Source organism: Necator americanus, chromosome II (assembly GCF_031761385.1).
Source record: "Necator americanus strain Aroian chromosome II, whole genome shotgun sequence".
Classification (NCBI taxonomy): Eukaryota; Metazoa; Nematoda; class Chromadorea; order Rhabditida; family Ancylostomatidae; genus Necator; species Necator americanus.
This window is the reverse complement of record NC_087372.1, coordinates 32,094,333-32,235,887: the sequence shown is the minus strand read 5'-3', so window position 1 is coordinate 32,235,887 and position 141,555 is coordinate 32,094,333. Positions and strand designations below refer to the sequence as shown.

The 141,555-nt window shown below is 39.7% G+C and overlaps 16 protein-coding genes across 28 annotated transcripts; 10 read left to right on the top strand and 6 right to left on the bottom strand.

Annotated features, from left to right (window-relative positions):
- Window positions 1–1,909: 1,909 nt before the first annotated feature.
- Window positions 1,910–27,766, bottom strand: RB195_020150 (uncharacterized protein; the record flags this gene model as incomplete). Of its 3 annotated transcripts, none has more annotated exons than XM_064188322.1 (24): window positions 1,910–1,990; window positions 2,755–2,874; window positions 2,961–3,047; window positions 3,146–3,295; window positions 3,368–3,486; window positions 4,135–4,256; window positions 4,500–4,676; window positions 4,755–4,874; window positions 5,042–5,133; window positions 5,370–5,454; window positions 5,539–5,636; window positions 5,711–5,783; window positions 7,311–7,425; window positions 8,456–8,584; window positions 9,992–10,262; window positions 11,261–11,384; window positions 11,465–11,562; window positions 18,022–18,123; window positions 20,994–21,066; window positions 21,149–21,274; window positions 23,506–23,673; window positions 23,813–23,924; window positions 25,646–25,694; window positions 27,674–27,766. In XM_064188322.1, the coding sequence occupies 24 exons, from the start codon at window positions 27,764–27,766 to the stop codon at window positions 1,910–1,912; spliced, it is 2,784 nt and encodes a 927-aa protein (XP_064044203.1). The 3 variants fall into 3 exon arrangements, with proteins under 3 accessions (XP_064044203.1, XP_064044204.1, XP_013304298.2); XM_064188323.1 differs by having other exon boundaries at window positions 1,914–1,990; window positions 2,751–2,874; XM_013448844.2 differs by lacking the exon at window positions 27,674–27,766 and having other exon boundaries at window positions 1,914–1,990; window positions 2,751–2,874; window positions 25,646–25,661.
- A 3,583-nt stretch (window positions 27,767–31,349) lies between these two features.
- RB195_020149 (uncharacterized protein) lies at window positions 31,350–38,755 on the top strand (the record flags this gene model as incomplete). 3 transcript variants are annotated; one of them, XM_064188321.1, is made up of 6 exons in its annotated part: window positions 31,350–31,445; window positions 37,105–37,162; window positions 37,327–37,489; window positions 37,910–38,137; window positions 38,222–38,343; window positions 38,415–38,755. In XM_064188321.1, 6 exons carry the CDS (start codon window positions 31,350–31,352, stop codon window positions 38,753–38,755), a joined length of 1,008 nt encoding a protein of 335 aa, XP_064044201.1. The 3 variants fall into 3 exon arrangements, with proteins under 3 accessions (XP_064044201.1, XP_064044202.1, XP_013304296.1); XM_064188320.1 differs by having other exon boundaries at window positions 37,910–38,158; XM_013448842.2 differs by lacking the exons at window positions 31,350–31,445; window positions 37,105–37,162 and having other exon boundaries at window positions 37,329–37,489.
- A 12,581-nt stretch (window positions 38,756–51,336) lies between these two features.
- RB195_020148 (uncharacterized protein) lies at window positions 51,337–57,152 on the top strand (the record flags this gene model as incomplete). Of its 2 annotated transcripts, XM_064188319.1 has the most annotated exons (13): window positions 51,337–51,358; window positions 51,471–51,591; window positions 51,652–51,733; window positions 53,402–53,553; window positions 54,208–54,290; window positions 54,355–54,484; window positions 55,295–55,447; window positions 55,661–55,736; window positions 55,806–55,949; window positions 56,049–56,114; window positions 56,505–56,603; window positions 56,695–56,860; window positions 57,058–57,152. In XM_064188319.1, 13 exons carry the CDS (start codon window positions 51,337–51,339, stop codon window positions 57,150–57,152), a joined length of 1,389 nt encoding a protein of 462 aa, XP_064044200.1. The 2 variants fall into 2 exon arrangements, with proteins under 2 accessions (XP_064044200.1, XP_013303284.2); XM_013447830.2 differs by lacking the exons at window positions 51,337–51,358; window positions 51,471–51,591; window positions 51,652–51,733 and having other exon boundaries at window positions 53,489–53,553.
- A 1,330-nt stretch (window positions 57,153–58,482) lies between these two features.
- RB195_020147 (uncharacterized protein) lies at window positions 58,483–69,332 on the bottom strand (the record flags this gene model as incomplete). The annotated part of the gene is made up of 9 exons (XM_064188318.1): window positions 58,483–58,628; window positions 58,695–58,812; window positions 59,564–59,643; window positions 59,897–60,092; window positions 61,978–62,049; window positions 63,011–63,154; window positions 63,210–63,397; window positions 63,642–63,749; window positions 69,221–69,332. 9 exons carry the CDS (start codon window positions 69,330–69,332, stop codon window positions 58,483–58,485), a joined length of 1,164 nt encoding a protein of 387 aa, XP_064044199.1.
- Window positions 69,333–73,390: 4,058 nt separating this feature from the next.
- RB195_020146 (uncharacterized protein) lies at window positions 73,391–78,868 on the top strand (the record flags this gene model as incomplete). Its single annotated transcript, XM_064188317.1, has 8 exons — window positions 73,391–73,476; window positions 73,548–73,663; window positions 75,558–75,660; window positions 75,742–75,811; window positions 76,272–76,420; window positions 77,101–77,170; window positions 77,701–77,804; window positions 78,847–78,868. 8 exons carry the CDS (start codon window positions 73,391–73,393, stop codon window positions 78,866–78,868), a joined length of 720 nt encoding a protein of 239 aa, XP_064044198.1.
- A 1,491-nt stretch (window positions 78,869–80,359) lies between these two features.
- RB195_020145 (uncharacterized protein) lies at window positions 80,360–81,115 on the top strand (the record flags this gene model as incomplete). Its single annotated transcript, XM_064188316.1, has 1 exon — window positions 80,360–81,115. One exon carries the CDS (start codon window positions 80,360–80,362, stop codon window positions 81,113–81,115), a length of 756 nt encoding a protein of 251 aa, XP_064044197.1.
- A 1,510-nt stretch (window positions 81,116–82,625) lies between these two features.
- On the bottom strand, window positions 82,626–87,182 carry RB195_020144 (uncharacterized protein; the record flags this gene model as incomplete). Of its 3 annotated transcripts, none has more annotated exons than XM_064188314.1 (8): window positions 82,626–82,651; window positions 82,732–82,954; window positions 83,015–83,086; window positions 83,192–83,279; window positions 83,731–83,809; window positions 84,382–84,488; window positions 84,607–84,700; window positions 87,050–87,182. In XM_064188314.1, the coding sequence occupies 8 exons, from the start codon at window positions 87,180–87,182 to the stop codon at window positions 82,626–82,628; spliced, it is 822 nt and encodes a 273-aa protein (XP_064044194.1). The 3 variants fall into 3 exon arrangements, with proteins under 3 accessions (XP_064044194.1, XP_064044195.1, XP_064044196.1); XM_064188315.1 differs by having other exon boundaries at window positions 84,382–84,540; window positions 87,054–87,182; XM_064188313.1 differs by lacking the exons at window positions 84,607–84,700; window positions 87,050–87,182 and having other exon boundaries at window positions 84,382–84,454.
- A 768-nt stretch (window positions 87,183–87,950) lies between these two features.
- On the bottom strand, window positions 87,951–92,644 carry RB195_020143 (uncharacterized protein; the record flags this gene model as incomplete). 2 transcript variants are annotated; one of them, XM_064188312.1, is made up of 5 exons in its annotated part: window positions 87,951–88,049; window positions 88,730–88,818; window positions 88,942–89,021; window positions 91,845–91,903; window positions 91,982–91,990. In XM_064188312.1, the coding sequence occupies 5 exons, from the start codon at window positions 91,988–91,990 to the stop codon at window positions 87,951–87,953; spliced, it is 336 nt and encodes a 111-aa protein (XP_064044193.1). The 2 variants fall into 2 exon arrangements, with proteins under 2 accessions (XP_064044193.1, XP_064044192.1); XM_064188311.1 differs by lacking the exons at window positions 88,942–89,021; window positions 91,845–91,903; window positions 91,982–91,990 and adding exons at window positions 92,110–92,124; window positions 92,419–92,644.
- A 382-nt stretch (window positions 92,645–93,026) lies between these two features.
- On the top strand, window positions 93,027–97,297 carry RB195_020142 (uncharacterized protein; the record flags this gene model as incomplete). Its single annotated transcript, XM_013447836.2, has 8 exons — window positions 93,027–93,047; window positions 93,190–93,333; window positions 94,660–94,781; window positions 96,068–96,185; window positions 96,249–96,340; window positions 96,394–96,730; window positions 96,994–97,151; window positions 97,228–97,297. The coding sequence occupies 8 exons, from the start codon at window positions 93,027–93,029 to the stop codon at window positions 97,295–97,297; spliced, it is 1,062 nt and encodes a 353-aa protein (XP_013303290.2).
- A 159-nt stretch (window positions 97,298–97,456) lies between these two features.
- On the top strand, window positions 97,457–102,089 carry RB195_020141 (uncharacterized protein; the record flags this gene model as incomplete). 2 transcript variants are annotated; one of them, XM_064188309.1, is made up of 11 exons in its annotated part: window positions 97,457–97,475; window positions 99,560–99,637; window positions 99,774–99,891; window positions 100,003–100,106; window positions 100,170–100,325; window positions 100,393–100,528; window positions 100,883–100,981; window positions 101,366–101,495; window positions 101,583–101,732; window positions 101,827–101,958; window positions 102,066–102,089. In XM_064188309.1, 11 exons carry the CDS (start codon window positions 97,457–97,459, stop codon window positions 102,087–102,089), a joined length of 1,146 nt encoding a protein of 381 aa, XP_064044190.1. The 2 variants fall into 2 exon arrangements, with proteins under 2 accessions (XP_064044190.1, XP_064044191.1); XM_064188310.1 differs by lacking the exon at window positions 97,457–97,475 and having other exon boundaries at window positions 99,565–99,637.
- A 14-nt stretch (window positions 102,090–102,103) lies between these two features.
- Window positions 102,104–103,524, bottom strand: RB195_020140 (uncharacterized protein; the record flags this gene model as incomplete). The annotated part of the gene is made up of 6 exons (XM_064188308.1): window positions 102,104–102,220; window positions 102,291–102,344; window positions 102,406–102,503; window positions 103,079–103,197; window positions 103,259–103,342; window positions 103,418–103,524. The coding sequence occupies 6 exons, from the start codon at window positions 103,522–103,524 to the stop codon at window positions 102,104–102,106; spliced, it is 579 nt and encodes a 192-aa protein (XP_064044189.1).
- A 63-nt stretch (window positions 103,525–103,587) lies between these two features.
- On the top strand, window positions 103,588–119,639 carry RB195_020139 (uncharacterized protein; the record flags this gene model as incomplete). 2 transcript variants are annotated; one of them, XM_064188306.1, is made up of 51 exons in its annotated part: window positions 103,588–103,612; window positions 103,672–103,718; window positions 103,819–103,943; window positions 104,027–104,098; window positions 104,201–104,333; window positions 104,391–104,513; window positions 104,575–104,689; window positions 104,910–104,998; window positions 105,092–105,232; window positions 105,299–105,397; window positions 105,811–105,880; window positions 106,231–106,375; window positions 106,528–106,636; window positions 106,703–106,771; window positions 106,940–107,005; window positions 107,232–107,357; window positions 107,415–107,480; window positions 107,594–107,705; window positions 107,779–107,901; window positions 108,019–108,131; window positions 108,232–108,320; window positions 109,084–109,172; window positions 109,227–109,312; window positions 109,467–109,580; window positions 110,034–110,230; window positions 110,323–110,420; window positions 110,512–110,605; window positions 110,693–110,849; window positions 111,271–111,442; window positions 111,528–111,625; window positions 111,822–111,944; window positions 112,037–112,122; window positions 112,197–112,295; window positions 112,495–112,602; window positions 113,087–113,201; window positions 113,798–113,918; window positions 114,089–114,231; window positions 114,294–114,407; window positions 114,565–114,709; window positions 114,785–114,917; window positions 115,270–115,395; window positions 115,493–115,604; window positions 115,714–115,848; window positions 115,957–116,012; window positions 116,095–116,176; window positions 116,712–116,795; window positions 116,899–117,050; window positions 118,754–118,886; window positions 119,033–119,191; window positions 119,333–119,496; window positions 119,552–119,639. In XM_064188306.1, the coding sequence occupies 51 exons, from the start codon at window positions 103,588–103,590 to the stop codon at window positions 119,637–119,639; spliced, it is 5,640 nt and encodes a 1,879-aa protein (XP_064044187.1). The 2 variants fall into 2 exon arrangements, with proteins under 2 accessions (XP_064044187.1, XP_064044188.1); XM_064188307.1 differs by lacking the exons at window positions 103,588–103,612; window positions 103,672–103,718 and having other exon boundaries at window positions 103,891–103,943; window positions 105,811–105,876; window positions 106,227–106,375.
- Window positions 119,640–125,540: 5,901 nt separating this feature from the next.
- On the top strand, window positions 125,541–132,387 carry RB195_020138 (uncharacterized protein; the record flags this gene model as incomplete). Its single annotated transcript, XM_064188305.1, has 11 exons — window positions 125,541–125,565; window positions 125,869–125,981; window positions 128,638–128,795; window positions 128,862–128,928; window positions 128,987–129,085; window positions 130,549–130,695; window positions 130,770–130,940; window positions 131,018–131,128; window positions 131,857–132,000; window positions 132,087–132,199; window positions 132,255–132,387. The coding sequence occupies 11 exons, from the start codon at window positions 125,541–125,543 to the stop codon at window positions 132,385–132,387; spliced, it is 1,281 nt and encodes a 426-aa protein (XP_064044186.1).
- A 780-nt stretch (window positions 132,388–133,167) lies between these two features.
- Window positions 133,168–139,916, top strand: RB195_020136 (uncharacterized protein; the record flags this gene model as incomplete). 2 transcript variants are annotated; one of them, XM_064188302.1, is made up of 7 exons in its annotated part: window positions 135,796–135,913; window positions 136,930–137,010; window positions 137,083–137,191; window positions 137,259–137,356; window positions 137,423–137,466; window positions 137,533–137,631; window positions 139,830–139,916. In XM_064188302.1, 7 exons carry the CDS (start codon window positions 135,796–135,798, stop codon window positions 139,914–139,916), a joined length of 636 nt encoding a protein of 211 aa, XP_064044184.1. The 2 variants fall into 2 exon arrangements, with proteins under 2 accessions (XP_064044183.1, XP_064044184.1); XM_064188303.1 differs by lacking the exons at window positions 135,796–135,913; window positions 137,533–137,631 and adding an exon at window positions 133,168–133,195 and having other exon boundaries at window positions 136,942–137,010.
- Window positions 133,319–133,708, top strand: RB195_020137 (uncharacterized protein; the record flags this gene model as incomplete). The annotated part of the gene is made up of 3 exons (XM_064188304.1): window positions 133,319–133,378; window positions 133,449–133,488; window positions 133,551–133,708. 3 exons carry the CDS (start codon window positions 133,319–133,321, stop codon window positions 133,706–133,708), a joined length of 258 nt encoding a protein of 85 aa, XP_064044185.1.
- A 478-nt stretch (window positions 139,917–140,394) lies between the features above and the next one.
- On the bottom strand, window positions 140,395–141,132 carry RB195_020135 (uncharacterized protein; the record flags this gene model as incomplete). Of its 2 annotated transcripts, none has more annotated exons than XM_064188300.1 (1): window positions 140,395–141,132. In XM_064188300.1, the coding sequence occupies one exon, from the start codon at window positions 141,130–141,132 to the stop codon at window positions 140,395–140,397; it is 738 nt and encodes a 245-aa protein (XP_064044181.1). The 2 variants fall into 2 exon arrangements, with proteins under 2 accessions (XP_064044181.1, XP_064044182.1); XM_064188301.1 differs by having other exon boundaries at window positions 140,395–141,108.
- Between the last annotated feature and the right edge of the window lie 423 nt (window positions 141,133–141,555).

The window sequence follows — 141,555 nt, the reverse complement described above, 5'->3', positions numbered from 1 at the left end:
CTTGGATGATGCTGAAGGGAATAAGGAAAAAGGATGAATTGGAAGGGAAAGCGTGAGTCCATTCCCATAGGGAGTGGTCAACGATCATGCTCTCTATCCATTGGAGTCAGCAATATTTTTACAATCTTCTGTCGTTGCCACGCAGCATAAGGAAGGATAAGCGCATTGTACTGCAAATGAACCAAACATGGAGCAAGATCTCGAGTTTTGATCTACAAAGTAGGTAGTAGCATGAGATTCTCCATAACATTAAATATCCTGGTTCGAGATAATCTGTTAAGTGACCAAATTGCTGCAACTAAGGGAAGCTCTATTCCATTTATTCTCTGAGTATGTGATCTGTTTTAGATTCTCATTTCAGAGCAGCAAACATTTCAGAAAATAAATAATCTCTATTTCTGATCATGCAAACGGAAGAACGAGTTGACGGAAGGCGAAAACGTCGAAAGGTTAACTGTGAATAAAGGTCGACCATTATTTTCAACCTACACATCGAATAATTTGATTAAAGTCAATCTTCCATTCCATACCTGTGTCCTCCACCATCCATAAATATATCCTGTGATCTGACAAATTAGCAGGATAAACAACTTTTTCTCCACTAATGTTCAGTGACGCATGAAATCAGTTCCCTTGCTAACGAATACATCATGGAGTCGATTATGTCCATGTTATCAAGAAATACTTTCCATGATTCCTGTTTTAATTTGATTAAAATTTACCAACTCTATTATATTTTATATCCTGTTATTATATTTTATATCCTGTTTTATTATTAAAATTATTCAGTTTAACATATGTGTACCCTAGATTTGTTTACACTACGTCATAGTATCTATTGTTACTTCTGGACTGCTTGGAGTTGGACACTGGACACTACTCGCCCAACCAGCGTATATGTTTCCTAACCTGGCTGACATGTGGTCCTCACACGACACGTTTTATTTTGCAGTGAAAATAAGCAAAGCGCTTCATTTTACAAGTTTGTATCTTTTTCCTTGGAGTTTGTGCTACTTTTTGGGAATAAACCATACAATTTCATTTTATTTATTTTAATTTTTGCATATTAACAACATTATGCAACATCGCTCACATAACCTACTCTGAGAAGTGAGAACGTATATTTAGTCATTATTCGTTAATGACTAGTGGAAGAGTGGAAAGAGGTGTGCGGTGATACTATTAAATTTATTATTTAAATACCTAAACACATCACATCATTTTTTTTCACTAAATCCTTAGCTCAGCTATAACACACCGCTCTCCGCTCTTCAAATGAGCATAAATCTGAAAAAGAAAAAAAGAAAAACGAATAACTACAGAACTGGGCAAAGTCTGCAGAAACTATGCAAACTTCTCATCTTCACTTACGAACAGCAGAAAAAAAAATAAATGAGCATTCCATAATCATTTGGAGCATGTGAGATCAGATTGCCCCGACCAAAAAAAAAAAGTAGAAAATCGTAAATGTAAATTTCGGAGAAATTTACGATACTAGATCAGTACAGGGTTTAAGTATTGCTTCAATGGGCAAGTGTTGAACACATTTGAAAGACTAGAGCATACGAAGACAAGAAAAAAAAGAGGATGAAAATAAAAGACCAGAATAGAAGATACGATACATATTTTGCAACATTTTAACATCAATGGCCAAAAAAAAAAAACTACCGCGTAGCAGAAGAATAATTTAATACATCTTCCAAAGAGACGATAGCGAATTAATTTGTGCGCTTAAGGACACAAGTTCATCCGTACCGGAAACAGGTGACCTTGTGTATCTCAGTAAAATAGAGATCTCTGTGATAGCTTGAAATGGCGGAGGTCGTGATGAGCTACAGCGATCGGCAGTATTACTGTACTGTACGCTCACATGCTATGTCGAATCGGTGACTAACGTTTTTTTTTCGTTTCAGTCAACACTGAGATTCCGATACCGCATTCGAGGCGCTCGCGATGGCGCTGGGAGAATCGGAATCGCTTTCGCTTCCATCTGAAATGAACATAATGGATCCTTCGCTTCAAATTTCAAATTACTGCATAGTAAGATTGTAGGTGAAGCTCTACATCGCCTACAATCTTACTATCTATTATTAGGTTGATGCATAAGCAATGGCGTTTTTTTTTTAAATTTAAACTCGCGCAAAGAAAAAAGTTTAACGTTATGTAACATGCTATTTGAAAAAAAAACATTTTTACTCCTACAAAATGGTGCATTTGATTTTTTCATGCTCTTTTAATTTTTGTACGATCAATGAAATATTTTGCAGTTTTTCCCACCTCTTCTGCAGGATTAAATTATGTATGGAAGGCTCCATGACTTTCGTTTTCATCGAAATAACACGTTTCAGCACATATTTTTTTTTTATCGATAGTTCTAACTTAAAAGTTATTGCTACGTGAGTAAAGGTGAAAGATAACGTTGAGCAAAAAGAAAAAAAAGAGAAAAAAAAAACACTGAAAAAACTAAGTGCAGCAAATTGTGTGAATTACTCGAGCCGGGTCAAGTTTTAACGACTTGCTTCTTGATTCTCATGCTAATAAACAGATCGTAACCGACAAAAATTCCCTATGAGTAAAGAGTATGGTCGAGTAATGAAAACTGTAAAAAAAGTCAAGATATAAAGAAAAAATTGAATAGCAGTCGTTGTTTCGGTAGTTTTTCTCATTACATGGATTGGAAATCGAAAACTTCACGAAACAAAACACTTCTAGTGTAATTGCGGCACACGTGAGAAGTTTTGAGAACTCACTGACTCTAGATGGCCAGATTTGGAGTAGAAGTGACAGCGTGGCGGCAGCTTGAGGTACGTCCAGTGGACGGAGTTCCTTCACTGGCGGTGTCTCGGAGCAACACAACAACAATGGAGCGAAAACCTGCATTATTCAAGTTCAAAGAAAAAACAAGATTGAGGAATAAAATACAAAAGAGTAAAAAAAAACACTGCAAGAAAAGAGCTTACAGTGGTTAAACGGGACGGTGTTAGGCCGTTGTGAGGTGAAGATGCTAACACGGTAGTGAGATGATCCATTACAAGGAGGAGAGTGTTCTGGAAAACGCACGTTTAACTCTAATTATTCTGTATGTAAGATAAGATAAGATGGTGAAGGTAAGATAAGATGTAAGATAACTGTAAGATATTCCCACCTTGCTGGGCGGAGCAAGGCAATCGACAATCCTTAGGACGAGCTGTCGATTTCCATCGATATCATTCGGTAACGTTACTGTTCCCGCATCGATGAGCATTGCATGAATTTGAGGTGGAATCAACGGTTCTGGTAATTCACGCAGAAAATCCTGGATAATCAAATGGAATGCGCTAATTAATCGAGAATTATAATTACGAGAATCAAGAATAGGGCAATTTACCTTGATGAGGCAAGCAAGCACGTTTGTATCTGGAACGCTATCTGTGGAGAGTTCACATCCCAATGGATTCGCTTCCAATTCGTCTCGCAGAACTCGCTTCTTCTCGACGGAACCACATACTGAAGCGATGATTTTAGAAACATTTTCTCGTCTTGGGAAAAATTCTCTAAGCGAGGCTATTTAATCCATATTTATTCATTTATAGGGGTACGAAATATGATTGATAGAGATTTCTAAAGCAGATAAATCGACGTATGGAATCCGCTAGATCATGAAATTAGTAGCGAAAGAATAAAAAGTGATTGGTTTTGGTCATTTCTGTTCCAAAAGGGAGTGGTAGCAATTGAAATCTAGGTCCCAATAAGGAGCTTTTTGAGCCAGCACACTTAAATTGATAGAATTTAAGAGGTACAATGTAGGAAATATCGAAAAAATCTCTGGCTACTTCTATTCTAAGATGAGTCATTGGAATTTTCGTAAGTCCTTAAACAACATAAGAAGCTCGCTGTAAGGATCTTTTTGCAGAACTACACACGGATGTAACAAAAGTGTTCACAAAAACAGTTCGTTACGTACAAACGAAAATTATCGTCCACTCTGGGCACTTTAATAAATAATGAAAATAATAAGCAGAAATTATAATACAAGTAAAATAATAAATATGGCAATATAATGTATACATAAAACAAATATAAATAAATAATCTGTTACTGTTATGTTACTTGTGCTGTGACGCGAAAAGAAAAAACACACACACGATAACTTACAGATATACAATCCATTGCAATCGACACCCCGCCTCTCAATTTCTTGGATAAGCCGAGTGAGGGCGATAGGGGTCTCACGTCTTTCGCGTGACAAGAGTCGACCGAGCGGTACACCAAAAACTCTGGAATGAAAGCAGTTCTTAATTCTTGCATATTATGTTACTATATTGTTTTGTAAGCTATGTTGTTGTTGTACTATGTTGTTTTGTAAGCTTTAAACCGAACACTATTAACGAAAATTGCGGAAAACATAGTAATTTACCGCTTAAAATTACAGTAGTGCAGCGACATTTTGAAAAAAAAAACAAAAACAAAGAAGAAATAAAAAGGGCAAAAGGATTAAGAGAAGTGAATTATCAACAAACCCATCCATTTTTGGATTGACCGTTCGCCGAAACACCGCTCGCATATCGTGGAATCCTATTCGTACAATGAGTTGGCCACGAGGTTCCAGATTCAAAGCGAACATTCGATCTCCGTTCAGTTGGTCCACAATGAACGCTTCGAGAAGTTTTAACGAGCCTTTGTGGCAAAGTTTATGCCTGTAATTGGAAGAAAAATGTGGTCCTCGCTGGAAATTGAACCAATGCAAAGTGTATGGATTCTTATAAGACGGATACCTGTACTGCGGATGCCATGAATACACGAAAAAATGTGTGACAGTCGCGTTGAAAACATCGATATGGAACGTTTCGCGCCATCGAAATCGCTGTTCAGCGGTTGATACGCCAGTTCGCGCCCTAAAAATACTTAACACTTGTGCGAAAAGAACCTCTACCAGAAAATGAAAGAGAAAATATTGAAGGGGAACTATGAAATTCCAAGAAAAAAGTTGAAAAAAGAAAAACCCGCAATATTTTCAGCTTCCTAGAACTATAAAATTATAAACTATAAAATTCCCACTCACCGATGCTGTTCATCTACTTCTAATACACAGTACATCTCTTCAGTGACGGCTTTTTGTTTTTCAGGGATTTTCAATCCACGACCCTCCAATATCTTAAAAAAAAACAAATTATCCACTAATGAAGCGTTAGCTAACTACTTAACGCACAAAAAGGACCAAAGGGAAGACTTTTCCTTATCAAAAAATTTTTTAGAGCTACCTCATGAGGAATTGAACAAGAAATTGAAAAAAAAAAAAGAATCAGAAATGAAATACGAAAGAATAAATGGGACTAATAGTCAAATCAACAATAACCGAAGAATTTTTAAAAAAATAATTTAAAACTCACTTGCACAAAAAGAATACCCGTGAGACTATTGACGTTCAACTTATCCACGTTGATGCCTGGACCCGCTGCACGCAAAGGTGCTCGCCTGAGAACATTTGAATTTGGATATTTTCATTTTAAAAAAACTAAAAATAGCAATAAATTCTTAGAAATTGGCGGCGAAGGTGACCTGTTCATCAGTGGCGATACATGGTATCGATCTAGTACTGCTGACGGACGATCTTGGGCTGCGGCATGCCGTGGAAGCACTGGAGAGCCGACAAGAGACTGAAAATGAAAACGCTAAGGTTCAGTTGCAGAATGCTTTCAACTAGAAAATATTGTTGCAAAGACAAGATCACCTGCGCCATAATACTTCGACCCGGCAGCGATGTTGATCGGTGGCCCCGAGGTTCGCCGTACGTGTGAGACCATCTTAACAGGGGTAGAATGACAGTATGACAATGGAGAAATTTCGAAAAAAAAAAGTGAGCAAATGGGATAAAAGTCAAATTTTATATCGATCGTTGCTTTTCGGATCTAGAAAGTTTCAATTCCAAAAAATGTCAAGTAAACACAATAGGTCGGAGCAATCTAAGTATGAGTTATACGTATTAAAAGATACTTTAATTCTTTCAACTTCTTTTCTATATTCTCAAGTTTTCTTTACTTGGGCTTAAGGCCTAACTCATAAAGAGACACAAATTGTATTGAAGTATTTCACTGCTTACTTCGAAACGAAACTACATTCACAGTTTGTTGAGGAATGAAACTCTAATTCAGATCGCTACACTGATTTTTTTTTGTTTGCTCATTTTTTCTTTTTTTTTTCTTTCTTATGAACTAGCTTTACCGGGGTTTGAAAGAAAACGATCTAAGGTAGGATTTTTTGTGAGTAAATTTATCTAAATCCTGAAAATTAGAAATGTAGACAGGTATCGAAGTGTACGGTATTGTATAGAATAAGACATATGATAATATTAGATAGATACAAATGATAATAATCCAGGGTAGTGTTGCTATTCGTTGAGAATGTAATCAGAGAACTCAAATTATTTAATTACTCAACTTAAAACAATCTACTCAAAACAAAACCGAAAAACCAAAATTCAAGTAATAAATAGCAGAAAAGCTTACTTTAAATAACGACGCTGCATTAAGAAAGCAATGAACGTCGAAACATCGGAGGGGAATTGTTGTTAGATGTTAGAGACCTGTTCCACTACTTCACTCGAAAAAATCCCAGAGAAGAGACAAAACCAACTTCGAGTTATTCCCATCATGATCCAAGGAGCTAGCGGGCGCTACTGGTTTCTGATGAATAGATAACCCTTTAGAACTGGCTGCAGCCGAAAAAAAAGGCTAGACATAAGCCAATCAAAGGAATGAACCACACCATTCACATTGAGCGTAAATTTAAGAAGAAATTGTTCAGAAGATCATCTTTTTCAATTCAATCACAGAACAAGAATTTCATGTAGAATTCAAAAAAAAATTGAATGAACGTCTTTATCGTCAGGAACAAAGCAGAAAAACGTCTGACTGGTACTGTCTGGTGTTGTACTACTGTACGTACGCGAAGATTTCTGGGGCAAAATAAGTATAACTGAAACCTTAAGAAAAATCAAATATCTGTTGTGAGAAAATCTGCGACGAACCGAAGACTAAATACGACTAAAAAATTTAGAATAATGAAAAATTTCGCTATAAAAATCTATAAATTTTGGTCCACAGCGAGGCTTTCGTAGATAGAGAAGTTTAGAAGGCAAAATAAAATATGTGCTTTTTTAAAATACATCTGCTTGCAAGGACCTAAATTTCCTTGTACGAAAGAAGAGAAACAGAGGAAATGCAGAAAGAAAAGTAAAATGAGAGGAAATGTGGACGAACAGAGAGGAAATGTGGACGAACAGAAGCATTGTAGAATCGTGCTCATATGAAAAAAGAAACACTAGGTCTCACCGCGATTGTCGACCCATCATGGATGGATCCGTGGGTCCTGCCCAGTTTCGGTATTCGGCAGCAGAGAAGATGTCATTAATTGTCCGTCCAGGGCCACCATTGGAAAGCCGTAAATCTTTAAAAAAAAAAAAAAAACTAGCTTAATTTGTGACACTAACAAGTAACTGAGAATAAAACTAAAAAGTTTTTTTGAGGCAAAAACAGCATAAGAAAAAAAATTCAAATAAACAATAAAACAAGTTCACAGAAAAAAAACCAAGGCGCAATTTCATCGTATAGGACATTATGTTCTCGTCTTGCAAGTCCCTCTGTGAACCACCAATCCTCGAGTATCTCGCTCTTATCTCAAATTGGCACTTATACCTCCTTAGCTGCTTGCCTAGCGAGCTTCCCTCATCATTCCTCCCGTCCGTCCCTCCAAACCCAAACAGCGTGAAATTACGCGTGAAATCGGTGAGGCCGCAGCGATAATGAATTAGAGGTCCCTTCGGTGAATAAGGAATAATATGAGCTGACAGAGGAATCGAAGAGTGAACAGAGAAGCAGAGAAATGAGTAAAGTGCACGCGTTGCTCCGTCAATATAAGTGAAGACGTACGACTATGAATAGAAATAGGTAAATCTAAGAGAATCTCCGGGATCTAGCCTAGTTTGAAACGAAATGAGAGAACGAAAGAGCAAGTATGGTTACACATCGAATTACGCTCTAAAAACAACAAAAACAAATTGGTTCATTTGATCGAAGCAAGAAAATGAGTGGATAGTTATATACATTCCAGGAAATGTGACTTGACAAGAGATTTCGAGTATAAAATATTTCTTCAAAATTTTAAAAATTGAAATTAGTTTCAAGTTTTAAATTTTTAGGGTTTCCTATAGCTTGCTAGAAAAGGAAAAAGAAACCTTTAACTACGCTATCACTATACTAAAGCATTCTTCATTTTCTGAATGTCTTAACAAAATTTTTACAGATTAGTAATTTCCGCACAGTTTTAATCAAGAAACCAATAACGTTTTCTTCTTTTCAACTCGATCCCGTATACTCTCCAGAAATTTGATTAAGTTGCAACAGAAAATCTTCCCCTGGCAATGCGAAATCAACTATTCATGGGATCAAAACCAATTTTGAACGAGAAAAACACTTACGTTGGGCCATACTTCTGCTGTATCCTGCAGGACTTCCAGCATATTCTGGAGCTGAAGTCGCTCCATCACTATCGTCACCCATCGCATTTTGTGCTAACACATCCGTACGCCATTTCACGTTTCGCGGTCCTGTAAGTGGTGCCGAATTTAATTTTAAAGAAAAAAACAACTACAAAAAAACAACAATAAATATTGTGTAAAGAAATGTTTGTTTGTGTTCAATGTGTTCTATGTAGTCGAGATCGAAAAGCGACCTCTGAAGATGTTGCTATTCCCCGCTGCGTGTAACGAACATGATGCTTCATCACTTTCGCTGTTCGGATGACATGTGCGCGCAAGAGAGAAGGAGAGAACAGCGCATATGCGCAGACTTGAAAGCACTTGGGCATTGGAAATGACTAACGGCACACATGAAGATAAACGGCTTAGACAGAAAATTCACTGGAGCTTTGTGCAAAACAAGCCGTCGACCAAAGTACAAGAAGTAGAATTCGAGTCACCTGAACACTTGACGGGTTTCTCCTCCAATGTCTACTGCATAAAGGATAAGGCGGCGCCAAAACGTTCAACTTCAATTCGGATTCATGAGGTTTTATTGACCCATGTGCGAATATACATGCAATTTGCGAGGGTCAACAAACGCACCTAGTTCACTACCTCCTCAGACAAATCTTCTACCAATTTATCAACGCCGAAGGTTTGGTAAGCCTGGAGTGGTTTTGAACCATCGATCATGCAGTCGCAGACGAATCGACTAACCGACTGCACTACACCCGCTCAGTCTAGTCCCTTAAGTGGCCACACATTTCTGGGTGACAGTTCCTATTACAACATTAAACCGAAAAGAGTTGCATTGTAAATTTATTTACATGGCAAATTTAAGACTTCGTTATTTCAAAGAAAAAAGGAATTTATGAGAAAATTAATATGAAAAGTATGCCTATTGACAACAGATGTGGTACAGACGGGACATATAGCTGAGTGTAAACGAAATAATGAGGTCTGCACATTTCTGCTCGCCGAATAAGGAAGAAATGTATGAATTGGATTTAATTGTTTAAGATTCTGAAAGAAACAAAAAACACAAAAGAAAAGCAAATTCGTTGCCAATGGAATTCAATCGATTTAGTTTTTTTTTTTTTTGTAAGTACGTTTTCTCGTGATTCTTTAGAATCAGTTTGAAAACTTTTCTTCTACAATGAAACAAGGCGAAAAAGTGTATTATGTGCACTGTTAGCATGTATATTCATCTTTTTGCAGAAAAAAATCAAAATTAATTAAACATTAAGCGAATTAACCTACTTTGAAATTCTTTTACAAAATAAAATAGTACGTTAATCGTTTCCAAAGAGAAAACATGTTTAGATGAATGAGAGAGAAATCCATAAAGGAAAAAGTTCCTAACTTACCATTATGGTTATTACACCTGAATGAGCTAAGCCAAACTTAAAGAAAAACAAAGTATGAAAGTGAAAAAGTACTACTACTCTGCATTTTCGCTATAACGAAAAAGGCTGAAACTTAAACTAAACTGACCTGAAATTGCTCGCCTTCTCGGCAGCGAGTTACTCTTGTTATCCAACGTCCGTAGCGGACGTGGTAACACAGGAGAGCAAAGTGATCGCGACAGTGCTTCTTGATGTCGTGACATCGTCGGATCCATTAGTCGTGCGTCATTCCTCGTCACCGGATCTATCATTGGACCGACTGTTTCATGTTGTCGTGAAGACATCGGGTCATGCAGCCGGTTAATGGGGTCCGGAGGTGGAACGGTAGTACACGATCGAGGAAGAGTGTACATTGGAGGCTGAAATGGAGAAATGTACAGCATCAAGAAAATAGAAAATAAGAGACAAGACAAAAAGCAAAAAAGAGGTTTAAAAAAGTGACTACGAACACAGATACATTTCTGCAAAAAAATTCCATGATTAATGAGTTTCGTTTCTCCCAGGGCTAATGAATTAGAACGTAAACAAATGAATGATACTGCTGTGCAGGGAATTTTACAAAAAATTACACATAGACTACATATTTGAAATAATATTCCTGTTTTTGAAATAAATAATATTATTATAAAATAGAAAAAATACATATTCCTGAGTGGTGGCAAGTATTTGGAGAAATCTCAGAAGAACTTCTGGTAACAAATTGCCAAATTTATTCATTCAGATAGCCACTGCAGAAAAAAAAACTCTGAAAATAGCTCAGAACTCTGAAATCTAAAGCTCAAAAGCGAAACCCGCACAAGCTTGTGCCGTTAATGAAGAGCTCTAATTTTAAGCACTGTTAAATGATAAAATTTTTTAAACTTAATAAAAAAAAAGTAGGGAAGCAGAGCACAGCTTTTTGTTTACACTAAAATTGGAACAATATAAAGAAGATTAGGGGTAGAAGCGAAGCGAAATTCAAGATAATCCCCAATTCTTTACTCTTGAGTAATCTATTCTATGACAAAAAATAATTTATATTAAACTTCTGACTAAGTCAGAATGTAAAATTAGCAGAAATTTCACTGTCAATGTCTACGAAGAGATGGTTCAGCTGAGGTAAAAAGAATAGTGGAAAATAGGTGAAAAAAGTATGGTGAGTGCGAGACAGAAAACACTCTTAACAAGCACATAATAAAGGAGTTTCTAGAGAAATTAGAAGCACCTTTCCATTCGCTATGAGAAAAAAATGTTGGCAAAATCTCAAAGAAAATAGTAGTAAGAGTAGAAACTTATGATGAAAACAAAATGAAGTACGAGTGAGAGAGTGTAATTGTAAAACTATTTCAGACAGAAAAGAAGATAAGAATGAACTAACCGCCAAAACCCCGGGCGCTGAATTGAAACTTTCCGTCCTTCGTACGGTCCCCGTTGGATAGATCTTTGGCGGAGGTACCCTAGCAGTTCGACACACAGTATCCAGAGGGTCTGGATCGGAGTACCTGAAGGGATTTTTGTACTACAGCTGCTCATTACTCAGTAGACATTCCTTGTAGTCCTGTATGACTCCTTAATAGCAAACCTTTGATGCCTTCCTTGCATCGGCTCAGCATGACCATTCAGTAATCGAGGTGAGTAGTGCGTTCGAGGACTACCAGGAACCGAGACACGATTCATTTCCTGAAGTACAAAAGAAGAATATCTCTGAATACAGTTACGATTAGATAGGATAGCAGTGTGTTTGCAGCAAGAGGAGAAGCAAGGCAGGCGGAGCGAACCACCCGCCAGAAACGACCGAAAAATCGAGGTAAACAGCGGAGAGGAAGACATGGAAAATAGATCAATTAGAGGGTCCTACTTCGAATACATAGCGCACTCAGGCCGACATTAGAGCAGAAATAGCGACACAGCGATTACTCCGAAAAGCGCAAAGAGCAATAATGCGCACCGATCGTACACTTCAACTCGCTTTATTTAGTAGAAAGTGTGTGAGGACTGAGATGCATCTCTGTTAGCCAGTTCTAACGCAAGACGATAAAAACAGAAGTCTAGAAACTTAAAACAAAACAACAAAAGCAAAGTTTTCCGTAATTTCTTCACCAATCACATTTCATCTAACTTCGAATTTCTCCGAAATCAACAACAGAATCCTTTTGATTCTTCCGTATCAGAAATATGCGGCAGTAGTTTTTCAAAAGGAAAAAAAAAACACACACACGCAACGGAAACGCATGAAAAAATGTTTTATGCAAATTACTCTTGGTTTTTTTTTTCCATCGCCTTCATCCATTATTGACCCATTAACCACTCTTTAGAGCTGTAATCGCTAAATTTCTAATATTTTTCTAAACTGTATCTCATAAACTCGATGCGTAAAAATAAACTCGGCAATGTTTTTCGAACCATCAGCTCAGATCAGAACAATTAGAAGAAAACAAAATTTATGATATTTTGTTCATGTTCTTAAATTTAATAATAATAATGCAGTGTTCTATGATGTAATGATAAGATAACACAACAATAATGATAATATAGTAATTTAATATAATGATTTAGTTTGAGTTTTAATTTAAAATTCGAATTCTTGTTATTTTACTCTTCATTATTTGTTATTTGGTAATTTTAATTCCTTAAATCTAATCCCATTTTTCCAATAAGCAAAACTGTTAGCATGATATAGTTTGAATTAGTGGTTGTACTCCTTTTCATGAAGAAAGTCAAGGCGAAAAAAAAAGATTGGTGTGCAAGGACGTAACACTGAAGTCTGGAAAGTTTTTGGATTCGCTGCTGCACTTGGTGAATACAGAGTCCGTCTTATAGTCCTAACATGAATCCATACTTTCATTTATAAATAGCATGGGAAGTAATAATTAAATAGCTCTTAGGAAAGCTCAAATACCAAGTGATGATCAAATAATCACCAATATCAATCCACGAAGTATGGATCATCCTTGCGCAGTACGCAAGTTGAACTATTACTATTCTTTCGGGAACTTATTTTTTCTATTAATTTTCAACAAGACACGATTTCCAACCATCATCAGCCACGGTGTTGATAGAACGAGAGAAATTATGCTTCGACGAAAAGAAAAAAGAGAAGCAAAAGAAGTGCAATTGCCTACAGATCTCACATCTTAGCTTCAAATTCTTCCTTTTTTCTTTCTTTTTTTCTTCAAATTCCTGAATTTCACACCTAACGAGTACAAAATTAGCACATACAGGCATAATCACATCCCTCCGATCCCTCAAACAACTGCTACGACTTCTGACATTGTACTTTTTTTCGCTTAAAGAAAAACGTTCACTAAAGTAATGTAATCTCTTTACTTTTTTTTTCCAACGAAACTTTGAAACTTGGAGAACTGAAATTCCAACACAACCCCAGTCGCTACTGGATGTTTAGAGATTCTTGCATTTCGTATTTTTCGTTACTATGTAAACAACCGTTACGCGCTTCAAATTATTGAATTTTGAGCATTGCATAAGCTCATATTCGATCATAACTACTAGATGAAATCTCAGTTAAAAAAGCGTAAATTCTGACTGGTGGCAAATAAAAATCTAACCTTTGTTACTACCAAAATGAAAATTGGCAAAAGGCCAAAAAAAAAGAGAGAAACTTAAGAAAGGACGAGATGGCATTTAGTTCTATCCCATTTAGTAATGGAGTTTTATTCCCCATAATCGACAGTAGTCAGAAATTCCATCGAACTTTCCCATAAAAATTTCCACAAAACTATACATATCCACCTGCGCACTGGAAGAAATCTTCGAAAATTCGAAAAAAAAAACAAATAAACGTCTCAAAACACATGAAAAATCTCTTACAACTGTATTCACCAAAATATCTCAAGTTATCGAAAACTTGACTGAACTTGAAATTTGGAGAAAAATTGGAGAAAAAGTCAATCATGGTATGATTCCTGTTGATTATACATCGCCCGACTTTGGTTGCGCAGGATAGGTCGACTTCTACGTGCAAAAAAAAAACACTGCAAATTTTCTTGAAAGAAAGGAGGAATAGTTTGTGAACTATGCTCTCGTAAAAATTCACTTTGATACTGTAATTAGGAAAAGATGAATAGTTGGTGGACTTGCTTTGGTTGCGCTGCTGTGATCGATATAAACAACGTGAGGTGCGCAGCGATAAAGAAAGTCGCGTGTATGTCAGGAAAACTCATGAGCTTTTCCTGCAGGATAAGGCCAAACATATACTTGGATAATGAGGTAGAATAGAAATGAGCCAGACGTGAGAACCGAATGTGACAAACGAGACTAGAAATAAAAATCGAAACAAGCACACGAATACGAAACGAAGGAATGCGATGGAAATTATAAACACATTCGTGTTTCAAGTGGCGAAATTCCGGAGACGATAAGCGATATTCTTTTCAATTAAGATAGGAATAGAAATTGTACCAGTAGACGAAACTAATGAAAAAGTAGCCAGACACATAGCCAGCTTTCCATAGTCAATCAGCCAAGCAGAAAGGGCGTGGAAGCCACTATTGTTGTCAGGGAGAAGTTGGGTAAATTTGAAAAGAGAAAAAAAAAACCTTCAAACGGCCCAAGATTTCGGACGAGTTCTTCAAATTCGAGAGAAATAACGTCATTTACAAGTCAAGCAATGACTATACTATCTCAGATTTCAGAGGATAACTTCGAAAAAATTGCGAGTTTTGAATGTTATTTCTTCGCTACGATGGGATACGCGTTCCGCTGTCACTATGGATGGTTTTCTGTCTTGGCTGGGAAACTAAAGCCAGCAAGGAATATACAATACTGTTTATACCAAGCATTTAAATATGTGTGCACAGAATCAGCCGAATGTCATTGCTGCCACTCACTCATTTAATCGCGTCGAGATTATTTTTAAAATGAAAGAAAAATAAGAGCTAACGGACCATGCAATGATTCTGATCTATTATGGCAGTGTTTTTTCACAACAATGAAAAATAATTGCAATGTGAAATAATAGAAAGAAAAGTTAAAGTAATGAAATAAAAATAGTTAAACTGTAAGGTAATTGAAAATAAATCTATATTAAAACTGTGTCTTAACTTTGTTCTTCTTTTCAAATGGAAAGTGTCAAATGCAGAACTACTGGGGATTATTGAAACAAGAAGGGATATTCGGAATTTTTTGCCCAATTTTTTTTCCCCACCAAACATTATTCACATTTCTTATGGAAGTGTTCTAGAGTATCAGAACGACATTTTTCATAAGTTATTCAGTTATAAGTTAGACGAACACTGTACCTTCGTACATAAAGCATGAGCATGAATATATTTAGTTTTAAAAAAACAATTCCAGTCAACACTCTCAATGTCCTCTCTTCATGAAACCTCGGGATTTGGAAGTTTATTTATGTGTTCTTGCTATGCCAACGAAGTTTAGGTGAAACTTTTTTATTGACCTGACGTTTCGACAGGTACTTAAGGATACTGCACAGTGCGTAGATCTAATTCGCCTTGGTGACAATCTTTAAGAACGCGGTGGTTTGCCAACCCCGCTAGCCGATGAAACTGGTCAGTTGTTTTCCTTCAGAAGGTCTTGCGTGGTGTACTTGAAACAATATCGAGGCTTGGCGGGAAGAGAGGAGGAGTTTGATGGGATATGCATGGTATCAAAGACCTCGAACCATTTTCAGACCTTTGAAAAAGGCGAGTTTGTCGAAACGTCAGGCCAATAAAAAAGTGCACCTAAACCTCGTTGGCATAACAAGAAAACATAAATAAAGTCAACACTAGTCATTTACGACCTCCTCAAACTATGTCGATTGCTTTGGCAAAGTTAAATGGCCGTAGGAGGCTAAAGGGTGAAAGGTCTCTGGCGTCGAGCGCAGACGGGCGGAAATGAAACACCGCCGTTGCTGACATTTTTCATGACAGGTGTAGAACACGGACCTAGCAGCGACACGACATTTTGTGTTAATTGACTGTCAGTAATCGCTAATTTCGCATAGACCGCCATAAAAATCTAATCCCAGGGATAGTTATATTTGAATTACTAGAAAAAAAAGCTGTCAACTACTTAATAATTTTGAAGAGATGACAAAATCCCACATATTCTTCACATTTCAGTTACTTTTCTTTTCTAAGTGAAAATTTTAGAATGCGAGAGAAAACGGCGAAGAGACGCAAGATCGATAGCAAACAACGCGAGAAAAAACTGACGCTTGATTTTAGGAAATGTTCGCACGAAGAAAAAAACAAACAAAGCGAAACTCGTTAATGGAAATTCAGAATCTACAATTGAAAAGCGATAGATTTTGCTTTAGCGTGGCAGAAAAACATGCTACGGAGAGCGAATAGATTTCTCGCCTAAGGTGTCGAGCACGTCTCAACTTCGGGAGAGCATGCACGGATCGACGAACGTCGACCAGCTTCAAATGCACGAAGTGTTCTTTCTACCGTCGGCCGAGCGCCGGCCGATTAGCAACGACGCTCGCTGCTATTTGAAAAGCGAACAGCGCCTAGTCAGATACCGATCCATCAACGGCTTTTGAATGAACCGAATTTTTCGGCTACCAACTAAAGTGAATCCATTAACGTGTGTGCGTCACCATTCAGCTATGTTTGGAAGCATTAATTAAAAGTAAAGAAAAAGAAAAGAAAAGAGAAAAAGAAATTAGAAATGCATAGATTCCAGTTCCGAAGAATCCACCTTTGATTTAATTTAAGAGACGTAATCTCCATTTCCAGTTTCTTAAAATAGCGAGTGAACTCCAATAAGATTCCTCATCGCTATAACGAAGCAAAATTCCTTTCACTAGAAAGAAAAACAATATTAATTTAGTGCTGATCTGAGAAAAAATACCCCTTTTAGCAGAAAGGATACTTATGTTAAAGGTTTTATTTAGTATACTGTATTCAATGTATATTAGCTCCTTATTATGGAAGATGGAAGGAAATAGAGGAACAGATACACCAGAAAGAAAACATAAGAGACACTACCTCAAAATTTTCAGAGCCGGCAGCTTCGATTTCTCATTACATCGAAATTTATGGACTCTTCAACGCTAGAATTTACAACATTACCAGCATTGAAGAATTTTTCAAAGCCTTAAAATCTAACTTCTTCCGAAACTAGCTGTCATAGAAGTAGGACTTCACTCGTCAACGTCTGAATTTGGAAAGTGAAAGTGATGGGGGAGTTTTATCATAAAAAGAGCACCAACGACGCCAAAATTATGACAAAATATCGCAAATAACTAAGAATCAAACAAGTTATGAAAAAGCAGCAAAATATCCAAGTATTTTGATAAATAACTAAAAAAAACATGTAGTAGCAGCATATTATATGGATATTTAATTGTAAGAAGCTGTCTGTAATGAGTATATGAACATTCAGCCCACAATAAGCTCGTTCACTCAGCCCACACTATGAGGATTAAAGATCCAGAGATGAGTAAAAGGGAGCAATCGGTTTGGGTAGCTTCTGAGCGCATCGAGGATGAACACCGCCCACTTTTCCTGTTTTGACTTACGAATCAAAAACCTGGACGTCATGGAAGCATGTCTAAAATTCGGTCAAAGTTATGGGACCTTCGTGGATAGTGGTAGTGAAAAAGATTCTGATGCTAGGAGTATTCCGTTTCATACAAATATAATAAGGAATTCAGAGTTCTGTGCTACAATATCAACGAAAGAGTGAACTGTGAGTAAAAATAAGTTGGGAAATTGGAGAGAGAATCGCAGTACGCCATAAAAGTTCCCGAGATATGATATAAACACCAGAAACACTGTACACTCGATGTTAATCTTTTCCATAAAGCCGTTCAGCGAAAAATATGATGCTGCTCGCGTATCCCGAGGGAGCAAAAACCATTGACCAACTCTGACAAACGATAGGGACGGATTGGTGCTCATTCGAGTCGATTTAAGGTTACTGGGAGGAGAGATAATAAAAAGAACACAAAGCTAAGGCCCTTCTACTCTTCGCAAGTTGGAGAAAAAAAATCGTCGACTTTGAAAAAAAAAACGAAGATACTCGCTAAGTGCCTTAACAACAAGATAATGAGAGCACTAAGGACTAGTAAGGATACAAGAGCAAATCAAAAAAGGATATATAAAAAGAAAACACGAAATCCGCAAAGAATATTATCAGCTATGAAAACATCATTTCATAGTTACATACCTGCTGTTGTTGCCGTGCTTTCTTTCCGAGCCAAGTATGGGCAGTTGGCGTAGGTTGAGTGAGGATGGATCCACTTGCAGATTCATCTGATCGCTCTTCGAACTAAATAAACAACTCCATTAGTACAAATAAACTTAAGAATTCTTCATAAGCGACATCGAGTTTTCGTTTTATCTACGATAAAATCATCATATTGTACTATTCCTGCTTGAAAAACTGCGACTTCTGCACAATGTCAATCAATTCTGTACTTTTGTATAATTACTCATCTGTTACTTAAAATATTCATTATCTAGATGTTAACATAAACTTGCAGCCTTCTCTTCGATAATTCAAATTTCTTTATTCAGCTTTTTCTACTTTTCTTGGTCCATCGTGCCTGAAAGCAGAACTCGCTGCACTAAGTGAAAAACAGAAAAAAACCCTGCGAGTTCTACGTCTCTTTAGATTCTAAGAGGTGCTAATTTGCAGGAAACTCAGTGGAATATGCAGCGATACTACCATCAGTCACTCTACAATGAAAACGAGCCACGAACCGTCACTGAAGTATGTTTTTTTTCCAAATGCGGATTCGCTATTTGAAGAATTTCCTCTGGACGCAGGAAAGACAGAGTTGCGCTATTATCCGCAAATAATGATGTTAGTGGTTTGATCACTAGATGGCGCAAAGAGATATCCATTCTCTCAGGAAAAGAAGAAGTAGTTTCAAAGAGTTTTTTTTAAATGATAAAAACATGGGCCATTACCAATGGAACGGACTTTTCGAAGATAAGACACTGAAAACAGAGCTGTAAAAATCCTGGTCGATAAAATACGCTTATTCGCGAAAAATTTCGATTTCAAACGTTGAAGATGAAGGAAGAAATGTGTGAATATCACTGAACTGCACCATTTACCATAAAGAGGACAAGAGGTGAAGTGGAAGAAAAGAAAAGCCAAAAGAATTTTCTTTGTAGGATCTTTATTCTTGGTAGTTTATTTTGTCGACAGAAACATAGTTGCATCTCTGAAACTATGACTTCTTGGAAATAATCTGAGACAAAGAATTCGTTCGGGGACACAAAACCAAAGTGCACGACACTATTCAGACAGAAGAAAAGGGAATTAGAAATCCACGAGTCTCAGAGATTTTCAGAGAATCGTTTTTCCACTACGTCTCTCCTTTCTATTAAGATATCGCTCCACCGGTTAGTTAGTGATTTACTGTTGCGACCTAGATCCATGGTCTCATGGAAACATGCAACGCAAAAACGGTGAACGAACATAATTCGATACACACGAGTCCGTATTTGGAAAATGAGGCAATGGTGGGGCTGAGTCGGCTGTTAAAAGCAACATACCACAAATCTGTCATGGAGAGGGAAATAGCGCGAAAAGAAGAGGGGACCAGAAAGTGTACATAGAGGAGCGTTCTAACGTACCTCGCAGGAACTAAGGCGGTTCCCACGCCGTTTTTTTTCTAAACGAAAATTAGGTAGAGATGAGCGGAACCACCCCTGCGATCCTGCAGTCTACAACCCCATCTCTAGCTTTTCCCCATGATTTTCTCACCACGTCAGATTCGTGGTATCCTGCTTTTAATGAGTCGTGGTGATACCACCAGAAATCGGTGCTCTTGATGATCCAACTGCATCGTCAATAAGATTTGAACATTTTAAGCTGCAGTAGTGATAATCCGCCGAATAATGAATTGAAAGAGGAACAAAAAAAACTGAAAAAAACATGACGACAATAAAAAATAATTATTAACACAAATTTCCACTAAAGACAAACTTAAGGACAAAACTTGCAGTTCCTCTTCGCGATTTCCTTATTAATACAAACATGAATTCATTTTATTTATTTATTTTTATAATGATGTTCAAATGTTTTAAAGAGTAATTAATAACTCAAACAACGTGATATGATGGCTCGAGTGACAATAGTGATTTTTTTTTGTTTTTACTTCAAGACTTGAGAGGATTAACTTTTTGGTATTTTTTTATTATATTATATAAATTATATAAATGCATTAATTATTGTTATGTTACTTATTACTTGATTTGTATTATATTAGTACTATATGTTACTCTTGGCAGCTATGACCATAAACATCCAGATACCTCTCCAGAAAATCTCCGGCAAGCGAAGAAAGATGTGATCAATTCACTTCAACTACGGTTCCCTCTATGGTTGGACCGTGGCGACGATAGGCTTGAGAGTTTTCATGCAGAAGTTTTCACAGTTGAAGTTTTCATGCCGGGAAAATAGCACCGTCCAACCAGCTGCGTTGGATACTCGCTACTTAATCAGACGATAAATCCTGGTATCTCACTAATATAGACGTCGCCCTATTGCACCACTTTCGGATCTTTAGCGGGCGAAAGTGTTAGTGGTTTCGTATTTTTAACATTCCCATACCTAAATCAACGTCGTTGGATCCGAATGAGAAATCTGAGCACACAAAGAAATACCATGTCTCGTATTTCTACGACATTGGAACCAAATGTTTGGCAGGAACCTTGGCAACCATTTAGAGATGCAACAAAAAGCAACGACGTAATGTTCATGGAAAACATTCATCTACGAAGAGCAACGAAGAAAAATACGACGAAGGACAGCAAACAGAAGCACATCCTTTTCGTACCAGAAGGAGCGGCGCTTCTTTTGAATATATTATACACCTTGTCCCCTATTGTTGTTGTGGAAATATTACGGGTCATTACTCTTGACATCTCGATTCTTCATCATCAATGGTCAAAATACAAACAAAGAGCCCCTTTCTCTTTCGTTGCGCAGAAAAGTAATCTAGAAGTTTTTTATCTTCGTTTTTCTTGAAAGTACAAAACAAAACAGTACACTTTCATGCACCACATTTCCGTCCAACCCGACCAGTGTATTCCAATGCTAGTAAAGGAAGGGTAAGAAATGCAGACGTGTCATTAAATTAATTGTAAAAAAAAACCAAAAGAAAAGCCAGCAATTAATTCTACCTTATGGAAGACGACGACCGGTCGCTCAGAGGATCGCGCCATGGACTGCTGATCCCGACGATTTTTTATGTATCTTGAAAAAGAAAACACTGCTATAGGAAATCAGAGAGGAAAAAAACAAGGAAATAATCTAATAAACAAAAACCAAAGGGTACCGTATCCGCAGCAGAAGTCGTCGTGGGATACTTAATATAAGAACGACATCGTCGATGGACATCGAGGATACTTCGACGTTGTTGATGGAAAGAATTTCATCACCCGGTCGTATGACGTCACCGTATCTGCAAAGAGAGACCTTCTAGAGCATGGAACTCGAACGCTGATGCATATCCTCACGCGAAAATGCTCAGGAGAAAAAAAAAACTCATTTTCAGATTATACTATCTAAAAACAGCGTAATAAACTGTTATTCTGACTGAGAAGCGCTGATAATGAGCGTAGCTGTTCCCCACTAAAGCAGATTTTTTTTTTACTGAATCTAATGTTGATAGTTTTTTTTTCTCTTGAAAAAAAAAACTTATGCAGCTTATTTAGGAACTTTTACCACCTTCCGACTCGCAATTTGTGATATAATTCAGAATAGAATAAATTAACCGCATACTTTTGAAATAGTAAAGGGTTTGCGAATAATCTACGTAATTTTTCAGTACAAAAAATAAACAAATCAACAGTGGACCAAAAAACAGAGACCTAAAACAATTGCGAGGTTCAAAATTTTACCACCCCTCAAACTTCCTGAAGATATTCGAATATCTAATTTTCGAAAGAAATTCGAAAAACCAAATTTTCGAAAGACTAGTCGACTGAGCCGTTCGCTTGATGGTATTGTAACGCATTCACACTAGCTAGCACTAAGGACCAGATTTGAGTCGAGCACAAAAGATTATGGAGGGAAATGTTGAGGAACATCGGTCCTATACAACAAACTTTACAGTGAAGTAAACCACATGAAACTAGAGGTCCTCTAAAGTCCTCTGAAGTTTATTGGCAATAATATCGCAAATTGTCGTAGGCACTTTTATTAAAGAAAAAGCCGAACCACCTGCGCATACGTAAATTGCAGTGTCGTACTGATCGAAAATTAATTTTAAAATCCTATTTGTTCAGTAAAACATACGAAACGCAGCTGCTTCAGCAAAAAGAAAAGTATAGTAATTCGAAATAATCGAATGTAATAAAGGGAACCTACAAACGTGAAAAGCTCGACATCAAAAGAAACGAATGATGTGCAATAGCACAACCTCGTTTTTAACTATATGGATGGGAAACTGCACACGAAACACGAGGAGGATCAGAATAATAGGAAGGCTTTGAAAGCAAAAACCTCAGCAAGTTAAAAATTAAGTCATATTTTGCCACAGAGTTTAACGTTTACAATCACAGAAAGAAACATTGGAAATTCGGGAATCTGTGAAGTCGAACTACAGACTTAATTCAAAGATGGATTTTTTCAAGCATTTCTAGAAAGGACCACGGCTAAGTAAGACAATAATTTCAATCCAAAATTATAATTCAGTGTCAAATGTTGGACCACCTGCGCGTGGAGCAAAGAATGGAAGACTGTTAACGACTGAAAAAACTGCAGTCAAAGAAAGTTAAAATTCTGTGTTGTTATGTGAAGATGATGGAGATTAAAATATGATTACAACTTCAGATTTCTGGCAAACTGGATGTCTAACACGGTGAAGAAGCCTAGCTAGTAGCTGCTTGAGTTAAACTGAGTAGAAAACAAAAAAAAAATTCCAGAAATGATACAGGATTAGAAGACGTAAAATGTAAGCGGGAATTAAGAAGAGAGGAACTTGTTCCCATAATAATAGGTTGAAATTTCTTCTGTACGCCTTATTCTGCTTAATATTCTAAAGAAAACTTTGTAAGGCCTTATAGATACTCACATATAGACAGAGATATCATTTTAGAGAAAAAGCGTGAAGGTTCGACCTTGGTTAAATCTTGATGTAAATTATCAACTGGGCGATAGCTCGTGTGAAGAAATGCGAATTTTGTAACACTCTTCAATACCACTAACGCTCCGACGTCATTTCCCTCAACAGAGCATGAAAAGATAGAATTATATGAGATGTTTCTCATCAAATGGCCCATTTATAACTAGTAGAACTAGTTGTCATCCCACAAGAAATGAAATCCTTAAACGCATTTCTAGGCTCTTGAAAAGGTGACGACGCTGAAATGTTTCGTAATAAAGACTGTTAACAATCTTAGCCTTTGCTTCGCTTGAGTTATCCATAAGCGTTTTTCTACATGAGAACCAATCAAACGACGAATACTACTTCAACATTAATACCCTGCTCCAAAATAAAAACAAGATAAAATGCCAAAAAATGATTCTTGGTGAAATATTGTCAAGTCCAACACGAAACTCAAAGAAATGAATTAAATAAGAAAAAAAAAAGAATAAGGAGTATACAGAAAAGAAAGCAAGATTAAAATAAGAATAAAAGTATTTCACAACAATTTGCAAAAACAACAACAGAGTGCAAGAGCAACTCACTTCTCTAATTCTGAATTCTCTCCGAAGCGACTGGCAAACACACCATGATTTCTATCGATACCGTTTCCTTCTCTTAAATAGAGACCAAGCGATTGACCAGGCTTCTTTATTATCTCAATCAGCTGTTGAGTGTAGATTTCAGCGGAATTCGGATATCTCGTGTCAGATCTGAGAAAAAGCCAAATTCAAATGATGGAGAGTTTCTGGTGATGCAGATGAGAAGTTTTTCGGGCGGTTATAAAAGTCCGAGGGACTAAAATGAAAAATAGGCTAGAAAGACATAAAAAAGGGAAAGTAAATGGATTACTTGTCCAATATCCGTGCGCTGAGCCCTTGCACTCCAGCTTGCGTAAGTGTACTCGTTCCTTGATCGACAGCTCGAATTTTACGGTACACATCGTCCGGTAACCGACCGCCGCCTTAAACAATTTATTAATAAGAGGTTGATTCCATCGGTTATACCATCGCCAAGCGGAGTGTCACTGGTCAACAGTACTGTCAACAGCAACCGACCGAATGTTCCAGGATTCACTGCCCGCTCTTACCCTCGCACTCCTCATGGTTAAGCTTAAACCGCACATGAAGCTTTTTTGTTGAAAAAGTGATTGATTGCAGTTTTGCCCTTTTTGCCTATGGAAGGATTATTCCATGACGCAATATTCTCGTTCTAGTCAGTTTTTCTCATATTACAACGTTTTTCTTCTACTTCTCCTTATTCTAGAGGTTTTAGTCTAGGATTTTAGTTTGCAAATGTTCTCCATGTTGTACTTAGCTTTTACTGATTTGCCTATTATTATAAGTAACTATTAAAACTATTATTATAAGTAACTACTAAAACCTTATAAGAAAAGAAAGCAGTCTTTACATGTGCTGATGTATTATCGAGGACATCAGAAAACAACTAAGCAAACAGTCATGAAATCTGGGCAAAAAGAATCAACTTGTTGAATTTCTGAGTTAGTTGATACAATTTTTTTCTCACGATGAAGAGTTGCAAAAATTTTCATGCCAAAAAAACAGAGCAGTTTGTAAAAAAAAAAGTTTAGGTGGAAGAAAACCTGCTCAAATAAGACAGAAAACAACAAAGATTAAAAAAAAAACTAATTGCGTTACGGCATGAAAATGTGTGCAGATATGTTTTTCCATGAATTAAGACAGGCAGTCGCAGCCACCTAAGCACCGGCATGTAACTGGAGGAATCACTGAACGTGTAACGTTAGAAATCCAATAGCTTTTTATCAATGTCGGAGTAGTTCATGTAAGTGGAGCTGTATCAGCCTTACTTAATAAACCCGCATAATAAATTTTAACACGCGCCTATAACCAATTCCTTTCGGAACAGGGATGTGTAGGCCCGCATTAACAAAATAGGTGGATTGCATAATACGGAATACAATGCAAATATGAATAATAAATAAAGAATAAAAATAAATCCCATCTTTGGCAGATAATATGAATATTTTGTTTGCATTTGCAGTAATCCTTAAATGTTAGCATCAAATGTAGTGTTACGGAACAATACCTGCAGAAAATTAAAGCAAATTACAGCGTGATTAATGTGAGAAAACCGTAAAACCTCTAGAAACGAAATACGCTTCAAATAAGAACAGTAAAAAAATTGTGAGAAACACAAGAACAAAGAAGAAATATAATGTGTTTCAAAAATGGCATGAAAATGATTTTATTAGTTAGTTAGCGATGTTGCTGAAGCAGTTTCTAAAACAGACTTCATAAAAAAAAAGGAATGAAAATTCAAACAGAAACAGAATATACGACGAACGATACGATGTTAAGTTATTACATTAAAAGAATAAGGAATAGAAAGCTTATCAATGTAGTTTCACTCAAGAAATCTTGGCTAAATTTGTGTCCCAAAACTTTGAAGTTCCGACGAAGTCATGCAAAAATGGGGATAAAATCGTTGATGCGCATACTAGTGGTTTTATTCCACTGCGAGGTATTCATAAGAGAGGAACTAAACCTAAGTTAGGCGGAATTTCTGGGGATAAAGAAGAGCAGTTTTGGTCTTAGTGACCGCCGGTTGGCAACAATACCGAGCAACGATGAGCTCTTTTTGGGTAGGGCGCATAAATTATGACCATTAAAACGGAGAATATTCGAATGGAATTCAGGAACTCACCTGGCTGAGCGGCCATGGACGACGTGCAACGTGCGGCGCTGCTCTTCGCCTGTAACGAAGAATATCTAACACTATGTTCAATACACACACACATACATACACGCACACACGCACACACACACAGACACACATAAGGCACACGGCACTACACACGGGCACTCTGCCAAGTATCGATCGCGCTTTCGAAATCAATACAAAGCTGGCTGGATGGAGCTGGATGGATGCGTGGATGAAAGCTAAAGGGGTGGCCATCTCACTCCTTCCTCCCTTCATCGACACGCATCCGACCATCCATTTCACGTTTGAGCAGCGCAAATCCTAGCGCCAAGCATTGTTTAGAACTTTGGGTAGGTCAAAATGGGCGCAACTTCTGGTTTTCTTACGCCGCATTTCGAACGTACATGAAACCTTACTCATATTCAGTAACTATGTGATTATGCAGAGGTTTCAGTGCAAAATTACCGTAAAATTACTTTAATTTCAGCTATTAAATCACGTGTATAAGTGTAGCCGTAGAATATAACCGTAAATTAACAGTAACAATGAGAAGGAAATTGAAATTCTACTATCGAAGGTGGTTAGGAATGCCACACAGATCCAGATGAAACTATTGGAGGCGGCGAAAATTTATGATGTGGTATCCACGGAAAACGGATAATGTGTGCGCTTGTTACATACATATGGGCTCAACATCACGGTCCACATGCCTTTAACAATAACACATCAGCTGTCAGCCAACAAAACCGCAGGTGGTCCGCTGGAAGGTGGAAGGAAAGGTCGAGGCAATCACAATTGTTTCAGATGGTTTAAATAAGAGACATCGCTTTAAACACATCTAACATTTTTTTATTAGAAGCCTTTATCTTCTAATAAAGTAAAAATTAAAAGGTAATAGATTCAAAGTAAACAAAAAACTTAGAATGTGTGTTGCACATGCAAAAATTAGGATGACGTTGAAATACTACGGTATGATTTGTGCAAAGAAACACGTTGCGAAAGACGTGTCGCACTGCTATGGACAAACATTAGTGCCGACAAATTAAATCATACTTGGTTTAATGAACACTTATGCTTTTTCAGGTACACCTACACATTTAATCGTTAATTGCAGCGAGGATGCGTTGATTTTTAGATTACGGTCTTTTAAAAATTGATCCATCGTCTTACTTCATGTTAATTCTTTTCAATAACCGCTTTTAATAATCACAAAAAAAGCGATGCGTAGAAGTAATTGCAGTTTTTGCTGTGAAGATTCTTAAGATTTCTAGAAAGAAAAGGCCACTTTAATTCCACCACTTTTTTATGTTTGAATAGCCTGTTTCTGCTAAAGGTCAGACGGGAACGAAAAGTAGAAAAAACGAGAAAATTCTGCAATGAATAACATATGGTCGTGCATACAAGAAAGCACTAATACCTAATATGCGGCCTTAATTAGGATGTTAATTCATTATGAATGGATTAATTCGTCGGTACGACCATATCGCAGGGGAACGAGGTACCCCGGTTCTTGTTTCGATTGATTTGTAAAAAAAAATTAACGAAGGAGAAGAAGCGAGAGCTGTGTGAAAAACGAGAAGTACATTTTAAAAAATAGGAAGGACGAAGCTGCGTGCGACAGCCGCAATTAGCCTCAGCCACGGCTCAATGAGTTTTTCCTGTCTCTTTGCGGCTAAGTGGTTCTTTTTTAGTTCGTGAAAAATGTGCACTTTTAACGCGTTCACGATTGCAGAGGAAAACTTTACTTTGTTATCATATCTTTACTGAAAAAAATTCAACAGAAGAGTTATTCGCAACTTTCAGAGCTGAATCGAATCGATACGAGTTACGCTAATGAGAATTTCATATTATAGTGAGTCGCTTAAAATTATGCTTTAAAATACGTTTAAAAATTAAAGTCATAAAGTCAATCAGGTAATTAATTAGTCAAGTAAATTATGATTCAAAATATGTTTGAAAATTAAGCTTTAAAATTGCAGCTGCAGCGATTTCCATCTAACACAGCAATAATGTTACATGTTCAACGCTTACCTGACTTACTCTACATCCAGCACAACAACAACAACGAAGAACTCGACACAGGAAACACTGCGGCTTCCTCCGATTCCGCTCCGTTGGAAGCATAAGATTCGTATCGAGGTCCTGCAGCGAATTTTAAGCGGTCATCAAAGCAATACAAACTAAGTGAATAGTGAGTAGTAGAACTAACGAACTTATCTTTCGAGAAATAATATCGGATTCTGGGATTCTTTTTGAGAAAATAACCGACAATCGAGATACTTCTTTAATTTCCATAGAACATGTGTGAAACTAACGAACTTATCTTTCGAGAGATAATATCGGATTCTGGGATGCTTTTCGAGAAAATAACCGACAATCACGACACTTCTTCAATTTCCATAGAACATATGTGAAAGACAGCCTGCTTTTTTGTCGAGGGTGACTTATTTGTAGTGTTTGATTACGTTCGTTGTGGGATGCATTGATTTCAATGCGCGCAATAGCTTTTCACTTTCTGATGCAGGTAATTTATTCGCCGATTCATATTCAGGAGTTCTTAGTTGTTAATCGCCCATATTGTCACCCTCATCATACTTTTTTGAGACCATTCGCTCCTAAGCAGTACACGCGCTGAAAGTTTTTCCTCCTGAAAAGGAGCTGTGTAGCGTAGCGCGCGCAGTAGTCAACGTGATGAAAAAAAAAGGACAGCTACGCAGCATGTGGTGATCTTTCTTCTTACTGTACAGAGTTTCTTCGCAATGATAAAAGAAGTGAAATTGATCAATTGTTACTCTCGACGATAACGCATAAAGTAGATAGGCGTCATTATATAAATAAATAAATACAAAGGGTTGGAGAAAACGAACAAAGAGAAAGAAAAAAGAAGAAAAAATACCCTGTTGGACACACCGGTAGAGCTAGCGAATGTTGAGCTGAATAAGGTACATGCAACCAACATTCGCGATTTATGATTCATAACTCTCAAAAATGTGTTGACGTTCACGATTTACGTAAAACAACGCCGCCGAGGAAGAAAAAATTTCTTAAAGACATCACCCCATGAATCTGAGGTGGTACGGATTCCAAGTGGATTATTCTTATACGGAATAGTAGATTATGGAGAGGAGGGTGATTCCGTCCATTTCTTCCTAGTTGCCGTAAAAAACGGTCCCGAAGATGCGGCGCGTGCACAAGGTTGGCGCGCTCCAATCGAACTCCTTGTAGGAAATAGCGCGCCGAAACGCCCGAAGCTGTATCTTCCGGGCCGTTTTTTACGGTAATTAGGAAGAAATGGACGGGATCACCCTTCCCTCCATAATCTATGATCCCGTATACGAATACTCTACCTGAAATCCGTACCACCTCAGATTCGTGGGGTGATGTCATTAAGGATTTAGTCATAGACCAGGCTTCCACTCATAATGAAAAAGTCTCTCCTAGTGAAAAAGACTAACATCCATCTTTAAACTAGCTAGAGCTGTCCCAAAGACATCATTCAGATTTCATTTCTGAGATTCCTAATGTGTTCGCTCGTTTTGCGATAGGTGATCTATTAGGACGGAATGGATTTTGCATTCGGAATCTTACTCTCCAGGTTGAGCGGTGCACACAAGTTTACTGCAGAAACATTGCAAGGTTTTTGACACGATTGATGAGAAGAACGGTCGAGCTGTGGTTAACAAATGGGCTGTTTCTCCCATAAAAACAAAGCACCTGCCAACTCTGCGCTGAGTACTCAGCATTTTCACAAAGACATCAATTGATCGGACAGAAGCATTGGTGAGAGGGGTATTCTTTTCGTAGGACGAAATGAACACTTTGTTATGTGGCCAGATGGAAACGACCTAGAGCCTGGTGCGGGTGCGTAAGCGGTTGAGCTCGGAATAGCGAGTGGAGCCAGCGGTTGCTGGATTCGGTATGGGACCCTCTATAGTTCCACTCATCTCCGCCGAACCAGCGGAGTTAGTGATGCTCTCACTTCGATCGCAACCACTGGCTCCATCGCGTCGATTCGGGCGCAGCCACTTCCGCAACTGCACCAACTTCCAGGTCATTCTAACTCGATCATATCTCGAATATCTAAGGGGCACTGTCTAGTTCACCGTTGTTTCCAGAATGTAGAGGATTAGAACTAAGGTTGTAAGGGCTTGAAGAGAAATTACGACTGTTACTAATCCCACCGTTAAATTTTTGATGGCTAGCGATTTTGGGCTATTAATTTTGGGGATCGCTGAATCAACTTGCCCGCAGTTGATATCTATCCGAAATGAAATCACCATCACCAATGTTGCTCGTCATCGACAATGACGTCGAAGTATAGCTGAAGCTTAAGTGCAACGAAATGTGAGCAAAGTTATAAGAAGTCATGGACACAGCACACAGATGCAAAGAAAAATAAGAGCAACATGTCTTGTTATGTATTTTTCGTGCACGAAGCACGGAGGATCAACTTAGTTGTACGAAGTTGTACAGTAACAAGAATTGAAGAAGAAAAAGAGATGTTAGTTATGTTTCTAGTGAAAACATTGATCCTTGTACAATCACTTCGAATTTATTGACTCCTAGCTATTTTCGTTGTTACCAGGTGAAACTTCGTCGCATATGCTGTTCAGAATCAAATTTCGAATACAAGGAACCTTGCATATATTACTTCCCAGAATTACAATCACATCGTACGAGAATACCGGTTTTTTGCTGAGTTATGTATTATTCTGTCCGTAGTTTTTTTTTAGGCGATCTAAAATATTACCAACAAACATCTTCGCATATTAGGCTTACTGCGGAAATAATAAATCTTGTTCACAGGAATTAATTTTGTAGATTTTTTTCTTGGAATTCCTTTCTAGTTCTACATTCAGGAATTTTTCCAGCATTCCGATTAAAATAACGATGAGAATATGCTCATTTAGTCAACGGAATGATGATGATGATAAATTGGTTTCGATTTGGTACATCTACTTTCTGACCTCCTAGCGAAGCGGTAGTGCACATTACATGCCGATATAGTATTTTATTACATGGTAAGGTATTATATTTAAAAAAAACAAACGTCAGGATAAAAATGAACAGCAAAAGCGAAAAAAAGAGGTAGACTTCCAATAAAAAAAGAGCATCTGGATACTCAAGATAATCAAGATCGTGCGCATGAAAAAAAAAAACGAGAGCACGGTTTAAGAACAATCACTCGTTCAAAAAAAAAACAACAAAAAAACAACAACAACAGCTAATTGCTTACCTCTGTTTATTAGCTATGTTCATTTGGTATGTATCGTCATTCCTTCTAATGTTATATCATCAAAACCGGTTAGACGAATTCACCTGAAAGAAAAAGATTCACATTATGGATACAGCGCTCGCTATACGTATGACTAGAAAAGGAACGAAAGCGGTTGTCAACGCGGAATTATGCCACCATTCGGAGGCTGGGCTTTTTTTTCTCTCCAGTGAGGAAACAACGAATTGATGGGTGTAGTGGTGAGGAAAGAAATTTCCAGAGAAAACAACTGTTCAGTGCTGTGAACGTGCGATTATCTAACACAATTGAACTTGAAGAAGTGCATCGAATGATTTTTTCCCTCGGACAATTTGAACAGGGGTTACTTAGTGGACGTCAGAATTAAATATTTCTCCTCCTACACAAATGAATACAGATGAATACACAGTGAAAAGATCAGAAGATCATTTTGTGTGCACTGTTGAAGGGATTATGCAGCAGAGCCCGAAGGACAAACGTCAGATGTCGAATCCGGAGATCTGTTGTGCCTGGGCAACCGAGCCGAGCTCGGAGCCGCCATTTCATGAGGTGCCATAAAGAATGAAATCGATATAGATGTGGTTGTATGCAATGAAAATGTGGTGGTGATGATGGTTTGAAGAAAAGTAGCGATGAAAATATTGGCCTAACACCAGTAAGTCCCATAATTTTATGCATGGTTAATAGTGCGGAAAATCCACTACCGCATATAGCACTTAAACGAAAAGTGTGAACACAAATTCTGCACTTCAAAGGAAAAACTGAACATTTCGCAATGTTTCACCAGAAGGGAGATGGGGAAATTTTAGCGGTAAATAATTGCATCACATCGTCAAGTCGGATCCATCAACCGACTCATCGTACTTTTCTTCTCTTCATCTAACTCAGTCCGAAGAGAAATAAAGAGAAACTAAAAGTTTCTGCGGTGACCTCGTCAAGCTATGAGAAAAGCACATCAACTAATTCACTATCAAGGGATTTTCTATGTTTGAATCTTTCGTGGAAAATATAGAATTTGGAATGTAGAATACGAGTACGAGAGTGGGCACGCTCAATTTCCTCTAGTCGTTCTGAAAAACGCGATGGGAAACGGCCTCAGTTACTACGAGATACATCAAAACGCGCAGCTCTTGTACACACGCGCGTCCACGAGCGAGCGGTCGAAAATCGACGAGGTTCTCCAGCAGCCTCTTGAAGCAATACGAATGACTAGGCTGCTGAGGAAACCCAGGCGTGTATAAGACGAAGCATTCTACCGTATCTCGTAGGAACCATGGACGTTTCCCACGTCGCTTTTTAGGACCCCAATGGGGAATTGAGCGTGACTATGCTCACACTTGTGATCTACACACTGAACTTTATTTTGTCCATGACAGATCCAAACAAGGAAAATCCCGTGACACGCTGTCCTTAAATCCGAATGAATCGAAAAAAACCCAGAGCTATCATAAAACTAATTAAGAATCCGAAAGTGAATTCTCTGGTATCTAACACGTGCTTCACGTACAACCGCGTGCCGCCCACCGCACGCTAATATGAGGCCGCTTGCGCTGCGTATTGGTTGGAAAAGGATGATTATGATTTCCTTACGTTCGGATGCAACTACGTCTGGAATGTCACGTGCTAGTTGGACAAGGACATCCTTGTGAAGTGGTTTGACAGTCGAGTGGAAGCAACTCGGAAACTCGGTGCAGTTTCTTAACCGTTCATTTTCGATGTGGGACCTAGTTTCACTATTATATGCTCGCCACTGCAGTCTGATTGGAGCTAGCAATCGTTCAACCTCGGGGGCAATCACATACATGGCGAAAGGCCCCGGATCGTTCGGACCCATTCGCACCCAATGATGCAAACAGGAATATATTGTGCATGATACGTTACATGTTTTTTTTTTTCCTTTGAAATCTAAACTGCCCCATTGTTGTGGTTTTATATTACTGTTATATTGTTGTTTTACATTACTGTAATCTACTGCTTGATTATTTTATTCAACCGTACTGTTTTATAGATCTTAGGACTTGGGAGTACTGGCTGCATTAGCTTGTTCACCTCAGGCAACGCTGCTCGTGCCATTAGGTTGCGCGAGGCAAACCCGACATAAGTAAAGGATTGCCCGAATCCTATTAGAGCAAGAATAAGAGAAATCCGTGTTCTTAGTATTTTGAAACTCAATATGTAAAGCGAAATCGCGAACAGCCACTAAGTAAACTGAAAAATGTGAACAGTGAATCCATAAATCTTTTCAAAATCAGTTTCGGGTTTCCTTTCTTGTTTTTTTTCTCTTGGTCTTTTTTTGTGAAGTTCTCATACGAAAGCAGGAGTAAACACTAGCGAACCGATGAGGAACTAGTCCAGTTGAGCGTAGATTTGATTCGAGTGCTGTTTTCTAAATTTCATTTTGCCTCAGAAAAGGCTGTAACAAAGCGGCGAAGCAAATCGTATTCGAATACATCTAAGACATCAATGATGAAACATTGTCAAAATGTCGGAAAGAAATGAAGTTTCTCAGCATGTTGTTCGACTTCCGCAAGGCATACTAATTCCGCGCCGAAGTTCGTTGGTAATTGGATACGCAATTGTTTGTGGTGGTATGCGTTCGCTACATAGAGAGCAGAATTTCTTTGTAAGAAATCTTCCAAGAGATCCCGACATGCTTTTGTTGAGATTATGCGAAGAAAAGGTCAGGTGCAACGTCCTTTTTCACGTAAATTCTAGCTAGGATACTCTTGAATGAAGGTGGCAATAAACTCAGCGCTGAGTGATCGCCATTGTACGAGGAGCACTGGGTGGAAAATGACGACGAATTATCCTTAAACAGACCTGGATTGCCTAGCGACTGAAGACTAATTGAAACGGAAATGACTGAAAGAAATGGGAGCGGGTGATGGCAACAACAGAATTTGCAGGAAAAAGAATTGAAAGAGAGAGAAACAGAGGGAAAACAAGCCAAATAGATTTCGAAGAAGACTACAAGTCACCCGAGAATTCATGAAGGTTACTTTAAATTGAGTTTATTCTAGATGCTCCAGAAAAGTAGGGTTTTATAGGTGAAAAGAAAAAATATCACATCATGAAAGAAAATGATGGAATATTAAAGGTCCAGGATTTGTTTCCGGCTAGTTTTTGCTTCTTCTCGGGAATGTCTCATGATTTCTATTCTCATTTCGGGGCCAAAATGTTGCAAAGAATCGATACGTCACCTCTTCAAATGACAGAAGCCCGGGCCGAATTGCCTCCAAAAAACGAAATTACATAAGATCGGGTCGTTATTGAACAGAAAAAGCTCTAAAGACATCGTTTACAGCCGTATTAGGGAATTAGGGAACTAAAAATTTTGAGCGATGCAAAGGGGGCAAAATAAAGGGCCAAAATTCCAAGCAGACATGATTAGGCATGCAACTGTCGTATCCTGCACTTAGCCGACAAAGTCGTTAAAAGCAGCGTATCACGAAATTGACGTAGCGTGGAAATTTGATGGAAAACACAGAATTCGGAGTGTAGATTACGAGTATGAGTGTGACCGCGCTTATTCCCCCCCCCAGTCGTCCAAAAAACGCCGGAGAAACGGCATTTCTTCCAACGAGCTACGCGAGGACGCCCCACCGTTGCGCACACGGCGCATCCACGAGCGAGAGGTCAAAGATCAGTAAAGTCTTCTCATCAGCCCATCCAAGTAAAATCGATGAATAGGTTTGTTGAAGGGGCCGGACGGGGATACAAAGCTGGCGCGTTTTAACGTACCTCGTAGGACAAAATTCAGTTCCCACGCCACTTTTCGGAACGATTGGATGGAACTGAGTGGGGCCACGAACTCTGCATTTTCTCACACGTCTCTCAACTGAGTCAGTTTTGTGATACGCTGCCTTCAAGAGAGCAGTGGAAAGAAAAATCTACACAGAGAAATATACTTATAAGGTACGAGTGAAATTATGGATGAATTAATAAGCAAAGCACTATGAACGCAGAAATTACAGTAATCTGTCGAAAGATTGCAGAATCGATTACACAAGCGAGCAAGTGATTTCAAACGGGTGTTGGCAAATGAATAGGTCACGAAGCGAACTACTGCTTAAGGAGATCGGATGGAAGAGAGTCATCGAGAGGAAATTTTCACGAAGGTTCTCTGGAAGGAAAGACGAAAGAATTTTGAGTAATTGGAGATCAATAGATGTGTGATTGGTGCATATCTACAAAAAATGTGGAAATTTATGTTTTCTTGTTATGACAACGAGGTTTAGGTGAAACTTTTTTATTGGCCTGACGTTTCGACAAATAAACATAAATACACTATCAAGTGCCGAGGTTTGAAGAGGAGAGGACTTGGAGAATGTGGAATTTTCTCCAAACAACTTCGCTAGGACAAGCCAATGCTTTTGCAACCGGTTTGCTGTCTTCGGCTTGAAAATAAAGGTTTGTTTAATGCGATTTCTACCTCGCGAAAGAATCAGAGGATAACTTTTGTTGGAACGTTTGAAAGGATAAGCGAGAAGTGCAACTAGGCCGACACTTATATGGAATGCATGGAAAATTGTGACCTTGTTTCAATATTTTCTCCTCAGTGCTGTTGCAAATCACCTTCATTCAGACATTCGTGTCAATATTGCAATGTCAACATTGCATCTCTTTGTTAATTTTATTTTCCTATTTTATCTAGTTTTTTTCTTATTTCCTTTCAACTTTTTTTTGGAAATCTCCTCTGGGTCCCGCTTTTTTTATCGTTTTCTGACCCATTCTATGTGGCGTTCCACTGTAACCTACTAATGATGGCCCGTCTGCTCTATCCATTTCAAATCCTTCCTCTCTTTGTTCTTGTTGTCCTTATCGACTTGACTGGTTTCTAGCGGATTCGATGCGATTTCTGTATACATACTTTCACTATTCATTCTTAATTCCATTAACTGCTAATATTTCTCTCCTTATTTAATGACAGCATATCACGAAGTTGACGGTGATGGGATCTGTCCAGAAAAGTATAAGGTTTGGAGTGGATCGCGATTATGAGTATGACCACATTCAATTCCCCCTAATCGTCCTGAAAACCGTGAGAAACCGCCTTTCTGTACAAATTTCCCCACGAGACATCTTGTAACGCCACCTTCGTATAGGTGCCGATTTTCTCGACACCCTATCCATTAATAGTTGAACAGACTGCTGCGGGAACTTCATTAGTTATCGCCCGCTCGCTCCCTGACGCTTAGCATGCAGAAGGGTGAGGCGTTGTAACGTACCTCGTACAAGGAAAAAAACATACAGAGATCCTTTTCCGCGCCGTTATTCGGGATGATTAAGAGGGATTGAGCGCAAATACGCTCATAATCGTTATCTACACCAGTAACCCTATCTTTTCCAAGATTTTCAGTTTCGTGGCATGCTGCCTTTAAAGTGGAATCAGGTGACTTCACCAGTACATGAGGCCAAGAGCGACTGTTAAGGCTTAGAAAAGCAAGACTGTTAAGGAGCAGACAGCTTATTTATAGTATAGGACCTCATTTCGTCCAAGTGACCGGTGTCGCGACGCGTACGCAGCATATGCGCACGCTTTCGATTCTCTGCCGTGCTCCAATTGAATGCTTTGCTTGCAATCTTTATGATGCTAACGACTGGATTCGTTACAATTGCATTTAGTGTATATATATTTGTTATATTTATGTTTTATTACATTACAATTATAGTCGGGTCAAAACGACATGAAGCTCTGTCCAGTTGCGCAAGCGGTGCGGTGGAGATAGTGTACGGTTGGAATCGAGATGGGACCACCGCGAACTACAGTGATGTATGATGCTCCCACCACGACCCTGACCGCTACGCTTCACCGCGCCGCTTCGAGCGCAGCCGCCTGCGCAGCTGCACAGTGCTTCATTTCGTTTTGATCCTATTGTGTGTTTGTTTACATTTTTAAAAAAAAATTCTAACAAGACTAATAAATCGTTTACTGATGCATCAGTACGATGTGACACTTCTTTATCCGACTTGATTTAGTATTTGAACAAATTCTTCTAACATACAGTTGAAGAAATGATTATTTATTTTTGCAACAGATCGATTGTTAGGAAAAATGTGCAAATAGTTTCTATGAAATATGTCCTTATTTGTGTGGAAAATTCCGAGATAATTACTTTTATAGACTCTTACAATCGAATAGCTGTTGTTGCAAACAATGACAGTTTACACTTCGTTGTTTGTTCCACCTATGTGAGCATTTTCCCAGCGTATAAATACGGCCAGTTTACTTCTCAATTCACACTACGGCATCGGTTCCGAATCAGGTAATAAGAATTCTCCTATCATTTTGTTTTCTTTCTTTTTCACCCAGATTTTTCTATGATTTTCTTAGAAATTTCGTTTTCTTAAGGATGTAAATATGTTTATTACGTAAAAGAGATCTATGAGAATGATGTCTTTTTAAAAATATTTTTGTATATATCAACAGGAATGAACGTAAAAGGTGTAGCTTACGCATCGATTGCGCTCTCCATCAGCGCCACAATGATGGTGCTACTATTGGCGTCGAGGTTATCAACGAAACTTGACGAGATTTCCGGAGAAATGGAACAGGATATGAACGAATTCAGAGAAATGGAGAAAAAAGCAACGTAAGTTTTAATACATGAATTGGTTTATAATTCTTACGTTCTTATAGTATTTTGTAATTTGAAAAAGTGGCAAGTTTTATCCCCGAAAGTTCCCAGAAAGATCTGGAAGCGCTGGTCACCTCCTCGAAGTTTTTTTTCCTTGCTATAACCATCCTGCAGCTAGTTTGAGCGTGGTTTTGTCCAGTATTTCGCACTAAGAACGGGTTTTCCTCAAATCAATCAGTGTATTTATGCCGTGTAATGTCCAGACGTTGTTTGCTGGCCAGGGACTGACCATTACCGGTTGACCTCGAGAACGGGAACTTTTAGTGGTGACTTTGAGAGCGGGCGGAAAACAGAAGAACTTGTTTACAACCCCGCGAACGAGTTGCGATGCTTCTCGTACAGTATGAATGGGAACACTCAACGATAGGTGTTCAGATTCCACGTTCGTGTTAGCCGTGCCGCATGGAGACCCACGTACCGTCGATATCGTCAAGCAAGCGGTGAATGTCAGTGTCGGTCAGACAACAGCTGTCCACCTGGTCCATCTGGCCAACCAGGCCAACGCGGCGAAGATGGTTCTCCTGGTACGCCCGGACCACGTGGAGCACCAGGATTACCAGGAAACTTCCCCGCAATCACGACGGATCCACGTGGACAGTGCAGGTACCGAGGTGCAATCATGACGTTAGTGTAGCGGTAACTTTAGAGTAGAGATAACCAAGACTTACGCGATTTGCTCGCATTTAGATCGTGTCCGAACGGGCCGCCTGGACCGCCTGGACCACCAGGACAAGCCGGACTTCCTGGTGTTGGTGGACCAAACGGTAGCCCTGGAGAATCTGGCAGCCTCAGCTCACAAGGACCACCAGGTAGGAGAGTTTCTGGCACTGTTTCTTGGTATAAATGATCATTGCTTAACGATAGCAGCCTCCTTTTTTAGGAGAGGCGGGAGTAGCAGGAGAAGCTGGTCGTCCAGGACAACCAGGAATGCCCGGCGATCGTGGAGAGAATGGAACACAGGGCAGCAAAGGACCAAACGGGCCACCAGGTCAACCAGGACCTCCCGGAGAAAATGGTGCTCCTGGCATACCGGGAGCGCCTGGAAATGAACCGAAGGCTGCTGTTCCTGGCCCAACTGGGCCTCCAGGACAACCTGGTGAAGCTGGAATGCCTGGTACTCCCGGCACTCCTGGTCAACCTGGAGGTCCCGGAAAGGACGCGCACTACTGTCCTTGTCCACGTCGTGCACGAGCTCGAGTCGGTAGAAAGAAGAAGGTCTAAGTGTGTATTATTGAGTCCGCTGAATAAAACGTTTTTACACACTTGTTTTGGTTATTTGTTTAGAAAGAAAAAGTCCAGGAAAAACAGTAATGAGTCAGAGTAGTTAGATGTCTAGAAAACTTTGATAAATTCGCCTTACCAACCTGTCGTTCACATAAAAAATGCTTGAAAAAAGGTATGGAATATATAGGCACTTCTAGAACTATCTATACTACTTATTTTGGCAGCTGGGAGCTCATAAGAGTACGCAGATGATAGGAAGTCATTGTAGTTGTAAATATATTCTTTAACGGATTTGCATCTACTGAAGGAAATATGTTAGTTGTACAGTCTTACGGTGGTGATTTTGAAAGTAAGCATATGCTGCACGTGCTACATGAAGACCTTCGTCTGCCATATCAATCCACTGGATAACGATCTGTCAATCTACTTTTTGAGAAGTTAGAGGTCAAGGTTTATTCAAAGGCAACATGGTTACAATCACAGAGTTTTATATCATTCCTACAAGAGTGCTGAATCAGTTGTTCGGTATGCTTGAACAAAATCATAACAAAGAGCAGAGGGAAACTAGTGAGGAAAGAAGTCATGAAGTTGATTCATTAATAAACATTTCCAGTAAAGAATTGATTGTCTTGAATTGGATGTAAATCGTTTGGAAGGAATCTTGTGAGCATGTCAAATACAATGGATGCGATCAAGAACAGATCACTCATGCTAAACAATTGACCTATCGAAAATATGATTTTTCACATGACAGCGAAAACTTTCTCGACTGCTGCACGTATGGCAGACACGTCTCGAGCGGCTTCGACGTGGAAGTCTGAAGATCGTTTCGTTCACGATGTACAGTCTTCCTGTAATGTTGGCACTTGCCGTCCTTCAAGGGCAGGTCGCTTTGCAAATAGGGCAGATGGATGATTCGTCAAAATTGAAAGCGACAATTTGTGTTTGGAAAAGACAGCCTTTTGCGGCAGAGATGTAGTCTTCTACAGATGCTTTTGCGTCTGTTGTACAACTATAGCAGCCGGTTAATTCCGTGGTTTCGATTTCGCACAAACTGTTGTGTTGACGTTATACTACCAATAAATCTTCCGTCATCATGTGAATTTGAACCGCCGAACCCACTTGTGTTCTTGTTAGGATGTTGTTACTCTCCTCGTAGATCATGAATTTGTGGTAGTGGGTTCGGGTCCATGAGGTTTCCGATGTTGCCGTCGCTGCACGAACATGTCGCATTGCGATAACCTGTGGTGCATGTGCATACCTTGCTGCTTAAAGGCATCACCCCACGAATCTGAGGTGGTACGGATTTCAGGTGGAGTATTCGTATACGGGATGGGAGACTACGGAGAGGGAGGTGATTCCGTCCATTTCTTCCTAGTTGCCGTAAAAAATGGCGCGGAAGATACGGCTTCAGGCGTTTTGGCGCACTATTTTCTACAGGGAGTTCGACTGGAGCGCGCCAGCCTTGTACGGCGCCGCATCTTCCGGGCCGTTTTTTACGGCAACTAGGAAGAAATGGACGGAATTACCCCCCTCTCCATAGTCTCCCATCCCGTATACGAATACTCTACCTAAAATCTGCACCACTTCAGATTCGTGGGGTGATGCCTTTAAGTGACACTTGAATTCCTTTGCATCATGCACTGTAGGACACTGAAGTTGTGCTGCGGACCGGAGATACAGCTGTCTGGCATGTGGGGCCTCGTTAATGATGTCATTCTTCCATCGGTCACGAAGGTTGAGGAAGGAATCGGGAGTTGTGGTGTTATGGTTCCAATGAGAGATATTGGAAGATTGTTCCACAAAAACGTTCTTCCTGGTTGAATTTATACACTTGTTGTTGTTACTAATTACCCTTGTCGAATCCTTAATGCAGCATTCACACTAAGTCCCCAACTTGGGCACGTTAAGACTGTGTATGTTGGTCGGGTGTAGAAGCGGTAGAAGAGACAACTTGGCGACCATAGGAATCATCCATCGCAGGTTATGCAACCACAACTCAGGGCACAGAAGCTGTAGCCTGGGCTTATTCTTCGCAGCAGTGGAAAATTCCTTTATGGCATCTGCTGTCTTCACATTGTCGTACATCGACACAGCTTCCTGCTTCCCACACCCGTATATGGGACTCGGTGATTAAACGAGAAGAACTGAGAAGTGAGAAAAACTCGAAGACATGAAAAGTAGACGACAATTGTCCTCAGCGAGACGTAACCAATTACATTTTTGTTGTAGTCCTGAAGCGAAAGACACATCTCTTGCTGAAATGGTTGTAACGTTCGAGTGGTAGCTTCATTAAAGGCAGCATACCACGAATCCGGGGTGGTACGGATTTCGGATGGAGTATCCGTAAACGGGGTCGTAGATTATGGAGACCGGGGTGGTTCCGCTCATCTCTCCTTGAATCACTGCAAGCAGCCGACCACTGAATGCTTCTTTACGATGCCTTCTATTGCAGCGCGCCTCCCTTGCACGCGTAGCGTCACTTACTGCCTATCGGGGCAGTCCGAATTGATTTTCGACGAATCGCAGGGCGGAGGCGGTGCAAGGGGTTGGGCGTTGCAATAAATGGCGTCGCATAAAACAGTATTCTGGAGGCAGCTGTTGGCAGTGATGCAGGGAGAGATGAGCGGAATCTCCATAACCTACGATCCCGTATACGGACACTCCATCTGAAATCCGCAGCACCTCATATTCGTGGTATGCTGCCTTTAAATGTGCAGGAGTATGAGGTGTCCGAATGTGTGCATATTTCCTCCGATGCTGTCATTACTACGTGTTGCGAACACTCTCTTGAAAATTTCACTTGTAGTAGAGAAATTACACACAGAAGGTATAGCCGGGTCAGTATGACATGAAACACGAGTGTAGTTGCGGTGCATTTGCGTACGCGCTCGAAATGGTGCAGTGGAGGCAGCAGTTGGTACGAAGTTGGCACCGTCGCAAACTACAGCAATGGGTGGTGCCAGCGAGGATTTCACTACACTCCTAGCCGCTACGCTCCACCGAAGCGCCTCGAAGGAAGCCGCATACGCAATTGCGTACGTGCTTCATGTCGTTTTGACCCTACCATACTTCGTTCTTCTATTTTATTGGCTTCTGTAAACTCTGACAGGTGATTGGCTGTTCTTCTTTTGTTTTTTCCTTTCAGTCTTCTGTGGAAGGAAATAGGGATGCTTAACAATATCCTAGCCGCTACGCTCCACCTCTATCGCTCCTGGGCAGGAGACTGGCCAAAAAATGTGTCCCCCTCGCAATCAGGCACAACACAAGAAGAATGCAGATGACCAGATGGCTGTGATAAGCATAATGGTGGTAATAGCTGCAGCGATATGTGTGTACTTCCAGCAGGATGTGTTGAATATTCCCTCAAAACATAACACACTTTTGACCAATTCGAAAATCGAATAGGCGTTACACTTGATTGTTTCTTGATGGATTTCTCCACCAGTTTTCCATAATTACACCAGAATTTTGTGGGGCCGTGCGTGGCGATGGTGTTTGGGAACCCAATACGACTTTCCGCTCAGCGAGTGCCAATGTCGGAGAGTAGAGGCGCTCCTTTTAGGGAAATTTCTCTGCGTCGTGGTGAAAGATGTGGCCAAGTGAGAGTTGTGGCGGTGTGCTGAATATGATTGCATTCCTTTTTGTTGATGAAGATGTACGGTATGGTTACGGTGCAGAGGGGAGAGATGAAATGATTTTGGAGATAAGAGTCCTTCCACATGATATAAGTATAATGAGAGATATTGGAAGATTGTTCCACAAAAACGTTCTTCCTGGTTGAATTTATACACTTGTTGTTGTTACTAATTACCCTTGTCGAATCCTTAATGCAGCATTCACACTAAGTCCCCAACTTGGGCACGTTAAGACTGTGTATGTTGGTCGGGTGTAGAAGCGGTAGAAGAGACAACTTGGCGACCATAGGAATCATCCATCGCAGGTTATGCAACCACAACTCAGGGCACAGAAGCTGTAGCCTGGGCTTATTCTTTTCCTTGTGAATTCCTTGTGAACTATATCGGTTGGCAAGGATGAGAACTGCGTTGAAGTCAAGTTTCTATGGTCTGGGATCCAACTCCGAACTTGTGTCATCGTTGTGATATTTGCGGAAATTGACAAAAAGCGCTTACATTCGCGCATAAAATGGCTGCAAAATTCTCACGTCATGGCATGTTGGAAGGCTGGTCAGTTGGGTGTAGAAGATGTTGCGATTAGCTGTGGGATCGTCGTAGTGCGCCCGTAAGATATCTACGGCCAATCGGGTAGTTGGCTGCTGTGACGGCTAGGCCCTGGATTGATTGAAGAACATCTTTATGCAGACATGATTTCAAAAGGGGAAATTTCGTAGAGTTGTCCAGTTGCGCAGTTGTCGTGCTCCAATATACTGAAATGCGCCTAAAATTCTGAATATTCCAGCAAGTTGCCTTCAAACGACAGAAGCTCGAGTTTGCTGAAGGTTGATGCGTCGACAAATTTGGACATACTGCAGTTCAAGGTTCCCTGATCTTTTGTCACGTTCGGTGAAGGAATGGTAGTCGAGAGTGTTCGTTTGTCCTGGACGATGGCGGTGTTGATTTCAGCTGCTTGATTGTCTCCTTACGGATGGATTCCTGTCTATGTCTGTCTGAAAATTGACATCTGAACTGAGGGATTTGCAAACGACGAGGATCAAAGACGTTGTCGACTTCATTGAGGGTTTGATCCAGAGTCTCTGGTATTCCACCGTCTGGGTTCTGTAGTCATCGTACTTGCTTATCTGCTCGTGCTGTTACTTTCTTCAGCTACGCTCATGGAAACAATCAAAATATGAGAGTTTTGGAGGTTATTGAGTTTATAATACGCGGTGAGGATTGCAGATCATCGACTGTTGATCTCAACTCGGGGGTCTTGTAGTTCCTTGTCATCGAGAATCTCCAGATGTGGAGAATCCTGCTGTAATCCGTAGTCATCGAAGATTACCTATACTTACGTTACGTGGACATTACGAGAGGCTTCGTCTTCCCATCCCCACGAGTCATTGCAGGTTGACAGAGTCCAAGTTGCCTACCGTGGTCGCCAGCTTTTGCGAAGTTGTTGGTCAAAGTTTATCCGAAGGTTACAGCCACAGGGTTTTTGTATCAATTCTACAAGAAGTGCTGATTCAATTGTTCGCTATGTTTGAGCAGGTCGTAAAAAAGAGCACAAGAAAACCAGAGAGGAAAGAATTCTTGAAGTTGATTCATTTATAAACATTTCCAATAAAGAGTTGTTTGTCTTAAATGATTGTCTGTCTCTTGATTGCTTGCATATGATTCAGTTGGAAAGAATCCTGTATGTATAACGTTACATACAACGATTTATCATTTATATTCTTAAGAAATTGTCGTTTTTTTATTTTTGAGGGGGGGGGGGGGGGAATCAAAAAACCAATCTTACGAGCGAAACTCCAAACAGTCTTATATGCAAAGACGATACTATTCTTATAGTATTTTTTCTGTTCAATATAGCCTAAGTTATTGTCATAGAAGAAAAAAAGAAAGAGAGAAAGAAAAAAAGAAGAAAAAAGAAGAAACACAAGAAGAAACACAAGAAACATAACCTTATCTGCAAATTGTCAACCTAATACATTCATTATCACCTTTTTGAATAAAAGGAAAATCTAGCAGTAAATAAGATCTTCACGCGTCAGTGTAAGTACTATATAAATCATTCACAATGTTATTGTTAATTGAAAGGAATTTTTGTCAACAAAGAAAAAAGCTCAAATGCATATCTGTAGTACTTTTCAAAGCCTTTAAGTTCGGAAAAGAAAACCTTTATGGTTTATGACCCAGCTTCTTTGTGTGGAATAGCAGTGACTGTATGGGACTCTTTTTCCACTCGTTTCTGTTCCCGTATTTGTCGGCATTCTAACCAAAGTGATATTAACAACAAAAAAAAAACCCTCAAGATGATCAATGAACGATTTCTCTTCATTCACATGACACGGATCACAGAATGCCCTGCTCCGTTGATCACACGACATTACGAACGTCTTTTCGTGAATTTTTATGCCGACGTTTGCAAACATCGTACGACTCCTAAGAAAAGGGTGGCATCAAAGTTTGAAATTTTCCTCGCAAACTCAGACTGCAAACATTAGCAGGCGGCTAGGTGACGTTTTCACCAGGATCTCGTCAAATACTCGGGTCTAGCACTCTTATATCCGGCCACCCTATGTCATAATGGTGTCGTTTCATGGTGGACCAGTCAGATATATCTGGATCAGGAGCTGATCCCATTCGTTTCTGGTTGTTTATTCCTTATAACTAACTATAACTAATGATAACATAAATTATGTACATATCTATCCATGTAAACTGACTACTATATTTCCCTTCTGAAAGATATTTTTTAGAAGGAAGAGAGATCTAAATGGTCTTGAATAATTTTGTTTCTTATTTTATGGTTTTATTTTGCAAAGTTTTTCCAAAGAAAAACTTCAGTGATCGTTTACTTGTATTTTTTATCTTGTTTTGTCTTAATATTTTATTTTCCTACCTATATTTTTTATTTTTCCTATATTTTCTTTACGTTACCTTGGAGTAGAAATGACTCCCAAATGTATCAGATTTTTTTTTGTTCTGCCTTCATTATTCGCTGCTTTAAAATATTTTCTTTTAGTAGATATATCGTCAACTTTTTTCTGAGTTTTCACTGGTTGTTCAAGTTTTTCTGTGTATGTATGTCAATGTATTTTCAGCACAAAGTAGCCATTTTCTTTATTTTCGAATTGCAAATTTAAGGATTATCAAAAAATCGAAAAATCCTTTAAACCCCCAAATTTTTCATAGCTTAAAGGAGAGAAGATTTTTCCGATTCACAAAAGAAATATTCAGGTAAAATTATTAAGCTCCACAAATCTAGACGATTCCCTATGTGAACTAACCTAAACAAAATCACCTGAGAATTCATTTCTTTCATTTCCCCTTAAAGGGAGCAGAAGACGAATCTGACGTGGTGAGTGAAGCAGCGGGAAAAGCTGGAGATGTGGTTGTAGCTCCGAGATTCACCAAGGTTCTGCTCATCCCTCTCTAATCGCCAAAAACAAACGACGTGGGAACCGCTTTAGTTCCTACCAGGTACGTCAGAACACGGCACCACACGGTTCTGCACCCTTCATCACCCTATTCGTTAGTTTAAAGGCATCTCCCCTGGAATCTGAGGTGGTACGGATTTTAGGTGGATCATTCGTATACGGGGTCGCAGATTATGGAGAGTGTGGTGATTCCGTCCACTACTTCCTAATTGCCGTAAAAAACGGCCCGGAAGATTCTGCGCCGCACAAGGCTGGCGCGCTCCAGTCGAACTCCTTGTAGAAAATAGTGCGCCAGAACGCCCGAAGCCGTATCTTCCGGGCCGTTTTTTACGGCAATTAGTAAGAAATGGACGGAATCACCCCCCTCTCCATAATCTACTATCCTGTATACGAAAAAAAAACCACCTGAAATCCGTCCCACCTCAGATTCGTGGGATGATGCCTTTAACCCTAAAAGGCTGGTGAGAAGACATCACTGACCTTCGACTTATCGCACTTGGATGAGGCCCGTGCACGAGGGTGGTAGCTGAAATCTTTTTTTTTTTTAAATGTCGTCTTAACGTTCGTCGTAACTCTAGATTTCCCCGCAGATTCCGTCATTCATCTCGACAGATTCGCGGTATGCTGCCATTAAGCAACAAAATCAGTCGAAAATCGAACTATGACGTAAATATCGGGCACGCGACCGATTAACAGAATAGGTCAAATATTCCCTCGTAACTCTTCCGCCTTATAAGCTGGTATGCGGTCAGAGATGATCTGATGCGATGATATTTGTACGCGGCTGGCTCTCCTACGCTCAGTTTTATTCTCAATTCACTTTGCGGATGTTTGCCTTCTCATCACTGTCACCTTTTCGAAGATGTTTGGTCACGCGCATCAACGTAGAAACCATTATTTGTAACTAATGAATTTATTTTTAGTGAAAGGAAACATGAAGTAAAAAGTAATAAAAATGATAAAATAAACGTCTTACTCGACAAAAAAGTGAAGCTATCCTGCAATTCCCCGTTGATAAGCAAGGAGTTCTCTACTCTCTACAAAGCTTTCGCTATCTCTTAAAAAACCTCTCTAATCCAAAATCTTCTTTTATACAATCAACCCGAAATTTTTTTCTGCTCAGTTAAAATAATGCGCTATTACGTAAATGGAAAATTGTAATGCTTGGTTTGAATATTTTGTTCAATTTGTGCTTTCGTTCATAAAATCATCTGACAACAAAGTGGTTCTGGAAGCTTCTTTATCTGGAAGAGAAACATTTTCTTCCATTTCAATTCCACTATCTTTTTGAAGACTAGAAAAAAGAGATTTTCTCGTTTCTTTTATTTTGCCCAAGTATTAGATGCTCAAATGAAAATCACAAAAATTAATCGAATGAATTGAATTAGGAACCAAAACTAGGTCAAATTTAATTTAAATTGAATCAAACTTATCAAATTTACTTCACATCTTGTTCAACTTCTTGTAAGAAAAACCAGCCAGTCTCAATAGTTTGCATTCGGTGACAAGTGATAAATTTCTGCTCTAAGAGACTAGTACTTTTTACTCGTTTGTTAATATTGACAAAAATCACATAATCGCAACTTCTCCCAGTTTCCGCTGAAAATCCATGAATAATCGTCGCTATTAATCCGGTCGCTTTTGATCGGAGCACTCCTACACGGCTCCACACCTCTGCGGTTCTTTGTCCCATTCGACGAGACTCTCGATTCCCATCCTGATTGATTCCATGATTCTCATCCTTATTCACGATCCGGATTATTCGTTCGGGCTCATTCAGATCACTCACGGCGAACGAATATTTGGTACTTTCTGAAGTAAAAATGGAGCAATATTCTATAGATGTCTTGAAAATTCTTCCTTCTATAGGTGTTTGAGAAAAAAAACTTTCAATTTTCAGTATCAGTCATTTTCCATTGCTGTTCTTATAGTATAATATGCAGATTAATTAATTAACGCTGCTTTCATTATTTGAATTTATTATTTCCTCAGAAAAATAAAAATAAGCAGAAACAATTTTGATACAGTAACGGCACTTCAGACGGTATGGCCCCTGCAGCATAGTAAAATTGTGAATTTCTTCTTTTAAAGTAAAATAAATTTTGACATACAATCAATACAATCATTAGTGATTTGACTTGTAGAGTAACATGAGGTAATACTTAATATTTTAGAAATTTTATAAATTTAGTCAAATCTCACTTCACGTTATTCCTGAATGTTTAAAGATCAGCCACTGGGGGTTGGTGGACTCTGTACCCCGACAAGCCGTAAATTCGCGACCGACGTTCCCCATAAAACTGCATCTTTTCATTATCGCCTCCTGCCTGCAGAGGACTGTACTATTTATACACATGTAAATTTAATATAAATTCTCGGGACCCAGTTTTCTCTATGGATACTACATTCAGTAAAGGATAGGTGAAAACTATCAAGACCGAAATGACCATAGTTACCGTATTATTTATTCAAATGAAACAACTTCAAGGAGCAAGCAAAGAGAGTAAAACAGAAGTATCACGTTACTTCCGTTACGATCAAAAATAAAATACAGAACAAAATACTATGTCAAACAACAATAAACAATAATAAGCAGCCCACAATAAAATAAAATTCTCATCATTTCGATATAATTTTCATTCAATTTTGATACAACTGATATTGATTTTTTGCTGATTTTTTTTCTGGAAAAAATTACTTTGAAATAAACTATACAACAGTAGGCTAAATTATTCATGAATCAGTAGATTTGTTTTCTATTTTATATGGATAGATGCCTACGTAGATAACCTACGAAGAGTAGAAATAAACTGTTAGGAAATTAGTTGTAGATCCAGGGTGTCCGAAAACATTCATGATGAGACGCCTCCGTCCACGAACTGGGACATTGACATAGAAGTATTGGGTCCTTCCATGTATAATAGGATGCAATTACCTGAATATTCTATACTTTACTTTTTCTTTAATTTGTCTCTATTTCTCAACATTAATACGAACAAAACTTTTGCATCTAAGATTTGCTCTCTTTCTCTTTCTACCAGTTCTCTTCGATGTTTTTGGTAGACTTTCAATCCCGTCTCTTCCAAAATTCACTTCACCATAGCGAAAATAAAAATAAACAAGCGCTTGCAAAATGAAAGTACTTTAATTCCACGGAAAAAAAGATTATTCATGATGTTACCCAATACTTATCTTCAGCCGCCTTTTTTATCGCCTTCAGAGAAATATGTTTTCACGAAAATACCATTAAGTTTTCCGATAAAGCTCTCCACCGACAGGAAGCGATAGTGAGAAGGTGTGGTTATATGAGAAAAGTCGCGCTTTTAATTCCTATCCAGACGAATTTTGTGCGATGTGCGTCGACGAGTGTAAGTAGCCTTTTGCTGCATTCCGCCAATAAATTCACGAATCACTGTGATTTTCCTACTTATCGAATTTCTTCCTTATTCTTTTCTTTGCTCTAGACTTCTCTGGAGAATGGAGAAGTTCAGGTCCATTCGCTGCTTTTATTTGTTGCAATAATTGTAGATCAACATACTACGGACATATAACAGTTTTAGTCCCTTTTTTCTGTTGTTTATTATGACACTAAAAAGGGATAAAAGTTTCTGTCGTTAATCAATTCGCTTGGGATGCGCCCCCACGTTCACTTCAATTCAGAATCGTTTGAGGTTTACGAACGTGTAACTGGCCCATACAGTAACGTGCGGTGGCTAGCCGATGCGTCAAGTCAGTGTTTTTATCCTCCCAGACAAGTCTGGTACCAATTTATCGACCCCAGAGGGATGAAAGGCTTGGTGAGCGCTAGGATGGATTCGAACCTCAGATCGATCTTGCAGGAAGCGGAACCTCTAGCCGCTACACTACACCCGCCCATTATGACACTAGCTAGCTGGAATTCTTCCTTGATATGCTCCTTTTCAAATTCTTCCCTACAATTGCTCTTTATTCTCTCCTAGTTGTGGACAGCCGTTCAAGCATAGTAAAGTTGGTGTGCCCTTGGGCTTGAGCTCTCCCACTCGTTCGCCCGGGGTCCCTGATGGATTCCTTCGTTCGAGGTTAAGTTGGTTGGTGTTCGTTTATCTACCGTAGCGTTCTGGGTCTGGGAAAAGGATCTCGCGTGAGGACTTCTCACCTTCTGTAGCAAGAGAATGACCTGGCAATCCACCACCCCTTATGCTTTGAAGGGCCAGCCTTGTTGTGTAAAATTCAGGCGAAATTCTAGTGAACTCTGTTCCATTTTGTTTGTAGTTTATGGTACACCTATAGGTGTTTTCAATAAATAAATAAATAACATTTATGAGTGGTGGTGTGGGCTTCACGCATTTAAAGGCAGCGTGTCGCAAAATTGACGACGTTGATATCTTTGTGGGCGAGTACAGTATTCAGGATGTAGATGCTAAGAATGCTAAGAATGCTTGGTTTGGCTCAGCTCACCCTAATCTTCCTGAAAAACGCCATGGAAAACGGCTTTTATTCCTACGAAGTGCCTTAGAACGTGCTACCCGTGCATACGCTCTAGTTCCATTCTTTTCTTGCTCTTTTCTTCCTCCTATTCACTGGTTTCACTTGAAGAGGCTGCTGAGGAGACCTCATTGAATCTCGACTGCTCGCTCGCGTGCGCAACAGTGGCGCGTCTTAACGCACTATGTAGGGACAAACGTGCGATTTCCCACGCCTTTTTTCCGAACGATCAGAGAGAATTGAACGAGTTTACGCTCACATTCGTAATTTACACTCTGAATTCTATATTTGCCCATTGAGGTCCCAACATCCCAACAGTTTTATGATGTGTTGCGTTGAACAAGTCCAACGACTACCAGAGGCGCTGCTGATAAACAGTGGCTTGTTTACAAAATAAATAGAATTGTAAATAGATTAGAAACAAATAAATGAAGAAAATACTCGTTGCAGTAATAGCTACTAACATCAACATTTTACACAGCAGAGAACGTTCGATAGACCATTAATGAATTAATGTTCATTAATGAGAAACGTTTCAATCCTATCCTCAAAGAACATCAAGGAATCATCTTTCCACTGTGAGGCGATCGCATTACCCCACAACAAACGATTCCGGCAATTAATCCGTTTGTCTAACAGTGTTCACTGATCACGTACATATAGACCGGCGGGGAAGAACCGTTAATTTTCCCAGCTGTTTCACGTCTCTTCGATTTACTGGCTTAGAGACGCTATTTTGAATTTTAGTATTATAATTTCTTATTCTCCACTTATTTTTTGTTTTGTTTATATGCTAGCCTTATTTTTCATGTTGTATTTTGCTCTACAATGTTCCTCAGATGTGCGATATAGTCGAATTTTATGATTTTTTTCATCAAATGTAGTAATGTACCGAACACGACGAGTCTATATATCTTACTACTAACGAAAGTCTTAGGTCTACTGTAAAAAAAACCTGTTTTTTTTTTTCCAGAACGTTACGGTTACGATGGTAAACCAGCGAAAAGACTATGTAAATGTTACTATTTTATTTTTATTGAATCTCTTGAATTTTATGGATCGTTTCACTGTGGCAGGTAAGGAGAAGTTTTCGTTGGCCAGTAGATGCCAATAAATGAATCTATAAAGGAGACCATAGGGGAAAACCTAGGAAGAGTTTATTCACTCTTCACAATATTTCCGTTTTAGGAGTCTTGCCTCAAGTACAATCTTATTATAAGATTGGCGACTCTATGGCTGGTCTAATCCAAACAATTTTTATTTCATTTTTTATGATTGGTTCACCAATAAGCGGCTATCTTGGAGACAGGTTTGGAATTTATTGCAGCAATTTTTTTTCCAATGCCATATCCAATTCCGTGCTTTACAGATTCAATCGAAAATTCATTATAATTGTTGGAATTGCCATATGGCTTGTTGCAGTAGTTGCTTCCAGTTTTGTTCCTGCTAACGTAAGTTCATTTCTTTACTGAATTTACAAATTTATCAAGGAAAAATTCATGGAGCCATATATTGGTGAAAACAAAATAACAATAGTAAGTAAATAAAAATAAAAATAAGCAAAATAGTAAGTAATTAGCAACGAAATACCCATCAAGGAAAAAGAATAAAGAAAAAGAAGAAAAAGAAAGAGGAAAAGATAAAGAGTAAAGAAAAACCGAATGCATCCCTCCACCTTCAATATTTGCTGGGTCTTCTTCTGAATTTCAACGCTCTTGCTAATTTTAATTTGTCAATACCTCACATGATTAGGAAGTTCCTGCTGGACATTTGATGGTAGTTTGTCGAATGCCGAAATAACGTTGGTTAGTACATCCCGCGGGTGAGAGCAAAAAAAAAGTGGAAACGCTGAAGAGGGAAAACGATGTGTTACGAACAAATAAAACTCACTCAACACTCAGATCATGGCTGCATCTTTGTCTTGATCTCGACGACGCAACAGCGTAGCGCGTGCGTTGATAGGAAATGCTTAAATTCGTGCGAAGACATCGCGGTCAACAAAGAAACCAAGGTACCAACGATAGCGCTCGATAGTACAGTGAATATAGTCGGGTCAAAACGACATGAATCACGAGTGTAGTTCCGGTGCATTTGCGTACACGCTCGAAACGACGCGGTGGAGGCAGCAGTTAGGGCCGAGGTGGGACCATCGCACATTGGAGCGATGGGTGGTTCCAGCACGCTCCTAACCGCTACGCTCCACCGCCTCGGGAGTTTGATACCGTTTCGACCCTACTATATTCGACGATGCACATTGCACTTTCGATGCAAGCACATGAAGGAACATCAGCAAAAATAATCAACCCAAAAGAAGATAGAAAGAGAGCACTCTCTACAAAAATCTGAATCAAAACTCCTTCTAATAAGTAAAACTAACAAAATAAGGCCCGGCACGGACGAATTCGAATAATGAAAGTAAGAGGATCGAAACGTATATAGTAGGGTCAAAACGACATGAAACACGTACTCAATTGCGTACGCGGCTTTTCTCGAGGCGGTGCGGCGAAGCATAGCGGCAAAGAGCGTGGTGAAACCCTTGCTGGCACCACCCATCGCTGCAGTTTGCGATGGTCCCAACTCGGCTCAAACTGCTACCTCCACCACGCCGTTTCGAGCGCGTACGCACATGCACCGCAACTACGCTCGTGATTCATGTCGTTTTGACCCGACTATATACAGTCGAATCAAAACGACCTGAAGTTTGGTGAAGTGCCCAAGCGGCTATGCTCGATGCGGCACGGGTGAGATGGCGGCCGGGATCGATGTGGGACCATCGCGAGCTTCACTCGGACTGTAACGACTATGAGCGACGCTTCGAACCTAGCCGCTTACGCACCCGTGCAAGGCTACCGGTCGTTTTAACTCGACCACACATTTGGTACTTCTACTATGGATATAATAAGCATATAAAACTGTATGTATATTCATTATCAGAAAGGGGTAAGTGTATTAATTAACACTACTCGGCGATTTTAACTAGTCGTTCTTTTCACTTTTCCTTTCTTGGCAAACCTATGACAAAATTCAGGTCTTGATGAGTTACTTAGAATTTCTGGTTAGCACAGTGTTCTATTCTCTTCAGTGATTAGATACACAAAAACCATGCGATATCGGTTTAGCTTTTCTGGCTGTTCCTCCTTTTTCGTGGAATCGTTGGCATTGGAGAAGCTTCGTATTCAAACATTTGTCCATCAATGATTTCTGATATGTTCACAGGAAGTGCAAGAAGTCGAATGTTTATGCTGTTCTACTTTGCTGTTCCTGTTGGAAGGTTGTTTACTTGTTTACATTTCTTGTTATAACTCCTATTATTTTACTTCTCGAAAAGGGCAGCATTTATCCTAATTCAATTTTGTTTCCGTTTTCTGGTATCGACACCTCCGTTATAGTTGGGTCAGAACGACCTGAACCCTGCTGCAATGGCGTAAGCGGTCGCGCTTGAAGAGACACAAGGGATCTAGCAGTTGCAACGGGTGTGGGACCCTTGCTGGTTGCAGCTGGACCACAGAAATTAGTAGGTTAACCCTCGATGGCAGCCACTTATGCAATTGGAGTAGTCTTCAGATCGTTTTGACACAACTATACGTGTCTCGTGAGGGTTCATGAGAAGGGTTCTCCTTCCAAGCTATCGTAACGCATCCGTCTCTGCGTTTTGTACTTGCACGTACTTTCTCGACACTCTAACCTACTTTTTTCTCTTAGTTGCTTTGGCTTACATGTCATAGATCCTTTTGGATTAATGTTTAGGTTTTACGGCTCCGATTGATTAAATCATTTATTTCGAGAAATAAAGGCGCAAGTGAGTGCCCACCCGCCAACTACATTTTACCCGAAAAAGACATAAATGTGTCATAGAAATTGTCAATAGTTCACAATCGACCTTATAATTGGTGATCATTTCGGTATATTCCTCCTTTTTTTTAAGCGGTCTCGGTTTCGTTGTTGGTTCAACCGTTGCGTCATACATGGGCGCTTGGCAGTGGGGAATACGGCTTACAGCAGTGGCTGGTTAGTTACCAAACAGTGTTACTATGTTTCAAATACAGTTTCCTTTTGTAACGAGAATCTGCAGGAATCATTGCGTTGGCGTTACTGATTCTAATCGTTGACGAACCCCAGCGGGGCGCGGCAGAGAAGTCCGATGATAGACTTCCTTCAAAATCTGGCTCGTATTGGAAAGACGTCAAGACGCTGATGCGCACGTGAGTAAAGTTCTTCCTTTTTCTATCAAAGGCTGCGTATCACAGAATTGATGATGATTGATCTCTTCACAAATAAGTATGGGTGGGAGTTGTTCACGATTTTGACTGTGATCATTTCCCCGCTCCAGTAATCCAGACAACGCGTGCAAAACAACTTTGCGCGATCCGACGCGACTTTTTACGGAGAACAGAACAAGGGCAATCAAAATCTCGTATGTAGTTTGCGAATATAGCAGATTCTGCTTCTTATTTGAACTATAGTCGGGTCAAAACGGCATGAAGAACGGTGCGTTTGCATAAGGGACTGCTCACGAAGCGGCACGGTGGAGATGGCGATGGAACTATCGCGAGCTGCAGGGAAGAATGGTGCTAACAAGGGTCCTCACTCCATTCTACACCGCGAATTTGCGGCGGTCCCAACTCGGTTCCATGTGTTGCTTCCACCGTGCTGTTTCCGGTGCGTACGCAAATGCACCGCAACTACACTCGTGATTCATGTCGTTTTGACCCGACTATATTTGTTGGATAGTTTATGACTAGGATGACGATTTAACTGTTAGCGTTCTATTACCCGCAATAAGGTGCATCGTTGGGGAGACGAAAATCCAAACGGATGCTACACACGCATTTTTCCGAATTTATTCTTGTGCGAAGGGGAGGGGGATAGAGCATAATTCTTATCATGTTCTGGAACTACACTCCTACACTTATTTGCTCATGTAGAGATGTGAACATCGAATATTTCGTAAATTTAAATATGGAAAAAGAAACACTTGAGAGGTCTTGAGTGGAAAATAGAATCGTTTCTAGGCCCACCTTCATTTCGTGCACATGGGCTTACACAACGCTGATATTTGTCACCGGAACCTTGTCCTGGTGGGAACCAACAATCATAAAACATGCCGTAGCATGGAATCAAGGACTCAACGACACCGAACTTTTACCCAATTACAAAAAGGACCAGTGAGCATTCTATTTTTCACTCTAATCCGACTATGGTCACCTCATTGGCACGTATCATGACCCGTGAATCACACATTTACGCAGGATCACTGCGTTCTATTGTGCGTGTAACACATGGTTACACAGCATGACAGCACCAATGAGAAATCAAACTCGGGTTGAAAGTATGTGCTCGTCGGTATCTTGACATTCAAGAAAAAAAAAACTTTTCAGAATTGGACAGATTTTCGGAGGTATCACTACGGTAGCAGGGATCATAGGAGTTTCAGCTGGAACGATTCTCTCCGAGGCTAGTTAAAAAAAAAGTCAATTCTGCGTCGAAACTATACAAGCTCTTTCTCATACGGGTCCCTTTCAGACGCTTCTTAAAGGTCAAGGCATATTCAGACCACTAAAAACTGAACGAGCCCAACCTTTGGTATCTGGACTTGGGTCGCTAATAGCGGCGCCTCTCCTACTTCTAGGATTTCTCTTCGGTCATCAGGACATTCTCATTCTCTGGGCATGTTTTTAGAAATAATAAGAAAATAGCAAAGTTCTCCGTGTGTGAGATTCTCTAAAACTGTGGTGCGTACGATTCATCAGTGACCTTTGTTTACAGGTTCTCTTGTTTTTTGTCGTAACTTTCCTCTCTTTTAACTGGAGTCTCAATGTGGACGTTCTTATGGTGAGTGGACTGTGTTTATGTTTAGTCTGCTCAAGAGTTTTGGTTAACAGTCTATAGTAAGGTCAAAATGACATGAAGCACAGTGCAATTGCGTAAGCGGCAGTGCTAGTAGCAGTGCGGTGGCGCGCAACGGTCAGAATCTAGAGAGGATCCTTGCTAATACCACTCCTCGCTGCTGTTCGCGATGGTCCCACGTCGATTACAAACGCTGTCTCCATCGCGCTGCTTCGAACGCAGCCGCATACGCAAACTGCACCGTCCGTCTGTCGATTTGACCCTACAATAGCGTGGCGCAGTTGACATGACCTCCAACTATTTTGACTGGACGATACATATGCACGTATATTTCTTTCTGATATGTCTACCCTGTGTGTTAAATTAGGGCTTTAGAGTGTTGTTCTCCCATCGATGAGAAGTACGGCGTTCTCCTATTTTATGCTTATCTCCCATCTTTTTGGAGATGCTAGTGGGCCATATATCATTGGAGCGGTAAGTCACAATATGAGAGTCATTTCTTTAGACTGTGAATACCATTATCGATAATGTATTCCTAAGAAAATATAATTGTTGGTGAATTTAGATTTCGGATGCTATTCGTGGTGACGTGAAAACGCCAAAAACGCAGTATATTTCTCTTGTGAAAGCCAGTGCTGTGACTGTGGTTCTATTGTGCATATCTGCCGTATTGTATTTTGTTACATCTGTAACACTTCCCAAGGATCAGGCGAAGTTCAGGAAACAATTAGGTATGTATTTAGAGCATCTGAGCATTCGCTTCCCACAAAAGTATCCGTATCTATTGGAGTGATGAACGAGACAGTTTATAATTACTAAAATAATGTCGTGCAGTCATCTGGTAAGTTAGTTTGTTGTTTTCAAGAGTTCGCCAATTTTCTATTTTTTTCCCGTTCTCATGAATAAACAATCAAAAGTTTCGTTGCAGGTTTAACGGATTGTGACCGGAAGGAAACAGACTCTTCATCGTCGTCCAACGAGAAGCTAAACAGGATTTATATAGATGAGAGCGAACAAGTGTAATATAGTCAAGCACTTGCATCATTATTTTATTTAGTCGGGTCAAAGTGACATGAAGTTCGGTGCGTAAAGTAGGTAAGCGTGAAGTACGTAAGCGCTACGTTTGAAGCGGTGCGGTGTAGCGTAGCGGTTAGATTCGAACGGTGCCCTTGTTAGCGCCACTTATCGTTGCAGTTCGCGATGCTCCCACCTCGATCCCAACCGCTTGTTTCACATTGCCGCTTCAAGGGCAGCTACTACGCATCCAGCTTCATTTCCTTTTGGTCCGACTACAAGTATTAGTTCTCTATTCTAACAATTATAAATACCGCATTATTATGCATATTTCCCACTACTTCTTATGTTCCTCGTTACAACATTATGCATATTGTGTTGGGGCAGCGTAGAGTGTAACCGGGGAGGTGGTGGATCAGGCAGAGAAAGTAAGTGGGCTATCGTGGACATGTCGCTGCTGCCCATGCAAACATAAGAACTAACGGCTGCAAGTAAACGGGTGCGCATTTACATTAGAAATAGTTGTCATACTCATTGTCATGATTTTGGCTTTTTCATACCATTTCATTTTCTTTCACCGTATCATTTTCCTGTTTAAGTTGTAATCTTGCATTTGATAAAAATCAAGAGTTTGAAGGGATATTTTTGTTCCTAACATTAATTTACAAATGATTAACTCTACATTTTTAGCGTCATAAGTTCAATAGTCATGAATAATTTAGCTATATCTGAGCCGTTTCAGCTACGACCACTTCTTGAGAAAAAAAAAGAAAGAGAAAAGAGACAAACTATATCTGCACCCTATACAACTATATTTCACGGTTTCAACGACAGACTGCAGCACATAACAACAAAAGGAAAATCGATTTATTAAGGAATTAATCATCATTGATATGCATATTGTCTATAGCATGTTATTATATCTTTGTATCCACCGCAACTAAAAGAATCTCTTGAAAGAAACAATAAGATGTTAAGCAACACCCATAGGTGCAATAGGGAGAAGCCGGACCCTACTCAGGTGAGGGGGGTTTAGCTCATGGGGTGCAGCTCAAGTGAAGGGGGTCCTTTCGCCCACCGTCCAAAAGTTAAGGGGGTAATTTCGTCAACCGTTTAAAAGTGAAGGAGGTCCCTTCCCCAACCGTTCAAAAGTGAAGGGGTCAGAGCACCGGCTCCGTCTATCACATCTATGGCAACACCCAAACAATACCCTGATAATATAGTAGATAGAAAAGGTCCACAAAAATTCCATTTCTGAATAGGTGGGACTAAAACTTCATCTTCCAATCCAGAAACACTTTGATTTCTGATTATTAACATAGTATTTTCGATAACATTGTTAAAATGTTGCGTCATATGTTTTGAAATCTTCAATATTACAATGAGAAACTATTGCTACAGTTTTAGAGTCATTAATATCCAATAAATAGCTGGCGAACTCCATCATAAGAAATGCATACTCGGCGAACGCAGTTGATAAAGGGACTATAAAAAAGTTTGCTGCTGATTGTGCACTTTTTCGAGCAGAAGACAAGAAAACCCTGAACTCACCCATTTGATCACACATCACACGATCCGTGTAACTCCAAACGTTTTTCGTCATGATCGGACATATTAACAATGTCGCTATTAAGAAGATGATTCGTATAAGGCTGACAATGCTTCTGCCCTAAAAAGGGGATGGAAGAAATATGTTTCAACGTTGTTACTTTTGATTAAAATAACGATATGCAACATGAGGCAGTAATGATTTTTAGAAATATGCACGTATTGCCATGGAATGATAAGTGAAAAGTAGAAGATCGTATAATGAGTGCCAATAAAACTTTCTCGTAGTAGTGGGACCTTGAAAAGACCCTTTATAAATTGAAACACGTGAGGAGATCTAGAAATACCATAAAGTCGGCTCCTTAAAGTGTTATATTATGGACAAGATGATCGCAGAGAGTACAGCGCTCAGTAACATGCGCTTTCCTGTTCGATGAGATGATAGCGGATAATACAATGAAACAGCATGATTCTGTAGAGAAACTCGTACAGATTATAGTCGGATCAAAACGACATGAAGCATGGTGCAGTTGCGTAAGCGGTTGCCCTCGAAGCGATGCGGTTAGGATCGAGTGAGGACCCACTGCTCGTTGCAGCAGTTCGCAATGGTCCCACCTCAATTACCACCGCTTTCTTCGCCTCGCCGCTTCGAGCGCAACCACTTAGGCAGCTGCACCGTGTTTTGTGTCGTTTTGACTCTACTGTATGTTCTGAAAGAAAGATTTCAAAAGATATCAAACATTTCAAGCGCACACTTGGACAGTCAACTCATCACGATAAAGAAATAATGCCATTTTCAATATTTCGGTACTGGAATGAATGAATAAAAACAAAAAACGACAGTAGTCCAGGATTATTCTGTATATACTCACCTTGAGAAGGATAAGTGAAGACATTTTTATGATAAAGGAAACCAGTACTGTAGTGATGGCAACATTCAAAGTACGAGGATCTAAAAACACTTAGTTTAGTGCACTCGTCTGTGTTTCTGCTTTCCCGGACGAACGCGAAGCATTCGCAGAAATTTACACATTATTTCCAGCTGCTGTACAGTTCTTCTGCGAGCATCTGCGCTCCAATCAAACGCGTACCACTATCGTCCGGGTAAACATAAACATCTTCACTCGTATATCAGTTTCAGACATATACTTCCATAGGAATCATTTTACAAAAATATTTACATAAATAAGATGTCGAACACTTACAATTACTATCTTGCCAAACGTGGAACGAAAACACAATAAATAGAGCAAAAATATGTAGCAGTTCGTGGATCGACATCAACAACGCAGATGATTTCATTAGAAGCCCAGGTCTTCGTAGTGATCGGTTGTACAACGTTGCGTACAACAAAAAACATCGGTAGGTGATGCTCATGAGGAAAACTGCTCGAAGTGGGACCTAAAAGAACGTTATTCCAACGATAACGAACAATTAAAAGGGTAAAATGTAGTTGGAGGGGTGCACTTTAACGCGACAGAATCGAACAGTACTGGTACTGTAATGGGAAAGGCGCAAGGGTGCAAAAACGTCCATAGAGCACAAAAACCATTCTTAAGTGAGTGACAAAACGTTTTCCAGTTTGAGAAACATTTGAGTAGTATCTATGATATGTAGGCTAAAGCTACTAAGATAAAAGGAAAACAGAGCTGGAACTACTACTGCGTAAATTTTCCAAACAAGCCTGCCAGAAGTGAATGGCAGAGTCATATCATATATTACTATCAAAGAAAAAAAAAAGAAGCGAAGAAAAGCAATTCACAATCACCAAGCATGCATGCAACAACTTTTATTATTCACATGTTTTCGATTTGTACTTGCAAGTTGGTGGCCCTAAAGAGGTCCGTTGGGTTAGGCTTTATGAAAAATGTTCGGTTTCGTCTGCTTCGTGACATCACGAGGATTTCCACTGGTGGGCAGGGTTGTAGCTTCCACAGCAATTCACGATCCGCAAGCTATTCGTTAAAGGCATCACCCAACGAATCTGAGGTGGTACGGATTTCAGGTGGAGTATTCGTATACGGTTTCGTAGATTATGGAGAGGGGGATGACTGCGTCCATTTTCTTCCCAGTTGCCGTAAAAAACGGCCCGGAAGATATGGCTCCGAGCGTTCCGGCGCGCTACTTTCTACAACGAGTTCGATTGGAGCGCGCTAGCCTTGTGCACGCGCCGCATCTTCCGGGCCTTTTTTTACGGTAATTATAAAGAAATCACCCCCCCCCCCCTCTCCATAATCTACTATCCGTATACGAATACTCCACCTGAAATCCGTACCACCTCAGATTCGTGCGGTGATGCCTTTAAATTCCTACTTGGACATCGATGCAAGTCCCAGCCAAGCGGTAATCAGAGTGAAACCACGAAGAGTCAGCAGGTTGGCAGCAGCCATTAGCAGCAATTGAAACGGTTTAACGGCGAGAACGGTTTCTGTCCTCCATGGACGTTTTTGCGCTCAGACAGCAAGTCGAGTACGCGCCTCATTACAGTACCAGTACTGTTTGATCCTGTCGCGTCAGGCCGCCCTAACTACATTTTGCCTCAATTAAAGTTTAATGCTCCCATGATGTTTCATTTCTAAGACCAATAATTACCGCTAGCGAGATACAACCCGGTCAATACAGCCTGGTGCAATCGGAGCACAGCGATGAGTAAGCGTCTCGGCCCGATAGCAGCCGCTTACGCAGTTGCGCCGTGCTTCAGGTCGTTTTGACCTGACTATAACCGTAGCACTGTAGTAGTCACAGAAGTATATAGTCGGATCAAATCGGTCCGCAGATCTATATTATATTATTCTTAAGTTATTTTGTTGCTTTGTTTATGTTCTGCTTGTGAAACTTGGTTCAAAATTGTATTTATTTCTGTGGTAATGTTCTTCTTTTTGTTTCTTCGCCTACTTTCCCCTTCTTACAAACAAAAAAGAACATTAATATTAGACTAAGTACACAAACAACAATAATGCCATAAATTAAGAGCAATACAGAAAAGTACAGATCTACATAACAAAAGCAGATACAGCAAGCCTAACAAAAACACGAGAAAAGGAACATAAAGCAAAAAAAAAAACAGAAAGAAAGGCAAAAAAATGAAAGCAAGCAAAAGATTCCAGCCAGTAGCGATCCGAGTGACGTCACTTCACGCCACTTTGGCAAATCGTCAAGCAGACCGCTCGCAGGACGCTGCGAGCGGTCGAAAAACGCGTTGCTCCAGCGCGACCGCTCGTGTGGCTACACCCATGCTTCATATCGTTTTGGCCCGACTATACAATAATATCATCTATTAAACTACCTGCACTGTGGCAAACAGCTGACTGGCGCGGAAGATCGAAGGAAATTGATCAGTGGCAGTGTCCTGACGTTTCTGTAACATTTTAGTATTCATCAGCTTTCTGCATGATTTGCGATTAATAAGAAAAAAAAATACTGCTATGAGCAAACACAAAATCATGCTAAGAGATGGTTTTATTTCGTGGTAGGGGCCAATCTTACTGGGCTTCTCAGAGTTCTCCCTTAAAGGACGTTATGATTCCATTCTCGAAAGCAATTTGTTCTTTCCTCCATAATTAAATCAAAATGATCAGCGTCTTTGGCTGGATTTTAGAGGCACAGCATCGGTTTCTTTCTTCTGAGAATGAATGAACTTTTGAATGATTTGTTTTAGTAGTTCAGAAAAACCTTCGAGGCAGCACCCGCGATTAGTCGAATTACTATGAATTATTGTAGAATTATAGGTTGTAGAATCACAAAAAAAAAAGGTTAGGTTAAAAAATAGGTTGTAAACTAAAGACTTATAGAGAAATTGTAAACTTCAGTAAATGTCGAAGACGAATTCACGTACTTCGTATTCGTGATCAAGCGTACATGTATTGATTGAGTAGTGCAAACAGTAACACTCGTCCACATGCGCGCATCTCGAGATTAGCACGACTGATCCGAAATTTCGTGGTCAATGCGCTGCCCTTTCGTGACTTTCCAATGATTTACGTCAGAAAATTTGAAATTCCCTTGTTGACCTTATTTCCATGACTGTTGCATCTAACCATCACCGTAAATGAAAAAATTTATTGAAATTTGGTGTGCTTTTTGAGGTTTCAAACTCAAAACACTAAATCTCAGAAGTATATTCAGAATTGAAATTATTTAAAAAAAAACTTAAGCGGTCTTATGTAGCCATTTTTCCTTTTTTTTACTTCTAAGATCATCAGAGAGAAAAAGATCAAAAAGAAAAATCATCAGAAAAACCTGCTTTGACATAAAAAAAATTTTTGCACTGCCCAACATATTCACTGCACCCATATTAACTAAGAACATGTTCAACCTACCCAACAAAAATTATTGAAAGTTCTTCCAAAGTTATAACGATTCATCCCATTCTCCATACGCTCTAGCCAAGGATCTATAACGCTAGTGCTGATCACTCCATATGTACTGTTCTCAGTGTATATATACGTCCCATTACGAATCATCTAGACGAAATAATGTTTGGAAAGGTTTGATTATAAGAACTTTCTAACTACTCACCTCACTGTTCATCATCAGAAATCTTGTGGCGTTATCTGAGTTCCGATTCCATGAGATATTATTGCGAAAAGAAAAGAAAGTGGAAAAAGCTATTAGAGCAGCAGAAACCACAGCTATAAATATTCCTGGTGAGTATAGAACTATCGCAAGTGGATAGTGAACTTCTCCATTTAGAGGAGTTGGAACACCTGTAAGATATCTTGAATGCTGGAGCAATCAAATCTCTACACTTTCCTTTGCTGTATTTTCTGGTCTATAAAGTTGTAAGTATATATATATGTCAATACTTATGCTTATTTAGGTACAACCGCGGTAGACGTTCGAACTGAAAACGCGCAGAGTGCGTGAGTTCCAGACAGAGGGGAAAAGTCAACTGCTGCTGACGCGTCGCGGTCGCGCAGATGAAGAGGAATGCAATTGCCTGTAACTTGCCTTTTTTCATTCCGTTCAAGTCGCTTGCCAACAATTCGCTGAGGCTGTCACCACGAATCTCAATCCTAGAGTGGGCACCGATCGAATTCTTGTAAAAATTCACGACAACTAAAAAAAAAAACACGCTCTTACTCAGTCGCTTTATGTTTTGTAGTTTACTATGGACTTCAGAAAACTGGAAATGATTATTCTCAGAAACGCTGACAATAAATATGATGAAGGTGTTGCTTTAAAACAATTTCATAGGTTTGACCTTAACCCTTCAAAGTTTGACCATGAAATTGACTACCTATTAGAAAAACGTATAAATGAACTAAACAAGTTGGTTTTTGTACCCAACATGACGCAAAGTTGATGTACGTAATCAAGGGAAAACGTAATCTCTTCCAAAGAAAAAGAAAAAGATTCAATTTCAACTTTTCGCGGTATTATTAGTTAAGGAAAATCACAAATCCCTATAGGAACCATCAATTCTAAGAGAGTGATCTATAGTAGAGTCAAAACGGCATGAAGCACGGGGAACTTGCGCAAGCGGTTGCGCTCGAAGCAGTTTGGAATCGCTTACGCAACTGCACCGTGCTTTATGTCGTTTATACCTTACTATAGCATGATAGTATTAAATTTTGCACTATTTTATGAATTTTTATTTGCACAGAACACATAAAAAACACGAGTGTGCCTTAACAAGAAGTGAAATACGTCCGATGATAGTTTCCGAAGGTAATGCTTCCAAAAATTTTGCCGAACAACGAATTTATGGCGAGTATCTTGTCGAAAACGGGAATTTGACAGATCGTGAACCTGCTTTTGGGGATTTTCGAACTAAAAAAAAAACTCGAGAATGCTTCCCACTGACTGTGACTACAGGCTTGTTTTAAAATAAAAAACCAAGATTGTTTAAAGGGAGCGGGGCAAGGGAAATATCGGGATCTTATCATCAATAGATAGCGGTAGAGGTGTAGGCTCAATTCCCTTTAATGAGCAAGAAAAAGCCATGAGAAACCGCAAACAAAAAATCCGGAAATAAGCGGGAAAAAAACGAAAATACAACTCAAATAAGCGGTAAAAATTGCAACACTCCGTTCTGTCGTTAAACCGTTGCGGATAGCTTTCGTTCTATCACTCCTAATCAGCTGTGGGAAAGTATACGGGGCAGCACATACAAGTATGAGTACTACCTGCACGTGGTGGCTCTGCTTTCGCTAAACGCAATCAGGCGTTCGAGTGTACGCATTGGGAAAGCACGAGCTATAGTCAGGTCAAAACGGCATGAAACGGTGTAGCTGCGTAAGCGGGGCGTTCGAAGCGACACAGTGGGCATAGCGGTTGGAATGATGGTGGAACCATTGCTTGCACTACTCCTTGTTACAGCTCACTATGATCTCACCTCGGTTTTAACCGCTGTCTCCACCGCGCCGCTTTCAGCTACTGCGCAACTGCACCGTGCTTCGTGTCGTTTTGACTCGACTACATATGACCTGCACAGCTATATGGCGCGAGCTACCCCTTGGAAAAACGTGTTTTCGTCCAACACATCGCCAAAGCCCATAACTTGAAACTTCTACTGCCTGAAGGAAACACAGAATTTTCGACAACAAACATTCGTTTCATCACGCTTAACTGCCGAACACTATCGAGTGAACTCCAACAAACCACCCTATCTAAACTTCCACCAGATCTCTCAGCCGTTTGCTGCATAACAGGAAACTACTGTGGGATCGCTGAGGACGTAAACTCTGGGTCGTATGTGCGCACACACCTACAGAAACCGCAGAGGAGAACAACAAGGACCGTTTCTACAATATAATGAACTCGACGAGTTTGTATCTAAGATACCCATCCAGATGGTGGTCTTTGTCGGAGTCAACGCAAATGTGAAAATGGGACTTGAACAACAATCCACTGTGGTAGAGGAATGGGATTATCCAGCGGAACGGACGTCGGATAACAGTAACTCTCTGGTAAAATTATGTGAACAGGTCTTAAGTCCTGACCAAGAACATTCGTCAGTCGGGAGTTCAAAAATCTAGATCTATATCGGACGTCGCATTCGACTCTGACCAGTTATTCTCAGCTTTAGCATTCGGTACTCTGAGAGAAACCGACAAACTCCTCTTCAGAATACTGGCAAGACGCAGGTCTGAAAGACAGAAATGCAGGATGAAATTCTGCCAATCAAATTCTATTCAGACTGGAGTATGGACCAGGAAGAAGCAGATGTTTTCACAAAGTGCATGCAGGACGTCGCAAGGGAACGCTTCCGGTTCCTACGCGGCGGGAAAAGTTTGCCTCAGCATCTGCAGAAACGAAATCCACATGTAATTTTGTGTGCGCCGCTTGCACCATCTGCGATTTCAAACAAAAAAAGTGTCTGAAAAGGAAGTTGCTTCGCTAGCTGCAAAAAGACAGCGAAAACGAATGGACGTCAAGAGCGAACGAGTTTGAAAAGGGGTGGGAAGACAAGAACCAGCGAAAAACCTATGCTTTACTAAAACGGTATAGCAGCAAAATGAAACGATGTTCTCCGGTCCTCAACACTGCCAATGAAGTGGCTGTCGGCCCTTCCAATTTGGAGAAATCACTTTATCCTTCGTCCGGGATTCGTGAGATGGACAAAATCATGCGTTCAATATGTATCGAGGAGAAGATTCCTGTCTCGAGGAGATACGCTGTCATAATTCCCCTTTACGAGAGGTCATTCGTCACGGACCCTAGGAACTACCGAGGGATGTCATGTACAAGGTTTTGGATTGGAGTATACGGCACCGAGTTATTGAATATCTCGATGAAACAACGTGCGACGACCAAGCTGGCTTTCATCCTGACCTATTTACGGTTTGCAGATTTTAATCGTCAGGAGTGATCAAAACCTGACAGCGATATTGGAAGCCAGTGCAGTTACCATTTCTGGACTTTCACACCGCATTCCACTCTCATCGCTTACTTGCTGACATTCACCAATGAACAACTGCTGCTGTTCGAACACAAGAACAGTAGCGAGATCCTTTCTTCAACTCCGCCATCGATAACATCATGCCACGAACAGTCGAGCTGAGCACTGCCGAAATTGTCTTAGCACTATCAGGGTGCCGCTGAACCGATTCTTACGATGCTGTCACATCCGCCGAAAGCAGCACGAGACTTTTATATGTTCTCAAGTTTTCATCGAGTCGCGGTCTGTGGGGTACGTCTACGCTCAAAACGCCAAAGAAGCTGCGAGTGTACATTGCCGCAATTCGCCCAATCACGATGTACAGATCGCAGACTTTGGCAGTACCGTTTATAGTGATGAAGAGGCTTAACTGCACAGAAAGCAGCTGCTTAGACAGCTGCTTTTGCTACTTTCGGCCTAGAGTATGCCACAATAAAGATTTTCATGCGGAAATTGATGTGGTATACCGGATAACAAGCAGAAGGAATTAACATCTTGCACCGTCGTAGGAAGTGGCGACAGATAATCCTCTGCGTTTTTTGTATCACCGAGAAAAGCAGCAGACGGCTTGTCGAACGTATTCCAAGGAGTCTGTCGGGTGTCAATCTGGGAAAACCCCCCTGGCTGTTAGAAGTTCTGGGCTTAGGTGTTGAAAGAGGACCTGAGGACACTCGACGAATTCAGGCAAGACGTCAGGTGTCGCATAATGTGGAATAGTAACGAATGGATAGATTCTGCGCTAACTCTTGCTGAAGATCGAGGATATTGGGCCGAGTTATTTCCAAGGATCACTTGCTTCATTGAGTATGCGGCCAATCTTGTCAGGCGGTAGTATCAGCCCGCCGATTGAACCAGTCAAGCAAGTAACGGTGGGAAGACGGGATCACGCGGAGTAACTTTTCACGCCTTTTTCCGAACAATGAAAGGATATAGAGAAGATCACGGTGATATATATATATATACATACATATATATACATATATATACATATATATATATATATATATATATATATATATATATATATATATATATATATATATATATATATGCCATGACAGCATATTTCCAGATTAGAACTGTCCTGAGACAGAGACTGGAGACTATGAAAAGCCTATTATCACTGATTTGAAGAAGATTTCTATTGTTTTTTTTTCGCTGATAATGAAATATCTTTTCGAAGAACGCGGAATAAACTTACAAAGGTAAAAATAGTACTTGAAGTATTTAAATATCGTCTAAGGTTAGTAAAAAAAAAAGAAGGACGAAGAAACAAGAAAAAAAAACTAGATTAAATGTGCCTCACATCCTTCTTTTAAGAAGTCAAACAACTTTTCTGAAAAATGTGAAAAGGAAGAGTCTTCTCATGTTGGATTTTACGTACATGTTTTTTCGCAACAAACTATGAAACAATCAATACTTGGAAAGAGAAAAAAAAAAGAATGAACGAATATATAGAAAAGATGCATGTTAGATTTGTTAAATCAATTAAATTAGGGAATTCTAGTCATGAGGATTAGAGGAGTATGAACACAATTAAACACAATTAATGCACCTATTAAAGAAGTTAGTCCCTCAACGGTGGAGCGAACACTTTTCCAGGGTTATTTTCTAATCCTCCTTTTCAAGGGTTGTTCCCTAAAGCTTTTTTTGGGAGGGGCGGGGGGAAAGCGGGATGGGTTGTAGTTGTAGCGGTTGTAGTTTACGGGCTAATTACTACCCAAACGTTTTTATTTCTCTGTTGAAATATAGCTCATAAAAGTCGATCGGCGACAGATACGCGAAAAGAAAAGCGTGCTTCGTGATGGGGGTTCGGATTCAGCCGCTTAGCAGCAGAGAGCGAGCGACATGAACGGCGATGTATCCCATCAAAATGGGATAGCGCCCAATGAACATGTAATCTTTGGAGAATTAAACGAGTACAACAGGATGTATCCGAGAGATTATCCCGTAAGACCTCGAGGATTTCTCGTTCTCTAGCTCAGTGATCCCTAGAGAATGAGAATAACCTTCAAGATATCGTACCGAATGTGGAATTCAGCAAAAATTCTCGAAATTCGCATCTCGCATCGCATAGTACTGAGTGCACTCATAATTTCCTTTCCTACCTTCCCGATATTTTTTTTTAGTCAACAACAAAAAAAAATGGAATGAACAATATGGTCAATAGAAAAGTTGGTATTGTTCGTCCATCGATCTGATTAATTATTGTTTCGCATAAGATTTAGGTTGCTGTTAATCAAAATTCTTGCCAATTCCTTTCTTCCTTTTTATTTTTTCCATTTTTATTTTACTTTTTCCTTAATTACTGTGGAAAAAGACTTATGGAACAACCTTATATTAGCAGTGAAAAGGGATTAAATTTTAGAAAAAAAACCTAGAATGTATCAGAAGATAAATTAAATGTTTCAATAACTACTATGGAACCAAAGTAGTAGTTTTAATGTTGTATTGATAAGTTGGTATTTATGGCTGAAAAGGAGAACATCAAATCTGATCTGGACACGTCGCGGTTATCCATGAAAACATAAGATGTTGCATAATTTCTTAGTCATTTCTCACTAAAAAATGTCATTTGTTGGCTATCATATCCAAAGGAAAGAAATAAAAAATAAATAAATGTAAAAAAGCATGAAATTTCACTCACTCTTTTGATTAAAGAAGTAGGTTATTTCTAACAGAAGAATCACGATCGAATTAGCAGCGCTAATTCGTTCTTCATGTATCTTGCGCCTCTCTCCATTGTCTCCACACCTCATTAAAACTCGTATGGTGCGACTTCGAGATACTATCCACAAATTTCTTTTTCTAAAAAACCTGTGCACTTGAGAGAAGGCAGCTCAAAGGGTAGAAAGAAAAGGAAGAAAAATTAAAGCCGAGGGAAAACGTCGCACTCAGTCATCGTCACTTTAATGATTATTTTTTGGCTTTTTGATTGTGTAAAAAACCTACCAGAGCCCTAATGACGCATCGCGACTTTGGTTTCATTTTTTAGAGACAGCATATAACGAAACTGAGGTGAGGGTAAAATGAGTCGTCCTGAAAAACAGCGTGAGAAACGGTGTTTGTTCCTACGAGGTATGTTAGAACGCGTCACAGCTGTGCACGCACTGCATCCGCGAGCGAGCGATCGAGAATCAATGAATCCTTCTCACCAGACTATTCCAGAAGGACTCAATAAAAATGCGGCAGCGGGAGCATGTACAAGGGTAGAGTGTTCTAACGTACCTCGTAAGAACAAACGCCGTTTCCCACGCACGCCGTTTTTCAATGAAATTGAGCAGGGCCACGCTTACACTCGCAATCTACACTCCGAACTCTGTATTTGCACACAAAGACCCCATAATCGTTAGTTTCTTGGTACGCTGACTTCAAAGGGGGCACACTACGAATCTGAAGTAGTGAGGGAAACCGACAAGCTAGAGATTGGGTTGTAGATTGTGTGATCAGGGGTGGTTCCTCTTATCTCTCCCCAACCTTGGTAAAAAAAATCGGCGAGACATACTCTGTTTCTAACGACGATTTCAGTTGCCACGCTCCTCACTTGCATATCGGCTGCACCAGCTGCGCAGCGGTCGAAAGCCAGTGAGTTCTCCTAGACTGCCTATTCTGTCCTAGACTGTCCTAGACTGTCCTAGACGTTCCTCGTAGGACCTAAAGCGGTTCCCACTTCGGTTTTTTTTTTCAGGACGATTAGGGAAAGGTGACCATAACCATCCCCGATCCTGCAATCTACAACCTCATCTCCAGCCTTCCTCGCGGATTCCCTCACCACGTCAGATTCTTGGTATGTCGACTCTGAGTGATGTGCTTGTGCAACTTGAAGTCGAGCACGCGCAAGCATCAGCACTTATGTTGTGAGAGGCAACCACATTGCCCATCAATACCGACGTTCTTGTTCACTCTCCTAAGAGGAGGGACAGAACGAATGTTAATTAACAGATTATCGTCTATCAGTCTTGGCTTCCGGATCAAGCCGGACTTCAGGTTTTATTGTGGTACTCGTTGCGCTTCTCTTCAGTTATGAACTCAAATTAAAAGCAGGAGCACTTCGCGTAAATGTCTGATAGAGAATTATAGGTGGTTTCCTTGTAATAATTCTGCTGTAAGTGTGTGAATATCTTACATTAAAAGGATACTGAAGCCCGATTTTACATCCACATTCCTTCGCAGCACTTCGAAAACATATATCAAAGTATTTATTTGTTTATTTATTTACTTATTTATTTGAAAACACCTGCAGTGTGCCATAAAACAAAAAAAAAGAAGATGGAACAGAACTCACTAGAATTTCTCCTGAATTTTACACAACAACAAGACTGGCCCTCCAAAGCATGATTAGTGGTGGGTTGACAGGTCATTCTCCTGCTAAAAGAAGGTGAGAAATCCTCACGCGAGAACCTTTTCCCAGACTCAGAACGCTACGGTAGATAAACAGATACGATAGTTTGGGTGACCAACTTAACTTCGAACGGAGGAATCCGGGATCCTGGGCGAACGGGTGGGGGGACCTCAAGCGCAGTATTGGACAAACTCTACTCAGCAGTTAACATACAATGCAAAAGTGAACTGACAACTAACACCATCGACATTCTGGTAAAGATAAGGGTGCTACGTCAAACCACGTAAACTGCTAACGTCCATTTAAACAGTTGTCTGCATCCATGTATCCAGTCTTTGAAAAAAGGGTTCTGCAATTACGGTGAGAGCACAAGAATAAGGGAGCAGGTGTACGGCGGCGTACATTTCGGTGCATGCAGTGAAATGGCCAACATTTAAAGGCATCATCCCACGAATCTTTAGTGGTACGGATTTCCGGTGGAGTATTCGTATATGGGGCGGGTGTGGTGTAGCGGTTAGAGGTTCCGCTTCCTGCACGATCGATCGGAGGTTCGAAACCGCCCTAGTGCTCTCCAAGCCTTTCATCCCCCAGGGGTCGATAAATTGGAACCAGACTTGTCTGGGAGGATAAAAGCACTGACTTGACACATCGGCTAGCCACCGCAAGTCATTGTATGGGCCAGATACACGTTCGTAAACCTCAAACGATTCTGAATTGAAGTGAACGTGGGGGCGCATCCCAAGCGGATTGATTAACGTCAGAAACTTTGACTTTTAATCATATACGGGATCGTAGATTATTTAGAGAAGGATGATTCCGTCCATTTCTTCCTAATTGCCGTAGAAAACGGCCCGGAAGGTACGGCTTCGAGCGTTCCAGCGCACTATTTTCCACAAGGAGTGTGCGCGCGCCGCATCTTCCGGGCCGTTTTTTACGGCAATTAGGGACAAATGAATCACACCCCTCTCCATAATCTATTATCCCGTGTACAAATACTCCACCTGAAATCCGCACCACCTCAGATTCGTGGTATGCTGCCTTCAACAGTGCCTCATTTGTTTTACAACAAATCTTCCTTTGGAATGATTGAGCAGTGCTGGTGCACAATAATCCCGCTGATTCTGATTTCTGACGTCGTCGGGCCAACCCCAGCCGTGGAATTCTCTGTGGCCGTTTTCTGGCGCTGACATACTAATCCGACGCCTTGGACCCGTCCCATCCCATTTTATAGCTTTCTGGCACTGACACACCAATTTCACGCCATGGGACCCGTCTTCCTCCATTCTGAAATTTCGTTTCACACAGAAAGACATACACACGTGACAGAGTAAGCCCGTTATTATATAGCATGACACGATTATATATTCTATCCTTCGTCTTCTTCGGCATCATCCACTTCCGGTTCCAGCATCAGTGTGGTTTTCGTTGCGCGTCGCAGTTGCCTGACACCACAAAGATAGTGTGTATACGATTTATTCATTACATATTTAAATTTATGTTTATTCGTCAAACTCAGCACTAATGGCCATCAAAAGAAGTGACGTAAGGAGTGCCATCCCATTGAAAAGTCTAGCAATTCAAAATATCCGATATATCATAAAATTGTCTTTGAAACTTTGTAGTTTTGATATATTTTGATGTAATGAAAGTATGTAGTATTTAATAGTTATAACACCATCCTATTCTATTTCGATAGGATTAAATTTGAGTAATTGATCAAAGAAAAATTAAGTGGAGGGTTACTAATTGCATCAGTTTCAATTCCTTGTACGTGATTGAAGTCATCACATCGAAACTAAGCTCAACACAATCCTCGAATGACAACTTATCGCATCATTGCACGAATGGGGATGGTGGTTGCTCGAAAGCGCAAAGGTTTTTTCGCATGTGGTCGTTTTGCCGTGAGCGCTGTAAAACGCCTGGCGAGAAACGACTGGCCTCTTGCGATGATCCTCCCAGGAAACTATTCTTCTATCGAACGAATGCTATGCTCTCTTGCTTCTTTTTATTCACGTTATTTTTAGACTGCCTACCATTATCCTTGAATGTGATTTTCTTATAAGAAAAAAGAAGGCTTACTTCTCTATGCTTACCTCCAAGTTGTATTATAAAGGATTTATAGTTACAAGTTACATCCAAGTTACATCCTTTCTGTCATCGCTTGTTCTTTTCCGAATAAAAACCTATGAACAAAATTTTCATTCCTCTGTCAGTAACATTTCCCACGAAATCGATTGAGGATTTTTGTTTTCTTGCCAGTCAACGTATCAAACATCACACAACGCTAACGGGGTGGCTGCCCACTGCTTGGTGGGCGTGCTGTTGTCAGTCCAAGCATCTGCTTGGATTACCAACACACATACAGAAAAAAGAGTCAAGACCTCGTTCCTCGTTTCCTCTACTGAATTCCTCAACGTTGCTTCATCGAAGAAAGCATCCATCCCTCTTCCGCCTCATTGTTCAGAACGATCGACGATGGAGCTGCTGAGCTCGCCGAGTTATCATTTTATTTCTCCATTGACCAGATCAAGAAGCGATTTACGGTCTGCAGTCATGAAGAGGTGCATCATTTTCTTTCCGAAGTAGTTGCATACAAAAAACCTGTATCACAATAGTTTTTTCTCCTGCTCAGGTCGAGCTCGTTTTCTGGATCCGGTTCGTTATCGTATAGTCCGTCAATGACTCGATTCTCACGTCCTAGTTACGGATACGGTGGCGGATATATGGCGAGAAGTCTCAGCAGAAGTGGTACGGGTCTATTTGATGTTCATGAACTGAATACGGTATTCACTGCAATATCTGTGTTTCTTGGTGCTGTTGGACTTCTCTTCATTATTTGGGTTGCATGAACGTTGTTCTGTAAGTGTACGTTAGTGTAAAATTGTTAGTGTACGTCTAAGAATGAAACGTGTCCTGAAAAAAAAGCAAATTGACAGAATGACTTAAATTTTTTCATAGAATTAGAACAATTTTGACGTTAATCGCAATATCCAAGAGATCTACGGAGTATCGGAGAAGACATACGGTTCTTCCAATTATTTATTTATTTTTGATAAGGTTTTAGGAGTAAATAGTAAGCAAAGAGTAAAGGGTAAAAGTGGGTTCAAGTTCTCGTATGGAATTTTTGGCCAATCTAAGAAAAAATTGCTCGTGTCGTCTACTACCTTCTTAACGAGAAATAAACGATAAAAATTGCCAAAATGAAAGAAAAAATAAAACAAAAGAAGAATCACTATTTGTAGCGTGTGACATACCGGTGATGGAGTAATTTTGACCTCACACATTCAATTGGCGGTAAAAAAAAAGTGCGATCTATTGATCAATCGTCAAAGAATTAACAATGCTCGGGAATTGAAGTTGCTGTTTCCTGAATTTTTCTCGCAATTTTCAAGAATCAAATGATTCATGCCTCTATGTTTTTACTTTCACAAAAATGAATTTGAATTACATCGTAGGGAACATTCACCCTACACCTCTTTTTATCAAATATTAGCCGGGGTTTGATGGTACAGAAAATTTTTTCGGCGCAACCCAATTCCCATCTCAGAATGTATTGCTGCCAGAAACTATCGTTTATGTTTTATTTTTTCCAACAGCTACGACTACGCGGAAATCAAAATTTGAAAATCTGAAGAAAAAATTCCAATTCGTTCCTGAACGACGCTGCTTGACGAAAACAAATTTAGTTGCATGGAACAGCAAAAAAAAAAAACACCAGCTACTTCAGAAAAATTTAGTATTAATGGATAGGAAGTACGCAAATTTTTCGTTTTACCCATTGCTCTGCAGACCTGCATAGATCGGCAGCGACAACTGACACATTATTCACAAAGTAGACCCAGGACAATGCCAGTACTGAAATCTTCCAGATTCTCCGTAGACCTCGAAAAAGAAAATCATTTACATAACATTTGGTACATCGGATAGATTATTTAGGATCATTTTATTATTACTGTCGTAGAAAATAAGTGCTCAGTATGGATTGTTTAGAGAGAAAAAGTAGTAATTACTTAGTAATGAGAAATATTTGCTGTATCGTCCTTTTTTTCTATTAAAGATGAGGCAAATAAGGACATGTTTGCTTACTCGATACGGTGTGCACGGATATTATGGGTTATTATGCTATTAAAGACTTCTATCGTTTCTTTTTTTATTCTGTATGTATATGTCTTATACAACAATAAATTCGGGCGACAATAATGCATGTTGTGTTGCCGCTGTGAAATTTCCCGACGATCATCATTATCGAATTGACATCGATCAATAATCGATTGGGGACAATAATCGTTTGTTTTTTTTGGATAACCTCAATTCCTTGCGTGTGTTTGTCGGCGACACGCTCGCTGTACGTTGCACCTAGTGCGTGCTATTTCTTCTCTTTACACAGCTCATCGCAAAACTCGACGTCGACGACGAAACTCACTGAGAGCCTCCTCCCCCTCCTCTTTCAACTACCACAAAATGATGTGTTATGCGTGCACGCATTGTTGTTTCGTCTAAGACGCAGCTGTGATTGTTTTTATACATTTAAATGACGAAACTGACGGGAAAAAAAACAACAGGAAAATTAAAGGAGTCGGGAAAAAAAGTCGAGCAAGAAAAAACCTCTGCGATCATAAGCACTTCGTCTTCGTTGTTTAAGGATCATCGTTGTTCGGTCGTTCGCTTGCTGCAACAGCATTGACAAAAACTCCACCATTACATAACGTAGGAGTTCAACGAAGTACACCGCATTTCACAGACAAGTAGAGCTCTTCGTTTTTTTTTTTTTTCTGGAGATTTCTACCTTGTTTAGATACGCGTAATTTGATAGCTTTCATGTTTAGGTACCCTTATGTTCGTTATAGCTACGGGAATACAGACACTGCCTTGGGAATCGTTACACAATCGGAATCGGTGAGTATAAACACTATTAAAGTGGCCTTCCTTTCTTAATCTTCTATTTCTGGGTTTGACGAGATCTGATCGAGGACTAAAGTTGACAAGAAGACAAAATCAATTTTCTCCTCCTTCTCTTTTAGTCTTATCGGTCACGTCCAATCTTTTGAAATGTAAAAATTGACAGAATAAAATGAATGAGTGATTCTGTGTTTGCGAAGAAAAATAGGTTTTTTTGACTCTGCAACAAAGTGCTAGCAAATATTGATTTCGATACTTATGTCTGTACGGACAACCGCATGCGCGTTCGGTCGGAGCACGGTAGGGGGCACGTGTGTAACAAGTGAAAAGGTGTGAGATACCGCGTCACGGTGGACTGCATAAGCAATAAGTACGGGGGGCTATATCTTGCCTACATAGTTAGCATAATCGAAACAACATTTTACTTCACCATTTTATTGATATATTATTTTTGAAGGTGTACACTCGCCACTCCGGCATTCGAGATGTCGGCACAAAACGGTGGTTAGAAGGTAATCTAACCTCCTACAGTCCATCTCAATTCCAAAGATCCGAATACAGATCACCAATCGATCGTTCATTCACACCTCAGAGGAGCTACATACGGTAAGTATCTCTTTAACAGTTTTTTTTGGGTGTTCTCTTAAGAAGTTACAATTTTGTTGCCTACCATATACGACGACCAAGAGCTAGTTACAGTAGGCTCAAAACGGCATGAAGCTCAGTGCAGTCGTGTAAGCGGTGGTGATTAGGATTGAGAGATCCTCGATCCCATCCGCTATGTCCACCGCGCCGCCTAGAACGCAGCCGCTTACGCAACTGCATCGAGGGTCGTGTCGCTTTGAAAAGACCATGTCTTTCTCTGGATGACTTAGACAGCGACACTCTCTGAACTCCGCCTGAGAGACTCCCTCTTCCATCTTTCCTTCTCTAATCGAAAGCGCACCGCGATCGTGAGAAGCAAAGTCATCCATGCATACTTGTTTATGAGCAACATTTTCGGCAGGTGACACATCCTCGACAACTCGGTTACTCGTTCAAAGCCGGTAGTGGCGACAAGGTTGCGTCACGATAGATTTGCACGCATACGTCAGCAACCGCGTTATCCCGACGGCCACTGCCCCGCCCGTGCACTTCGGCCCGGGACCAGAAGCAACGTTTGGGTTCCGTTTGATTGCGACGCCTTCTCCTGCGCGACCGTACCTTCGCCTAGGAAACTGACTGATTCCTCCTTTCCTTACCGTTTCAATTCAATACTGACCATTTGAATACATGATATTGTTCAGCTACATGCCTGTTGAAGATGCCGTCGACATGTACAAGAAGAGGTGCATGACCGTTGGAACACTGTCTAAGGTAAGCAATTTTCGTCGATTATTGGTCCTGTTACGATTGGAATAGCCAGGGCAGTACAGTAGCAATACAAACACCTGTCAAATATCATGGCCGCATTCTTTCCTTCATGAATATTGGATTGGACGATGCGTTAAAGTCCATCTTAGAGTTATTCGCATAAATCTTGATTCCAGATCTTTATAAATTGGTCTTTTGGGCCTTTGCGCTGTGAATTTTTTTTTATTAATTTTTAATGCGTTTAAGAATTTCTTCTCGGAGCTCTTGATTCTTCTGCATTAATTCAGCTTTGTAGCAGTTCCATGGTAACGATTACTCATTGCAATTCCGAAGGACGTATCGTGAAAGAAAATTTCCCATTCCATTCATAGTTTGCATGGTCTAAAGGCAGAGGATTGCAGCAAATATTTTTCACGAGCGATTTTTGTCGATATCGTTGTATACAGGCGATACAAAAAAAAAAACTGGACTCCTTAATCCAATTAGGATCGTTAGTGAATTGTCAGGAATTGTCTGAATAAAAATTGTTTCAGTATTGGCTGTCACCAGCCACATGGGCATCACGTCGAGAGAAAGAGTTGAACCTTTCGTCGTCGCTCAGTCGCGGATTGTACTCCTACGCTAGCAGATACAACAGGTAATGTGATCAAGTGTTTCTGCAAATAATCTCACCTCGATCCGCTTTTATCTGCTGTGTGTTTTTCTTCGAAGAGCAGAAAAACAGTGAATTCAGAAAAGAAAACAAGTACTAGTTTCTGAAAAAATGCCTTTAGAACTGCGACCATTAAGACGTTTTGCAGGGAAAAATGTAGTTGGACGGGGGGGAACTCAGTGGCGCCCTAATTTCTGAACGGTCTTTCTTTTTTTTCTTAGTAACTTTAGCTTACCTGTCATAGATCCTCTAGACTAATTCTTGAGTCTTAGGGCACCGCCTGATTTAACTTTACTTACATTATTTGTTTTATTTATTTAATTCCAGAAATCACGGCGCCACTTAGTGCCAACGCCCTTCCCTAACTACATTTCACCAGTTTTGCAAGCACTTTAATCTAACAAAGAGAAGAAGAAATGGTATTTGAGGGTATTTGAAAGAAGGATAAGAAATGGTGTTCGAGGCATCTGGTGTTTTTTTTTATTTTAACCACTTTGTTAATTTTCATGCACCCCCAAAGTACTGGAACGGGTATTTCGAGCACTACAGTGTTCAATTAATATTCGCTGCCTATCTTCGGAGCGTATTTTACTCAATCTCTACAAAATGATAAACAGAGATTCCCGAATCATTTCAACGAAATAAGCTACAGATTAATCAAAAGCGTTCTTTTTCCTCTACAAATCACATAAAATAATTCAGCTGCTCACTGAAAATAGACAGTTGACTGAAAACTGTCTTTTTTCGGTACAGCCAAGTTCTGATTCTGCGGATGCGGACGCGGTTACAGAAAAAAAAAGAAAAGACGAGTACAAAGGAGGAAAAACGCAGATAAAATAGCGTTTTTTTTTTGCTGTGGTTTCTTTGACTGAGAATACAAAATCTATCGCATTTCCAAAAATTCCCTCCACAAAAAGAAATAACACTGATCAAAGCAAATGAAACTGTGATTCGCAAAGAATAAAGATCGTTCAAAATCGTTCGTTTCTGTAACTTAGAAGCCAAATTTGTGGAAAATTTCTTTCAGATTCAGTAGCCGTCTGTACTAGGCGCTGAGCTATTCACCATTGAGCCCCACCATCGATCGTTCGATCACTCAACTCAATGGGCAACGAACATCAAAACATCTCCGACCTTTCATCTTTCATTCATTTCCCTTTGCTCATATCTTTCCTTAAATGTTTTTTGGTGTTATGAAATGAAGGATTCGCTACATTATTTCTAATTTTTAATCCAACAGTCCAAATAACTATAAAACCTGGCAAGAAGTAACAAATGTAATTCCTTCAAGAATGATTTTTTAGATTAAATCAACACTAGGATCAAACAATCAGAAAAAAAAATAGGAGTGTACTTAACAAGAGCTAGAAAATAAAAAAAAATAACTCGAAAATTAACGTTTTCGTACATTCTATTTAACTAAATTCTCGAACAATATGTTTGTATATGAATAAATAAATATTATATAAGTAAATAAATAAAAATAGTATGTAACAAAAAAGACGGTTTTTCGAAGTTGAACTACAAAGAAACATTTATATTGGCGAACATATTAACGACAGCACCGTTCTTTGCATTTGTTAAAAGCATTGGGAACTCTTACTCCTTATGATTTCGAAGGCAAAAAAATGTAAATTTGGATTTTTGAACACGGACAGATAGCACGATTCGCTTGTGTAATGTGGAGGCTTTTGGGAACATTTTCACTGATTTCGACAACAAAAATAGATTTTCGACTTCACATTTGGAAAGCGACCGTACAGGAAAAGAGACTAGAAACTGACTTATAAGATTTAAAGCAAACCTAGAAAAAATCCCTTCAGACACCTCTTGAGTGCCTTTTGAGCGGTTATTGCTCAGGCGACTGCAGCGCGTCCTTACAACTCAAGTATTTTCTCTGCTTGAAGCACCGATGAAAGGCAGCATACCACACATCTGAGGCGGTGCGGATATCAGATGGAGTATAGGTATACGGGGTCGCAGATTATGGAGACGGGGTTGTTCCGCTCATCTCTCCCTGCATCACTGCAAACAGCCGACCCCTGAATGCTGTTTTGTACGACGCCATCTATTGCAACCCTCCACGCCATGCGCCGCCTCCGCCCTGCGATTCGTCGAAAATCAATTCGGACTGCCCCGATAGGCAGTACGGGACGCTACGCGTGCAAGTCTGACGTGCTGCAATAGAAGGCATCGTTTAAAACAGCATTCAGGGGCCGGCTGCTTGCGGAGATTCAGGGAGAGAGGAGAGAAAGGATTGAAGGAAAAAATTCAAAAAAAATTGAATAAAAATATTTAAGAAAGGTTTAGAAGAAATTGATTATTCCAGTACAATAATATATTTTCAATTTTGAATGTACCCTAAAATCCCATAGATAAGAGCGGTCCATAGATAAGAGCGGTTTGTGCTAGAAAATGAAAATTGACGTTTGTATACGTTTTTTTTGGCGTTGTGTGCTCATGATTATCGCAATAATAGCCTACAACTCTACCTTTATTCTTACTGTTTTCTATACTCTTTCTATCCTGTATCACCTGCTATGAAACGTCGTAAATCGTATACAGCAGCTTTCAAGCTAGACGCCGTCAATTATCGTGATTTGCATGGAACCTTGGCAGCGGCTAGTCATTTTGAAGTCACTGAAGCAATGATAAGAAAGTGGGTTGTTGATCGACAAAATCTTCAAGAGATGCCAGCAACGAAGAGAGCCCGACGATACAAAAAACCAAGCGTTGAAGAAGTTGAAGATGCCATCTACAACTGGGTTGTCAAAAAACGAGAAGAAAATAGAGCTGTCACGGTGAAAGAAATAAGGACCAAAGCAAAGGAATTAGCAGAAGAGCATGGTCACCAAAATTTTAAAGCATCTGCGCATTGGTGCATCCTGTTTATGGCGCGAAAAAAGCTCTCTGTACGAAGAAGAACAAGTGTCGGCCAACCATTACCGTCTGACCATCTACAAAAATGCTCGGATTTTCGAAAGTTCGTTGCAGCTGAAGCCTTAAACGTATCCCCTTTCAATTTGGGAAATATTGATGAAGTACCAGTTCCCTTTGATATCATCTATGAACGGACAGTTGATGTGAAGGGACGAGAGAACATTAAAATTGATTCTACCGGCCATGAGAAATCTAATTTTACTGTTGTATTGGGAGTGACTGCTGCTGGAGAGAAACCTAAACCAATGCTAATTTTTAAGAAGAAGTTAATGCTGAAATGTGTGAAATGGAAAAGTTTAGTGTTATGTTTAGGTATGTTGGAGTCCTTGTTGTTTAGTATACAAATAAAATTTTAAAAATATTTTTTTCAAAATCATTTTTTACCGGTAAATTAAACCGCTCTTATCTATGGAATTTTACTGATCGAATGGGCTCTTCAAGTTCTATCCAGAGATGAAATTCCGGCATTTCTAGAGAGATTCCGGCAGAAATTCCGTTAAAATCGCTATTTTTCTATATGAATTGTTTATTAAGTGGGCGGGGTTTAGAGTTGAGGGGCGGAGCTTCTTCTAAACTTCTTCTCCGATTTTTATTTATCCATCCATCAAGTTAGAGGGGTGACTGCATTCAATTTCAATTTCATTCCAATTCATTTTTCACCGGTAAATTAAACCGCTCTTATCTATGGGATTTTAGGGTATTACTAGAATCATTGTATTTCGAAACGGGCTCAAAGTCAAAGAGAAGCAGTGTGGGTAGTAAATTTTTAACTAGAGCTGAAAGCCTGTTCCATCCGTCCAAGTATGCATATAGACCAACTACCAACTGTCTATTGATCTGCTTTTAGTCAAAATCCTCTCATATTTTCATTCTATATTGCCCATTATTACTTATTTTTTGATGGCTCTACTTCTTCTGATCTCCCTGAGTAGAAGTTCGCGCCGTGACCCGCTTATTGGAAACCCATTTGCCCCTGTTTAAAATCGCTTGCCCGTTTGTGTAGTCGATTTTCTTTTGACAGATTACTGTAATTTTTATGTTTATTTTCCTAAGTTCCGCAATTCATCTATGATTTCATTCATTGCTTATGTGTGAATTTTTCTTCGTAAATTTTTTTTTGTTCCATAACTCTCTTAAAGTCAACGTTTCACAAAACTGACGTTGTGTGGAAATCTGGCGGAAAGAATAGAGTTCTGGGGTGTAAATAATGAACATGAGCGCGGCCCCGCTCAATTTCTCCTAGACATATCGAAAAACGGGTTTTTCACTACACCATACGTGGAACGCTCCACCGTTCTGCCTCCGCTGCGTCCGCGAGCGAGCAATCCAAAATCAATGAGTTCTACTCGCCGGCCTACTCAAGTAAAACCAACGAATAAATTGGACCGGAGCGTGTGAAAAGATGGCACGTTCTAGCGTAGAGCAGACCTATATTAGCTGTTTACAAACTCAAATCGAGAAAAGTGTAGTTACACGAGTTTTGTGGGCAATCGTTCGAGGTCCTATTTCTGAAAGTATGTATTATAAATAACTAAATCGATCGGGGTCCTAAGATCTAAGCATTATTCTTAGAGGATCTATAACATGTAAGGTAAAACTACCAAGAGAAAAAAGTGAGAAAGAGAATTCAGAAATACAAGCGCGGTTAAGTTCCCTCTCAACTACATTTTCTCCCGAATTCTACGTTTTCCACAAGGCTTACAATTCTAATTCACTACGTCAGCTCGGTGATACGCTGCGTTTAAGTCATGGAGTAAAAATTCTCTTAATATCTTGCACGTGAACAACTCTCCGATCAGACTCATTTTTCATTCAACGACGAAAAAGCCAAGCAAATAACATGCCTATCATAGAAAAAAATCATATTCAGAGACTGTCAGCATGCATTAATCCTAAAGAAACATCCATAAACACTCTTTGAACCATAACAATTCTTATCGCTTTTAAATGTCAAGAAGCTGACTAAACCAACCTTCTGAGGTGGTACTCTCGGTTGTTGTGGCGGTTGAATAAGTAGTTGTAGTCTTTGTAGTAGCAGAAAGAGCTTCGGTCGCAGTCGTAGAGTAACCTGTTGATGGTGCAGCTGTTTTCGACGAAGGACTAATTTTCGTGTCTCCACATTGTTCACAAGGATCGCAATCAGAGAAGTCGTGTTGTGGTCTCCATCGAGGTAATGTGAGCAGAGAGTTATACATCTAAAGTTAGACTTTCTCTCCCTCTCATAATAACCACTGTAACACTACAGTACGACTTACCGCTAAATTACATCCGAAATGATAACAACATCTCCCGGTTCCGTTTAGTTTCCGTGTAGAAAACACGCTGCTCTGCAATTGCACACATCATCTTCACCTTGGTTTTCCTCGATCTTTCTTAAATCAAAAAAATCTAACGTGAAGAATTTTTTTAAAGAACATAGTTAGAAGGCTCACATCGCACAAGTCAGGATTCCCTAAGCAGCCTGTGATGGAATAAACAACACCAAATCTCGTCCCGATACATTGGCGATGTTGATAGAAACTAGAAGAAAAACAAAAAACCTTCATCATTATGGGTCCTACACGACCGTGCTTGACTAGCTCAAGTTCCGTTCTGTAATTAAAGGCATCACCCCTTACGAATCTGAGGTGGTGCAGATTTCAGGTGAAGTATTCGTATACCGGATGGGAGACTATGGAGAGGAGGCGATTTCGTCCATTTCTTCCTAATTGCCGTAAAAAACGGCCCGGAAGATCAGGCGCCGCACAAGGCTGGCGCGCTACAGTCGAACTCCTTGTAGAAAATAGTGCGCCAGAACGCCTGAAGCCAAATTCGTGGAGGGATGCCTTTAACCCGAATCAGACAGATCATCATAAAAATGTTCTCACTAAACCAAATGGGCCTATAAAAATATTAAATCGTCTTTACGACAATTAATATGGTTGCTGTGGATTTTTTAAAGCCATCATTAATAAGAAAAAAAAAAACTCACAAACAACCTTTTGTACCTGCTGGACAATTCACTAAGCCGTAATCAAATGTTTCGCTGAGTTTTAGTTCATTTCTACCATCTACAAACAAAGTATATGTAATTCATACCAAATTTATGACATTTGAAGTAACTAGAATATGAAATAACAAAGTACTGTCATCCTACATTCTACAGTATGCGGTACGTTTATAATAGAGTCAAAACGACATGACGCAGGGTGCTGTTGCGTAGGCAGCTGCGCTTGAAGATGGAAAAAGCGGCTGGAATCGAGGTGGGACCACCGCGAACAACAGCGATGAATGGTGCTAGCAGAGGTCCCTCTTGATCCTAGCCGCTACGCTCAACAACACAGCTACTTACGCAACTACACCGTGCTTCATGTCGTTTTGACTCTACTATATGTTAGCAATCAAAAACTTTGGTCTGTGGTGCAATATCTCGTGAGGTGCGTACAAAGCGGCATAGTTTCCTACCGTTCGTCCGTTCGTCCTGAACCGCTGCTGCGAACGAAGCTTATGAATATCATGGTTTTCGTAGTGTAGATAAAAAATACCAAGTAATCTTCAACCAAACTTTACCCCAGCATTTGCTTTTGTATTTATGTAAACAACTAATGAACAATAATTGAAAAATTCACAGCAGCAAACTCACAATAAAAGCAGTTAATCGCGCAAATGTAGCTCACTTCAGCAAGTAGTTGAACAACCGTTCCAGCAAATCGCATAGAATATAATGCGACGGACGTCGTGATAGAGTCACTTGAGAGGTGAGTTGAAAAATCGTCAATGTCTAACGAATCGTAGCAAAATTCTAATTGAAAATAGGAAAAAAATATGGTAGAGTCAAAACGACATGAAATATGGGGCAACTGCGTACCCGGCTTCTCTCGAGGCGGTGCGGTGGAGCGTATAATACGATAACATAGTGAAACGAACGATGTGATGAACGCATGCAGTCGGTTCAAAACGACCTGAAACTCAATACAGTTGCGTAATCGGCTGCGCTCGAAGCGGAGCGACAGAGCCAGCGGTTGGGATCGTGTTAGGACCGTCGTCAGCTTCACTCGGACTGCAGCGAAGAGTGGTGCTCGCGAGAGTCCCGCTTCGAGTGCGGCTGCACCGAAATTCAGGTCGTCCTAACGCAAACTGTAATCGTCTTTCGCGCATTTTGTTGTGTTTTCCGTGCGGTGACAACTCCCAAGCGGTTTCTTTTTTGACAGGCGTGCTATTTTCTACTTATGCCTACAACAATCGAATGGTCGTCCGAGCAGACGTCTGTGGTATAAAAAAAAGTAGGAAGCTTCGGCCTCCCTCCCTTCTCTAAACGCTTTTATTAACAAACTTGTTTCTACTTCACCATGCATAAGAGCAGTTACGATATAGTTTATTTATTATTTCTTTCAGTTAAGATGGTACAATTCTTCGTAGAAAGCACTCGCCGTTCCTAGACACCCGTGAACCTGATAAGATCAGCCACAAGCAAGTGAAAAATCTGATAACGAAACAGGAAAAGTCAACAGGAAGTAAAGTCAAAAATCTGCTTCCAGGACAGTTTTCCTTTATGTGTGAATGACGGCAAAGTCAAAAAAAGTTTGGTTATCGAACGCAATATTTCAAAATCACATCCGGTGTTGGTTTTTTCTAATTTTTTTGTCAACATTGGTCGCCTGATCGTTAAGAACATCCGCTTTTGATGACTAACTCATATATGCGAGAAGATACCGTTCTATTTTTGTCTCAAAAGAAGGAATGACAACTTAAAAAGATAGTCGACACAGTGATAAACACTACATTCTCTAACAAAGTCGAGGGACACTTATACAGAAACATTTGAGATGAGTGTTTATAAGTTCTTATTTCTTTCTTATTTCGGACATATGTTTGCAAATACACAACTGCACAAAGGTTAAGAATATCTCAAAATCTCGGGTATGATTATTGAATGAGTCTTTGGCTTCAATCATTTTCATTCTTATAAGACATCTCCACAAAATTATACGCCTGGTATAATAAGTTTTCTGTGAAGTTATTGCCCTTTGCTACTCAAGGCGCTTCTCAGCTTCGTTAATGAGTAATTCTCCAAGCACAAAAATAGACGACTCGTTAGAATTTAGACGAGTATCTGCAGACCCCAGACTCCGGATATATGCTGCATTGCTATTGCTGACTTCTTTCAACTTTAACGATTGATGTACAACGACGAAAGTATTGCAAAAAGAAAAATTCAGCGTATTCGAACAGAGCAAAAGCACATGTGCACTCAGCAGTTGTATGTGGAACGAACGATCAAACTGCACATGCACTTCAAAACAGATGTTAGAAAGTCAGCAACCGACGTTTTTCATATTGAACGATCGATATAAAGTCTCTGCATGAGATCTAATACAAGAACGACACAAATATACATTCGAAATGGAACGACGTGACGCCTGGTGCAACTACGTAAGCTGTCGCTTTCGGCGCTGGACCCTCGCCTGCTTCAATCGGACTGCTGAGATGAGTAATAGTCCCACCGCGTCACATTTCGAGCCAAACCACCCATGCAATTTCACAGATCTTCAGGTTGTTTTGTTTCGACTGTACAATAAATTGGATGAAAAAAACACTGGATTGAAAGATCACTCACCCATTGTCTCAGTAAAGCACGAGGTCTGGTCGTTTTTCACCGACACCAATGGAATCCAATACAACCAAACGCGAACTTAGCATATTTTTAGCAAATGTTGTATAATTCTTAGGTTTTTTCTCTTCGGTTGTTTGTGAGGACTGAAACTTTATTAATGGCCTGAGGTTTTCACAAACTTGTCTTTATAAAAGGACTGGGAATGGTTCGAGGTCTTTGGTAACGACCAGTTGATATATATGATATATATGCACGGTATCAACTATCTTGAACCATTTTCAGAACTTTGATGAAGACGAGTTTGTTGAAACGTCAGGCCAATAATAAAGTTTCACCTAAATCTCGTTGGCATAATAAGAAAACATAAATACACTTCCCAATGCCGAGGTTTCAAGAAGAGAGGACTTGGAGATTGGTTTGTTGTACCGTTGTCTTCTCACCTCCTATAGTATTATGCAACTTTGCCTTTTCATTCTTTTATTCTTTTTTTTTGTAATCCCGGGGAAAACGTAGTTGAGGAGGGTGGGGGGAAACTCAACCGCGCTCCTATTTCTGGACACTCTATCTCAGTTTTTTCTCTTAGTTGCTTCAGCTTATATGTCATACATCCTCTAAGACTAATGCTTAGGGTCCCAACTGATTCACTTATTTTCTTCCAGTAATAAGGGCACCACCGAGTGCCAGCCCCCAATCCCACCAACTACATCTAACCGGTAATCCCATTGTGATACAAGGTTCACTCTACGTATCTTCTTCTCCCACTTCATTATGTCCCTGATCTGTTTCTGAACAACATCACATTGGAGATCAGGGTTGACGTCACCTCGCATAGCACTTTGGTCTGTAGCAGTTACGGCAAATCATATGGGCTTCGTACACGGCCAAAATCATCGTGACTTCTGATTTCTCATCTTCTTTTTGATCACGACTACGCATAACGGTGATCAGGTGGCGCACAGAACTCTGAACACGCAAACCAAGGCCAAAATCAACAAAATCAACGCTGGAGCGCGATTCTGCCCACTGGTTTTTGATGATTCTTTGCGCTTTTGGTGTGACTCTAGCCTTCGGTCCTAATTTCACTTATTATTATTCATTTCCACATTTGCGTTTATTATAACTATTTTTATTTGATCGAATGTAACGTAGTAGGTAAGAGGTTCCTCCTGTGACTCCACAATCGACCGTTGGTTCGAAACCGCCCTAGTGCCACCTAAGCCTTTCAACCCTCCGGGGTCGATAAATTGGTATCAGACTTGTCTGGGAGGATAAAAGCACTGACTTGACACATCTGCTAGCCCCCTCAAGGCATTGTATAGGCCAGTTACACGTTCGTAAACCTCAAACGATTTTGAATTGAAGTGAACGTGGGGGCGTATCCCGAGTGGATTTATCCCAACGCAATGCGCTTTGTCTTCTGTTATTGTCTATTGTTATCATTCGTCTTTAAAACAAAGTGCAACTTTGCGCTTGCTCCATGTGTGAAAAAAGAGAGGAGGAGAAAGCTAGACAGTGAGTCACCCGTAGACACCTAGCAGATGCCCTCGTACGGACAGACATTATTGTTTGAGAAGTTCAAACCTACAACATGCGATCTTTCAAGGTGGTTTTGCATGTTCCGTGAAGGACATCACGTTCCCTGCTGCTGTCTCAACATAGCACGCACGTTCGTTCCCTCCTCGATCCGGATCAATACTCTGAACGAAGTGAAACTTGCCGCATACGCATACTTCTGAGCTGTTCTGATTTGAGCCGCTTGTTCTTCCCTGAATCTCACGGCATAGAACGAAAAGTAATGCTAGTATTTTAGCGGATGAATCGTAAGAATAGAGGAAGAGTGATTCTGCAGCTACGAATATACAAATATAAAGGAATGAGTGCAAGGAATGTTGTAGACTTGTGCATATAAACGCTTCGTCATATGCATTGATTTTTTTTGCTAACATTTACCATTGTGAACTTTTGAAATTGCAACTGACGCGGGTAAAGTGTTGTTTGGGAAGGGGGACAGAGGCACCCAGTAACGTCCTTATTTCCCGAAGCTCTAACCTACTTCTTTCTTTTAGTAACTTAAGTTTATATATAATAGATCCCCTAAGACTAATGCTTCGGCCTTATGGCCTCGATTGATTTGATTATTTACTTCGAGAAATAAGGGTGCCACTGAGTGCCCCCCCCCCCCCCCAATGACACTTTACCCCCTGACGCCTCCTCTTTGTGGATCATCTGTGAGGCTTTGAAGAAGGCGAACTCGATGAACATCAGCATAATGATGATTACACCAGCCTTCTGTTTCTTTTTTCAAACATAGTCTAGTCAAAACGACATGATGCACAGGTGATTCAAACGTGCAAACATAAAGTCTTGTCAAACTGACCTGAACCCTGGTGCGATTACGGAAACGGTTGCTCTCCAGATGGGACGCTCGGTCAAGCCAATTGCAATGCAAAAACGAGTAGAAGTAGCCTCGAACGAAATTGCTTACGCAAATCCATCATATACAAGATCAGTCTCTACAGTAGTCAAGGGACCTTTGCCCGCGTCGTTGTTTTGTGTTTACGAGTTGCGGTCATTTTTTTCATTACCAACCAGCTCCAACTGTAGCGCCAAATGTGTCGATTAAACATTCACAATGATGGGTGATGTTACCGTCCACATTGCGTAAATCCCTTGACGGCGGCTATCCAGACACAGCTGACTGGTTGTGGGTGTATTTATGAATAAGCTGTGACGACTAATCAGTAGCCCTATTCATCATTGTGGCTATTCGAGGTAAGTGCAGAGGGGGTCGTTGATCCTCCTCCCCCATCTTGAGTTGGAACCCACTTAGGACTAAGAGCGTGCCTTAGTAGTTCTATACGGGTAAGTACAGAGGGGGTTGTTGATCCTCCTCCCCCATCTTGAGTTGGAACCCACCTAGGACTAAGAGTGTGCTTTAGTAGTTCTATACGGGTAAAGTCAACGATGGATGCAATTATACCTATAGTAGAGTCAAATCGACACGAAGCACGGTGCTGTTGCATAAGCGATTGCGCTCGAAGCGGCGAGCGGTGGAGATGGCGGTTAGAATCGAGTTGGGACCATCGCGAACCGCAGCAATGAACGGTGGTAACAGGGGTCCTCGATCCTAACCGCTGCGCTCCACCGCGCCGCTTTGAGTGCAACCGCTTACGCAACTGCACCGTGCTTCATGTCGTTTTGACTCGAGTATATTTCTTCCCGTGCCCGATTTGAAACTAATCGGTCAAATCCGATTCTTTGTCAATACAATCGTCGTGAGAACGTACCACCGTCAGATAATCCTCTTCAACAAGGACGATTCATTTATAGTTATTGACACATCCATACCATTAACAAAAACTATGGGGATTTATTCAAACAGATGAATCGAGTTCTGTATCGATCCATAATTGCAGGAAAGCAGCTTATGTGTGCAGACAGATTGCATGACTCGTACACCTGGTATTATTATTCGTGTTGGGCACCATTTACGAGAAAGATCCTATTTTCACGCATGGGGCACCTAGATCACAGTCGTATTGACGCATGAACAGAAATTAAAAGTCACGAGGAATAACAGAGAAAACAGTACAACAGCAGCAGCGCAACAGACATTGCTTGGTGTTTTTTTTTCTCATCTTTTTTGTTTCTTTTCAAGTTTCTCTTCTTGTGCGGTTATTTCATACATTTTATTTCATCTGGTGTAGAACCACTCTTGGTACTGCTACTCTAATAATACACTGAATTTCTGAGCTGTTCATATCAGAAGCATTTGATTTATTCTTACTCTGTCATTCTTTTCCAAAATATGAAGAATTTTTATGACCAGAAATTGTCTATCTTAAGTCAAACAGGATACGGAATATTTTCGAAATAGTTCTCAGAGCCATGTCCATTTCTGCTGCTAAAACCACTGCAGCGAACTGATTTCTAACCTTTGGTATCCCTAAATGATTCCGCGCTATGGCTGAAACTTGATTGTTGTGAAATAGTTGCCGTTCCATCAAAGTTCTTTCGCAACTTAAGTCAGCACGTGACTGGTATCCGTGAAAAATTAAAACTCTCGAAGTTGTCTAGAGTGCATCTACTTCCTCGAAATGAGACTAGAGCACAGCCTTCGAACGTTTTCTGTTCCATGACACATGTGTACCAGTTCAGAAAAATTCCGAGTTGCATTCCGATCAGAACTACTTGATTAATGATGCAAAACGTCGTAGGCATTTGCGTTCGAACGCGACGCCCTTTCACCGTTCCCACGCAAGTGTGAGAGTCTAAGTCTACCACAGCTAGCGGTGACCATTTGAATAGGGGTCCCAACGGTAAAACGTCTACTGTACCTCCATCTTAAAGGCATCACCCCACGAATCTGAGGTGGCACGGATTTCAGGTGGAGTATTCGTATGCGGGATAGTAGATTATGGAGAGGGGAGTGATTCCGTCCATTTCTTCCTAACTGCCGTAAAAAACGGCCCGGAAGATACGGCTGCGGGCGTTGTGGCCCCCCTTTTTCTAGAAGGAGTTCGACTGGAGCGCGCCAGAACGCCCGCAGCCTTATCTTCCGGGCCGTTTTTTACGGCAGTTAGGAAGAAATGGACGGAATCACCCCCTCTCCATAATCTACTATCCCGTATACGAATACCCCACCTGAAATTCGTACCAATTCGGATTCGTGGGGTGAAGCCTTGAAGCACAATGGAACGCAGCTCGAGGATCTCCAATAGACTTTGCAGTTTGGAAGATTTCTGGAAGCGCCGTCTTTCTATTATTTGTAGTCTGCGAACGTGAACATCTGTTCTTGCGCAGATTGCAAATAAAAGAAAGGCGGGACCTATCGTCTTGCACGTGGTCAGGCGGCAGTCCAGGCAGCGTTTAGACATGCGCGCCGTTCCATGCCGTCGCCACTGTTGGCTATGATCTCGTGGTAATCGCAAGAGAACAAAAATATGACAATGACCCCACACTTCTTGCTTGGTTCATTCTACAGGTGGCCATATCACGAGTGCTGCGTCGCGGCTGCACTGTGAATGTGGTGGAGTTGGAGTGGGACCCGAGTACAGTCGAGTGAAAACGTTATGAAACACTGTGCAGTTGCGTGAGCGGTTGCACTGGAGACGGCGCGGTAGAGCCTACCGGTTAGGATCGAAGGGGACCCTTGCTAAAACCACTCATTGTTGCAGTGTGCGAGGGTCCCACCCCGATCCTTACAGCATGGGTGCCAACGGGCCGCTTCGAGCGCGGTCGTTTACGCAACTCCACCGAGCCTCATGTCGTATTGATCCGACCATATAACGGAGTAGAAGTGCAGCTGGCGAGCTCTACAGCGTAGCTGTACATTGTATTCCTATCCAGGGAACAAGAAATCAATTACGGTCTAGGAATAACATGCACTCCAGCACATCTCTGTAGAGCAGACACTTTTGAAAGGGCAAAAGCAAATACAAGCAAACAAACTGGAATTCCTGTATGTATGTACTTTCTATTGATCTGTGTACCAGTGTGTTCGCCACAGTGCTGCGCTAATCGATATCGAATGAGTCCAGCCGCGCAGCAACTGAAACAATAATTCCAATTTCGCGAGTCAGTTGCTTTTTTGGGGCACCATATCGACGTAATCGGATGATGGACTCACCAACATCATTTCCTGATGTTTAAGGAGCAAGCGGTGATTGGAAATTGAGTAGTTTAACTTTACTCATCACAGAACGGAATATGGCGCATTTTATTGATTGATTGATTGTGATCAACGATAACACGTACCTGTGGCGCCAACACCTTTGTTGATCAATCACTGTTCATCGTTCGTAGTTAGTTATATGAAACAAATAAGTAAATAAACTTCTCTGAAGATCAAATCCACGACAGTGAACCAATGTCGAGCTAGTTGTTGTGTTCATACGTGCCTAACAAGTTGGCTAAACCTCTCCAAATCGAAGATATCGATCAGGTATTTAATACTGTCGAAAAGATAGGTTCATTCAATTCCACTCCTACCAATCTCAGTTGCAGTCCGATCTCTATCGTACGTTCTGCTGATCTACATCGGGTGGCGATGAAGTCTGTGCCGACCGTTGTATCGCGTACCGTACATAGATGTACTGTCTGTAGGACCATACTTCAGGAGAGCTGGTTCTCGACTCACATCCCCTATTTCTAACAGTCCTCCAGGTGGAAAGTCAGGATTGGCGCTGTGTGGTCGGCGCGGGTGCACCACACGGCTGTTTTCCAGTCTGCATCGATCCAGCCGACTGGGCGTGGCATTGCTTTTTTCCGCAGCGAGTCGTTCCTCCGCCATTTTGCCATCGCCCGTCGACCTCGCTCGCCGCTGTGCCCGCTGCTAGCTCCGTCCGTCCGCAATATGCGTTTACTTGTCCGAAATGTAATCCTAAGGTCGGCCAGCCTTCATCTCCACCTCTTCTTACCATCCTCATCCATGCTTACTTCTACTGAATCGTGCTTGTTTCGCTCAGAATACCGGCGTTACGTTCGTTTCGCTCATCACATCCGGAGTCGTCCAGTTTTGAGGTGTATTCTCAAGTGTTCACCGCCCGCACCACAATCAAGCAACATCTATCGAAGTTTTCTACTACAACTGTTGATCACAATCCTTATCAGGGAACATTTCAATAATCAAGAGTTTTACATCCACATACTTGGATACGTGAATATTGCATATCATGGGAGCAGTACTGGATCTGGTTTGCATACATTCACTGTTGCTGTTCTTCATCTCACCTCTACTATTTTTCTTTTTAATTTCAATATTTCCGTAACGTCGATATTCTTAGCGATTATATGCGTCTAACTACCAGCTACTACACGAACATTTTTTCTCTTCAGCCGTTTTTTGGTGACATGCCCAAGCCAAAGGTTGGAATCAACGGATTTGGCCGTATCGGCCGTCTGGTACTCCGCGCTGCGGTGGAGAAGGACTCCGTCGAAGTGGTATCCGTCAATGATCCCTTCATCAACATTGACTATATGGTATGTTAACTGTGACTGATCATACTAGTAGAATTTCTTACATGATTATCCGGAAATAGAAGGGAATTGAAGCTGCGCTCTAATTGATGTCAGATTCATCTAATTGATTAAAGCTGGAATTTCGTTGCGATGCGGTTGTCTTCTGATCTAGATTAGGTCATGTACGAGGTGATGTGTCGTAAGGAAACTGTGAGATTGAAAAGTAAAAATGATTAATAGGCACTGATGATGAAGTAAGGCGAGGCAAGCGCTGAGCGATACAAGTTTTTATTTCTAAGTGCTCTTTGGCGCATTTTTAACTTAGCGTGGTTTGCGGAAGCCTAACACAAAATCAAGAGGGTACAGTGATCAAATAATTCTGCGACCTCTGCAACTCGAGGCGGTACACAATTGTACTCGGTACTACGAGAGTCAATACTTTGAGACCCATAAGGGCGCTATCCTAGTTTGGGGGCCAGTCTGAATTCTCAGTGCAGAGTTCCAAGAGTAAAACGCTGAACGTCCTCTACAAATTCACTAATCAGAAGCCTTAGGAAGATCAAAGAGATTCGATTCTTCGAAGAAGCAACTCCAAGAGAAAACTCTACCGTATCCGGATTTGAAATTGAAAAATGCCCCTGTCTAGGATAGTACCTCAATTAGTACTTTTGACAACTGAAGAGTGAATGAATATCTCGTCGTCTGGCTGTGACTTGTCGCGCTTCAGTCCGCTCGCTTTAGAGAGGAACACCCAATAATGTCAGCATAAAGTAAATTAGCAGACACTCTTAACGATGACAGGTTTTCAGGTGTACCTCTTCAAATAATTACTTTATCTACAACAATATCTAGTGGAACAGGGATGTCGATACATATTTATTTCTCTCTCTCACACAAAGATTGCGTTTCGTCTTTGCTTAAAAAGTTCCACTCATTTTCAAACCCATAGCAATTCGATGACGCCAAGCGTAACTTGGGAGAAATTGTGAGGCAGACGTATGCGATTGGGAAACTATACCTATCGATTTCGTCACAGCATGTTTTCGAAAGCTCCTTTTACACTTTCGCATTGTCAGCAGATAGGAACTTTTGAAAAACAACAATTAGCGATACGAATGCATGTTTTAACAATGGCGCATTTGACGATGAGAAGGTTATTGCAAATTCACAAAGAGGATTCCGTCTCCGTTGCCTTCGCGATTGGAATTACTTTATCTACAACAATATCTAGTGGAAATTCAGTAGATTCGAAGAAACTAAATTCAAGTTCACTTTCTTTATCAGTTGTCCTTCTTCACCGTGCTTCTAAAATATCTTTTTCCGAGACGTCAGAAGTGTATTTTTCAGGTGTACCTCTTCAAATACGATTCCACCCACGGCCGGTTCAAGGGTAGCGTTGCACATGAGGGTGACCACCTTGTTGTAAGCAAGGAGGGAAAAAGCACGCACAGGATCAAGGTCCACAACAGGTAATCCTCGGATGTTTAAGGAATAATGAAAAAAGCTGCTTATTTATTGAAACCATGCGGTTATCAGACAAACGCAACGTTGAATTTTGAATTTGAACTTCGAATTAAGAGCTACCTGACAGTTTTTGGATTGCTGTAATGGAAATTTAGATTTGTCTATAACAAGCATTGCTGCACTCTTGAGGAAGCTATGATTGCACACCTAAAATGGGTTTCCGCTATTATCAAGATTTTCATAGAACCTCTACGAGCGGATTCCTTTTGGATTGAGAGTAGGATAAGGCGGATTTCACATGGCAATTCATCTCTCAACTGCTCCATGATCATGCTACGTGCGTTTCTGTGCGTTGTCGGGAGTATTTAGGCGAGTGAGGGGGCTGGTGTTTGGCGGCCGTAGTTTTTCTCCCAGTTTCGGCGATCGCATATTGATGTGCATGAGTTCGCGTTCACATCACATTAAGGTATTGTTGCAGAGGGCAACGAACTCTAAGGCCGATACTTTTTTTGCTTCTCTGCACTAACCTTTGCTCTGTGATGTAGCTATGTATGGAAAAAAATCAGAAATGTTCATTATTTTCTTCTTTTCTGACCGGTTTTTGACTTTCACTGTCAACAGCACATACAAGCGTAGCGGTTGCTATACTGGATTCGTTAGTCGAGAATTAATAAGCAGGTTCCATCATAAATCAGCATGAAGTAAACCTGTTGTTTGACAAATGGTTTTGGGAATAATTAGCGAATTGTTTTCATTTCAATCGAATTTTTCTTTGTAGTATCTTACCCTGTTTTTTTTTAGTGCAAAGACTGTCTTAATAGTAAAAAATTGAAAGAAGAAGGATGCAAAGAATTGACGTTTTTCTTTCGGCATCTCGGTTGCATTTGCGGTCATATAGTTTTTATTTTAAACAAACACGTAGTAGTGGAGTCATTCTGAGATGCGGTGTTATGATTGTATTATCTTATCAGTTAGCTGAGAATGCTTCGTTCTAAATGGCTTGCGGCTCAGAGACCAAACGTAGCTATCCTTACCATTTTGTCCGAAAATGTTTGAGCATGGGAAAAAAGTGGTATTGGCAGTTTGTTCAAAGGCGCTCGAAGGTTTACAACGTGCACATCCGTATGTTGACAGATAGAAAGTCAGTCCGCTCAGACTGAGCATTTGTTCTTCGTGAGCAAGACGCTAGAAGTGAAGATGTATGTGAATACGTTCGTTAGTATGAAATGAGGTGTTTGTTAATTCAGAGAATTGCATGCTAAATTAATTTCTATTATTATTTCTACTTCAGCAAGGACCCCGCTGAAATCCCATGGGGAGCCGATGGAGCCGAATACATCGTGGAATCGACTGGTGTGTTCACCACTATTGATAAGGCGTCGGCACACTTGAAGGGTGGCGCTAAGAAGGTAGCTAATTAAGATCAAAGTTCAAGAGCATGTCTGTGATAGATGTTACTGAAGATGATTTAGGTTGTTATCTCTGCTCCATCCGCTGATGCCCCGATGTTTGTGATGGGTGTAAACCACGAAGCATACAATGCCTCGAACAACCACATCATTAGGTGCTAATAATTTTAGTCTCAATATTTAAAATAAAAGTAATATCAATCTTTAGTAACGCCTCATGTACAACAAACTGTCTGGCTCCACTAGCCAAGGTCATTCACGACCACTTCGGAATCATAGAAGGATTGATGACCACTGTACATGCCACCACTGCTACCCAGAAGACCGTCGATGGACCATCTGGAAAGTTGTGGCGTGATGGACGTGGTGCTGCTCAGAACATCATTCCTGCTTCTACTGGTGCGGCTAAGGCTGTCGGCAAAGTTATCCCAGCCCTGAACGGCAAGCTTACTGGGATGGCTTTCCGTGTCCCAACCCCCGACGTTTCTGTTGTCGACCTCACCTGCCGTCTTGAAAAGCCAGCTAGCATGGATGACATCAAAAAGGTATCTATTTCAACATTGAGCAACATTTTCATGATTTGCTTTAGTTTTTCTTTTCAATTGGGAAATTCTCATGTGTTGGAAGAGGGGAATAGTGCTTGAAAGGTCTTGCATACAACAATGTATGCACGTACGTACGTTTGCTGCATAAATTGCAGATTGCTGGCAAATGAATGAAGAAATCGCTATGTGTTTTTGAGACCCTCAATGCCACTGAATCATACTACATTGCTCTTGTTGCTCTCTTTAGTAGTCAACATATTCAGATTATCAAAGCGGCTGCGGAGGGACCGATGAAGGGTATTTTGGGATACACAGAGGACCAAGTTGTGTCGACTGACTTCGTATCTGACACACATTCCTCTATCTTCGACGCAGGAGCGTGCATCTGTCTCAACCCTAACTTCGTTAAACTTATCTCATGGTTGGTCTTTCCGTAACTATAAGTGTTAGTGTTATTGTGATTTTGAAGTGTAAAAAATAAACTCCCTTATATTTAGGTATGATAATGAGTACGGATACTCGCACCGTGTTGTTGACCTGCTCGCTTACATCGCCAGCAAGGCCTAAACTGTGTTCCCGCTCTCCTTTATTCGCTCTCAATAAAAGTTGTGGTTTTCTAATGTTTTGTTGTGTTAGTTGCCACCCTCCGAGCGTAGATTTTATTGTAGTTGTGTAGGCCTCATTTCTCCTTCTTTTGTAGATGTATTTATATGTAGAGTTTATGTAATGAATTTGTTAGTATTTAGTTCTCGCGAGTTCACATCTTGAAATATTCTGTATCACAGACATTACCGAAAGCAGATTAAATGCAACAACTGCCTCACCGCAGGCTAACCCAGATTACCAAAAGAAATCTTGCGGTTTGCTGGTTGCAGCTTAGAAATGTCTTTGATCAGACTACTTTTACAAAAAAAAAAAAACAGTTATCCGCTGCAAGACTATGACTGTCTTATTGTAGTTCTTCTTTAGCCATATTTAAAAATGGTAATCCCATCCAGCTTAGGCTGATACCGTCCTCCAAAGTAACCAATATTGGTTGTGGCTACCAACGCAGGTGGCTGTACCCAATTACTCGTTATTCTGTTGCATACACCGCAGCTTTCCTTGTTACACTGTGGTTGCACCGATCCTCCTGACGTAGACTTAAGGAGCCTTGATATGAGAAGCTCTGCGTGAAGGCGGCCAACGTAATAACATCCTGATGGACTGAAGGGAACACGTGGATGATCGAGTTCTTTCCATCCAAGTAAATCTTTGTTGTCACAATAAGCAGTCTACTACGTGCTGCAAATCCATATGTTGTTCTACACTTTTCGAGCTTCATCTAGAACTCGAACTTGAAAAGTTTTTCACTCAAAATTCGTCATTTCCTACGTGGCTGTCCTGCCGCGTCGAATCTTTTTTCTCACCAATGGCGCATCGATTCTGCGCCACAATGCGGAACATGGACGGGCTTTGCTGGAGGGGAAGTTACACATTCTCTTAGTGCTTTTCTTCGTTTTCTCTCATAGGGCTCAGAGTACACTCATAGCAGAAAGCTTCCAGAAATTGCGCGAAAAGGGAAATCACATGAAGTGACGATTCCCCCATCTTCACCGGAAACGCCACTGTTTGCCACGTTTTGACCGACTGTAGTCTTGGACAGCTAATCTAGCCGGCATAAAGGGTGCTGAAGTTACTTGTGTAGTTGGGGGCTCTCAACACTGCTCTAATCAAACTGTACTCAAACTGAACTGCACTTAGAACGCGGAAATCGTTGGCGGAGGAGAAAAAGTCGCTCTCAGAGCAAAAAACGGTTCTTAGCTGTCAAATGCAGATTGCGGAGGAGCCATTTCTTAAGCCACTTTCAGTTCTTCTCTAATCTTTGTAAGTACTAGATGATACGACTTAGCTATTCACTTCCAGTAAGCCTGTTTGGAGAGTTTGGTGGGGTTAAAGTATGAGTAGCTCCAGCTATATCTTCCTTTTTTCTCTTATTAGCTTTACCCTATATTATGTAGATCTTCTAAGACTAATAATGCTTAGGTTTTAGAACCCGATTGACACATTCATTTATTTCCAGTGATGAGCTGTCCATTGATGAACTTTTGTCTCCTCAATGGAGAAAGCCATTTGACAGTTAGGAACAGTTCTTCTTTTGTAATCTAGTGACGATTTCCGCGCTCCAAGTGCAGTGGAGTGCCGTTCGACTAGAGCAGTGTGGGTTGAGTAGACCCCTCCGCCAAATACCTTCGCACCCAACAAAAAGCGAAATAAGAAGAAGTGCACAGCAACGAGCCGCAGGATATTAGAAATCGAATAAAAAAAAACTTCCCTCCTCAAAACATGGGAAGATGTGTGGAGGAAATAGCTATTACCCTTCGAAATATGTCCTCTAGGTAAATAGCTGGAAGTAAGCATGATACGAGTCATTCAAATTAGTCCACGGAATTTCTCGAAGTTCTTGCAATCCCAGTCCCGACCGAGAAGGATTGCAGCGGAGGGATGAGCGGGGGCACATCCTCCGCTTGTGCAATCTTTCAAAATGTGACGTAAGGTGTGCGATTACAGTTACTACGCGCTCCGTCTTTCTTTGAATTCATATACATATTTCCCCTCCTCCCTTTTGGTTTACTTCGTGATATGAACACAATATGTGCTTTATTCTGCGAAAAGAAAGACTTTAAGATTTGTGTGCTGTACAGCAGTAGGACTGGTCCCCACTTCAAAGCCTCCTATAAGCATATTTGTATTAAATGTGTGATATCTCTCCTCGAACTTTTACCTAGCATCCTTTTTTTTTCGTAGAAATGACTGTTTCTTAGTACGTGACTACGATATCTATCTCAGGGACTATGAGGAAAGTGCAGAACTTCCAAGCTCGACTAGATGAGGCGACAAGCACAAAGAATCCCCTGGAGCGTAATCGTAATTTTTTGTTCATTTTAAAAGCACTTAGTCCTTTCTCTTATTTGCTCATATACTTTATTCCTGAGTGATCTTCAGATCGGGAAAAAAATAGGTACAGTATTTTTGCATATATGGTTAATTTAGTGTTGTTTAGAAAGGCTCTCTGCTCAGAATGGAGCTATGCTTTCAATTCTTCCCCATCATCCGAAATCTCTTGCTTTAGCAAATGAGAACAAAGAAGAGCCTGAAGAGTTTGAACAAGTGATAGACAGGTAATTCCATTAAAATTTGCCGTTTTAGCGTTTACTTGTTGTGTTCTAGGTTAACCCTCTTTTATAAGAATCCCAGCACTCTTCGAAATCGTTTGATCTTCAGTTTTATAGGTTTCGCTGTGACCTGCTCACTGCTATGCGAGGTCAAAATCGACTAATAAAACATGAATTATGCAATTCTTTGAAGTTACTAGAGAGTATAGTCCGGGTCATAGGTGAGTTTCCTTATCTTTTATTCATTGAAAATGGTATCTTCGTGAATATTTATCATAATTCAGGGGTGTCTAATGTTTACTATCGATTGTTAATGGCGATAAATATATTCAAGAATGTGAAAGGTGCTATTTCTGACACTGAGCGTGAACAGGCAAAGGCTGGATTGTTCTCATCGCCTGACGATTATGTCGAGGAGACCGCGAAACTTATAGCTGAAGGTAATTCATTTGTACTCGAATTTTTTTTTTTGCAGAAAGACCAATGCATAAGTGTACGTATTGCCAGTTGTTGCCGAAATTCGCTCCCTTGTTGGTATGAAACAGTTGCATGAAGCTATAGCTACTTCATGGAATCTAGTTCGATCAAACCCTGGAAAAGTTGACGACATTGTTGTTGTTGGAAATGACTGTGTGTTGACTGGGTGCGTTTACTTCTTCAACGACTCGATTCGTGATTAGTATTTTTCGTTTGTCGCTGAATGTGGATTTTTAAAGAATGCGGACTAAAGAAAAAACTGTTTTCTGAATACTTGCTACCTGATTCCTTGTTTCCTCTCCTTCTTTATCTTACCTTTCTGAAAATGTCTCATTATCCATTCTTCCATTCTTTTTCATTATTTTATTTTGATTTTATTTAATTAATTTAGTTTTAACTATTATTCCTGCGTTCTGTGTTCTGGATTTCTCTTTGGCGAACATTTCAAAATCCAAAGACTATACTTGAGTTAAGACTGACACATGAAAATAACCTACTGAAGGAAGATGCTCTCTTTCAGAACTGGTCCATCAGATGTGGTCTCGAATGTTGTCACTTCTTCCTTATCTGCACTAGAAATGGCATCAACATCGCTGCCAAAGAAGGAAGCAACCACTATGCAAGTTTTCGCTTCTTTTGTACATAAATATGTCAGCGTATTATTTTTTCTTTGAAGATGGCATATTTCGACTCAACAAAAACTGAATGATCTAAAAACACCCAATTGAATGTTGTTCGTCAGTTCTCTGAGAACTCAATACACTGAAACTGCCGAGCAGAAGAACTCAGATGTAAAAGTATTTTAGTACAGCAGTTACCAGTTTCAGAGATCTAAGTTCTACCTAACATATTTGCCTCGATAGATTGATCTTTGAGATTTTACTTTTGTCTCCGCAAGTTCTCTCTATACAGAACTCTCTATACTATAGTTCCTTCAGTCTTTCTTAGAAGTAGGGTTTTCTTTAACTCAGTGAAGTTGTATTTATTTATGAGAAGTTTTCAGGACTTATATACCAACAGAGATGCACTGGGTTAATCCTGAGTTGGAGCTTCACTCTTGTTCCACTTCCAGTGTTACAGTTCACCCTTCTAATACGACGAATCACGATATATTTGAAAACAATGTTGACCAGGTTCAGTCATATTCTTTTATCATCTACTTTTACTTTTTAGTCCGCAAATCCTTCGGACATAGGAAGATTTACCTATCGATTTTTTAGCCTACGTCTTCATCTCGTTCCACAGAGTTAAACTGTGCTAATCTGATGGATTCATTGTCCATGTTTTTCCCGGAGAATCATGAAACCATTACAAAACATTTGTTTGAATTGCTTCGTTCGGATAAATCAAACAACGAATTGCAAGGAGAGGTTAGCGCTTTCAGATCATCCCAAGTAATCCATTTAAAACTTTCAATTCGAGAAGAGTAGTCAGTATTCGAGTGTTGTTATCACTAAATTGCAGCTCATTGACCTTCTGGGGTTCGAGCAATTCGAGATGGTTGGTAAAGTCTTGGATGCACGCTATCAGCTAGTAGATGAATTGAAGAGTGCCCGACAGGACGCGGCAAATTTGTCGAAGTATATGCCAGAAAAGGTAGTGTTGCTTCATCCGTTCCTGTATCTCCAGCTATGTCGCTTCCATACGTTTATCTTTTTCTTTCGATATTGCATTTCAACTAATTCATTGTTATTGTAAGTTAGGAAGGAGGTAAGAATATTTATTGAAGCGGTTCCTGTAATCACATGAGACAATTTTTGATGAATGCTATGGAGAAGGATAAGAGCATTATGAGACTTGGTACGTAGCCAATACCTCCTTGAATACATCGTTCATTACAAATAAAAAGTTCGGGTATCTGAAATTAAGTGTTTTTTCATGTTTTCTGAATTACCACACTTCTGTTGAAAAGAAATGGGTTGTCCAACCTCCGATGTCTGATTGATTTTTTCGGCTGAACATCCAATCTTCATCCTAAATTTCTGCAAAAAAATACGTTTGCAAAAATGTTTTTGGTTCTCTTTACTGTGTAGTATTCCTCACTTTAATTCGTGTTTGCCATTCTATAGGTGAAATGTATGCAAATGGCACGTTGTTATACTGTGGAGGCACTGGAGCACATGTAACAGACAAGCCGATGCCTAAATATCCTTCCATTTCTTGTGTTATTGCCGTCGTAATATTCTCTCATGGTTTTTAACAACATCCTTTTGTTACTAATCCTCACAGCTGCTTGTTTTTTTTTTGTTTTTAGAAATCGTTTCGCTGAAATGCACCCTTTCGGGCGAAGCTCAGCGATTCCATTAATTCTATTTCAGTGTTTCATTTCTGCATGAATTCGCAGCGCTTTGTTTCTTTACGGCCGCGATGCGTTTACAGCGAACAAAAGTGATTCACGCTTTTCTTTTGTATAAGGGATTTAAAGCATTCTTCCTCAGTTTGCTTAATATCGCATTCCTGTTAAACACATATCACTGCTATCTACGCAAAATTAGTGGTACGGTTTCTTTAGTCACTTAAGCTGCACCCCTTCGCTGACAAGCTAAGGAATCGATCTTGAAGTCTTAACTAACAAAAGTACTTTAAAAAGATGTGACCTGTGGTGTATGGATCTCGACATTCTCGCAGCATTTGCGTGAAAATTAGCTTAAGTTTTATTTCTCAAGAAAGTAAATATTGCTCTCGAATCAATATCATGTTACTTTTTGTCGCGTACCTGTCCATACACAGCTGACATTCCAATGTGCTGCATCCTTTTCGATAAGGAAACCTGTATATAGTTCATCGTTGCATAATACAGCTTTTTGTTCAAATGTGGGGAAAAACGACGAGTTTCTGAAAGGAAGTTTTCTTTAGAAATGAAAATATTTCTGGATATCACCTCTTTACTTCTTACATTGCAATGAATCCTTCGTCTTTTGTGAGCTGATGAAATTCTGCTAGTCGCAACGCAATTCTGCGTCTGGCTAGCCATGCGCGACTGAAAGAGCAGACTAAGTATAAACGCTAGTGTAACTATTGGTTTCAATACACAAAATTAGCAATTTCAACGTACTGTGGGACCCTACTACAGAAGAGACCGTTGTCACAGAACAGATTGGCGGCTGATATGAGGGTAATTATCGAGAATGGGACAAGTAGACGGGTTGTCAGTACCGTCATTTAAGTAGAAATGAACGGTAGTTAGGTTTCTCTGCAATGATAATCTTAATATTTCTGATAAACATGTTATTTGTTTTGAACCACAATTGTTTGTGAACATATGTTTCATTACGAATAATAGTGAACAAAGGAGATGTAGACTTTCAGCTGAAACACTTGCTGTTTTGATAGTTGTAATAGTGGATGAATTTTATGTAAATGATAGCGAACGATCGAAAATGGACCTGAACAATCTTTGATGATTCCTCCAGAGGAATTACATTGTAATAGTTGAACCATTCCGAATTATTCCAGCTTGTGCCGTTGCGCAATGATGGTCCTATATACTGTCAGCAGGTTTTGGTACAAACTAAAGCTGAAGCGGATATGCGTCGAGAGATCCGAAAAGAACAGAAGAGAGCGAAGAAGGAACTGAATCGGTCAGTGGATTGGTGTATTGCGATCGATCTTCATTTTTTGAAAAGTCTTTTCATTAGTTTTTGATGACAGTGGTTTGTTTCAGTATCCAACATGCTTTCGGAGACGAGGAGAAGCTGGAATTGGAATTGGCACAACGAGAAATCCTTAGAATGCGGTGAGTTACCCGTTTCATCCATTGTAATTTCACTCAATTCCTTCCTTTTTCGACTTTCGTTTCCTTCCAAATCCAGAATTACTGCTTAGAATTGTCTTTTAGACAGCTGGAAATGGATCAATTAAAATGGACACCTTCAATAAAAAGCGTGAGTCGTCCACGTGAAGTCTATCCTTACGTTTTTGACGCTTGCGTTGATACGGGATCAGCTATGATTACAATTAATGGAATGAAGGTGAAATTTAGCAACAAGATGTATCAAATTTGCTGATATTTTATTCAAAAATTCTAGTATGCACTACCCGAAGGTTCTACCAGAGAAAGCTTCCGCACCCACGAGGAAGTTGAGGTCCCACCGATAAATCGTGGCTCGGTTGAAGATGTACAACATGTGTTTGTCAAGGATATGGACGATGTAAGCTAGTTGTCATGGGGTGATAATGTAGTGATCAGATGTTTAATTCATGTTTTTTTAGCTTGGTCAGCTTGGATTTCAAGGATTTGAGAAACTTAATGTTATCCAAAGCATTGTTTTTGAACAAGCATACAAAACTAGGGAGAATCTCTTGATATGTGCACCTACTGGAGCGGGTGAGTTTAGCAGCTTGTGGATAGTGGATTTGAATTTTCTGTCTTTGTTACATTTTTGTAAGCACTTTTGTGGCGCAGGTGATACGCACTCCTTTTTTGAGGATTGAAATTTCTAGGGGTATTTTTTTTTTTCGGAAAAGTTTCTGAAATTTTAAGTTTAATTCACTTTTGAAAATGTAATACTTCTTTCATAGCGCACTTTCATAGCGTTCTCTTTTAGGTAAAACTAATATTGCAATGTTAACAATACTGAACACAATACATGCACATCGAATGTTGAACGGTGAAATCGCGAAAGATGACTTCAAGGTGAGCAATATTCTCTTCTTGCAGTATATCGTTCACTACGAATCCCTTTGTACTTTCAAGTGATTTGATTTTTTTTCAGTTTTTCAGTTTTAGATAATCTATATTGCACCTATGAAAGCTCTGGCTACTGAAATGACTGAAAGTTTTGGAAAGAGGCTGGCACCTTTAGGCTTGAAAGTCCGTGAATTGACTGGAGATACAGTTCTGACGAAGAGAGAAGTTGCAGAGACGCAGGTGCTTCTTACTACCATTTTCTTCTCACTGAAAAAGTATCAAAGAGAAAAAAAGGTCGAGTTTCAGATGCTAGTCCTCACTCCTGAGAAATGGGATGTGGTTACGAGGAAAGGTGCAGCTGACAGTTCACTTACGTCATTAGTGAGGTTGCTGATTATTGACGAGGTATTTTCTTCGCAGAAGTAGTTTTTTCAACAGTTTCGGTAGCTTAAAGCCGTCAACCCACGAATCTGGCGTGATATGGATTTCCGATGGTCTAAGACTACACGGAATCGTAGATTGCAGAGACGGGTGGGATCATGCTCATTTCTTTCTAATCGCCGTAAAAAATGGCCCGAAGGATGCGGCTTCGAGCGTTCTGGGGCGCTGTTGTGTAAGAAGAGATCTATTGGAGCGCGCCAGCCTAGTGCACGCGCGGCATCTTCCAGGCCGTTTTTTTACGACAATTAGGAGGAGATGGACGGAGTCACCCGTCCTCTTTCCTAAAATCTACTACTCCACACAGCCATAACCCACCTGAAACCCATACCACCCCAGATTCGTGGGGTGATACATTCAATGAAAAACAAAGGTTCCAGGTTCATCTGCTACATGATGATCGTGGTCCAGTTATTGAAACTATTGTGGCTAGGACATTAAGACAGGTAGGTTGTTAAGAAATCAAGTCTTAAACACATAGTACCTAAATCAACCGTATTTAAGTGGCATTCTTATAATTTGCGAACTCATATTACATCTGAATCAATAGTTTCGTGATTGGTTCCTTACGCAAAAGATAAATTTCTAGCTTGTTTGACGTTTCATGTAATGAGACTTTCACTACTGGCCACCAACGAAATTAAATTAGTGCTAGTAGGGGGAAACAAACAATTTCGAAGCTTTTTCGTGCTTCTAACTATGCATGAGTTTTGCTCAATAGATCCGATTGTTCAGAAAAAATGTTGGGACCCAAATTGGATTTTATAGGATTTATTCTTAGAATAATTTATTTCAGGTAGAAATGTCACAAACTGGCATTCGTATTGTGGGTCTCTCAGCTACGTTACCGAATTACGTAGATGTTGCCCGATTTTTGCGGGTGAATTTGTACAAAGGCTTGTTTTACTTCGATGGACGATTCCGACCAGTTCCTCTAACTCAGAAGTTGGTTTAGTAACTGCTTATTTCGAAGTTTGTCAGTTTACATAAACTTTATCCCTAAATCCTGTGATTGAGAGCAAAAATGAATGAAAAATTAGTGGATTAGTGTCAGTTTTTCCAACCAAAAATGTGAACTATAACAAAAATGTTTTCAGGTTCATCGGAATTAAAAAAATTGGAGGTGTGCGAGATGTGCAAGAAACAATGAATGAAGTGTGCTACGATGAAGTTCTCAAGTTTGTGAAAAAGGGTCACCAAGTGCTCGTAAGTGATGAACTATAAATCCTTACTTAGATAAAAATGGTTGCATAAGGAAATTGACTATTTCAGGTCTTTGTCCATGCTAGGAATGCAACAGCTTCACTAGCTCAAGCTTTTCGTGAAAGAGCTGCGCAACTCGTAAGTTTGTCCTCGAGTTAACATTTACACTTTACCTTTATTAGTACAATTTAGGTGATCGATGCAATTAGGTTGCAATTAGGTTTAGGTTTTTTTCAATAGAGTTTAATAAGCATGGATTAAAGGAGCTAAGTCGTGCTACGTAGCTTTTAACCGATTTAATTTAAGGGTCATCTAGAGTTGTTTCTCCCTCAGTCGGCTGGCACGAAAGGATATGTCAGTGCTGAAAAATCGGTAAGTCATTGGTCATTGTACTTCTGTGTTGCATCATTGATCCTTAGAAAAAAACTTTGTCCTTACAGATAAAGTTTTGGTATAACTAAGTTTCTTTCTTACGTTGTTCTCTTTTTCTGTTTTTCTATATTAAAAAAAAATGGTGATAGGTTGATTATTCACAGCTTTCAATTCTTTCCGGTAATTGTACATAAATAGTTCAAGGTCAGCAATGTTCATTTTACAGGTCCAAGCATCCAGAAATCACAGGCTGTTCGAATTCTTCCGTTTTGGCCTCGGCGTTCATCACGCTGGTCTTGTAAGACATGATAGACTGCTCATGGAAAAGACTTTTCATCAAGGGCACATCATGGTGAGATTTCCATTTCATTTATCTTGAATACTTTAATACTGATAATTGGATTTTAAGGTGCTATTTTGCACAGCCACATTGGCATGGGGAGTGAATTTGCCGGCTCATGCTGTAGTCATACGAGTAAGTTCCACAATTTTCCCCAATAAGTGGTAGTTCCTCCAAGAATATGCGAATAACTTCTCTGACTATCTTGTGAGTGATAAACTGCTACCTGAGAAGGAGAAATGCTCCAGGGCACCGAAGTTTTTGATGCCGAGAAGGGACAGTTTGCCGACCTTGGTTTGTTGGACGTTCAACAAATATTTGGACGAGCAGGTCGCCCACAGTTTGAGAATGAAGGGCATGGTTAGTTGTTGTTATCATGCATGATTTTATGAATCATAACATTGCCAAAAAATACATTAAAAATGATTTTGAGGTATAATTATAACAACTCAAAATAAGCTTGACAAGTATCTGGGTATGCTAATAAGACAAGCACCGATTGAAAGCCAATTCTTCAAACGAATCCACGACAACTTGAATGCTGAGATTGCACTAGGTAAGTGCACATTATTCCCGAGTATTGCTCAACTTTTTGGAAGAGGCGGCTCTTCCCTTTGCTTTTTTGTGAGAACTGCTTAACGTTAATCCTCTGGAATCGTTTCTGTTTTGTCAGGCACTGTTTCAAACGTGGATGAGGGTGTTGAATGGTTAACTTATACGTACTACTACACCCGAGCGACTCTGAATCCTATAGCATACGGTCTGCCGCACTCGATACTGGACAAAGTATGTGATTAAACATCTTCTTATATCCACGTCATTTTTAGGACCTCATCTTATTCCTTTTTGGAAATGTTTGCTATTAAGGAAGACTGCTACTTTTCAGGATCCAGACTTGCGCCATCATTTAACTCGTATGATAACTGATGTGGCTGTAAAATTGGATCAAAACCAAATGATTAGGTTTGACAGCGTGTGAGTTCTGAGAATTACTATCGTACGAGATGTCCAAAATTTCTAACTATACATTTTTTTAATTTACCATTATGGTATTTATGATTTACGTTAATTAGCCAGCACTATTTGTCACTTTTGACTGCGTATTGGAGAACTACCCCGTTTAAACTCAGTCTTTCGAACGCCAATTCTTCTACAGATCTTCTTACAACATTTAAAACGTAATCGGAGTTAATAAAGACAAGTCATCTGAGAGCTTGTATTAATTTTCAGACCTAAAAACTGTCCATCGGTCATTATTTCCCTTGATATATACACCGTTTACGATAATGGACTGATAATGTTTACGACTATGGACACCGATGCATACAAAAAAACTGAAGGATATTTGAAACTTCACTAATTCGGCATCATCAGAGATGAGTGGCTCATACGATGCCCTTTTGCATCCTTCACTAGTGAAACACAACATGCGTGCTGTGTTGAAGTAGGATTCTGCTAAATACCACTAGTTTTACTTCTTTCGAAGTCTGCTAGAAGTCGAACCAGTACTGAAAGTAATCGCAACGCAAAACAAACGAGAAATAGATTTTGACTTCAAAATTTTGCAGAAATCCGTTTTTTTAACTAAGGAAATGTAAATCAAGATATTGTATTAGTTATTAATCTGTTGTCGAAAAGAAACGGTCGAGATAAGTTATTCATTTAAGCTTTGGTCATTATACTCTTCGTACACCTACCGTCTATATTTCAAATGTTAAAATTTTTTCTTTAAATTTAGAAATGCCTTCGTACACGCTACAGATCTTGGACGGATAGCTTCGAATTTCTATATAAAATATGAGACTATCGAAATGCTTAATGAAAGTGGTATGGATGAATCATACAACTGTGATAGCTAAGAATTAATTTATGTGGCTTCAGGTCTTCCCGTTTCTTTGGGACCATTCATGCCAGATGACATGGTTCTTGCGTTAATATCGATGGCGAAGGAGTTCAGTCAACTTAAGGTAGTTGTGTTAACAATTAATTTTGGCAATGTCCGTGTCCCTTTTTTCATTCTTCTGTTATTACACGTACATAATCAGAAAAATATTCATTGTTAGCTGTATTTGCAAGGAAATACAGTTCTTTTGAAAAGAAGCTTGTTTTGTTTCCTTCCAGATACGAGAAGAGGAATGCCTTGATCTTGAAGAACTAATAAGCTGTGGTTGTGTTTTGCCACTTCGTGGTGGTGGATTGGCAAGCGTTTCCGGAAAAGTTAATGTACTTTTGCAGGTGAGCAACTACAACTTACATTTTTATGAAAATTTTCTCACTTTTACGGTGTATCGCAATTGTAAAGTGAGAATTTTGCCGCGTATTCGTCAATAGTGGAGCAGAGAGAATTCATGCGAAATATTTCTCTCTGTTCCACTGTTGTTTTTAGGAAGAGGTTTATTTCTAATTATATGTTAGCTGGTAGAGGTGTAAGCTGCATAGTAGGCGTATATATTGAATCGCTGTGATTATAAGGGGTCAAAGTGAGGTGCTCAATTGGTTTTGTACCAAAACTACTAGTCGGTAGGCCTACTACATTAACAATAAACTTACTGTGGTTTGAAAGCGCCAAATATGCGCAGCACCAATTTCCAATCGAACCAACCGTGTGCACCTGTGCATCTTTCAGCTCTACCTAGGAATTTTTATATTCAATGCGTCATATTTGTTTTCTCTGAAATCTTCTTTTAGAGTCATATTTCCCGTGCTTTTGTCCGGAGCTTTTCACTTGCATCGGAATCGTTGTATGTCCAACAAAATGCTGGCCGACTTTGCCGAGCCATGTTTGAAATTGTGTTACGAAAAGGTTGGGCTCAAGCAGCGAATGCCTTCCTAACAATGTCAAAGTCTATTGAAAAAAGAGTTTGGCCTAATCAGAGTAGCTTAAGGTGAGCAATTTTAGCTCATTGGCTTTTGTCTAGCAAATCGACAACATTACAGGATGTCAAGATTGTCTACATTTTAAGAGCGCTTTTTTCAGACAACTGGACGAATTTCTACGCGTAGATCTTATTGAAAAAGTAGAAAGACGTAAACTGACAGAATCCCAATTGTTAGATCTCTCTGCAAAGGAGCTTGGTGATTTTTGACATATTCTACATAGATAGTTAATTTTTCTGCTGTAAAAATATCTTCTTGTGAATACTGCGTAGTACGTGTTTGTTTTTAGGTTATATGTTCAGCTGCGATGGTGATAAGCTACATCAAACAATGAGAATGTTGCCTCGAGTAGAGGTGGATGCTGTTCTGAAGCCTATCACTTAGTAAGTGAGCATCTTCTTAAATATTTTTTCAACTATAAAATGTGTATAGTTATGAGAACATTACGCTAGCGAATATGACTAATTCAGCACCATTGTACAAGTATCAGCAATACTCACACCTGCTTTCATATGGAATGATCGTCTTCTGGGAAAAAATGGAGCCCAGTCATTTTGGCTGACGTTGGAAAATATCGACGAGAATTTTATCGTGCATCAAGAAAGAATAGCTATAAACAAGAAGAAGGTAATTGTGGTGGCTTCAGCAGAACGTCATTTGAGTGTACTGGTAAAGGACAATTTTATTGGGAACTCCGTTCAAGTTAGCGACCTCTTTTGTGATTTGAGAACAAAAACGAAATCCTGTAAAAAATTCATTTTGATTTGGAGGGGCTATTAAGCGTATTTCTTAGAAGGTACTCCTTAATTTCACGTGAATTGATAGCGGTGAACAAGAAATTCAGATTATTTTTTCTTAAAACTCGTGAATCCTTTGTGAGTTAATATTAACCGGTGAATTACTGGCTAAAACAAATGGTTTTCGAACTACCGTCATCAGTGTTGCACTTCAAATCGCAATTGCAATTTGAACAGCATGAAAAGATGGAACGGATTTGATAGATTTCCTTTTTTCTTCTTTTTGCAGTGTTTTTCATTTACGCATTCAGGTGCGATCAAGAGAACCGCAGAATTTAGTCTTCACGATTCCAATCCGAGATCATCAACTTACCAACGTGTTTCAACTACGAGTTGCTAGCGAATATTTTCTCGTTGATGACACAGTGGTGGCACTCTCCATGCATAACTGTATACTACCGAAGTCCTATAAAGCTCACACAGGTACATAGTGTATTGATTGTTTCACAAGAAAAAAGATAAAAGCCCTGCTAGTGTTTATTCAATGTATAACTGTAGTGAATTGCAGATCTTCTACCTCTTGACCCACTGCCGGTGAAAACAATACGGAACGAGAAGTTTGAATCCATATATAATTTTCCCTATTTCAATCCCATTCAAACCCAGGTTCGTGATCGCCATGTCAAGAAATTGAAAAAAAAACCCATCAGAATTATTAATATTATAATATTTTCGCAGTTCGTATTATTTTAAATTCGTATAGTTATGTATTACTGCTACTGTTATTCTGTTATTATTGTTGTTTCGTACTATGTTGATCAACTTGAGGTTCTTCCCAGCGAAAATATCCATTAATATTAAGGTATTTCACTGTTTATATCAAACTGACGAAAATGTGCTTATCGGAGCACCAACCGGATCCGGAAAAACGCTTTGCGCTGAACTGGCCATATTTCGACTTTTGCAGAAGTACCCTGAGAAAAAGGTTGCTGGTTTTTGTTTGCTTTGTGGAGGTCTCAATTCTTGCCTCTTTTCACCTGTTAATCTTTTGCTCGATTATATTTTGATATTTTTCAGTGCGTCTACATTGCTCCACTTAAAGCTCTTGTAAGAGAGCGTGTTAGTGACTGGCGTGAGAAATTCGAGAAAAAATTGGGTTACAAGTAAGATCTTAGAGTAATAAATCCTTGAATGACGCCAAAAACTCTTGGTCCCAAATAACCTGTTACTGTTATAGAGTTGTGGAAGTATCCGGTGATTATACTCCAGACGTTGCTGTTCTTAATGAGGCTCCTATTATTATCACAACACCAGAAAAGTGGGACGGTATTACAAGGTGTGTGATGAAGAATTTCGATAGAAAAATATCCACTTTTCTCCATTCTTATCCCACCCGACAGTTAATGCGGCGATGACCAAGAAATACAGTATGCGAAGTGGCTACCAGCGAGATTGCGGCATTCGCAGATCAGAGCCAAATGATTCGGGGTTCGATCCCGACTAAAGTCTGCGTTCACATTTTTTGCATATTTCAGAAGCTGGGCCACCCGTGAATATGTTCGACAAGTGAACCTGATCATCATCGATGAAATTCATCTTTTAGGCGTTGACCGTGGTGCTGTTTTAGAAGCAATTATAACTAGGTAAGTAGATTCATGCGTTTTTTCTTTGTTTGAAGCAAAATTTCTCATTTTTTGTGTTGTTGCTCAGTTCGAGTTGATCTAGTTGTCTAGTTGTTACTCTCTCGTAACATTTCTTCTAGTAAAACGACTTGGGCACTTTTAATTTTCTTTTTTCGACAAAAACTGGTATCCAGCAGCTAGTAGCACAATTACTCTACTCTAAAATCGGTATATTTTCTTTTAGGCTGTAAATAGGAGTTTTGTTTGGTTCTTATCAGTAACACGTGGATGAAATTACGCATTTTGAGGAATAACTTCCAATATTTATTTAGAAAAATTTATAATTGATGAGAACTCGAAGACATCATTAGCAATATCAAGAACTGAACAATCAAAACTCTGCCAAAGCAGCGTATTGAGATTTTTTTTAGCTATTCAAGTTAACGAGTGCGAAGTTTGACATGTTTCGTTTCCCTCCTATAATTATTCATTCTTAATTTTATAGATTAAAACTACTCACAAAACGGTCATATGTTCGGGAAACGTGCGCTCGCCTACTTGGACTCTCCACCGCGTTAGCGAATGCTGGCGATGTAGCTGAATGGCTAGGAATTCGTGACGTAAGCCCTTCCTTTAGGATTTCTCAAGAAATCCCTGTGCTATTGTTTTCCAAATATGGTTAACGTTTTTTTTAAAACAACAGTTGTTGTTGGTTCCTGATTAGGAAATAAATTCTTGTGTATAGATTGCTGCAACATCCAGAATAAGAAGGAAGGAGGAAAGGATTCCATAACATAAAAACTTCATAAAAAATGGACTTATTTATCCTCAATTTGTTAGAACAAGGAGATATGAAATAATTTGAAAGAAGAAATTTTTCCTTGCATTTATATTTCTCCTCTTATACTTGCCCACACAATGAATTAAACTAGAATTTCTATGTTCCACATATGTTTGAACTTGTAGATAGACGTAGATTACATTTTCTAAAACCGTTTCCGTGCAGTTCCAGAAATTTCCGTTCATACACAAATGTTAACCCTTAAAAAAACGACAACAACTAGATACTAGCTGGTTTATCACGAAAGCAACTAGTAGCTAATTTTTCTTTCAATTTTTTCCCCTGTTGTTGTTGGATATGACTTACCAAAGAATCGAATGACTTTTAGTTTCCATTTCTTACTGTTTTTGTTGTATTAAAGTGTAATATATTCAGGCTGGTCTTTTCAACTTCCGACCATCTGTTCGTCCTGTTCCAGTTGAGGTACATATTCAAGGTTTTCCCGGACAGCACTACTGTCCGAGGATGGCGCTCATGAATAAGCCAGCATTTAAAGGTGAGTTATGTCATTTTCTATTTTCTTCGTCAATCACAAATGATGACAATCGATGAAACACAAATTATTATACTGATTTTCGTCCGTTAAAAGGTTTTGTGCCGCACTACAAGCTACGGTTGTCCTCAGCAAATCTAGAGTTACGTGCGAGCTAACATTCATCATCTTAGCTATCATCACATATTCTCCGATTAAACCAGTACTCGTATTTGTGGCATCAAGAAGACAGACCAGGCTTACTGCGATGGCGTTTATCAGTCACCTAGTAACTGAAAGTGATCCACGCCAATGGCTTCATATAGATATGGCTGAGGTACGGTAGCTTTGACATACTTTAGTGCTGGTATCACTATGACAGATACTATGCTGTTGCAGCTTGAAGTGCTGCTGCAGTCTGTTAAAGACGAGAATTTGAAGCTCACACTTCCATTTGGTATAGGAATGCATCATGCTGGACTGAGTCCTCACGAGAGGGCATTAGTAGAACAGGTAGGTCTTCATTGGTACGTAAGTGCCCCGCTGTCATTTATAGGTGCTTAGATTTCGAATTTTCTTCTAATGTTTTTGATTTCCTTAGTATTTCAGGATTTTCTTTGTGAAGGAACTAAATGTGAAGTTCTAATTCCCCTTCTATTCTTTTTTTCAGCTTTATGTTGAGAAGAAAATTCAAGTGCTGATTGCGACAGCTACTCTCGCGTGGGGAATCAACATGCCGGCTCATTTGGTTATCGTGAAGGGAACGGAATATTATGATGGAAAGACTTGCAAATATATAGATTTTCCTGTCACTGGTAATTTATACTCCTCACTTTTCTACCAAATTCGCTTTTTTCTTACAGAAACTACAATTTTCTTCGTTGATTTAGATGTTTTGCAAATGATGGGACGTGCTGGACGACCGCAATTTGATACAAGTGCTGTAGCAGTGATATATGTGCAAGACATAAAGAAGACGTTTTATAAGAGATTCTTATACGAACCATTCCCGGTAGAATCTAGGTAATATATTTTTCTTCGTTCCAACTTTTTTGGTTTTCTAAGTCAGCAATTTTGAAAGTTGGGTTGAAATTGTAGCGACACTAGGATGACATTTTTTGCGAAAAAAATATAGAAGATCTCGAGTAGAATTTCTTCCGAATCAGTTTTTCGAGCTGCTACGCCTCATTTTTTTCACCTAATCATCTTCATCACATTCATCATCTTGCAAAGTTCTATCAGAAGTATTTGTGTTGCCGGGAACAAATTCTTTGTTATTCTGGTCTCTCAACCAATTACCCCATGTTGTGATTGAATTATGGGAATTTTTCCTTGAAGAAATTTCTGCCCATCATTGTTGACCGTTGCGTTTTAGCCTTCTACCTGTTCTGGCTAATCATGTAAATGCTGAAATCAACGCGGGGACGATCACAAGTAAGCAAGGAATAATGGAGTACCTGGCAGGAACGTACCTCTACAGGCGGTTGTTTGCAAATCCTAAGTAAGTGAGACTCTTTTCTTTCCCTCTTATCCTTGCTTCCACATCCTGAGCTTTGCATTTCCGACGTTATTGATGTTTACACAAAAATTTTTCTTAGTTATTATGGCCTCGAAGACCTGACCGAGAAATCGCTAATTAAGTACCTTGTTGGAGTTGTTGATCAGTGCGTCGCAGATCTTTTGAGCTCGAAATGCATTATTATAGATGAGGTTAGTGTCTTGTTGGGATTAAACGATATCGGTAAATCTCTGGATTTAATTCTAATTTTCATTAGAATTCCTTAAAATATCATATTTTTCAAACCAGCATTTTTTTTAGGAGATGGGAGATCTGCGTGCTTCTCCATTTGGACGAATTGCTAGCATAAATTACCTTCGCCATGAGACTATGAAATTTCTTACTGAAGAATTGGGACCAGAAAATTCTATCGAAGATCTCCTGAAAACGTTATCGGTAACATTTCTTTCCATAATTTATTCTCATATTTCATTCACGAACACCAATAGAAGTTTTCTTTCTTAGTGTCTTTTCTGTGGAACTGCAAAATAAACTTTCTTCCAGCACGTCCCAGAATATGGGGAGATACCAGTTCGACACAACGAAGATGTTGTAAATACGTGAGTTTGGTTTTAAAACTAATCTTCTACCTTTTTTTTTCTAAAACGAGAATGTGTTAGTTACGTTTTTTTTTGTTTCCAGTCAACTTCAACGGAAGCTAAGAATCAGATTTGCTACAAGTGTCATGGATTCATCTCATACTAAAGCTCATCTTCTCTTCCAGGTTAGTCTTGATTGTAGTTGCGAGTTAATTCTATTTTGAGCAGGAATGTCCTCCCGCAAATAAATGACAAAGTTCTGGAGATTACAGACAGACGGCTGATTTTGTGCATCTCATCTTTTGTTGCACTGTAGAAAGAATGTTTTGTAAAATTTGAGCACTGTAGATGACTTGTAAAATATGAGAAAAAAATCGGTTAAGAATTACTGCTTGATAACGATTTTCTTGATGACTTTTTAAGCTTCCTGTGTGATCTCTGGAAACTCCCTTCGTCTTTCTTCTCCTGAATAGTTCATCCTCCTTAACGCTTTACACAAAATCTCTTCACTTATAATTTACATCTCGAGATCTTTGCCAAAATGATGTAGATGTAATTTATTCTGTTGACACATCAATTTTTATGTTGACCACTTTTGTTTTTCATAGTGTGGACTGTAGGAACATACCATCTACATGAATATTTTTATAATTATTAAGTGAGCTGTAGCTAGTTTAGACCTTTTTCCATCAATTTCGTACGTGTTTACTTTTCTTTCAGGCGCATTTCTCTCGTACAGAAATTCCCACCGATTATCGTACAGACTTGAAGAGTGTTCTGGATCAGTGCGTACGAATTCTTCAGGTTACTATTAATCGAATTAATACTTGTTTTGTTGTTGCTACGTACAGATTTTCCGTCTACAGTGTCATAATTCACTACAGTATCATGTCTGTTGTGTATTCAGGCGATGCGTGATGTATGCCAACTGAATGGGTGGTTATCAACAGTGTTGCGGATCACGATTCTTCAGCAGATGTGTTATTCGGGACGATGGCACGACGATCATCCACTTCTTTGTTTACCACACCTTAAAAACTACGATGCTGAGAATATTGGGTGAGTGAGTTTTGACAGAGTCGGTGCCAAACACTTTTATAAGAATACCGAGCAAAAAAGAAACATCGTGAATGTCCTGTCCTGCATGAGTTCAGCTGGAGTATTTTCCTCTCTTTTGTCTTGTTCATGGTCGTGTATTTATTTTTATTTATTATATATTTATTTCTTAACTTATTTATATCCACACTATTTATTAATTTGCATTTCTTGTGATTTTTTGTTGTTTTATTTTCTTGTTTCTTTGTATTATTGTTGTTCTCATTCTTGTGTACTGTCGTTTACTGCTCCACGTTACACTAGTTTCGCACAAGTATTTTACGTATAATTCGCCGCATAGATGCGATAGTCGGAGCCGGTGCTCTGACCCGCTTCACCTTTGAACGGTTGGCGAAGGGACCTCTTTCACTTGAGTTCACCCCATGGGCTAAACCCCCTTCACCTGAGGAGGGTCCAGCTTCTTTCTATCGCATCTATGATTCGTCGAACGACAATACGTGAGAAATGGGATTTGTTTTGCAAGGGCGATATTTGTTTTGCAATGTATCTTGTAGACGGATTCGTCATCTTCAGTGTTCAAACACGTGGAAATCAAAGGAAAACGTCCACAAATTTTGATTGATCTTTGTCCGAAGTCCTTCATAATGCTACTTCTCATGCAGCTTAAAGGCATCACCCCACGAATCTGAGTGATTCCATCCATTTTTTCCTAATTGCCGAAAAAAAAAACGGCCCGGAAGATACGGCGCGTGTACAAGGCTGACGCGCTCCAATCGAACTCGAAAACAGCGCGCCGGAACGCCCGAAGCCGTATCTTCCAGGCCGCTTTTTCCGACAGTTGGGAACAAATGGACGGAATCACCCTTCTCTCGATAATCTACGATCTCGTATACGAATACTCCACCTGAAATCCGTACCATCTCAGATTCGTGGGGTGATGCCTTTAACAAAGAACGATTTTGTTAATTAGTTTTTAGAGGATACATTTTAGACACTATAGAGGTTTGAGAAGTGAGTACTTTACGAAGTGAATTGGAAATGAAAGATCAATTGAATGGATTCTGTTTCTCGTTGATCCTTAGAAACGGTTGTTTCTTGTGATTTTGTAATTAATTTTGATGTTTCCGTATCAAATCCGCTTGCGACCGATGTTTTGACTGGAGATAAAATGCTGAAACCTCCTCCAGCGCCATTACCTAGCATAAGGAAAAGCTTGGTCAATGCTGAGCGGTTTAAAGCTGACGTCGATTGGTTGGTAAAAAGTGAAGCGAACCCTCAGTAGAAAGGTCTTAGGATGTGAGTGTTGTTCTTTCGTAACACAAGACAAATTTTCCACGAAAAAAACGAAAAAGAAACGAAAACAAATTTTCCCGACTTCTCAGAAAACTATAAAACCATTGAAATCGCTGTAAAGCAAGCACGGTTTTCAGTGGCTCTAAACATTGGTGGAATTATACGCAGTATAAGGAAGCCTATCTCAAAATGAACGTTAGAAGTTTTTTAAAAAATTAAATTGAAAAGATGTGTACACAGTTCCATAATTTGTGGATTGAAACATTCCGAACTCGTTTGGTGCGGATTTTTTTGTAATCAATCGGTTCTGCCCAGTTAGAAGTGATTACTTGCAGTCACAATTCCTTTTCATTTCTCTTTTTTTTTGGAACGTGTCAGTCTTCTTTTTTGTGTCATTTTCTCATCTGTTTCAGTGACAGAGCTACTATCCCGCTGCTGCAAAACCAGTTTGATGTGGAAAAAGCGTCCGGATCAGATATTGTCGAGAAAAGAGCAAAGAATTTACTCCTCGAGAGTACAACTCTCGAAGAAATGGAAATCAAGGAGGTCATTTAACATTCGTTTAGTTTCTTTTTTTTTGTAGTTTTGGTACGGTTTTACGGGGTTTCTTCTTCGATATCATAACAATTACATTATTATGATATCAAAGAACGACTTATTTGTTATTTACATTCATTTTTTTTCTTTTTCAGGTGGTCCGTGCTCTATGCAGATGGCCTATCCTCTCTGTTGGAGGGTTGCAGTTGTGTAAAGGCACAGAAAAATTCAGAATAGAAGACGAATGGCTTCAACTTCAACGTAACACTCATTATAAATTGCAATTCCACATCAATATGTTAGGACCAAACAGGGTAGGTGGAACCATTGATCCTTCGTTAATGTAACAGTTTCTCTAAAATGAACTTTATCCGTGAAAATTATGGTTGTTGTACGTGAATTGGCAGTGAGTGTTATCTCTTTTCCTCTTTAAAATTACGATGTTGTACTTTCAGTTTAATACCGAAGCCTTCCTCACCCAATGGTCAAAAGAAAAAACAGCCAGTTGGATTGTAATCATTGGAGAAAAAGATATTGATCGACTGACATCAATCACTCATGTAAGCGCAGTACAAGGAGACAGATCTGTACGAATAGATTTTGTCACTCCTGATAAAGGGTAAGTGTTCCTTCTCCTTTTTTTTCTCACGCTTACGAACATTTTTAATTTACAGAGGACGTTGCTACATAACCGTATTTATTATGTCCGACTGTCATCTAGGAATCGACCAAGAACTGCAAATTAAAGCGGATTTATCATGATTTTTAAAAGTAGCATTTCTGGAAATTTTCAATCCTTCATGCTAGTCATTGCTTTTAAGAAGAAGTTGTTTTAAATAATTTGTTACATTAATTTCTTCAACAATATCCGTTGATATCTTGACCAATGGGTTTTGGCGGGTTTCTTGGTTATTCTTTTCTTTATTGGTTTTTCTAGTTTATCGATTCTGTGATCGGTTTTACAGGTGTTCGTTGTTGGTAACAATTTAATAATCTGTTAAATAGGAAATAAATATAATAATTAATGTTTCTGTCTTTTTTCTCCTATGGATATTGTGCAAGTGCCGCGATACTAGGTAGAGCTGGGTTCTTGGTGGGCGAAAACAACCTGTGATCAGTGAAGATCAAAATGAACATGCGAGAAACCGGAGATTCGATTGTTGGAGAACTGATCACATGTTAATGATCTGATTTTTGATTTTTTCGAATTATCAACGCTGCACATGTGGACGGACATCAAAACAGAACAGATAGATGATGCCATTTCAATGTTTCCTTTTTTTTTGACAGAATCGATTAGGAACAGGTTCTCGTCTCGTCTGTTGCGCGCCCGAATCGAAATGCCTGTAATTTTCGCCGGAAACCTCCAAGTTTTTTTCTTTCGGATTTTTTGGAATGTTTCATCTACCGACGTTGCCACTAACTCTGTTACTTTCAACCGTATTTCTGATAGTCTCAAAAGAAGTCACATGATATTTTCGTGGCTAATTTTTCTTTCTGGAAATGGCAATTTCAGTCTTTTGTGTGAGATTTTAATAAAACTTCACATCTGACCCTCACTTCCTATTAATTCTTACTGTCTTAGTAGTTTCTCCCTTTTTTGTTGTGATGGATTTCTTGGATCATTGCAATGGGACCCCAATTTACAAGTTACAAGTTTAGGTGTTAAATGATCTGAGGCAAAAAATAAACGATATGTATGGTTGTGTTGTTACCCGCAATCCTTTTACTACCCAAACACATTTTTCTGGAAAAAAATAATTTATTAAACGAATTCTTCGAGAAGAAAGTAGTTGCTTGGTTTTGTTTTTGGTTTAAAAATCATTCTACGTGGAGATTGTGCACCGCTCGGACCACCCGCAAATCGATGATTAAGAACATTCGGGAATTTTCCCGTGATCTACATGCAACTCATTTGTTACAGCAGTTCGTTTTTCGTTTTTTCCCTTTGGTTTTCGACTCGTGTACGTTCCTCTCCTCGTTGAACTGCGACTTCACCTTATTATATACGATCGGAGAGGTAGCTGAGGATTCCTAACTTACCTATCCAGGTTTCATTTTTCCGCTAGAGCTTGATTTTCACAAATTTGTTCCGTACTTTACTCCTAATTGAATTCTTTCGACTGATGAAAAAATTACTTATAATTTTACAATAATATTATTTGTGTATGTTATATATTGTGCATTGTATATGATCTCTTATATTATATATTAGTTATTAAGAATTTTTTTACCATTTATCTTCAAATTAACACTATTTGTTGTTATTTACATCATGTATTTGTTACTTTTTTATGCTTGAATACACTGACAACCTATTTTTTTCTAATATTTACATTTTATTTGTTACTTACTAAATCATCTAACAACAACAAAATTTTCAAATAGATTTAGAACTTCATCCCCATAAGAGATATATAAAAAAATCCTGAATCATGTCCATATAATGTCCAATACAGCACGACTAAGAGAACTTTGTCATAGTTTTATTCAATTTATTGTGTTGTATTTTTTTGTCAGAATTCAAAAAAAAGTTGCTCCATCAAATTCTACTTAAAGGCATCAACCCACGAAACTGAGATGGTACGGATTTCAGGTGGAGTATTCGTATATGGATCGTAGATTATGGAGGGAGGGGTGATCCCGTCCATTTCTTCCTAATTACCGTAAAAAACGGCCCGGAAGATACGGCTTCATGCGTTCTGGCGCACTATTTTCTAAAGGAGTTCGACTGGACGCGCCAGCCTTGTGCGGCGCCGCATCTTCCGGGCCGTTTTTTACGGAAATTAGGAAGAAATGGACGGAATCATCCCCCTCTCCATAATCTACGACCCCGTATACGAATACTCTACCTGAAATCCGTAACACCTCAGATTCGTGGGGAGACGTCTTTAAGCAGTATGTATGTACAATCTACTTAAAGCAGTTTTTTCTGTATTTAGCAATATTTTTTCTGCAAATACCATTTTCAGGTTATGTTTTCCACGTAAATGTGTCCACCAGGGTCATGTTAGAAAGATAAATATCCTGTGATTTGCGTTTAAGGAAAAGGAAGAGAAAGAATGTTACAGCGAGAACTGGAACTGATGGTGTACTTTTCTGCTTTCACTTTAAAGAACACTTGAGAGCAGTTCCGATTGAGTCATCGTCTCTCAGAAAAAACGCAAATACAGCAAAGAACGACTAAAGGTGAAAAGATCGCGTCTGGCCTGTCTGAAAGCGCAGTGAGTCGCTAAGTACTTTGAGTCAGAAAACAATCAAGTTAAAGTCCTTCAGGAACTCTGCCCAGTTTCTGTTGCCGCAGCCCAAATTAGTAGTGAGATGAGCGTTTGATTTCGATGTTTAACTCGAGAAAAAAAAAATAGAAATTAAACGAATAACATTCGGAACGCATTCAAAAATTGTTTATTGTAAAGAAGCAACCGAACATTCTTTTTTTTTCAAAATTTCAGTGCTATCCCTGAGAATTTTCTCTTTTTTCACATGAAAAATAAATTGTTTACTGTATTGTGTCCTCATCAACAACAGTATTCTCATCATTTCATCCACATTTTTTTATCTATGCAGCTCTCAAATCGTTTCTTTAGTTGTGATTTTATGCGAGGCACAAGCGCATCCATTCCTTTCATTTCCTTTAGTATTTGTTTCGTTTGCAGGCGGAGTACTCTTTTCTGGTTAGCCATAAACTTACTAAGAACTATAATTATTTTTTTTTGGAAATATAGTCATTAGTTCTCTTAAAGGGATGGTCTCACCTCGGAATCTCGTCTTTTAAAATCTTGTAGAACTGGAACGGGAACTTCGGGAATTCTGAGTGTTTCACTCTGAGTCTGTGACTGTTTCGTTCAATGAGGAGTTCTTTCCTTGCATTTTAATACTCCAATTCGTTACAGTATCAAATTTTTTTTTCGAATTTTTCAAATGTATTCCCCGGCTAAAAACGCCGAAACGTTAGCTGGTAAAAAATATCGATACCAATCTTTGCCACAGCTCAAGTAAATCAATGGAAAGCCACGTAATTGTATTTTATTGAATATTTTTCGCATTAATAATTTAAATTTAGTGCAATATTTGCACATTTCAATGGTGCATTGGATAAATGAATGAGTTGGAAATTATTTTAGTTTTGATGGTGAAAATCATCGGATTTCGAAGAGTTTGCGTACGTGCGCAATGCGATATGATAACAATCGTTCTCCTTGAAAAAAAGCCAGAGTACATCCATCATGCGATGAGGTCATCGCCGGTGGTATTTGGTGATTGCCGGCGCACGTAAAAAGTTCGTGGATGCTTCAAAATCGACATACTATGGAATTATGTACAATAATGATGTATAAATAAACAAAATGAGACGTAAGTTCTGCAAAATCTCAGCTTTTTTTTACTCGGTTATTAGTGTAAAAGAATTGTAATTTTATGTTCATCATCTTTATTTTTATTTTTGTTATTTTTGTATTTGTTTTTTTTTTATAAAACGTTATTTTATGAGTTCAAACATCTTTACTTTTGCAAAGAATTTCTTCTTGTGGTTTTTAGAGATCCTACATCCTAGAATTGTTTAGTGAATGATTCATAGGCCGCTTCGTTCCCTCCCTCCTCCTCCTCTATCGTCACTTCTATGGAATAATTTCAACGGATTTGAGTTGTTCTGTTTTCCACCCAGAGCTAGCACATGGATTATCAAATTCTCGAGATTCCACACTTCTCTGTCATTCAAAATTCTCCCTAACTTTTTTCTTTTGCATATTCTGCAAATTTCAATTCGTCATTCACATTTCTGCATATTTGTGTACGTTCCAAAGTGGTCACGTCTAATTTCTGTTATAGAATTAAGCGTATTTGAAAAACCAAAACAACAATCTGCCTCAGTTACTCTTTAAGAGTTGGACCTTCTCCAAAAAAAGTTCTGAAATTTGATCATTCTTGAGATATAGGACGGGCTACTTACGAATCGGAGTTGTTTGGTGGTGAGAAATAGTGGCCACCGGGCAGTGCATGTTTTCCGCAGCTGTAGCCCTATTTGTTATTTACTAAATCATCTAACAACAACAAAATTTTCAAATAGATTTAGAACTTCATCCCCATAAGAGATATATAAAAAAATCCTGAATCATGTCCATATAATGTCCAATACAACACGACTAAGAGAACTTTGTCATAGTTTTATTCAATTTATTGTATTGTATTTTTTTTTGTCAGAATTCAAAAAAAAAAGTTGCTCCATCAAATTCTACTTAAAAGCATCACCCCATGAATCTGAGGTGGTACGGATTTCAGGTGGAGTATTCGTATACGGGATGGGAGACCATGGAGAGGGGAGTGATTCCGTCCATTTTTTCCTAATTGCCGTAAAAAACGGCCCGGAAGATGCGGCGCCGAACAAGGCTGGCGCGCTCCAGTCGAACTCCTAGTAGAAAATAGCGCGCCAGAACGTCCGAAGCCGTATCTTCCCGTCCGTTTTTTACTACAATTAGGAAAAAATAGACGGAATCACCCTCTTCCCCATAATCTGCGATCCCGTATAAGCATTACCCACCTGAAACCGGTCCCACCCCAGATTCGTGGAGTGATGCCTTTAAAGGACCTGCGAGAACTGTTAGATAACCATTTTGTGTGGTAAAGTATGATAAGAGGCTACTGCTCGGAAATACATAAACCAGACATACGAAGAACGTGTTATGGGGTAAGCTTCAAAGCAATAAACCGAGAAATGGAATAGGGAAATCCTGAAAAGCAGCCTATTATTATCTTGGATTTTACCACTGTAAAATTGATAGTAATAATATTATTCACAGTATTATCTCTGGACAGAGTTTATGGAATTTTTTTTTACCCACCAAGTCCATTTCTTTTTTAGTATTCTTTGAAAATCGCTCGCTAACAAATTCAATTAATCGCAGACGTATTTTTTTTTTCAAAAAGGATTTTCAGAAGGCCGTAATTTCTGCTCTTGACACTGACACTTAATATATACAAGAAAGTTTTGAATACATGCCCTAGAATCAGTTTTTGGTGTTTTTTTCCCTGAAACCTATTCTTTTTTCTCAAAAATCTTTCTCTTCCGGTGGATTGTGCAACGTGTACTTTCTCATCTTAAACGAATCGTACACCAACCCTTAGTGGATCCTGAGGTCTTTAGTGGAACAGAAAGTTCTTTTACGTTCTACGTTTGCTATTGTTGATAAATGATTACGAAAATCTTCCGAATGTCACGTAGAGAGTTTGTGGGCGGAGTCAAAAATTTTTACAAATAGACTTATGAATTGTTCGTTAATTTGTTATGCATGTTGTGATGGTTTCATTGCTCATTGTGATTGACTGTGATTTTATTTGTATTTTATTTAAAAAGGGTAAAATTCGCTGAAACGTTACAGATGAGCCCTTTTCTGTAAGTATTTTTGTATTTTGCGAGCATTCCGCCCAAAGCTTTTTTTCAAGTCTCAGCACCACTGAATTTTATTTTCCTTCTGCTTTGAATGTACGTTGAAAAAGGAGCGAGCATCGCTTTTGAGTCAAAGGTAGCCATCGATTCTTCCCTTTACAACTTGATCAACTTTTCTGCGTCATCCTTATCCGGACCATCCTCGTATTAATCGATTTTGCACAGCATTAAAAAAAAATAATGCGATATGATTTTCAGTTGCTGGCTAAGTGAAAAACACTATGAAGCTGAGTTTAACACTCAACGGTAGGTCACTTGGTCGATGTTATATTCGTGAACTATTGTATTTTTTCGTGTTCATGTGTTTTCTTCGGAAAATTTCCTTCATAGCTAGTATTTGTTAAAAAAACACAGTGTCTAAGAAAAGGAACTTAATTACTTTACAGTTTCTTTACCCACCAACTGCACCCTTACTAATCTTCCTAGCACCCTTACTAATTGGAATAATCACTGGATGCTACAGTAATAAAAATAGGGATAATAATAATAATAATAAGTGACAATAATAATATTGAGAAAGGCTGAATTTTTCTCGCCTACTCGTTTTAGGTCAACATTTCCGATTGTTAATTGTCGGTGGTGGTGCCGCCGGAATGGGTGCCAGTCACAAATTCGCCAGGCGATTACCGAAAAAATCCGTGGGAGTTATTGAGCCAAACGAGGTTCGCTATCTTAATATTAGATATATAATAATAATAGTAATAATACTACAATATGTTACAAATATTACATAATTATACATTTTACTAATATTATATAATTCTCAATCGGTTAACAGATTTTTTTCTGTTTCTTCACTGAAATAATATGGTTCAAGAGGGGCTGCTTAGTTTATTCCAAGCATATCACAATGAAGTGCATTTTCGCTGCTTACTATGGATAATTGAGAAAATTACATTTAATTCCTCATATTTCTTTCTATTCCTTAGTTCCATTCAGTTCCATACGTTTAACATCAAGGATGTGCATAGTTCCAGAACCGGCTCCCATAACATTTTTTGTCATTTACTTTTGCAACACAGTCACATTGAGAAATTCACAGTAAGTGATCACATTGATTGGTAATTTACATCCTCTTCTATTTTCCTATTCACTGAAGACAAAGGAGGAGGAAGTGGAAAAAATGTCAAAATTGTTTTTAGTTGATGTATGTATTGTACTTCTGTAGTGGATTGCAGTGGAGAGGAATTTACCGTAATCGAGCTGCCTAGAAAAACTCGAACTTAGTACTGTGTTGTGTTTCTTAATTCAAAGTTCAAAGAATTAAAGAATTGAAGAGTGCAAAGTACCTGATCAAAGAATTTTCTAGATAGAAGTTTCATAGCTATAAAAACAAATTCGCAGCTCACTCTCCATCATCGGCAAATATGTCTCGTCTATAGGAAAAAAAAATGTGTTATTTTAAAGGGTGTGGTTTTCGGTTGATTGATTGCAGAAATTTCTCAACATCAATTTCTTCACATTTAATGACTACTTAAAATTGGAATTTCTTTATTTTTATTTGGATATTATTATTTTTCCTAATTAGGGTACTATGAACTACGTAAATATGAGAGTATGGTCAGCGTATGTCTCTCATTGGAATGAGTTATTAGGTGGAGAACACGAAGAAGCACAAAAACTTTTTTTTCCGGAAAAATCAAGAGGTGCTTCCGTTAGTAATAAGGCAGTCAGTTTGTTTCTTCAAGCTCATTTTGTGTTATTTTGGGTTGATTCCTAAAATAAGGACGAGAAGAACTGTTGAATTTTTAGGAATATTAATAATACTAAAATTTTTTAAAATCAACTGAAATGGTCGTTTGAATTTTTTTAAAATATTCTTCTAGTTCTAGTCTATCTTATATGTATTTTATTTGTAATTTTTTTTTGATAATTCCAATTTTTATGTCATAAGAATTTTATAATAGAGCAAATGAATGCGGAAGCAATTGATTTGTCAGTTTTTTTTTTTGTAGAGATGAACTGAATTCATTGTCTTTCAATTCATTGCAAGGGTTTCTTTAGAATTTGTTTCTTATTTTTCAGTTTATTTTGTTCATAAATTTCTTCCTGTATCTGCTTTTACTATGATACTATTAATTTCGACTTGTATTAATTGGTGACACACCCCAGATGCTTTTGTTATTCTTTAAATGTTTGATTTAAATCAATTAAAATAAACAGAAAAGTGAAGTGAACGTTTGATCAGCGCTCATTCGCTTCCGATTTTCAGCAGAAAGATTTCTCATCGAAAAATTCTTCTGATTCTTTTGCAAACAATGGTATTCTTTTCATTGTTGTCACTGTAACAAAAAAAAAAAAGTTTGGTTGAGGACATGTGAGCCACATGTGAACGACAGAAATGACGGCTGAATCCAGTTTTAACTTTACTACTTTTCTCTCGGATTCATTGACGGATTGCTTAAAAAACGAAGAGTTATGCACATTTCGTCCCATTTCACAGAAAATTAGTTCCTTGTGTAAAAAAGGAGGAAGCAGAGCATTGTTAGTGATTATTATTTGCGGCTTTATTACGGTATCCCGGCTACTTAGGCTCTGACGATTGTCACGACGCCGAAACGTTAGTCGTAATAAGGTTTGTTAACAATCTTGGCTCTTTCTTCAATTTGACTATCGACAATTTGGAATCTCTACGCCAAGATTCAAGGAATGTCGAACTTTCGCGCTTCCAGAAAGGATGAGTGCATTGCGATCACAAAGAAATTTAGCCCCATATCAAAATCTGTGCAGGTTTTCATCTACGGGGTCCCTATAAAAAAATCCTTGTGATGTGGTGGTCTGTTGCGTTACCAAATACATATGGCATATGAAGGACGTATTAGCTGATGTTTTGTTGTTTGAGTTTACCTAGCGTTCGGATACTTTCTGTCGGTGATAAGGCGCTTGAGAAAAGAAACCAATCAATCAAGAAAGAATGCTTGTTGACTTTGATTTTTCCAGGCTCTGACGAAGGCGAAAGCGTCGAAACGTTAGCTGATAATAAGCAAGATCAAAATCAATAATATTGGCTACAGCTCAAGCAAATCAATAAAAAGGAGCCAAAATAGTTTTGGCAATCTTTCCTTGTTTTTCCAAATGTTCTTCCACGTCAAAACCTAAACTTTAAAAATTCCTATTTTAGAAAATTATTATTTATTTTGTAGAAGTTGAATAAGTTATTCCAAGTACGTGTAAGTTATTGAAGAAAATGCAAGCAAAACTCCCTCAAATAGTTTTTCTCGTCAGAAAGTTCAGAAATTCCTTTCCAGGACCCCAGTATTCAGAAATATTTGACGCCTTTTTTCTTGGATGACCTAACCTCATCACTGACTTTTTCAGTTCCACTACTACCAACCCGGTTTTACACTAGTCGGCGGCGGATACTTGGCGCTAAAATCGAATGTTCAAGAAGAAAAAGATCTCATCCATCCGAATACAGTCTGGATCCAAGACAGCGTGGATAAATTCGAGCCGAAGAAGAATTCTGTAACACTGAGGTCAGCCCTAATCATTCGCATACTTCTTACAGCAACGCAGAGATTACTGTAGCTTTTGGTTTCTAGAAAAGGCGATGAGATCACATACGATTACCTACTCATTGCTACAGGATGTCAATTACGCTTTGACATGGTAGATTTCTGAGTGTTACTGTCTATTTTCGAAAAAAAAGTTGTTGATTTTTTCACAGATTAAAGGATTGCCCGAAGCTATGCAGACACCCGGTGTGTGCTCGAATTATTCGCCGTTCTATTGTGAAAAAACATTCAAAGAGCTCAGTACTGTTACTGTAAGGGAATCTTTTATTCCATATTTCAGATTACAATTTCTGTTACTTACGTCATGATATATCAGTTATTTGTTTCTTTATTTATTCATCTGTTATCATACGTGATGTGTAAAAAAAAGAAGAAAAGAGAGAGGGCCAAGGATTATTTTAATATAGTTTCTGCTTCGAAATCTTGTCTTGAGACGATTTCCTGATTCCTGATTTGATGTGGAAAAAATACCAGCATACAGCAGCTACTAATAAATAGCATGGTAATCCTTTGCCCGAAAACGTGGATTCGTGTTTTTTTTTTGTTTTCTGACGAAGAATTACCATGACTACTGTATTTATAAGGTTGGAAATGCCAGACGAATTCTTCCTCTATAACTAGCACAAAAACCACAAAATGATGAAGTGTGTTCGATGGATATACGAAGGACTCACCAAATCCTCTTTTTTTATTGGTTGCAGTGCTAGTGGGCTTTCAGATACAAGCAGTGAGTGAGGCGGATGGGATTAGAGTCACGTGGAAATCACATTTAGAATTAAAGGCATCACCCCACGAATCTGAGGTGGTACGGATTTCAGGTGGAGTATTCTTACACGGGATAGTAGATTATGGAGACGGGAGTGATTCCGTCCATTTCTTCCTTATTTCCGTAAAAAAAACGGCCCGGAAGATGCGGCTTGTGCACAAGGTTGGCGCGCTCCAATCGAACTCCTTGTAGAAAATAGCGCCCGAAACGTTTGAAGCCGTGTCTTCCGGGCCGTTTTTTTTTACAGCAATTGGAAAGAAATGGACGGAATCACCCTTCTCTCCATAATTTACGATTCCGTATACGAATACTCCACCTGAAATCCGTACCACTTCAGATTCGTGGGATGATGCCTTTAAGGTCCAACTGATTTTACCTTAGAAGAATGAAGTTTGTAATGGTGATTTTGAGGACATCAGCGAGATTTTTAATGCTAGCTGTTCACGTACGTGGACGTGGATATGTCCCCGCATCGAACAACCGTATCAGTAGCTTCTTTCGCCTTCGAACCCCTTTCAAGTGTTCTGGAATGGGGAAAACAAATAAAAATCAAAACTATTAGAGAGAAGCTGAAATACTCGACTGCTACTAGTGAAAGCTTAAGATAATCTGGATGACAGGAAGAACGAAAGGTAGTATGATGAAAAAAATAACTTCATTCTATTACCTCTACTGTTTATAAGTCGTGAACTTCTGAAACTTCCATTATTTTTCACTAAATAAGCAGAATATGAGACCTAATACATAGCTGAGTTTGAAGCGTAGAACAATCATTTTTTGAGTGATCAGTCAAAATTAAAAATTCTTCAAGTTAATTTCATTTTTTTTTGAAGTAAACAAAGCATCTATCTGCTATGGAGGATGGGGATAATGTATTTTAGTTTAAGAACATTTTATAATTTACTGACTACGGTGGAAAGCCTACGAAAAACATCGAAAGAGTTTTAGTCCGGAAATTGTGTTTTCACTTTCCCGAATGCGCCGATCAAATGTGCTGGAGCACCTCAGAAAGTTTTGTACTACGGCGAAGATATCGTTAAAGAGCGTGGTTATCGTAAAACTACTAATTTTATCTACGCAACGGCACTACCAAGGGTACGTTGTATTTCTTCCTTGTTTTTTTGGTTTAGTGTTTCCGTGTATCCATCAGCCACAAGACATAATTTCAGCTTTTTGGCGTTGAAGCATATTTAAATGCTCTTAACAAAATTGCTGCTTCGAAAAATATCGACGTACGAACCCACCATAATCTCATAGAGGTCGATACAACGAATAAAATTGCTAAATTCGAACTACTCGACGAAGACTCGAAACCGAATGGAAAATACGATGAGATACCAGTGAGTGTGCTGGTAGTAACTAGCATTATAATTGCTAATGGAAACAGCTGACCGACGGCCACCGACTACAATTTTAGTATTCATTGCTCCATATTGCACCACCATGCACAGCACCGCCAGCAGTTCGAAATTGTAAGGAGCTCGTCGATGAAAATGGTTGGGTAGACGTTGATCATGAAACATTGAGGGTAGGTAGCAGTTTTCCACGGCTTTCCATATTATTTTCAAAACTATTCTTGCGCCTTTTGAATCTAGATTTTTCAAATTTTCTAAACATAGAACAAAGTATATAGTATAGCATAGTACATATAGAATTTTTCACGGATCCACAGATCTCCTTCGCTAGAGGTATCACAGCAGGTTAATCGCTAGGCTCCGTGGCGGTTCCTTTGGTTCGGGTAGGGACTAATCGCGGACCAAAGGCGACCTTGTACCTGACCTGAGACGAAGGCGGATTCAGGGGTGGAGTCCTGTTTCTGCTGCGGCAGGATCGGCTCATGATACTATTGCACCCCGTACCTCGGTCCAGTCTAAAGCTTGCAATCAAGTGATTGAGACGTGCAAGGAAGGCGTTTTGGAGTCGTCTCACAGGATTGAAAAATGCTAGATGAAGGAGGCTATGCAAGGAAGCACGGTTTCGAGAAGGATTCAGTTGACTGAATTGAACTAATCATATTTACATTGCTTTGAAACAGTATTAAAGAAAAATCCCTCAAAATTGAAGCAGAGGCAAAATAAAAACAATTAAACTTGATGTGGGGCAGACACATATCATTTCTAACCATTTTTGGACTTCCACTGTCAATTATCCGAAATTATACAGACTCTTTTTTGCATGCGCTGGTTTCAGAGTAGATAATATTCATGTTTATTCAAATAAGAAGGAGAGAGATCTTACATCTTTTTCTTTTTGCAGTCGAAACATTTTGCAAATGTCTTTGCCGCCGGCGATTGCATGAACACACCGAATGCGAAGACAGCAGCAGCTGTGTCCAGTCATCTAAAGACAGTCGAGAAGAATTTGTCTGCTGTAATGGAAGGAAAAGAACCGCCAGCAAAGGTTTGTTAAGGTGCAGTTTTCCAGGAACAAATCCTGTGTTTCTGAATGTTCTTGAAAGGAAAACAAGCCATGCTACCGTATTCTAGTACGATGGATATGCGTCATGTCCGCTAATCGTCGGCAGACGACTAGGTATTCTTGCCGAATTCAACTCAAAGGGACGGATGGAGACATTACCGATCAACCAGAGCATTCCCAGGTAAGATAGAAGAAAAATGTAACCAAGTGTTTATTGAAAGTGCTGTTATTTCCAGATATTACGCATTTCTCATGAAACGTTACCTCATGCCGTTCCTCTATTGGAACTTCCTCGTCAAAGGCCGTTGGAATGGGCCTGCAACCATTCGAAAAATTCTACATCTTGGTTTTGTACCCAAATCTAGATGATCTGTCGTGTATAGATAAGATTTTATAATTTAATAGATTAGATTTTACATGAGACCTAGTTCCCCTCTTTAGACGAGAGTAATCTAAATATCGGAAGAATAATAGTATTACATTCATCTAATTGGATCTTATTTTTTTCTCTACCACTTTTATCGTTCTGAGAGATTCTAATTAATCCTAAATAAATTTCTATTTGGAGATACGTTTTGTTGTTAATGCGTTGTTCATTCGTTTCATTGGTTTACAATCAGATTTCTTGTAAAACGTTATAACTGATCTGATTCCCGACTCGTTCTGATCTGATTATAGTATGCAGGTAATTATTTTGCTCTGCAATTCGCGAACATTCCGGTGAATTCCTCTTGTCGTCGCTCGTTTTTGAATGAACACACAGGTGTCGACCTACACACGATCAAACCAATACATCAACAGCTTTAAATTTGGATACGACGTTTTCTCGTAGATATGCAACTCATGGGTGTAGTGTAGCGGTTGGAGGTTCCGCTGCCTGCACGATCGACCGAGGGTTCGACTCCGCTCTAGTGCTCACCAAGCCTTTCATCCCTCCGGGGTCGATAAATTGGTGCCGGACCTGTCTGAGAGGATAAAAAAACTGACCTGATACATCGGCTAGCCACCGCAAGTCATTGTATGGGCCAGATTCACGTTCGTAAACCCCAAACAATTCTGAATTGAAGTGAACGTGGGGGCGCATCCCAAGCGGATTGATTAACGCCAGAAACTTTATCCTTTATCCTTTATGCAACTCGCTTCCAGCGAATGGAGCTACTTCGCCAATCCTTGCTATGTCCCAATCATTTTCAATTGAAACGGAAAAAACCAAAATCATCGGCTGATCAACATTTTTTTTGCTGAAACGAGACTAAACTCTTCATGTTCTCAAGCACCGCCTGTAATTTCTCAATCATTAATGTTCTATCCAGCATGGTGGTTGGTCGATGAGAGGGCATTCTGCTTCGTTTGTTGGGCGGTACGTGAGGAAAACCTCTGAAGTCATATTTTTTCTGATTTTTTTCACGCCATAATTCGTAGGTTTGTAGGTGTTGTCCCTCATGGAAGGTGTGGATGCGCAAGGGAAACGTATGTTTTTTCTTCTGGAAAATGTTCGGAAAGACACCGTCATCAAAATCTTAGTGATTCAGCGATCGAAGTTCAAGTACTAGATGGACAGAACGTGCTCGTTCTCAGATTGACAATGTACACGAGTGAAAAGCTATTCACCCTTTATAACTTTCTAGAAGATGTCGTAACGTTTAATTGTGTGACCTATGAAGATGAGTCTTTACTTTTTCAGAATTAAAAGTGTTTCACGTAGTGATTTCCGGAGGTTTGAAAGCGATTTCTCTTCTCACAAGAGATCATAGTCTGTAGTAGTCCCTCCTATAAGTGGATTGCGCCCGACCTATCTCAATTCTATCTAAAAGAACAGAAACTAGAATCTATCCATGAGTCAGAAAATTGCTTCGTTCGTAAAGGACAGACAGAGCATATAGTAGGGTCGAAACGACGTGAAGCACGTACGCAATTGCGTACGCGGCTTTTCTCGATGCGCTTCGGTGGAGCGTAGCGGCTAGGAGCGTGTTGAAATCCTTGCTGCGACCACCCATCGCTGGAATTCGCGACGGTCCCAACTCGGTTCCAGCTGCTGCCTCCACCGCGCCGTTTCAAGTGCGTACGCAAATGCACCGCAACTGCACTCGTGATTCATGTCGCTTTGATCCGACTATAAAGTGCACGGCGTTGATCAGTTCCTATGAAGATGCGCACTTGCATTGGAGTCCAACTTAAAATCATATGAGGTTTTCTGAACGCGTGTGCAGCCTTAGAATGACTTGCGGGGGCAAGTTGATGAGCGATGAAAGGATTCGTTTGGATTAGTGCAGTCTCGAACATTGAACTAATATTAATACTACTTATGCTTTCGATAGTACAGTCGCAGCCGTCTCACCAGTCACCCACCACTTTTTCAATAGGGAACTCAATAGATCGTTGTCAATGCAGAACGACTTCTTAGGAGGCGTTTAGGACGCAAACCATCCATCGTCACAAACAACAGTAACGCGAACACAGTAACGCGTGAGAATTAGGCGTAAGATACATTGTTATGTGTATATTGGTACACACCGGACTTCAGACTTTCTGTTGTGTTTGTTTCGGCCCCCGTCACTGATAAGCGAAAATCAATATTAGTGCCGTTTTATGTGAAGTTGAACTGGTGTATATCTAACAATCTTTCTTCATCTTTGTTATTATAACTAAAAGCGAAAGATTCCATAGACTTCTTCCTAAACGCGTCACTTCTGAATTTGGAGAACGTTCAAACTTCAGCTTGAAACACTCCTTACCAATATAAAAAAGGATAAAGTCACTGGCGTATCAATCCACTTGGGATGCGCCAACACAATTTACTGGAATTCGTAATCGTTGAGGTTTTGAAACGCGTGTTGGCCTACACAATGACTTGCGGGGCCAGCCTATGATCAAGTTAGTGTTTTTATCCTCCCAGACAAGTCTGGTACCAATTTATCGACCCCGGAAGGATGAAAGGCTTGGTGATCACTAGGGCGGATTCGAACCCTCGACCGTGTGGCTACAACGGACCTCTAACCGACTGCGCCGCCCCCTTACCAATATATTATAGACGAAATTTAAAAGCATTACTCGAAATATGGGTTTTCTTCTTGCTTCCCCTCAACAGTTATCAAAGAATGATGTTTTGGTATAAAATGACGAGAAACACATCACCCTATTGATAGAGATAACGTTCTACGTCAGATCATGTAAACTGTTCGCTATTTAAGCAGCCGTTTGCAAGCATGTTTCCACTTTGTGAGGAAGGCATGCTACCAATTTGAGGCGAACAAACAAGGAAACACACACGGGAGAGTCATTTAGGTGAAAAACAATGCGCGCAGTTGCTACGGCTATGAAACGGCTGCAATGTACCAATTACTTTTTCCGACATGCACACGAAGTTGTTGCGCACCATTTCAACGCCGCGGGACCCGTCACAACTTCTTTCATAGCTATCTTGCACCACGGGACCCGTACCAGCCCATTTTGTAGTTATCTGGCGCCGACGCACCAATCCGCCGCGTTGGACCCCTCATACCCCTTTTTACGCTTATCTTGTGCCGGCGCACCAATCCGATGCCGTGGGATTCGTTGGAACCCATTTTATGACTATCTGGCGCCGGCGCACTAATCCAACTCTGTGGGAACCGTCACACCCCCTTTTTCGAATTTCGTGATAGACAGACAGTTACACGTGAGAGACTAAGCCCGTTATTATATAGCATGATCATGATTGCATGCTAATTCTTACATGTGCTTGCTTGTTCATGCAGATGTCGAGATACAAAGGGTGTTCCTGTGACGTTGCCCAGCATGCGATGTACTCGCTTCGATTCCGCGGTCAGGAAACGTTCGCGTGGACACACCGCTTTGTTCATGCGTTTAACTAACGTCAGCGTAGGCTCATACTGGGAGAATCAGAAACTTACAGGTTAGAACCTTCATTGGACTAATGGTGGCTTTCAGCTGCTGTGAGATGGAAACGGTAGTCTACATCAGGCTTCCCTTCCAAAACAACCGACGGTTCACGCTATGTACATGTGACAACAGAGAATGACAGATGTTACTGCAAGTGATGTCAAAGTGAACTTTGGGGGAAAAGGATGAGAAGTAATTAGTTTTAAAGTGAAATAGAGTTAATGCTAAGTTAGAGTTAGTTTGAAGTATAGTTACAATCTCGCATGCAATCGCATGTACAAGACATCAAAACGCACTCCAAACAACCGAAACAACTAACCCTAGCCAGTTCTGGAAGTAAAGATGGGACGAAAACTAAAATAAGAAGTATTATTTTAATATCCTGAATGTATGTATGTGCGCAGATGTACAATGAATGAACTATTCAGAGGGAGGATAGATGTTCGCTGATACGCTTTTGATGCGATCAAGGTGGAACTGTCGCTTTCTGCAATTGGCCTGCAAAGAGATTCTGGGTCCTGCCGCGACTGCAGCAGCTCACGCATTTCATTTTATTTCATATTTCAAGTCGCTCTAAACTAGCTATATTAAAGGTATCACCCCAGGAATCTGGGGTGGAGCGGGTTTCAGGTGGAGTATTCGTATACGGGGTCATAGATTATGGGGAGGAGGGTGCTTCCGTTCATTTCTTCCTAATTGCCGTAAAAAAAGGCCCGGAAGATACGGCTTCGGGCGTTCCGGTGCGCAATTTTCTACGAGTTCGATTGAAACGCGCCAGCCTTGTGCATGCGCCGTATCTGGTACAAGTTTGCCGATTCCGGAGGGATCAAAGGCTTGGAAAGCACTAAGGTGAATTCGAACCTCTGATCGATCGTGCAGGCAAAGGAACCTCTAACCGCTACACTGCTCCTCAGCTATATTAGCGCAGAGGAAATTTGCGCCTCAATCGTTGCACAAGAGAAATTTGCTATCAGAAGCGATGTCGCTTTAGTATGGTGTTAGTCAAGAAATTATATTTGTATTTTTCAGGATTTAATTTAGACGCTGGCTATTCCTTCGAAGACTATCAAATGAAAAAAAAAGTTGCAAAATTCAAAATCATTAACTCTTGTAGGGAACCAATCTTTGTGCAACAGCTGGTAGTGATAGAATATTAGTTTTCATTCAAGAAGGAACATTAAGGTAGTCAGCCACTGACACCAGAAGAGTATTTTTATGAAAAGTACAAGATTGAAGAGAAAGCAAAACCACCGAATACTTTAGAAGATACCACGGAAACATCTTTTGCAGTGTAAGCTCCAGGGAATGCACATATTCCAAACTTTTATGGTGAACTTTTAGATGAGAAACAATTTCAGGATAGTTTTTTGGGCAGTTCTTATAATAGTGGCTATAGCTATCGCATCATCAGTAGCATACTACTTATATGTGGCAAAGAGAAGACAGCAAATCCAGAGTAAGCACTCCAATTTGAGTTTAGGGATTTTTTTTACTATGATGAAAGAAGAACTTTGTTTTATAGAAGAGAAAAAGGATTTCAAGGAACGAATAACTGGGTCGTCAACGGTAGGATTTTGTTGTTAATTCCTGTTCTTCTGTAGTGGGCAAAATTTCGATACAGGAACATTCCAGGGTTCAACTACTCGTCCCAAAACACCGGGAAGCGCTGCACTGGCTGCTCTCGAGATTGCCGATGTTATTATTGTGGACGCTGAATTTCCCAGAATAGAGGTTAGAAGTTTAAGACATGATCTAAGAGCATCTCGGGCCCGGCGACATTTATATCCACCTGATAGACCGCAGCGTGCATCCGATTGGAGCAAGCCAGAAAGCGTAGACAGGCCGCTAAGCATTGAAAGAGCGTGAGCTGTTGAACGAGATTAGTTAAACCTATGTTTCCAAGGAAAACTTTAGCCGAAAGTTGTGAGGATTTGGTCACAGCGTTCGTTCCTTGTATCATTATTGCCTCAGAGCATTTTCATCATTTTCCACTGAGTGCCAAATAGTTTTCTTCTTCTCCTTTCTTTGTTTTCTTAAACAAATCAAAGGCTGGTATTTGAATATTTTCTATCTCATTCCTTGTAAACTACAGCTAATTATGTATACAGTAATTAATAATAACATCATCAGTAGTACTATTACTAGCTACTATGTAGCTATATTATTTATTTATTTATTTATACACATACACCAATGGTGCACCAAAAAAGAAAGGAAAGAAACACACTTTGTGTGAGCCAGGAAATTTTACAAAAATTGGCACTCATTTAATTTCACTCGGCGCTGACCTTTTTGTCACGGATTACACATCGAACATGTTGTTCTCCTACTCCACCAAGTGGAGAATTCTCTTACGACATCTATCACTCAATTCAGAGCGCTTAGCATTGGTCAAAATATCCGTATAAATCGGACTTAGGGCGGATGTAGTGTGGCGGATAGAGGTTCCACTTCCTGCACGATCGATCGCAGGTTCGAATCCGCTCTAGTGCTCACCAAGCCTTTCTATTTTTCCAAATATTTCTATTTGGAAAAATAGAAAGGCTTAGAAAAAAAATTTCTATTTGGAGATACGTTTTGTTGTTAATGCGTTGTTCATTCGTTTCATTGGTTTACAATCAGATTTCTTGTAAAACGTTATAACTGATCTGATTCCCGACTCGTTCTGATCTGATTATAGTATGCAGGTAATTATTTTGCTCTGCAATTCGCGAACATTCCGGTGAATTCCTCTTGTCGTCGCTCGTTTTTGAATGAACACACAGGTGTCGACCTACACACGATCAAACCTATACATCAACAGCTTTAAATTTGGATACGACGTTTTCTCGCAGATATGCAACTCATGGGTGTAGTGTAGCGGTTGGAGGTTCCGCTACCTGCACGATCGACCGAGGGTTCGACTCCGCCCTAGTGCTCACCAAGCCTTTCATCCCTCCGGGGTCGATAAATTGGTGCCGGACCTGTCTGAGAGGATAAAAAAACTGACCTGATACATCGGCTAGCCACCGCAAGTCATTGTATGGGCCAGAAACTTTATCCTTTACCCTTTAAATCGGACTTCGGACTACCAACCAACTACCAACAAAACTAGCCCAAGGTGTAGAAAGCACGTTAGGACTTTGACAAATCAACTTATGCAAAAGGGTTCACTAACTTTCGTGATCCTCAAACGACAAACCACCATAATCTGCACAAACGGCAATCAAATCAGCTAAAAAGATGCAATGTTCAATAATAGGAGGTTTTTCAGAAATAGTTGCGAGAGGAGGTTCAATGACAGAAGAAAGTAGAGAGAAATAGCACTGCAATAATGAGCTTCAATGAGCGGAATAGGCTTCATATGTCAGCAGGAGGAGGAGAATAGCCTTGCAGTTAGCTGAAAAAGATAACTGTAGGAGAAAGAGTACATGAAATAGGGAAATGTAGAAGACGACTAAGAGGTATCATTGGTGGGAACTCGTGATCCACTTGCACGTGTTGTGCAAAATTCGTCAGACTTCTGAACAAAATCTTAATACTACAGAGCAAAAACTTGTAATCAAACAGTATACCCCTAACCAATCATTGGAATTCGTCCGCAAGTTCACTCACTGATTTTACGAGTCCCATCACATATTTCTTCTATCGATCGTTTGACTTCTTTAGCTTTTTGCGCTCTGAAAAAACCCGTTCTAACTCTTACTAAAACGACTCCATGCTGAATGTATAACACGGTTTCTGACTTTATTTTAAAATTTGAATGGGTGGTATGAAAAATGGTATTGTTACACATGTTATTCTTTGTAATCTGGATAATTGCGCCAGGAAGCATCCTCAGGGCTCGATGGTTCTGATCACTGCTAAAATAATGCTATCCTCGCACCATTTATTTTCCATCTGCCTTTCATTAGGTGCGATTTTCATTTTTTTTCTCACTCTATTTACAGGGTCCAGAGGAAGTAAGACGCACAAATGCATCAGCAACTGAAGTCTTAACAATCAAGAAAACATCAAGAGAAGTGAAAGTGACTTAAAGACGGACAACTTTATGACACATATCTCGATATATCAACATTAAATTTGCACATAAGAAAGATTGAACTTAATCATAAACGGATAAAATTCTGAGTGTTGTCCATGTTCGACTGTCTTTGAATCTCGGCATGTTGAAACGTAGTTTAGCTCAAGAAAATGAATTAATAACGCACGTTACTAATTCATTTTCTTGAGCTGTAGCCAAGATTGGTATTGATCGTCTTCATTAAACAACGGCTAACGTTTCGGCGTTATCGCCTTCGTCAGAGCAAGGAAAATTCAAAGCCACTAATGATTTATCCTCTCAAGCGCCTCATCACCCTACAGAAAGCATCCAAACGGTAGTAAAACTCAAACAGCAACACATTGGCTAGTACTTGCCTCATCAGCTAGACTTGGTGACGCAACAGACCACCACGTACCACAACTACGAGTCACAAAGGCTTTATATAGGGACCTCACGACCCGCTCCGTAGATCAAAACCCGCATAGGTCTTGATATGGGGATAACTCGTTTGTGATAGCAATGCACTCATCCTTCTTGTTCATTTTTGGGCTTTTGGCGGTTATCCAAAAGGTCTCTAGTGTTCTGCGTGCTGTGATCTCGGACTCGTGGGATAAAATACAAAATTCTACCTCTACTTCGGAGTTTGGATGACATATTCTAAGGTGTGCTCCAAGTGGCGTGAAGGTTTTAGATTTTGCGAGTCCATCTAGATGCTTCTTGACCTTAATATGCAGTCGACGTCCCGTTTCACCCCTATAATCGTCACCGCACAACCTGCACGTGATACGATACACTACTCCTGATACCATGCAATCACCCTCTCTGCCATACGGGCAAACCACGCAGTTGAGAGTTGTGCAGAGTCGATCATACGCACGATTACGTACCAGCTGACCCTTGAGGTTCGTTGGAGGTATCTCCACAACCCTCACGTCATTCTCTAGACCCGCTGTTCGTAGACAGCCTCGTGCCGCTCTGCTCATCTCATCAGATATATAAGGTAAACCGAAAGGGATCTTTTCTGGGCCATCCACTACGTTGTATCTTCGAGAGGGAAGTCGTGCTTGCCGGCTTGCACCATCTCCAGTTGGGTATCCATTGCATATTGCTTCTTTATGGGCCAGATTTACAGACCATGTTTTTTCCTGGCTACTCGATGAGACTCTTGCCGCCGTCCTGTACATGTTACCTATAACAGATTTCTTCATTTTGCTGAGATGCGCTGAAAGATAATGGATTTGCAACTGGGTTTCCGGTTTCCGGTTTTTTCAAACTGCTATTTTCAACAATTCTTTGCACGATCAACTTAGATAAGAGCCTATCTCTAGTTGAGATAAAAAACATTTGATATGTCCCTGTGTCGCTTGTTTGTATTAGACCTGTAATTATAATTTCCACATTTTTCCATTGATATTTGAGAGCATCTGCGTTCCTCGGTACCTCATCCGCCATTGTCACCTATGCTCATACGATCGTTAGTGTTGGCATCAAATCATTTCAATCACTAAATTTTCCTAAACGTAGAAAATTTCCGAGAACAACGGTGAAGCATCTTCACTTGTGTGGTATCCCTTCCTGTTCCTTTTACGAATTGTTTGCTTTTGATCGCTTCTCCGCGCAGCATGTTTTGG